At 38.4% G+C, this 144179-nt stretch overlaps 3 protein-coding genes across 6 annotated transcripts in view; 1 reads left to right on the forward strand and 2 right to left on the reverse strand.

Moving 5' to 3' along the window:
• The first annotated feature begins 2628 nt into the window (after positions 1-2628).
• Positions 2629-23287, forward strand: STK25 (serine/threonine kinase 25). 3 transcript variants are annotated; one of them, XM_070753221.1, is made up of 12 exons: positions 2629-2849; positions 4664-4771; positions 10091-10321; positions 11112-11168; positions 12734-12842; positions 13688-13845; positions 14894-15079; positions 15513-15658; positions 17238-17346; positions 17928-17999; positions 20417-20553; positions 21801-23287. In XM_070753221.1, the coding sequence occupies exons 2-12, from the start codon at positions 4742-4744 to the stop codon at positions 21838-21840; spliced, it is 1275 nt and encodes a 424-aa protein (XP_070609322.1). In that variant the 5' UTR covers positions 2629-2849; positions 4664-4741; the 3' UTR covers positions 21841-23287. The 3 variants fall into 3 exon arrangements, 2 of the variants coding, with proteins under 2 accessions (XP_070609322.1, XP_070609323.1); XR_011559216.1 differs by having other exon boundaries at positions 2715-2849; positions 20417-20740; positions 21813-23287; XM_070753222.1 differs by having other exon boundaries at positions 2760-2945.
• A 3127-nt stretch (positions 23288-26414) lies between these two features.
• FARP2 (FERM, ARH/RhoGEF and pleckstrin domain protein 2) lies at positions 26415-107579 on the reverse strand. Of its 2 annotated transcripts, none has more exons than XM_070753220.1 (27): positions 107436-107579; positions 99450-99683; positions 89232-89336; positions 88549-88591; positions 86951-87029; positions 85434-85531; positions 84918-85032; positions 81604-81751; positions 80829-80924; positions 78691-78854; positions 78463-78531; positions 77003-77060; positions 73064-73316; positions 58992-59146; positions 54688-54777; positions 53851-53984; positions 51438-51516; positions 49131-49368; positions 43513-43643; positions 42850-42918; positions 42658-42747; positions 40165-40247; positions 39024-39142; positions 37759-37922; positions 32367-32474; positions 29355-29506; positions 26415-27638 (listed from the first exon to the last, which is right to left on the reverse strand). In XM_070753220.1, the coding sequence occupies exons 2-27, from the start codon at positions 99651-99653 to the stop codon at positions 27548-27550; spliced, it is 3135 nt and encodes a 1044-aa protein (XP_070609321.1). In that variant the 5' UTR covers positions 99654-99683; positions 107436-107579; the 3' UTR covers positions 26415-27547. The 2 variants fall into 2 exon arrangements, with proteins under 2 accessions (XP_070609321.1, XP_070609320.1); XM_070753219.1 differs by having other exon boundaries at positions 72869-73316.
• Positions 107580-116670: 9091 nt separating this feature from the next.
• The window catches only part of SEPTIN2 (septin 2), a 33442-nt gene continuing 5933 nt past the window's right edge, over positions 116671-144179 (reverse strand). Inside the window, exons 2-13 of the mRNA XM_070753229.1 lie at positions 142656-142685; positions 140781-140904; positions 140300-140386; positions 139261-139384; positions 132901-133035; positions 130168-130285; positions 129717-129818; positions 128258-128403; positions 126858-126941; positions 124974-125031; positions 121991-122103; positions 116671-119460 (exon numbers count right to left, since the gene is read on the reverse strand). Of these exons, the coding sequence (XP_070609330.1) occupies positions 121999-122103; positions 124974-125031; positions 126858-126941; positions 128258-128403; positions 129717-129818; positions 130168-130285; positions 132901-133035; positions 139261-139384; positions 140300-140386; positions 140781-140904; positions 142656-142664 (1092 nt within the window). The 5' untranslated portion in view covers positions 142665-142685 and the 3' untranslated portion in view covers positions 116671-119460; positions 121991-121998. The remainder of the gene's footprint in view (positions 119461-121990; positions 122104-124973; positions 125032-126857; positions 126942-128257; positions 128404-129716; positions 129819-130167; positions 130286-132900; positions 133036-139260; positions 139385-140299; positions 140387-140780; positions 140905-142655; positions 142686-144179) is intronic.

Below are 144179 nucleotides of genomic sequence, written 5' to 3' on the forward strand. Positions count from 1 at the left end.
GTCTCTGTTTATTTTTGGGGTGCATCCCTCAACATGCCTTTGAAGTTTAACCTCAACATTAGTCCTTATTTCGGATGGGATGCTTACTAAGTGAAGTATTCTACGATTTGTAAATTCCAGTAATAAAGGTTAGGGGAAACAGTAAAAAAATGGGACTAAGAATAAATATAAATAAAAAAAATAATGACAACAGTGTCCAAGTTGCGTCCGAAAGCTACTGACTAGACATAGAGATACATGACTAAAAACTGAGGAACTGAAGCCTTTGGAGAATGAAGACAAATTTTTCAAACTACAGAATGCAAACTATTTCTGGGAATGGTCATCACCCATAGACAAAACATACTCTTTAGTCATTGAAAAATAGGAGCAAGTAGTACATGTTTATCTTAACAATGCTTAAATGAAAGCTGTAATATAAAAAATTGGCTGTTAAACACAATATAGAAAGGGCTATTCAGGTTACTGATCAATATTAGAGAATGCAATATTACATACATTAATGTAATATTACATACATAATAAAGCACTTTTTAAATAAGTGGAAAGAAAAATGATTGTGCCTTGAATGTAGCTCTTTTAAACCCATTTGGTAGGATGCTACACTGTCCTGGTCTAATAGTAGTATAAATTAACGTTTCTATCAATGATTGCAAGCAAATGTACTATTCTCTATAAAAGGGATGTCCACATTAGTTCTTTTTTGGCAGATCACTTTTTCCTCTAATTCACATCTCTATATGACCAATTTCATCTGGTAGAAACTCATCATATTGTACTTTTTATTTATTTATTTATTTCATTGATTCATTCATTTTGGCAAGTACATATTGGTAGTATACAAAGATACAACAATGTTTATATAGATGAAACTAGTAAAAGAGAAACATAAGGATAGGGGATGATAGGCACGCTTGTGCACTTATGCACTTACATAAGTGCACTTACATAACCTGGTGTAAACCTGGAGTGGATTGCTACAAGGAATGGGTGGTTAGAAATCCAATCATTATTTTCAGGAATAAATTCTATACTTAAGTACTTTGTCTATATCTAAGAAAATACTTACTTCAGAAATGTAATTTGTACGCCATACAGCTAATAGTTATGTTATGCTAAACATAACTTCAGATTCAAATGCAAAATTAAGGTAACTTCTAAAGCAGTGGCAGAAACTATGAATAGACAGGAAATAAGTGGGATATAGACTATCTTAAAATAAAATAGAATAATGTTTTTATCTAAATAGATTAACATAAATTTGAGTCGCTTGGAATATTTATTCGGTTATCACCTTTCACCTGAAAAATCTGACACCATCCCATTCTGCTGTGACTTGAGAACTAGTAAGACCAGCCAAAGCAGTTATACCTCCCATTAAAATTTATTTAACAGGAACAAAGTTTTATCTTTTGAGGCTAGACTTTAGCGTGTGTAATTAAATTGCTTACTAATACATTCTTAAATTGCTGGTTTGAGTTTGCTTCATTCAAATGCAGCATATCAAGTTCTAACTATTTACTTTGGAAATCTCTGCATCAATAACCAGCTATGTTTGGTGACAGACAGTTGACTTTTTCAAAGTACAACCTATAAATTTAATTAAAAATACAACTTCCAAGCAAATACAGTATGTTGGAATGTTATGTTTAAATGTGTTTGAATTGAACTGTTTGTTTTTCAAATATTTTCAGACTTCCAGAGAGCAAGCCTTTTAGATTACAACTGTTTAAAGTTCTTCTGTCAATGCTTTTATTTTGTAACCAATATTTGCATGTTGCATTGTATAAAATTGCTTTGGCAGCAATGAAAAAATGCTATCTTTCCAATGAATGGCTTAAAAGTGATTTTAGAATGCATAAACTAAGTCATCAGACTGCCTTGATATGAATAAATTATTAAATAATTATTAAATCATCTTCATTTATTACTGTGCAATTATATTGATATTGTTTCCTGATTGCTTATTTCTACCCTATGACAATCATTAAGTGTTGTACCTCATGATTCTTGACAAATGTATCTTTTCTTTTATGTACATTGAGAGCATATGCACTAATGATAATTTCCTTGTGTCCAAACACACGTCCAAGAAAGAATTCTATTCTATTCTATTCTATCCTATCCTATCCTGAACAGATATTTGGGGCAAAGTCCCACTCCAATGTTGTGTATTTTTTCTAACATCTTATTAATCATCTAATTTGTATAGTTCTAGAACTTGATTGAAATATGTCAATGAAATATAAAAAATGGATGAAAATAAAATAAAAATTTAAATGACCACACTGAAACGATTGCTTCTCCTTTCAAAGCGATCATCTGGGATTTTTACCTTGCAATAAAAATAAAGGTCATTTTATCTGCTTTGGGAACATTCCCCGTTCCTTCCTAAAAGTGATGCTAAACATCGGCTCAGCAGAGGAGCCGGTGTGCCATTTTGCCTTACGCAAAAAATTGTACCGCTCCATTCGACCACTAGAAGGAATCAAAGCTTCGCAAACGGAAGCTTTCTTCCCGAGATCCGAAAACAAGAAGCCTAATAAAAACTACCTTTCCCAGAAATCCGAGCTTCCCGAGCTTCCTGCCCCTCCCCTCCTGAAGTGTATCCTAGTCATTGCAGTCTCCGCTCCGACCTTTCTCTAGCAAGGCCCTCGGGCCAAAAACTATCCTTCCCAGTAGACTCCGCGGCGGGTTTCGGATTCCTGCGCATGTTTGTTTTTCATTTTCGCTCCCCCCCCCCCCCCCCCCATGCAGTTGTACTATCGCCGAGTTCGCTAGGCTGGATTGGCGCGCGCGCTCAACGCTACAATGGGGCAGCCGGGCTGGAGAGCCCCTCGGGGATGCAGGTGAGGCGAAGGGCTTCGGCCACGCCCGCCCGGCGACAGAGGCGGGACGAGTTGTTTGGGAAGAGGGCTGCCCGCTGCGGCCGTTGCCATGGCAAGGTGTCTCTGGAAGCTTTTCTCTCTCGGGGTGGGGTGGGGGGCAGCCGTAGGGCTGGGATGATTTTGGCCTTTTCCCCATAGTTTCGGGTTGGGCTGCACATCTGGAAATACCTGGTTGGGAATCATTTACCTGAATGAATCTCCGCACCGCTAGGCTTAAAAACAACAATGCGGGTGGTAGGCAAGACGTTTCTTTTTGGACGGTGGTTGGGTGTCTCGTTGCAGAGTCCACCCTACGGCTCCCCTTTTGTGCAGCCCCGTCGTGCTTAAATGGGGAATAAAGGGGGGCTCGTTTTGTCCCGCGCTGGAAAAGCGGACTGTGTATCTCTCTCGACGGCTTGGTTGGGTTTTCTGTACATGAACCATCCCCGGATCTGCTTTCTCCTATCTCCTGAGAGACTTAACCTTCCCATTATCCCGCATAAATTGGTATATAGCAATAGAGTAACTACCTGACTCTGTGGTTTCTACTCCTAACCCTCAAACCTTCAACTTTAAATTATCTACAATTGACCTCTTCCCCCTTTCTAAGTGGTCTGTAAGGGGTGTCCATAATACAAATTACCAACATATAATTGTTTGACTAAATACATACATACATACAGTACATACATATATACATACATACGTACAGTACGTACATACATATATACATCCATACATCCATAATACACTGCTCAAAAAAATAAAGGGAACACTCAAAGAACACATCCTAGATCTGAATGAATGAAATATTCTCATTGAATACTTTGTTCTGTACAAAGTTGAATGTGCACAACAGCAGGTGAAATTGATTGTCAATCAGTGTTGCTTCCTAAGTGGACAGTTTGATTTCACAGAAGTTTGATTTACTTGGAGTTATATTGTGTTGTTTAAGTGTTCCCTTTACAGTAATCCCTCGTTTTTCGCGGGGGATGCGTTCCAAGACCACCCGTGAAAAACAAATTTCCCTGAAGTAGAGGAAAGATATTTTTTATGTATTTAACGAGTATTTGGACTTTTAAAACCTACCCTTTGCATTAAACAGTCATTCTATAATGTTTCTCAGCTGAAACTACATGTGATACCCTACTAGTTTCTTTAATAGAGTACAGTAGTACTGTAGAAGAATTTTATGAATTTTTAATGGATTTAATGGATTTAAGCCCCCTTTGAAAACCCGTGAAGTAGCGAATCCGCAAAAAATGAACTGCGAAGTAGCAAGGGATTACTGTACTTTTTTGAGCAGTGTATGTACACACATACATACATACATCTCAACACCCATAAGAGCAGATGGAATCCGAAATAATTCATAACTGGGCACTATCGGATCACACTTCACACTGTGCTTTAAGATAAAAATACAGATGACAAAGTTGTCTAAGGTTTTTAAAGCCCCGTTGTTAAACCTGTGCTTGGTCATACTGTTATTGAGAAAGAGAGCTTCTTTCTTATTTATGAAACAAGCAGGTGTTCGCCCCCCATTTTTTCCCCAAAGATTTCTGAATAGTGTATCTGGGTAGAATTGAACTTTGGTGCACTTGTGAATCAATAGAGGAAGAGAGACTATCAGGCTCTGAGTTGCCTATTCTGAGATGATTCGGATATTAGAGGTAGAGTCCTTGTTGAGTCAATAACAATAAATTGTTATTGTTCCCAGAGTCTGTCAAAATGTGAACGCATCTGTGTCGATAGCACACATTAATTGGCTGCACTTTTTTTCTCTCTGTTTGTAGCTAGATGATCGATAGGAGGGAGCATATTTTTATTGCTGTGCAAGAATTGGTATATGGGTGTGGTGCCAATCTTCAGTCATGGCTCATCTGAGGGAATTTGCCAATCAGGTGAGTGAGAACTTGAGGCTATGTCTCAATCAGTTGAAATATCTAAACAAATTTCTGCACGTGGCCACTTTACATTACATTCTGACATTCATTCATTCATTGTTGCAAAAGGCCAAGGCGGCATCACTTTTCATGATCCAGTTTACCATGCTGTGTGAACCGAGCCAGTTTTTCTCAATACTTTATTCTCCCATTTTGCTAGATGGTATTATGCTGTGTATATGTTTATATGTTCCAGTTTTTCACAATTGATCCTACGTTTATGAGGGATTGGCTGTCTTTCTAGCTTGTTCTTTGCTCCCCTCCCCATACATTTTCCCTTTTTATATTTCTTTTCATATATTCTATTTATATTTCTAATATGTATTTGCTAATAACTGATAGTTGAATGCAGAAATTAAATATGAGGCTTGCTTTTTGAGAGTATGTATGGATTTTGCGTCATTGTATAAAAGTTGCTTGCATTCTGTCCCCTGTCAAAAAGTTGGAAAGCGTTTCTAGTCATGTTGTTCTGAGCTTCAATGCTTGCACACTTCCTATTATTTTGGTTAATTCTAGGAAAACATCTGTAGCTTTAGTTTAGAGGAGCTGACTGGTTTCTTCCTTGCATCTTAAATATACAAATTGCATGAAAGCAAAATATTAATTAATAATATGAATTTATGTATATTATTTATGTGTTAATTTTTAATACTGCCCATTTTGTTGATACAGTAAATTTGGGGGGCTTACAATGTGATTAAAAAAAAGTCCTATGAGTCGATTAAAATTAAAGGAATTAAATAGAAAAGCTGAAAACCAAGGTAATGGGCAGTCTGGGTCTTCTTTACCTCAATGTAGCTAGGCCCCTGTCAGACATCCAGGCCAAATGGCAGAACCAAGTTTTTAAACTCTTCTGGAAGACTAGGACCACAGGGGTGGATCTTCACTTCCAATGGAAGAATATTCCAGAGGTTGGAGATCACAACAGAAAAGCCTCTTCTGAATCCCATGAGCCTATTCTTTGGCAGACAGGATTTAAATTAGGCTATTTTCACTAAACAAGAGGGACAGGCTAATCTTCAGGGTGAAATGATTCCTCAGATATCCTGGCGCCATGTTATAAAGGGCTTTATAGGTAATAAGTAACATCTTGAATTGGACCCAGAAACTAACTGGCAACAAACAGGTACATCTTGTGTAACAGCTAGCTGTGAGGTCAAAGAATTTGAAAGAATACAATAAATTTTATAAATAAAAATGGTGGCAGTTCACAAAGATTACTAGGTGCAAATAGAAATACACATTATTTCCATAGGAAGGAAGATAAAGCAGGAATGTTAAATTGATTATTTTATTCAAAGAGGAAAATATGCTCTTATTTGGATATCACTTCTGGAATTTGTGCTCTTGAAGAAAAAATAAATAAAACGTTGACCTTGGTTTTGTTGATTAGAAAAATTTGATGTTATAGGAATGGCTGGTTATATATTAATGTGTAAAAGCAAAACGTTGAGGTGGTGTATTTATCTTGCACTGTGCTAAGAAGGGTTTGTAAGTCAATGCTACCTTTTCTTTCTTTTTCTCTTTCCACTTGTATCTCACACACCCTTTTCCCTGGTCCCTTCCTCTCCCTTAATTTTCTATTTTTTTCTTCTTCTTCTTTGTATTTTATATAATATAATAAAAATTATAAATGGGAAAGAAAGTAATAGCAGTGTCACATATGCCAGCTGAAGGCCCTCCAGAACTGTCAGTGCTACATCTATACCAGTTGTAATGTCTGGATACTCTTCAAGGATTGCTGCATATAGAGTGCATTGCAATAACCGAACCAGTAGAATACTAGGACACGAGTGACTGTGTGCAGGGCTTCATAATCCAGGAAAAGGCACAACTTGTACACAACCTGAAATTGTGCAAAGGCCCTTCTAGCCATTACTGTCACCTGCTCTTTGAGCAGGAATCAGAAGTTTAAGAGAACTCTCAGATTGTGCACCAAATCTGTCAGGGATAGTCAACTCCATTCAGAACTAAGGATGATAAACACCCTGAGATGTTTACATCTCCACAGCTGCACTCGGTCTTATCAAAGTTCAGCTGAAGCCATTTGTCCTCCATCCACACCCCCACAGCCTCTAGGCACTGTGAAAGGATAACTACAGCATCAATATATATGAAAGTTTGCTGGTTTAATCTTCAAACATGCATTAATACATAATAATTATGGATAGCTATGGATTATTATTACTATTTTAATAATGTAGTCTATTGACAGTTCTCAGGAAAATAATTTATACTTATCCATCCATCTTGCATATTATTGTGCTTTCTACTGCCAATGTGGAACAGCCATTTCTGGAGTGAACTCCTCTCAGAAAATAGACACATAATATACCTTTTCTTTTGATGCTGGTCAGCCTGGAAGAGATGTTTGTGGGCTGTTAAATATATTCCCATTTTTATGATGTTACTGTTACTGTTATATTTACAGGAACTGCAGAAGATCATATGAAAATATCTCTGGAAATCTTGTTAAAATGTGAAAGTGAAAAATGAATTCTGCAGCATTTAAAATTATTTTCACACACGTAATTCCATTAATTACTTCACTTCAATAAATATTTCAACTCATAAGAATGTTTTAAGCTGCGATCCTTTTATAGTAGATCTTGCACACTTTCTTTTGGGATAACAACTAAAATTGAACTCCTTTCAAAATTACTCAGAATAGAAAAGAACAGTGTCAAATTTTCTTCAGTACTGCAAGCCTTTATAATTAATTTTCAAGGTGGAAGAAACTTTGATGAAAGGTTATAGCTAATTTGATGATATATAAGAGCGATTTCTCTCCAGTTTAGAAGAGGCATTTATCCAAGACTGCATCACAAAAACCTGATGTACTGTATTAACAAATGCCACCTGGGTCTAGTGCTTAAGGAACCAGAATATAAACCAGGAAACTCAGATTTAATCCTGTTTTAGGCATGCAAAGTGGATAACTTTGGGCCAGTCACTCTCCCTCATCTTGACTTAATCTCACAGAATTGTGGTGGTGGGAAAATAGGAGGAGGAAGGAGCATTAGGTATATTTGCTGCCTTGAGTTGTTTATAAAAATAATAAAGGCAGAAGAGATATATCCTTTTATCTCTATTAATTTTAATATATATAATGATTATATAGTTTGCTGTTCACAATGGTGTTCTATGGATTTACAAAGTAAATCCTGAAAGGTTCTCTCAGTAGAGACTCTAGGATGTTAAATTAATATTATCTAAATAGTCCCAATATTAATAGAACCCTGAAATTCTAAGGATATGTTACAAGTAAAACGATATTCAGATATTTACAGCCAGATACTCTTCTTATATATGTCAGTGAAGATTCTCAGTCATCCAGGTAGAGTTGTGCTCAGACTGAAGAAACCTATTTGATAAACAGTGAAATGTTTCAAACCAAAAAGAAAAATAGTCCAGTTGCTATGAAACAATTTCCAGGCGGTCTTTTTACTTAGTATTATTTTTTCCCCTTTAGGTACATTATGTAGCAAAAAGGTAAATCCATGCTGAACAAGTTAACCTTAGAAAAATATACTGAGTTACTCCTGTTTTGAAAGATTTGTGTTACCACATTTATTTGCAAATCTAATATTGATTTACCAGTTGAGCTTCTAAATCCACGCTTAATCTTTTACCTAAAGCTTACATTTGGTTGGTCCGCTGACTACTGTCTTGCATTAAAAAGTCTTACCTGATTCATTGGCATTTTGCTAAGCCAGTCTTCTGAATTGATCACATTGCTGGTTCACATACCACACTAAGCAACTTGGCTTGTTTGGTTTGAACCAGTTCATTGCAATTCCAAATTCATGCTTTATTACTACGTATGAATTGACTCACTGGTACATTTTGGGGAAAAAAAAGTAAAGATTCTAAGTTGAACTGATGACTTCATAGTCCCATTATACTGTACTTGCCTTTCTTCAAGATAGTTTTCAACTTGCCAATCTAGTTTATACTTCAGAATTCCATGTATTTGGATTAGTTTGTAATCAGCCAAGAATATATGTGAAGATATATGAAAAAAATAATAACTACCCTGTGAAGATATATGAATACCCAAAACTATATTTTAACTTAACATTTATATTTTCTAGGGGCGGTCACAACAGTCAGTTTCACCAAAAATGGCAATTTGACTACCATCCCATTTAAAAAAAGAAATAAGTCAAACCAAGAAAGTTACACCATAATAAATTGAAAGATGGTAGCTCAGTGGCTAAGACACTGAGCTTGTCAATCGAAAGGCTGACAGTTCAACGGTTCGAATCCCTGGCGCAGTGTAACTGAATGAGCTCCCCTTTCTTGCCCCAGCTTCTGCCAACCTAGCAATTCAAAAGCACATAAAAATGCAAGTAAATAAGTAACACCTTTGGTGGGAAGGTAACAGAGTTTTGTGCGCTTCTGGTGTTTAGTCATGCTGGCCACATGACCACGGAGACAACTTTGGACAGCGCTTGCTCTTCGGCTTTGAAATGGAGATGAGCTATCCCCTAGAGCAGTGTTTCCCCACCTTGGCAACTTGAAGATATCTGGACTTCAACTCCCAGAATTCCCTAGCCAGCGAATGCTGGCTGGGGAATTCTGGGAGTTGAAGTCCAGATATCTTCAAGTTGCCAAGGTGGGGAAACACTGCCCTAGACCAGTGGTGGCGAACCTTTTTTTCCCTCTGGTGCTGAAAGAGTGTGTATTGTGTATTGTTGCGCATGCACAAGTGCCTACACTCATAACTCAATGCCCAGTGAGGGCGAAAACAGCTTCCCTCCGCCCCCTGGAGGCTGGAAACGGCTTGTTTCCCAACTTCTGGTGGGCCTAGTAGGCTCGTATTTCACCCTCCCCAGGCTCCAAAGGCTTCCCTGGAGAGTAAAAATGTCCTCCCCCATTCCCCTGGAGGCTCTCTGGAAGCCAAAAACACGAGACAAAAGCTAGCTGGCACACACATGCACGTTGGAGCTGAACTAAGACAACAGCTCGTGTGCCAGCAGATAGGGGTCCATGTGCCACCTGTGGCACCCGTGCCATAGGTTTGCCATCACTGCCCTAGGGTCATAAATGAAAGGCACATATGTGTGAGCGGAACCTTTACTTTTACCCTTTTATTGTCCCTGTACTCTAGTGAGCTCTCATATGGATGGTTTACTTAGAATTGTTATACTAGCTAATAATAACTACCCTTTGTATTTCTTTGCTTTAGAGTTCAGAATAGCTTGTTTTAATGTGTTGTCTTTCCCTCTCACCTCTTATCCTCTTCGTTTCCCCAATGTTTTTTATCCAACTTAGCACTCTCGGGTTGATCCAGAGGATCTGTTCACTAAGCTGGAGAGGATTGGTAAAGGATCATTTGGGGAAGTGTACAAAGGAATCGACAACCGTACCAAGGAGGTAGTAGCTATCAAAATAATTGATTTGGAAGAGGCAGAGGATGAAATTGAAGACATCCAGCAGGAGATAACGGTTCTTAGTCAGTGTGATAGCCCGTATATCACCCGATACTATGGCTCCTACTTGAAGGTAATTGAAGCTAGAAAAGTAATCTGAATTGCAATGCTTTTGTTGCAAGATGATAATTTTGCAATTATCTGTAAAACTGAAGGAAAAGCAAACAAAAACCAACTATTGCGCAAATCTTCTCCAAGCACAGTAAAATGGCTTCTTTTTTTAGACAAGCCCTCTGTTTTTTCCAAGAATTGTTTATATTTCAAATTACAGTATAAAATCTTGCGGTGAAGACACTGGTATGAGTGTATAAATATCAGTGAGCAGGGGAAGATTTTCCTTCAAAATCATTTTTCTGTTATTGCTGAAATAAAAATACTCACGATCAATATTTAATCTTCCAGAGAGCTAATAATTTGAATGAAATGCAGTAAGAAGTCAACAGAATGAAAGAGTAAGACATGCAGTGGTGCCTCCCTATATTTAATAATTTTACTGAATTTACTGAAAATGTTGTCATTTGTGCTTAATTATGGTGGATGCAACTTCGCTTCTGAAATGTTAATCTTTTGCCTGAAGGGCTTTTCAATTTTTGCGTGGCAAAGGTAAAGGTGCCCTTGTGTTTCCTTATGCTAACATTTTTGTTTGAAACTGGTTATCATGGTGCTGTTTATATAACTTTCTTAAACTATAAAAAAATAATATCGCCATGAATGTATTACAGAGGTCAGTGAGACAGCTAGATCTTATTCTGTATAAGAAACTATATAAGAGCTGTTTTGCTTGGTAGTATTTCTAATAAGTAGATGGATTTAACTAAACATTGTGATAATACTATTGTCACATCTGCTGGCTTAATTTATAGGGCACCAAACTGTGGATAATCATGGAGTATTTGGGAGGTGGTTCAGCTCTGGATCTAGTAAGTATCTGTGTTGTTTTGTTTATTACCTTACCAGAATTTACCAACTCAGGAACAGCGCAAAATTTCATGTAATCAGTTATGACCATCTAGCTAACCCAACTGGTGTTTGGCTCCTCCCAGTCAACAGATTTGATATTCTGGCCTTGGATGAAGTGGATTATGTGGATCCTTTTTGTTCTGTCTGGGTCACTCCGGAAGCTATGACCAACCCAAAAAGATAAGCCAGACACACCGGTAGAATTCAAATACAGTTTTATAATGTTAAAGAGAAACGAAGCTAACAGAAAATGTCCTTGCAAAGCAGGAAAACACTGGAACTCCAAATATATACATGAAGGCAATTGTCCATGCATCAATATAGGATTCTTGCTGCCAAGACGAGGCTGTAGATAACAGACATACACCTCCCACGGGTCTTCAAGACTGCTGGGCCACGAGCCAGGAACAGAAACGTCGAGAAACAATGCAGGTTACAGCAACTCCAAACTGATTACACTCCACGTGGCTTCAAGAGTTTGCCTGCCTTATAAACCCTTCCCTGCTAATGAGGACCACACCCAAGCCCTGGTGTTCCTTATTCAATGCTGATAATATTTCTTCAATTGATCCTTCCTTTGATCTAGACGTCTCTGTCGCATGTTAATGACAGCTTGTGCTTCGTCACCTAATGACTCCAAAGACTCCAAGCTACTGGCTGGGGAGAGCCCCTCCCCGGGGCTCCCATGCTGTTCTTCCTTGTCACATTCCTGACTGTACTCTTCCCCGTCCGACTGCCCAGACCCCTCCTCTTCGCTGTCATCCTCCTCCGGGCATGGAGCCAGCAGAGACGCAGCTGGTCTTTGATCTGCCTCGGTTGAACCACAACACTTTTCAGTCTAGGTTTAGGCCAAGATAGCATTGAGGTGGCATTGATCCCACTTTAAAGTGACTGCTGGGTGGTTTGGGATGGAGATGGTGTAACTGTCCTGCCCCTTCTGGATCACCTGGCAGTTTTCAGTATCAGCTATGGTATTCTTCTGGATTGGCTTCAAGGATTGGGAATTGGAGATACTGTTTTGTAGTGTCCTCTCCTCTTTCTCTCAGAGCCATTTCCAATTTTCTTTGGGGGAGAGGGGGTTGGGTTCCAACCTACATTCCTACAATATGTGATATTTCAGGTATCATGTACCCCCCCCTTTAATATCTACATTAAATTGCTGTGCAAGATCGTATAATCAGTATCCTGATAATACTTATACATCTCCAACCTAGCTGGTCACGTAATGCTGTTGAGATGCTGACCAGTGTATGGAAGTTCTAAAGGTCTGGATGCATAAGAACAAACTCCAACTCAATCTTGGCAATGTGTGGCTTTGGGTTTTTGGATACTTAGGATCTGGTGATATTCATCTTTGATACTTGATGGGGATACAATTCCCTTGAAAAAATTAGTGTGCAGTTTGGGGCTCCTCCTCCTGACCTGGTGGCTAGACGGGCATTGCACAGATTCATGTTTTGAAACATCTTCATAGCCAAAGCCATTTTATATATTTCATGGACGTATTTCTGCCCTTGACTTTCAGCTCAAGCCTGGTCCCTTGGAAGAGACCTACATTGCTACAATTCTGCGAGAGATTCTGAAAGGTCTGGACTACCTTCACTCTGAGAGGAAAATCCACAGAGACATCAAAGGTAAGGCCCACAGGCTACACATTGGGTTCTGCACAGGTGTCTTTACTGAGATCAATGAATCGATGTTTGTTGCTTGTTTGCACTAATATTCTAGGAAGAAAAAAGTCTGGGTGCACACATAAATCTATGCAACAGATTAATGAAGATTATTTCTTTTTTTTAAGAGGGAATTTTTTCATAATTTTGAAAATGAGAAGAGGGGATAAATGGTAAAAGGCGATTATGAAAAGGAAAGCATATTTGACTGTGCCAAACCACTATGCTTGTAAAGAATAGTAATAAATGGAAATAATTTGAAATCAGAATAAAAATTATTGCCATTTGAATCCATTTACTATAGTTAAGAAAACTATAGAAACAATTGACTTCCTTTCATAAAAGGATGGTTTTTGATGAAATTTATGTTGTGTGTATAAACTCTGTACTTACTTTCAAATTATGTTTAGTATAGTACTCAATAGTGATTTTTTAAAAACCAGAATATAGGGTACATTTAGGATAATTACAATGGCTTTTTGAATACAATATAGAAAGGAAAGATATAAAAACATGGAAAGAACAAAGAATGAAAAACAGATCTAAATATTTCAGATAGGTCAATTATAACATCCCATTGTCTGGCTTCAGAATATCTAAGGAAATAGACTTAAGGGCTGAACCAAATTTCTGGCTGTCTTCTGTTTTCTTGCCACAGGTCTTTAAATAACTATTTTAAATAACATCTTCTCTATCTTGAAAATTAACTGAAAACTGTATACCAAACCTTCAGAAGTTACTATCTTTCCACAAGAGAGATTACCCCCTCCCTTTTGACCAAGTTACTTGTATAACTTTTTGTATAACAGCTGCCAATGTGTTACTTTCGGAGCAAGGGGATGTGAAACTAGCTGACTTTGGTGTAGCTGGTCAACTGACAGACACTCAAATCAAGAGAAACACCTTTGTTGGGACTCCTTTTTGGATGGCACCCGAAGTCATCAAGCAGTCAGCCTATGACTTCAAGGTGAGCTGAGAGGAGCAACTAGAAGTAAAAAGACTGTCAATGTGTTATCTCATCAGGGAAATACCTTATGTAGAAAAAAATAAAAGGGTATATCCACAGTATGTTATAGCTACATCCTTTGCCCACAGTAATGTTTCAGTATTCTAACAGAGCTTTGCTCCTACCCACACTTACAAACACACACACACACACAGGATCATTCTGAAAAGTGAATACAGTGGTACCTCATGATACGAACCCCTCGTGATACGAACATCTCGAGATACGAACCCAGGATTCGTTCGGAATTTTTTTGCCTCTTCTTACAAACTTTTTCCGGCTTACAAACTTATTGCAGATCACAAAATGGCGCTCCGTTTGGTGCCGCCGCCCGGCTGTCACCTTTTAAAATAGCTGGGGGGATTCTCGGCGTTCTCCCAAACCCAAACCCGAACTTTTCGGGTTCGGGTTTGGGAGACCGCCGAGAAGCACCGCCATCCGGCTGTCACCTTCTGAAACAGCTGGGGGGCTTCTCGGCGTTCTCTCGAACACCGAACCCGGAAGTTCGGCAAAAGTTCGGGTTCCGGAGGCCACCTCCTTTCCAGCCTCCAGATCGGCCGAAAACGCCGCTGCTGATTGTAAAAACGGTGCTGCGCCGGCCGCCGCCACCCAACTGTAACCTTCTGAAACAGCCGGGTGCTTCTCGATGGCCTCCGGAACCCGAACCCGAACTTTTGCCGAACTTCCGGGTTCGGCAAAAGAAGCCCCCCGGCTGTTTCAGAAGGCGACAGCTGGGCGGCGGCGCCCAACGGAGAGCCATTTTGCGATTCCCCTCCCCCTTGCACGCATTAATCGCTTTTACATTGTTTCCTATGGGAAACATTGTTTCGTGTTACAAACTTTTCGCCTTATGAACCTCCTTCCGGAACGAATTAGGTTCATAAGACGAGGTATTACTGTATTGTATTTTGGAAATGGGAATCAAAGCCTATGACCTCATAATGTTGGCATCCAATAGGCAAATTCAGGTGGGCTATTCTGAGTTTCTATCCCTTTGTTTTTCTTCCAGGCAGATATTTGGTCCCTTGGCATTACTGCTATTGAACTGGCCAAAGGAGAGCCTCCAAATTCTGACCTGCATCCCATGAGGGTTCTCTTCTTGATTCCTAAGAACAACCCTCCAACATTAGAAGGGCACCACAGTAAGCCCTTCAAGGAATTTGTGGAAGCCTGCCTTAACAAGGACCCGAGATTTGTAAGTGGGAATATTTTTTTGGTTGGTTGGTTGTTTTTTTTGGTGCTTGTCTTCATAAGCAAAGCCTGCAGAGTACTACATGAGAATATCAGGCAAAAGCTATTAAAAGAATGTGATACTTTTACCTTTGGAGCTAAAGAACCAAAGGAGACTTAAGTTCTGGTTTATCCTCCACAGAAGATTGTGCTAACTTTGGGCCAGCCATGCTATCGGCTTTTCAGCCCTATGTACTTTACAACATTGTTGATTGGAAATGTTATGTATTCTGACCTTCTGGAGAAAGTGTAGATTTAAGATTAATTAAAAGTAAGTCTGCCAGAATCATTTTCTAAACCAAAATGTTCTTCATAAAGCCAAAAGTGATGCCCACCTTCTTATTTGGGCTTCTGCTAGCTGAAACTCCTTGTTTTGTTTCTCCTTTTTTTTGGCACAGAGGCCCACTGCAAAGGAATTGCTAAAGCACAAATTTATCACACGTTACACAAAGAAAACATCATTTCTCATGGAACTCATTGACCGGTACAAACGTTGGAAATCAGAGGGGCATGGTGAGGACTCCAGCTCAGATGACTCTGACATGTATGTATATTCTCTGTTTCCTGCTGAATTCCCAGAGAAGAATAACTCACAGTCAGATGTTACCAAGAGAAATCTGAACAGTATAAATTTTGCTGCATGGAAAATAATCTTTTGTACACCTTAACATGGATATACAGTGGTACCTCGGTTCTCGACCACAATCCGTTCCAGAAGTGTGGTCGAGAACCGATTTCGTTGAGAACCGAATTAATTCATCCCATAGGAAATAATGGAAATGGATTTTATTGGTTCCCAGCCCATTGACTTTCTGGGAACCAATTAAATCTACAGTATTTCCTCTATTTCCTATGGGATAAAGATCTGAGGGGACGGGGTGAGAGAGAATGGGAGTCGGAATCCTGACACGTCCCTCCTGGCCGCCCTCTTAACAGCCTCCCAGTCTCTCCCTTGTAACTGCTCCAAGCTGCAGGAAAGGTAGGGCTGGCTGCAATACCGGCAGCTTCGGGGGGCTCCTTTCCACAGCGGTTCAGTTCGTTACCTCCAGGCAGCTGCACCAACTTTTTCTTTCCCAGCTCCGGCGGCTTCCCTTCGAGGAGCAGCAGCAGCGTCAGGAACGTCACGTGATGAAGGGAAGCCACCGGAGCCGCCGGAGCCGGGAAAGAAAAAGTTGGTGCAGCTGCCTGGCGGTAACGAACTGAACCGCTGTGGAAAGGAGCCCCCCCGAAGCTGCCGGTATTGCAGCCAGCCCTACCCTTCCTGCAGCTTGGAGCAGTTACAAGGGAGAGACTGGGAGGCTGTTAAGAGGGCGGCCAGGAGGGGCGTGTTGGGATTCCGACTCCCATTCTCTCTCACCCCGTCCCCTCCGATCTTACATTTTGGATAGTAAACAAAATTTTCTGTTCAGTATCCGAATTTTTGTTCGGATACCGAAGCAAATTTTTGCAGGAAATTTTATTCAGTATCCGAAATGTATGAAAACTAAAGCGTTCGAGAACCGAGGTACCACTATAATTGATGTAGCTTTTTGGGTGTGGGTGAGTAAGGAACAACATAAGTTATTTTAAATGTTAGATCAGTGGTTCTCAACCTTTCTAATGTTGTGACCCCTTAGTACAGTTCCTCATGTTGTGATCTTCCCAACCATAAATCTAGCGCCAATTTTCCCAACAGAGCTTTAAACTGATTGGCAGGAAGGTCAGAGGGGCACCCCCACTGTAAACGCCAGATTGGTCGGATTGTAAAAATACGTTCCAAGGCACCAGAATAGAAGCTTTAGAAATTTGTCTTTTCCCATGGTCTTAGGCAACGCTTGTGAAACAGTCGTTCGACCCCCAAAGGGGTCCCAACCACCAGGTTGAGAACCACTGTGGTAGATGCTTCCATTTAAAAAAATTAAGACAAATGGAATACATGATTATCCAACTTTTGTTCCATACTGGGAACCTACCATAAAGATTAGTGCATGTGGCATCACATCAAATATTAGCCCCCTGATACACCACATCAATTGTGAGGGCCTAGGAGCAGTTGGGGAAACTCTTATAATTTTTGATGTGTAATGTAATTTTTCCAGTTCGACATGTTTTTGGAATAGAAATGATTTTATTTTGTTTCCTAGTGACGGAGATGCAGATGAAAGGGATCAAGGGCCCATCTGGACTTTTCCTCCAACTATTCGGCCCAGTTCCCTGAACAAATTGCATAAAGGGATACCTGGGTCTCAGAAGGTCAGTTTGGTATTTATTGCAGCTGAGAAAAGAACCAAACCTTGATAGTAGATCTGGGAGACCTGTAATGTTTCTCTATACTGAGACAAGAGTATTAGAACATTTGTTTTGGCTGCTTTTTTTTATTTTTAGCATTAGTACCAGATACAAATGGCAGATAGGATGTCATTCCAGCCTTAGGCTCTTTCTGGAATCAGTCTGCAGGGAAAAATAGAAAGCAGTTAATGATATTTGTGTATTTTTTTTCTTTCAAAACAATATAAGTTCGTGATGCTTGGCAATACACTGCATTTTTGTGGACAGAGCAAATATAGTGGTAGGCAACCCAATGCACTCCAGATTTCAACCCCCATCAGTCCAAATGGCCAGAAATTATGGAACATTTAATCCAAAAATATTCAGACTAAGTTTGTACATTACATTAGCCAGAAAGATGTTGATTTTGATGTAGCATTATGTAGGCACACCAATTAAAACAAAACTTGGCTTAGCATAATGTATGAACCATTTCTTGAATATTCTTGTTCTGATATCTGGAGGTCTCACTTAGGAAAACACTAGCTTGGTTTTTCTCTTTCCAGGCTTGTGAACCCATCAAGAGGCAACCCCGGTCCCAGTGTCTCTCTACCCTCGTCCGTCCTGTCTTTAGAGAGGTGAGTCTCTGGCACAGTGATGGCGAACCTATGGCACGGGTGCCACAGGTGGCACGCAGAGCCGTATCTGCTGGCACGTGAGCCGTTGCCCCAGCTCAGCTCCAACGTGCATGTGTGTGCCGGCCAGCTGATTTCTGGCTCACACATAGGCTCTGGGAGGGTGTTTTTGGCTTCCAGAGCCTCTGGGGGTATGGGGGAGGGTGTTTTTACCCTCCCCCATATCTAGGGAAGCCTTTGGAGCCTTGGGAGGGCAAAACACATGCCTCCTGGGCACACCAGAAGTTGGGAAACAGGCTGTTTCCGGCCATCAGAGAGCCTCCGTGGAGTGGGGAAAGCTGTTTTCGCCCTCCCCAGGCATTGAATTATGGGTGTGGGCACTCACAATAGTGCACACGCACAAGCAATTTCTGTAAACTTCTTTGTAACATGTAAAGGGCTTGGATAACTAGGTGAGGATCTCTGAAATTAATAGAAATCTGAAAAGCAAGTACATAGTGAGCAGTGACTTTTGAAAGGAAAAATGACGTATAGGTTCTACACAGGTGTCTAAATCCAATATTCACAAAGGGTTCTAAGTAATTTTTACCTGTATTATTGGGTCATGCATAGGGTTGGAGTTTTTTTGGAGAGGTCATTTTTATATTTAAATAGCCAGTATTTACGGCGATTCACAATGCCAAAAAAGTTAACAGATGTCAGGTATGGCATGCAGGTGAACTGTAGGGTACTTCTGGTTATGCTGTACTCAATTCAGTACAGAATTTTCTTGCAAGCCCAAAATACTCAAAACCAAAATAAGCAAGCAATGCACCAGCCTCACAGTATCTGTTTGAAATCAGTTCACTGCTTGGTGCCAACCTGGCGTCTTTTCAGTGTGTTTCTAGCAAGACATTTTCTTCCACCAGAGGGAGTAATAATACACACTGCTGTTCTTCTCCCACAATCAGTGCTCAGCTTTGCCTTGTTTTGCATCCTGATTACGTGGGAGGCACAAAGCAAAGGGTAACTGGCTTAAGTCAGGGTATCTTCAGGACAAAGTACGGGTACATAAGCCATACTGATAATCGAAGAGGAAAGAGTTTTCAGGCAAACAAGCTTTTGCTTATAGGCCAATATTATTTTTTGCTTCATAGTTAGCTATTCAATTTCTTACGGAGAAATTTTTCTAAAGAAAAATTCTCCTGCTGCCGTCTCTCCATTTCTCTTTAATGTAAATGTCAAGTGTGCTGAAGCCTAAATAGAAGATTTCAGAAATAGTGCTATTTGAAGAAATGAAAAGCCACACTAAAAACTTTTTTATTGGGTGGTGGATATGCAGGCTATTTTTAATGAAAGAAGAATATTCCATATTATATTGCCCAACATGTAGGGCAGTGATGGTGAACCTATGGCACGGGTGCCACAGGTGGCACGCGGAGCCATATCTGTTGGCGCATGAATCGAGCTCTGCTCCAACGTGCATGTGTGTGCCAGCCAGCTGATTTTTGCCTCACACAGAGGCTCTGTGATGGCATTTTTGGCTTCCAGAGAGACTCCGGAGGGATGGGGGAGGGTGTTTTTATCCTCCACAGCTCCAGGGAAGCCTTTGGAGCCTGGGGAGGGTGAAACACGAGCCTACTGGGCCCACCTGAAGTTGGGAAACAGGCTGTTTCCCGCCTCCAGAGGCCTCTTGGGGGTGGGGGAAGCTGTTTTTCCCTCTCCAGGCATTGAATTATGGATGTGGGCACTCACGCATGCATAATAGCACGCACACATGCTCTTTCAGCACCGGAAGAAAAAAAGGTTCACCATCACTGGTATAGGATGTTTACAGTTTCATATATGAACTGGTCTCAAGCCCTCATCTATGATTATTTCATGCGGGAATCTAACATTTGTCTAACATTTTGATTTGGATAAAACATACCTGAGAAAAATTTGTAAAGAAATATAGTCCTTAACTTACGACCGCAATTGAGCCCAAAATGTATGTTGCCAAGTTTTACAACTTTTCTTAAATTAGCAACAGAGTTGTTAAAGTGAACCTGGCTTCCCCATTGAATTTGCTTGCCAGGCCTCAAAGATTATCATATGACCCTGGGACACTGCAGTCGTCATAAATAAATGCCGGTTGCCAAAAACCTGAATTTGGATCATGTGACCTTAGGGATGCTACCGTGGTCCTAAATATGAAAAACAATTTTTAAGTTACTTTTCAGTGCCTGTCACTGTCACTAAACAAATGGTTGTAAGTTGAGGATTATATATGCCATCCTTTTACATATGGGTGGAGATCATGGGCGGAGAGTAATAAGCTTACCTATGAAAATTGTAACTTTTATTATGGAGTATATAGGATCATCTCTGACATAAAATGAAAATTTAAAACAAGAATTGTGACTGTTGCAAACAAAGTGTTAATTTTATTATATTGGCAGCTCAAAGACAAGCACAAACAGACTGGAGGGAATGTAGGCGCCATGGAAGAACTTGAAAATGCTTTTAGCTTAGCTGAAGAGTCTTGCCCTGGAATCTCAGATAAACTAATTGCATATATGGTGGAACGAGTGCAAAGGTAAAATCAGCAAGAGCTGTTAGATTGATCAAACTTAATAGTGTCAGAAGAGCAACAACTGCCTATTCCTAATTGATGCTGCCTTTTGCTTGTGCCCGCAATATTTAGGTAAGTGCTCTAGATTGTAGATTCCTTCCTGTATAAGTCAGCTTCTGCAACTTAATCTTTTGAACAGTCTCTGCACAGGGTACTGAAAATCCATTCTGGTATTAATCCACACCAATTTTGGCTGAGCATGATTTTGAATATTTAGCCCAAAGCAACGTTTTACCACTTTGTTGCTGAATTTGAAGAAAGGTTATGGTATACAACAGGGATCCCCAACCCTTGGCCTGCAACTTGTTGGAAATTGAGCTGCGCAAGCAGCAGGCAAGTTCATGAAGCTTCATTTGTGCATGTATGGTATTAGGTTGCACATGTAAAACCAACCCTTTCACCCCACCCTCACCACTGGTCCATGTAGCCAGAAGGGTTGGGGACTGCTGATATATCTATTTATTTATTCAATTTTTATGCCGCCCTTCTACTTAGACTCAGGGCGGCTTACAACATGTTAGCAATAGCACTTTTTAACAGAGCCAGCATATTGCCCCCACAATCTGGGTCCTCATTTTACCCACCTCGGAAGGATGGAAGGCTGAGTCAACCTTGAGCCGGTGATGAGATTTGAACCGCTGACCTTCAGATCTACAGTCAGCTTCAGTGGCCTGCAGTACAGCACTCTATCTGCTGCGCCACCCCGGCTCTTTTTATATATATAATACACTAGTTGTGTAACATATTTTTGCTGATAATGAAAAGGAAGGGAGACTACTATAGATCTATTTCGGGCTTATTTGCCTTCATCAGGTATCTACACCCTTACTGGGATTTGAACCTCAGTCTCTGCCTTGTAATACACTAGTTTTGTATATAATTAGAATTTATTATTATTATTTATTAGATTTGTATGCCGCCCCTCTCCGAAGACTCGGAGTGGCTCACAACAACTATCTGTAAAGTGAAAGTGAGCCACTTGGGACTTCGGGGCCACAGGTGACATGCAAAGCTCTCCCATTGTCGCTGTTGAATTTAAACTTTCCACTATTTTGAGTCACAGAACATATGAAAAAGTACAGCATACAATGTCTAACTCACCTGTATAATGGAATCTCCATTGTGCAACTTACATGCCTGTGATATTACCCACTTTTGGCTTAATAACGCACAGTGGAGACGCCTCACAGATTTCTCTTGTTCCTCCCCAGGTTCTCACACAGTAGGAACCATCTGTCTTCAGCACGCTGACGAGTTGCTCCTTATCGCTCATGAAAAGAGTGACTCCCTCCACCCCACCCCACCAGCTCCACAAGAACTGCATCTTGAATTATTACCTGCTATTGGATGTTAACATTGTGCTATGAATTCCCAGTCATTTCAGAGCCTTTGTGTGTGTGTGTGTGTCATGCGCCCATGATGGGATTTGTAAAGCAAATGGATCATGGACTACTTTGCAGCACTGGGAGGGTAATTTCTATAATGCATTTCATGGAGGTTTTTAAACAATAACCAATTTTGCTCAGGTCAGACCTTGTTTCAAAGCAAAATCCTGACTGCTGGAAAACTGAAACTCTTAGACAAACACATTCCAAGACGGAAGGAGATGCTGGTGGGTTTCTCCTCTGGCCAGAGGCAAAGTTTACTTAAGCACATAGATGATCTCTTGCCAGTCAGCTAGATAGCAATAGACGGCTGTTACTCAAGGGAATCTTCTTTAGACTCTCGGTTTAATTATACAGGTGATATTTTCCTCCTCAGTCTGCTTGCCCCTTTGGTCAGGCAGGCTTGTCCGCTGCTGTAATCTGCCCCTGGCCACGTTTCAGTGACAATAGCTCAAAGCAGAAATGCTTGTAGCGTGGCAAGGCCTTTTGCTGCTATACAGTATTCATTACTGTCAGTTCATATCTGATTCAGTCATTTTGGCAAGCAAAGTATTACAGACTTATTAAAGAGGAGAGACATTAACTGCTCCTACAAGTTATAGAGAAACAACAGAGTCCTTTCAAAGTTTCTACACGTTTAGAGCTTTGTTTGTGAAATGTGGTTAAAGTTTTCTGTTAAATTGAAATGAAGTGTGGTGCCAACCAGTGAAGAATATTCTAAGTGGCGTTCCTTGTTCTGTCTCTTTAACTGTTTACTCTGTGTTGGACCTGAATAGTTTTAGGAGGTATCCTATCATTTCCTAAGCAATCTGAAACTCTTAAGTAGGAAGTTAGCAGATCTATAGCAGTATTGAAAACAGAAGTGGGAGGTCTTCAAGAATCATTTTCTAATTCTGTAACAGTGCCATGGATGACTTGAGAAAGACTTTACTGCCTAATAATTACATTTGTGGGTGGAACTGGATCTTCCAGTTCTGTTTATCCTCCTTGAAAAATGCCCTGTTGATAATATTCAGATATTATGCTCTTGAGAAATATCTGGGACAGTTATATTTCAGCCACACTCATAAATTTGAATCAAATTTCTTTACCATTATTTCTCCCAATTATTTACACAAAATATAAAAAATATATCAATGGAGAACAGGAAGCTGATACTTTGTACTGTTCATAAAAGGTACTTTATGCTAGCCCACACGGTATTGCCAGAATGCTCCCAAAAGTGATCCCAATACTCAAAATAACAATTATTGCTATTCAAATAAGCAGCAAGAGGGATCCACTACTTCCAATAAAATTAACTCGTAAAATAATGTGACTTTGCTTCTTTATTTGTTCATGTTTTGCTTTTTTCTTAGGAACTCAAGATAAGTACCTGCTCTTCTAATTTTTCTACAAAAAAACCCCAATATGGTAGTTTGGGCTCAATATTAGTGATCAATCGCCAGGTCTTCCATGCCAGAGGGTAGAGTTGAACCTAGGTCTCCCCAGTCAAAAATAACTGGTATTGTTTGATAAAATGAATGGAAAGTTTCAAGTTGATGCTAATTAAGGGCCAGGGTTTACACGTACATTTTCCTTAAGTTATTTTTTTAAAACTGAGGATAAAGCTTGGTCTTAGGTAAGCTATGGGAATTAGTCAACTGATTTTATAGGCAACTACTGTATACGTCGTAACTAGGGGTAGGGTCTAACTTACCTTGTTTCTGGTTCGCTTCCTCTCACTCCATGTGGGCATGCTTCGTGGGTGCACACATGCGCATTGACAAAAAAAAAATCAAAAATCTTTTTTAAAAAAGCCAATGGTGACTGCATACACAGTGCCAGAAACGCTGCTTCTGCGCATGCTCAGAAGATTTTTTTTTTAAAAGGATGGCAGTGCTGATCGGCAGAAAATGGGGATTTTGCAGTAATCTTCCCCTAGAGTGGGGAGGGAATAGAGATTTTGCAGTATCCTTCCCCTGCCAAGCCACGTCCATAGAAGAGGTGGTAAAAAAATTTTTTAACCCCACCGTTGGTTCGGAGATTAAAATGAAGCGAGATAATCTTAATTGTGCCAAAGATTTGTTAATGATTATAATAAAGAGCAGTGGTGATTGGCAAAAACGATTGGATATTATTACATGGCTGAAGGTCGTCCCCATTCCCCCCCCCCCCGTCCCCCGATGGCAAGACAGGATGCATCTGATATGGAGGATCCCACTTGCAAAACTACCAAAGTCAAGAAGAGGATCTGCCATAGGAGTTTTTCTACTCATTGCCGATATGCCCCAGGTGTCAAAGGACAATATATTTTTAGCCTATTTTAAATAGCTATAGCACTTAAATTCCGCTTCACAGCCCTCTCTAAGCAGTTTAAAGAGTCAGCATATTGCCCCCAACAATCTGGGTCCTCATTTTACCAACCTTGGAAGGATGGAAGGCTGAGTCAACCCTGAGCCAGTGAGATTTGAATGGCCAAATTGCAGGCAGCCAGCAGAAGTAACTTGCAGTACTCCATTCTAACCACTGCGCCACCTCGGAATATAGAGTGTAGCATAATTTTAAACACCAATGTGAATGTGCATGTTAGAGCATTTTTATAACTTGCAAGCATATATGCATAGTTAGAAAAACATTAGGATCAGATATTCCCCAAAACGGGAAAAAGTTACAATGTTTTTTTAATTTGAAATTATTGACTGATTAGGAGAAAGTGCAGGGAGAGAGTGATTAAATCCTTGCTAACGTTTATTAGGGAATATGGTGAATTTGAAAGTAGTTTATATATTTCAATGAGTTTCCCTAATAAATAAATAAAAATCCAATAACCCCTGCCCCCATAGGGGTTGCTGTTGCCATGTGTTATTAACTATTAGAAAGCCCAGATCATGCATGATTGATTACAAGTGAATCATATTTAAGAGATCTATAATAGTTTATTTCCAAAAACAGACTAATAAATAAAGACAAAAGAGAAACGAATGGAAATTATGTTAAATAAATCTTTAGGAATTTACTCCCCATCAAGAAAAATGTCAGAATTTTTCCTTTTCCCTCTGTGGGAAAGAAACCCTAATTTTATATAGTTTTTGAATCAATTCCATGAGTAATGAACTGAATCAAAAACTGTAAAGTCCTATTTTCAACCTCTCACATTTCAAAATACAAAGTTTAACATAACATTTCACCCTGCACTGTTTCTCCTACATCACCCATCACCACATTGTTGCTCAATCTAACAGAAGTAGAGCTGTATTAACACCAGCCCACTGTAGCTACTTTACACTGCTACCTAAAGACAATACTGTATGTGGCTCTGCCATGTAAGAAACATGGAGCCTTCTTACTAAGGTAGGCTATTTCATCTTCACTGAAACATACCATATAAACCACGACTGTCAAACTCCTAGCCACGGGCCGAATGTGTCATGTGCTGGCCATGCCCATGCCCAGTTTAGTAAAGGGGGGGAAACGTCCCGATATATCACATGATGCTACCATGACAACCTGAGTTTGACATCCCTGATATAGACACATCAACTTTCGATTTCATGGCATAGGACAGTGATGGCGAACCTTTTTTTCCTTGGGTGCCAAAAGAGTGTGGGTGTGCACTATCCTGCATGTGTGAATGCCCACACCCATAATTCAATGCCTGGGGAGGGCAAAAACAGCTTCCCCTGCCTCCCGGAAGCCCTCTGGAGGCAGGAAACAGCCTCTTTCCTAACTTCTGGTGGGCCCAGTAGGCTTGTGTTTTGCCCTCCCCAGGCTCCAAAGGCTTCCCTGGTGCCGGGGGAGGGTAAAAACACCCTCCCCCACCCCCCTGGAGGCTCTCTGGAAGCCAAAAACACCCTCCCGGAGCCTGTGTGTGAGCCGAAAATCAGCTGGCCAGCACACATATGCACATTGGCACTGATCTAGGGCAACAGCTTGCATGGCAACAGATATGGCTCCGTGTGGCACCCGTGCCATAGGTTTGCCATCACTGGCATGGGACAACGGCACTAAGGAGACAACTGTGAATGGGATATTTGTTATTTCTGATTTGTAGTTGTGTGGTATCTAAATGAACCATCGTAATAGCAAAATGTTGCATACATTTAAAGTTATACCTGTTCCAGTTTTACATTGTAAATCATTGGCATTTATTTATTCCTTTGAATAAAAATTCATTAGTACCTCATTATTTATCTATAATTAGTGGTCATAAATATACAGCCTTCTACTGCTGCTTCAGGTTTTTTAAAAAAACAACATATATATTTATTTTACTCAGACATGCAGTGGCAGGCATTTATTTCTGCTGCAAAGGCAGTAGACTATTTTTTTAAACTGACTTTCCTATTCCATCAGGTTGGATCCATTATTATAATTCTAAAAGAGAAATAAAACATAAGACCATTATTCAAAAGCCATGAGAAGCATATACGAGGGTCGCCCAGAAAGTAATGCACCACATTTTTTTCTTCAACAATTATTTATTGAACACAATGAAACTTACACACAAGAAAGAATGGTGTTTCTTCTACACTCCCTATTTTTCCACATAATCTCCATCACGTTCTATGGCCTTCCTCCAGCGAGACACAATGCCCTGTCGGTACCACTCGTTGCTCTGGTCACGAAGCCATTTCTCCACTGTGCAAAATCACCTAACAGCCTCTGAGCCCAGCAACTAACCGTACTTCTGTTGACTGCATATTTTCCATAAACTACATAAACTTTTGTGAATGTTCCCAACAGTTTCTTTCTTTGCAGTCAGAAATTCAACAACATGCTGCTTGTAACCGTATATCACTTACAGACGCCATTATGAAATACTGCTGCAGCTATGCTATCTGTCTGAAGAAACGCAAAGTTTACACGCACACTCCTGACAATTCAAATAATGTATATCTAAAGTTTCACATTCGTACCAGTACTGTAGGCTGAGAAAAAAATGTGATGCATTACTTTCTGGGCGACCCTTGTAGATATAGGAAACCAGTGAGAACAATATCGGGACATAGGGAACTCAAACCATTAACTGTGATACAGACGTGATTTTCTTTGTATCAGAATTAACTGCGTGCTCTAGCAAATTTCCAATCAATTTGTTTGCTTCCTCTACCAAAAAGCATCATATCAATTTTGGAAAATTAAAATGTACGTTGCTGGCAATTGTTAGAACTCTCCATTTTACTCCAAGTTGAAATACCATACAATGTAAAGCTAGCTTGAAAAATATTGGGTGGTTGTTTTTTTGGCCTATCTGGTGTGCAAATTGCACAAAGATTGTTACCAAATACAAACTAAACATTCAAGGGTTCTAAGAAATCAATTCAAAACCACAAGATTTCAGACCAGCCAAACACTTCCAATTATTCTATTCATATAAATAGAAACAACATCGAGCCATATATAAATGCAGCACCCATATTTTCTCTTTGGATTTGAGTTCAGTGGGAGTTTAGTCCGTGTTTCATACTACAGTAAAACTGACCATCTACAGCGAGTAATAGAGGTCTCCTTTGATTGTTGACGAAGTCGGACTCCTGTCTTCCACCAGATTGCTGAATATAATTTGCAACAGAGAGCCAGCTCTATCTTTTTCAGTTTATGTTACTTTCTTTTTCATCCTTTGTGGTCAGAAGATTGGATCTTCCAGGAGAACTTGTGGCTCTCCTTATTACTTCCACCCACCTGATGAGAAAAGCAACATTCAAAGCTTTAATTAGCATTTGAAGGCCATGGGGTTTTGACTCTTATACAATGTAGTTTTTCATAGAGCTATTATTGTGCTAGATTCCCATTTTACTGCCTTATTTAAAAGAACAGCTATAGTAGTGTTTTAGCTGCTCACTAGTAGGGACAGAGCATAATATATAGAATACAAGAATGAATATTAATGGCGATATTTCTAAAAGTACCCAGGCAGTACCCTCTATTATTAATGGCAGTACTCTCTAAAACAGGGTTGTCAAATATGTGGCCCATGGGCCAGATCTGGCGCCATGCGCTGGCTACGCCCACACCCGATTTAGCAAAAGGGGAAAAGTCACGATGCATCATGTGACATGAGTTTGACACACCTGCTCTAAAAGGATACAAATTACCAGCTGTCTGCAAGGAATATTCTGTTAGAACTGAAGAAGCTTCTTGGATAAGAAGCAAAATGTCTTCAAAAGAAAAAATAAAGTTCAGTTGCCTCCTGAAAAAATGCTTTTGGGACAGCCATAACTTGGATGACAGAATCTCTACAGACAATCAATGGCAAAATTATTTATGAACAAGAGATTAATAATACTGTAGCTACTCTCCCCATTCTAAAGGGCATTTTAAGTCATATTAGAAAAAAGGATCCTACTATGTTGGAGAATATTTGGAGAATACAATACCACATAGAGAATATTTTTAAAGTTAATTTTTATACTGGCCCTCGATGCTTTTATTACTTCATAATACCCAGCACATATTGTCCAAGAAAATGTTATTTATTTAATACTTTCAATATTTTATCCTTTCCCTCACCTTTTTGAAAAAATTCTTTTAACTGTTATCAATAATGCAGAATTTTATGTACATATACAATACATAAATTCATATGGATATATGTATGTACAGTATGTTGGTCATAGAATGTAATAAAGTTTACTATTATTACGTATTAAACTGCTCCTACGTGCTTTGACAATGTGCATTTGTTCTACATTGGTACATCTATTGGATTCAGACCAAATTTGCACCAGCGGAATCTTGCATCTTTTATATATATATATATTTTTATTTTTTTATTTAGTCCAATACACAATGAGGATTTTAGTGGGTATATATCTATATACACATAGTAAAATACATGATGAACGTTATAGAGGAGATACTCATAGTAAAATATATTTAAGAGATAATAGAAAAGAAGTTATAGTAATAGAACATATCAATGAAAGAGTAGAAGAAGAGATATAGGAATAGAAGAAAGGAATAGGAGATATAGGAGAGCAATAGGACAGGGGACGGAAGGCACTCTAGTGCACTTGTACTCGCCCCTTACAGACCTCTTAGGAATCTGGATAGGTCAACCATAGATAATCTAAGGGTAAAGTGTTGGGGGTTTGGGGATGACACTATGGAGTCCGGTAATGAGTTCCACGCTTCGACAACTCGGTTACTGAAGTCATATTTTTTACAGTCAAGTTTGGAGCGGTTAATATTAAATTTAAATCTGTTATGTGCTCTTATGTTGTTGTGGTTGAAGCAGAAGTAATCTTCAGTGATTATCAAAATGGCTCCGTTTCTTAAAGACAAGTGGATTTCTTATTGGGTTATTAGGCTGATATACAGGTACTGTACTACTAAAATGACAACTTGCAGTAATCAGTTTCTTGAATAGGTTTTGATTAACGTACATACGGTACTTACCTTTCAAAAGTATACTTGCTCTCAGCCCTGAAGAAGTAGACGTGAGACTTAAACTGCAGCTTGAATACATAATCTTTCTGAATGCCATCTGCCTCCGTGGGCATGTTGATTGTGTAACCAATAAGTGGTAAACTCGCCAGTGGATAATCATCCTGCAAATTATTTATTTATTTGTTTGTTTATTTATTTTGGGGATTCTTTAACGAACACAGAATAATTTATAAAAGTTATACATAAAATAATGCCACATCATTTAAAGAATGCATATGAAAAATATATCTCAATCACTTAACTACAGATACAGATAATCAAATTAGTCCGGGGGTGGGGGGGTGGGATCCAGAGAATATAAAATTATCCAACAGATAGCCATCATTCTAAATCATGAGATAATGTATGATTCCACAATGGCAACTGCCATCATTACCGCACCATTAGCTAAGCTGCTGAAAGCTGATTGTAATAATACCTGAGGGATATTTGGAAGGCCACAGGACTTATCTCGGCTATATTACTGGAAAGACAGGTGGGAGAAAAACGGAGCAAGCTATTTTGGTCTTGAGATATGAGTTTTGTACCATATCTGGAAAGACCAGTCTAATTAAGTTGAAAACTCCAGTTCTTTGAATATGCCTTACATATATATTATAAACTTTGAGGAAATAAAATTAACATTCACCAGTTACATATCCACATATAAGAATACCTCATTATTATTATAATAATACCTCCGGAACCGCCTTCTACCGCACGAATCCCAGGGGCCAATAAGGTCCCACAGAGTTGGCCTTCTCCGGGTCCCGTTGACCAAACAATGTCGTTTGGCAGGCCCCAGGGGAAGAGCCTTTTCTGTGGCGGCCCCGGCCCTCTGGAATCAACTCCCCCCGGAGATTAGAACGGCCCCCACCCTCCTTGTCTTTCGCAAGTTACTCAAGACCCACCTATATCACAAGGCATGGGGGAACTAAGACATCTCCCCCAGGCTTTTTATATTTCATGTTTGGTGTGTATGTGCTGTATGGTTTTTAATTATTGCGGTTTTTATATGTTTTTATTATAAGATTTGTCCCATTGTTATACTGTTTTATTACTGTTGTGATCCGCCCTGAGTCTTCGGAGAGGGGCGGCATACAAATCTAATAAATAATAATAATAATAATAATGTTATAGTCGAACATAGCCACAGAGACTGAAACCACTGGATGTTGCTCGATGTTTCACATGATAAAACTACAGAACTTTCACAAATTCAAAAAAAAGGACAAAAACTACAAGAGCAAAACTTGGTGCAAATATATGCCATTCCCTGAAGAATCGTTATGGGCAGCATAGAAATTGAACTGAATGGAATAAAATCAATTGCTCTGCTGTGCTCTTGGTTTATATGGATTAAATTTGGAATCTTTTTAGGTATTTAACTATTATGGTTTGTCGAATAGTCCTCCAGATGCTTAGTCAGGATTTCTTATTTTTATCCCCCTATCAAGTCCCCCCTGAGGATCCAGGATAAGCACATTGTTTGATATTATTAATTCTCTGTTCATAACAACATGAAGTCACACTTCCAGTTTTTTAGCTATTATTGGCCTTTAGGTACATCATGTTCTTTCCAAGAACCTAGGATATTATAACAGATAGCCATAATATATGCGCAGAACCAAACAGTGGATAGACAGATGGAAATTCTGTCAATGTTTAAAAAAATTTGGTATGGTATCAGTGTTTCTCTTGTATTCAGCTATTTCCAGGTACTAAGGTATCCAGCATTCAGACTTTTTCATCTTTCTTACCAACAATTGTTAAGTCTAGGGAGTTACTCTAGTGTTGTGGTTAGCTCTGGCCCAGCTCCTGCCCCAAGGAATGTGCAGGTGGATGTGGGGGAAACATCCACATGCCACAGGCCTGTTTTGCTCCTGATGGAATCTGCCGACGAAGTCTCCTCTGACCAAGGAAGTGTGAGTGACAGGGAAGAGGGGAGTTTGGCAGACAGCCCAGCAGGAGATCAATCATCTGTATCATCCTTGGATTCTGAACAAGAATTAATGACACATCCACGCATGCGTAGAGTGATGCATAGGAGACAACAACTGAAGGATTATTACAAGAGAAAATGAGGCCACCTGTGGTTGGGTGGGGCTGCTGTAATTAGTGCTACAGATAAAAGTGCAGCCTGGTGTTTTAGCCTCATGGCAGTTTATCTGATTCATTGTTTTGTCAAGATCGTGGTTTTTGTGCTGTTCAAGATTGTGTGTGGACTCTCTGAACTTTAGAATTGGACTCAATTTCCCAGTCATTGGGTGAGCAATTGGATTGCATTTAACCTGGGCCTTGTGTGTACCAGAAAATCCCTTTGACATTTAAAAAGGGAGCTGTTCCCGTTTTTCTGTTTATAAAAACTTTTGGGTTTTCCTTTTATTGTGTGGCGTGTGCCTTCCTGGACTAATTACCCTGTAATTGCGGGCGGTTGAAACACACCGGCAGAACACTCTAGACTTAGTGGCAGTGCTTACTATTATTATTATTATTATTCTAAACATAAATATGTTAAATCGCAGCTGCCAGTTCTTTAGTTGGTGTTGGCCTTCATACACATGAAGATCCTCTATCCAAGAATCTAATTTATGCAATAATGCAATGCAGCATAATATTAGTATTTTCCATTTGATATATTATGTTTGGGTGCTGATTTTTGTTCTTTGTGCACTGCCCAGAGTCACAGCTAAATAAATACTCAGGAGGAAGTAATGTGCAGAAAATGGTTAGCCATAACAACACTTCAGATAGCTAGGAAATTGAGTTATTGGCTGAATGAGTACTCTTAAATGGCATATGGTTTGGAATTGTTTGTTAAAAACTGCAAAATTGTTTACAGATCTATAATGATCACCCATGAAGATACAGATCTATTTGCATTCGTGGATGGTCACTATGTTATGTATATGGGTCACATAAAATCCTCCCTCTAGCATTCCAGTATATTTTCATCTTGAAAATGTGCAACTTTTACCTTACCTGGTGTGTTTTGTAAAAGAACAGACAGAAATTTGTAAAAACAACCCACAGCTTCTGCCAACCATTACTATTTTTGAACTTTCTCAGGAGATACCCTGATAGCTGGTTCTATAAAGGAGAAGGAGAAATAATATTGTGAGATACCACAGTAAAAGTCTATTGATGTTGCTTGTAGTAGTTTAAAAACAAATTGATATTCTTGAGGCCTGATTCTCCTAGGCCAGGGGTAGGCAAAGTTGGCACTTCTATGACATGTGGACTTCAATTCCCAGAATTCCTGAGCTAGCATGATTGGCTCAGGAATTCTAGGAGTTGAAGTCCACAAGTCATAGAAGAGCCAAGTTTGCCTATCCCTGTCCTAGGCCAAGAAATGTTACATAACATCCACTGTGAACAATTGATTTCTGTATCACCAATTTCTTTGTTCACAACGCTGCTTCTTTCCTGCTTACAACTATTAGCTTCTAATGTTGAGAATGAGATATTTGAAGAAAAAATGAATGAAATATAAGTTGTGGGTTGATTCTAAGTTTTTCATCTTTTTACAATCCTGTAATCCCTTAAAATCAGTGGTGGGCTCCAGCCTAAACGGTGGGGAACACGGTTCTGGTGGCGGCCATGTAGTGCGTAGCCTAGCTTCGGCGGCGATGCTGGGTGTGCACGTGCCACCGGCGCTTCCCCAGACATATGCCTGCCCTGCTCTGCCATGAGCGCTGCCTTCCCCCACCGTTTGCCCCTCGCTCACCTCTTGCACCGGCTCCCGCCATCGCCCATGCGGAAATGGGCAAACAAGTAAGTGCCCGCTCGCTGCTGCCTGCCACTGTTTGCCCCCCCCCCACCGCCTGCTTGCTGCCATTCGTCTCGCTCGCCTCTCGCTCTTGGGGTGAAGGGCGGCAGCCTGGGCGGTGAGGGGAGCCAGCTGAGAGGCGAGCGAGGGGGTGAACGGCGGGGGGAAGGCAGCGCGAGAGGCAGGGCAGGCATAGGTCTGGGGAAGCGCCGGTGGCGCGACGTGTGCATACCCAGCATCACCACCAGCGATATGTGCTGCCCCGCTGTGAGCGCTGCCTTCCCCCGCCGTTTGCCCCTCGCTCATCTCTCACGCTGCTCCCCCCTCTGCCCGTGCTGCCGCCGTTTGCCCCAAGAGCTAGAGGAGAGCGAGGCAAATGGCGGCAAGTGGGTGATGGTGGGGCAAACAGCAGTGGCGAGTGGGCACTTACTTGTTTGCCCATTTCCAGTTTTTTTCGCTTCTCCACATGCACAAAAATGAAAAAAACCAGAAATCGCGTGCGAGAGAGGGGGAGAAGCCCACTCCTGGGTAAAATACAGGAAATAGTATAAGGGCAGACTAGATGGACCAGGAGGTCTTTTTCTGCCGCCAGTCGTTTCTATGTGATTGGGTTGAATGGGGCTGAGCATTTACTGGCCAGATGCCCTTCCTGCCTATGTGGAGTTTTTAGCAGATACTTTTTCTTAGCACCCTCAAGAGAGAAACATCTCCCACTACCTAGGATTCAACTCTCAATCTTCTGAGTGGTAGGAGAGAGTCTTCACCACAATGCCACCACACTGCTCAGGACTGAGTCTAACTTTGAAGAATGACAAAACAGACTAAGTCTGCCTTTCCCAACTTCATTCCTATAGATGTACTGAACTAGAAATCTCCAAATTCTCAGCCATCTCATTGTAGTTCAATATCTCAAGTGTAACTGGGGGGTGTCATGTTGGGAAAGATCCCTTTAAGATCCATTACTATTAATATGTTTTAATATTCATATCAAAAAGTGTATATCTGAATACCTTCCCAATAGCTAGATGGATTATGAATTCCCTTCTTAGCCAGAAAAGAATAACAACCAATGACAATGTGACAAAGTAATCACTGCTGAAGTTATTCAAACTCTCTAACCCTAGTTTCTCCCATTAAATCTTTGCCCCTGGTCTCTTAGTTCTCACATCATGCAAAAAACTAAACAGAATTTGAGTAAGGAGACAATATGGTAAATAGACTCAGAAAAAACACAGAGTAAAAGAAGTAGAAGGCAAAGCTATGCAGAGCAATTTACCACTCTCCCCCAAAGCACCATTGGAAAGAAGTCTAGTTTGTTAGAAACAAAATTACAGTATAAATTAAATATATCTAAAGCAAGTTTTCTGGAATCTGGCATTGCTGAATTGCAATTGCCAGTACCCAATGTACTACACTGGTGGCAGATGTAATTTAACATGCAGAGAAAGAATTAAAAAAAGGGCAAGGTGTGTGAGCAACTGTGTAAATGTGCATATATGATCAACAAAACAGATTAATTGCTCTGGTTTTGGCAAAACAAATCATTTCATACCATTGGCTCAATGTGCTAGATCTTTTGTTGCTTCATACTAATAGTGTTTCAGAGAGAGAGAGAGAGAGAAAGGAAGAGGGAGAGATAGAAAGAGAGTGAGTGAGAGAGAAAGAATAGTGGTGGTGTAAAAATATATCTGCCTGTTAAGATTGAAAGAAGCAGTTTACCTGAATCATGCATAGATAATCAGACAGGGATAGGCTCTGGTTCCGATACCAGCAAACATGGGTGATTGTGTTAGGCCGATGGGCCTGGCCCAGTAAATAGCGAGGAGGAAGCTCTGGAGAAACAGCAAGAGAGCAGCAAACTGAGCAGAGGAAGGAGGTGCAAGGCAGAAAAGGGAAGGGAAAAAAATAGAATAAATAAGGGTGGTATCTGAAAAGATCATTAAAATAGCACGAAAGGTAAAAAGTAAAAAATAAATGATTTGAAGATGTGTGAGGCTCATGGATGATGAGTCTTAAGATCAGCAGTGCAAAGAGATCATAAGGCTTTAATGAGAAAAGAGGATTAATACGTTTACCAAAGGAAAATGTTAGTTAGAATTAGTGACAGTAGAATTAGAACATGATCATACATTATAGTTCCACAGTCAGAAAGCTGGTTTCCTTCACAGTGGGTAGTTAAGGCTAAATGACTACTTATTCATGCTGGCTGGGGAATTCTGGGAGTTGAAGTCCACACATCTTAAAGTTTCCATGGTTGAAAACACTGATCTACATTGCTATTTAAATTCCTATCCTTCTTGAGTGAATGCTGTCAGTCAATTATCAAATCCACTGTACCTGTTCTATTAAAATTACAAAGCCAACACAAAATGGGCTGATAGTCGGATACTGAAAATGTCGGATAATCCAGACTCTACTGTATGTGGCTCGCTCGCTTCCCTCCTCAGCTCTCTCTCTCGCTTCTCTCCTCAGCTCTCTCTCTCTCGCTTCCCTCCTCAGCTCTCTCGTTCGCTTTCCTCCTCAGCTCTCTCGCTCGCTTCCCTCCTCAGCTCTCTCGCTCGCTTCCCTGCTCAGCTCTCTCGCTCATTTCCCTCCTCAGCTCTCTCACTCGCTTCCCTCCTCAGCTCTCTCGTTTGCTTCCCTCCTCAGCTCTCTCGCTCGCTTCCCTCCTCAGCTCTCTCGCTCGCTTCCCTCCTCAGCTCTTTCGCTTGCTTGCCTGCTTCCCTTCTCCGCTCTCTCACTCTCTCGCTTCCCTCCTCAGCTCTCTCACTCGCTTGCCCATTTCCCTCCTCGGCTTTCTTGCTCGCCTGCTTCCTCCTAGCTTGCTTTCCCATCGCGGTTTGGGAGCGTGTCTGGGAGGCGCGGAAATGCCTACAGCCATGCCCCCAAGCAGCTGCAGCGTCAGATAATCCAGAATGTCGGATTATCGAAGGACGGATAACCGAGACTCTACTATATACAGAGACAGATTCCTTTCTCCATCATTAATATCTGAGAGGAAAAGCTGTAGAAAATTGTTCTGTTTCCCATTCTGAATTTGTTCCATGAAAGAGCTTCCTTTTTCTAGCAGGAACCTCCGCCAGGCTGGTTGTACTATTTCTTTTAGACCATAAGTCTTCAAACTTGGCGACTTTAAGACTTGTGGACTTCAACTCCCAGAATTATGGGAGCTGAAGTCCACAAGTCTTAAAGTTGCCATGTTTGGAGACCCTTGCCTTAGACATTCTATGAAAATGAGCCACAGTGGTGCAGTGGTTAGAATGCTGTACTGCAAAGTACTTCTGCTGATCACCATCTGTCAGCAGTTTGGCAGATTGAATCTTGCCAAGCTCAAGGTTGACTCAGCTTTCCATCCTTCCGAGGTTGGTAAAAAGAGGACCCAGATTGTTGGGGGCAATATGCTGACTCTGTAAACTGCTTAGAGAGAGCAGTATATAAGTCTAAGTGCTACCATATAGAGAGAGCAGGGACTCTGTTAGAAGAGTTGAATATGTTTGCTATGTTTTTAAAAGAAGTAGTGATAGATCCTAGTTTTATAACTCTTAAAATGCTGTGCACATATGTTATCTTGAAGCACAAATCACTCCTTCCAAATAACACTTGCCGGGGGACATTTTATGAGAATAGAACATCTTGCAAATCGATGTTTGTCCACAGTCCAAGCACAAGCAAATGCACAGAAGAGATACTTCTGGGACTATAAATAATGGAAATTCTTTTTTTATACTTTTCAATTCAATGGAATGGTAGGGGGATAATTTATATGAAAGAGCTACAGAGTATTTATGTCTGCAAGTGCCTTAACTCTCCAGAAGCTCAACACAAACAATGGGAAACAATTTAATCTGGGGGGAGAAATCACTCTAAAAAAGGACATAATTAAAAATGGGAAAGAGGATACAAAGAAAAAAAATTATCCCCAAAGGTGAGACAGGAGAGCAGCAACCTCAATGTTATTGACTGTATAAGGTCCCTTCCCCATATATAAGTGCACTGATGTGCCTATCGTCCCCTGTCCAATTGTCTTCCCTTATCTTAAATATCATACATATTCTCTCCTTATCTATCTATCTATCTATCTATCTATCTATCTATCTATCTATCTATCTATCTATCTATCTATCTATCTATATCATATATATTCTCTCCTTATCTCTTATATCATATATATCCTCTCCCTCCCATCCACTTCTCTTCTTTTTTACTTTCTATCTTCATATATATTACTTAATGTCTATTCTCTTCCATATGTATTGTATATTGGACAAAGAATAAATAAAAAAAATAAAAAAAAATAAATGACTTGGAATACAGGCACTATTAAAGAACTGGAAATAATTCTAGAGGCCGGACAGCTTTCCTTAATTGTTTTCATTTTAAAATCTTTCCTCAAAGCACTACTTGGTAATGGAACATGCAGAGGTACACACACCACGAAAACCATATTGCAATCATTATTTTTTCTTTTCATATGGCCATTGAAATTACTGAAGGCAATGAAGAAGAGGATGAAGGTTAGAAGCAAATGCATGTACAGAGTTAGAGAAATCAGCAACCAAGACAGAGTGGTTAGTGAAAGTGATGAGTGAACTGGCTGCTGGGTACCTCGACGGCCACACTGTGATCAGTCATGGAGACACTGGTATTGCGGTACCAACAGACATGTATGGTAGTGTTGGCCCGGTGGTGGCTCTGCCTGTCCAGGGAGCTACGAGAAGAATGAATGTCCTCTTCGGACTCCTGCTCTAGAGAAACCTCATCTGAGGATCCTGAAGGAGGAGAAGGGAGCAAACATTTAAGAGACTGTGGTACATGGATCATGATAGTGACAAGAATCTCTTAAGTAGGTCTCTCTCAAAGCTGTTATTCATCACTTAACTCCGTTTCTAGCATCCACGATCTTTACAGTCCAGAACATTTTGGAACTGATGATACTTTACTGTTATTACAGATGAAGTTACAACTTTGTAACCAACTTGGCTGGATCAGATTTTCAGTGAGAAAAGTATACATAGAAATTATACAACAATGCTATAGTTCTTGAGATATCATATGGGATCTCATACCTATAAAATAAGTCAGTCAGGAGTACACAAGTCTTAAAAATCCATTTTGTGGCTATCCTATTCAAAGGATAGCTACTTTTAATACATATAATGGAGGAAAAAAGATCACATACCACAAATTCATTACCAATATTTAAGAGAGGGAAATACAGTGATACCTCATCTTACAAACGCCTCATCATACAAACTTTTCGAGATACAAACCCGGGGTTTAAGATTTTTTTGCCTCTTCTTATAAACTATTTTCACCTTACAAACCCACCGCTGCCGCTGGAATGCCCCGCCTCCGGACTTCCATTGCCAGCAAAGCACTCGTTTTTGCGCTGCTGGGATTCCCCTGATGCTCCCTTTGCTGGGAAACCCCACCTCTGGACTTCCATTGCCAGCGAAGCGCTCGTTTTTGCGATGCTGGGATTCCCCTGCTGGGATTTCCCTGCAGCATCGCAAAAACACAGAAGTCTGGAGGTGAGGTTTCCTATGGAGGGGATCCTCAGCACGAAAACGGCTGGCAAAAGGGGTGAATTTTGGGCTTGCACGCATTAATCGCTTTTCCATTGATTCCTATGGGAAACATTGTTTCGTCTTACAAATTTTTCACCTTAAGAACCTCGTCCCGGAACCAATTAAGTTTGTAAGACAAGGTATCACTGTACTTAATTTGCCAAGACTGACGTTAGCAGGAGCTTTTGAGTGGGTATAGTTTACTTAGCCAAAATGTTTTTAGTTGTTATTATCGTAGTCATATTATGCTGTCCTAAGAAAGCAGGCACAGTGTAATACCGTAAATAAAAACATGGTACTTACTGTTAGAACGGTTGGATAGAGAATTTTCAAGGAACATGCCCGATTTCTCAACAGTTTTCTTGGCCATTTCAATTGCCATATTCAAGTCCTCCAACCATTTTCCCATTTCCAAACGAGTGCTGAGAAGCACAGATAAAACATTAAGAATCATGTGTTCATAGATAAATTGTAATGTAGTTTATATTTAAAAGAAACACTTTTTATTATCCAATATATAGAATACTTTCTTCTCTTTTCATAGAAAATAAAGAATACTGGAATACTGCTAACATCCTGACCACTCCAAAATCTTGCCATAATCATTTTATATTAAAATACAACTACTACAAATCCTATTTTGAAATACTACCACACATTTCAATATGTTTTCCAATTCTTCTGAAATCTAAGGTAACAAAAGGAAGAGGGGGAACAACAATCGTATTAGCAAATCTCCGGGACCGCCTTCTGCCGCATGAATCTCAGCGACCGATTAGATCCCACAGAGTTGGTCTTCTCCGGGTCCCGTTGACTAAACAATGTCGTTTGGTGGGGCCCAGGGGAAGAGCCTTCTCTGTGGCGGCCCCGACTCTCTGGAACTAGCTCCCCCCGGAGATTAGATCTGCCTCCACCCTCCCTGCCTTTCGTAAACTCCTTAAAACTCACCTTTGCCGTCAGGCATGGGGGAATTGAATCATCTCCCCCGGGCCTATACAATTTAAGTATGGTATGTCTGTGTGTATGTATGTTTTAATAATGGGGATTTTAATTTTTTCTTTTTTAATCGTTAAAATTATTAGATTTGTTGTGAACTGTTTTCTATTGTTGTTGTGAGCCGCCCCGAGTCTACGGAGAGGGGCGGCATACAAATCTAATAAATAAATAAATAAATAAATGAATGAATGAATGAATAAATCTCAAAATTTAAGGTATAGGATGCAATTTATTTCCCAGGATGTTCCTCTAGATAGAAACTTTATCTCAATGTATCCACCGCCATTATTTTGGATAAGCATGAAATCTGAATCTTCTTTGCATAATCTGGTACAGGGTTGCGATGGTATGCCTGTATTCTCTGTGCAGGCATAACATATTCATTTGGAACTATCAATATATATATATCCCTTCCTTGACACCAACAATCTACCGAGCAACTTCTTACCTTGCTGCCACTACTACGGTTTTTTGAGCTGAATAGATTGTGAAGCAATGCGGGACAGACCATTCATTTTCACTCTCTTCCACCTGTAACAACAGAAACATGCCTGGTCACTCAATGAATAATGGCATGTGTTCTGAATTGAAATGGCATGAAAATTGTGACAATCTACCTATCAGCTATTTTTTAAAAGCAGTGTTAATTTCATGGCCATTTACCTTCTAATAGAGGGTCTCAAACTGTAACATTAGGAGGGAATGACCTTGGGAGACAGGGTAACAAGATACAGACAAAGGGCTGGTCAGATAAAGGAAAGCTTAGCTCACAAGGAAGGGAATGGGGGAGAGAAGTATTTCCGTTAATGTCACTTTATAATAAAGTAGAATGCGCTCACCTTGTTTTGTCTCTGGTCTATCTAGTAAAGCTCACACAAGCTCTTATCTTCATTGGAGCTTCATAAGGACTATTGTACAGAGGCCTGCCACTGTACTTCAGTAGCCTGACATCCACAATAAGGAAACATTTTCCCACATTGATACAGAAGCCTCTAAGCAGCATCAAAAAGACTGTTGCAGAGAATCACAAAACTACGCATTCCTATATCTGTTGCTTTTCAGTGTAATTGCTACTGCTGACTAGTGATGGGCGAACCGAACCCACACAATTTGGGCCCGTACCGAATTTTGCAGTGTTCGGTATGCCGAACATGAACCTGAAATTTTTTCAAACTTCGGGCAAAGTTCAGGGTCGTGTTCGGCGTTCGGAGCTTTAACGTCACCGGCAGGTTGCTAAGGACGCCAAGGTGATCACTTCCGGGATTCCATGGAATCCAGGAAGTGATCACCTTGGCGTCCTTAGCAACCTGCCGGTGACATCAAAGCTCTGCCCCCGGAATCTCTTCGTGGGAGGGATTCCCCGTTCAGGTTCGAGTTTGGTTCGGGTTCGGCCGAATTTTGTGAAAAGTTTGTCCGAACTTGCTGAACCCGAACACCGTTGGGTTCGCCCATCACTACTGCTGACTGATTAGTAATAAACCAGCCAACAACGTGGTCTCATTCCTTTCTGAGTAGTGGTGCCGACCTTAGCTAATGACAAAAGGATCTAATCATTTTCCTGGTTACAAACAAGATGTGAAAACTGTGGTGTGATAGAACAACTGCATGTGCATTGCAAGGAACGTAAGCAACCAAGGTTAGGGTTACACAGGAACAGTAGGAGGTGGACACAAGCAACACAAGAACAATCATTACAGGAGGTTGACATGTTTTCTGGATAAGAGACATCTGGCTTTTGCATGGAGGAGCAGCAAAAGTGATTCCCCTCTTGTTCCAACTACAGCCAGCCCCAGGCTGTCAGTCCTTTGCCTGGCTTCCCTAGAGCTGTGAATATGAGTCCCGTGGATAATACGCTCCTTCGTTAACCTAAGGGAGGATTCATAAGCGGTTGCCTACTTTTGGCTCTCTTGCTGTATGGGTTCATGAATGACTGAACTGAATGACATACTTGGCCTATTGCCCAAAGTTTGAGACCTTTGTTCTAGAGGGTAAAACTAGTAGCTACAAGTACATTGCCACTTCAACAGGTCTAAACATAGCAGTCCTATTTGTCTTGCTTACTACTTACCGGAGGATCCAGGACTATTAGCTGAAAATCAAACATAAACATAGAAAAAAGTTCATTGGAAAGTAAAAGAGCATGCAATGTCCAGGTGTGGGAGTAACAGAAACTGCAGCATCCACATAGGTGTAGAAAGAACAGCATCATGGTAAGATCATCCATAGTTGCTTAATTGTTCTGACACCAGAAAATTGACAAAGTTTGCTCTTCTATTTCATACAAAAATTAGAAGAACATATTTTTTTTTAAAAAATTCAGAGCCACCAGGAATATCCAATTGAAAAGAGTTATTGATTTATTTATCTCACTTGTTTATATCCTACCTTTGTTATTTATACAAATAGTTGGCCTTCTCTGGGTCCCGTCGACTAAACAATGTCGTTTTGCAGGCCCCGGGGAAAGAGCCTTCTCTGTGGCGGCCCCAGCCCTCTGGAATCAACTACCTCCAGAGATTAGAACTGCCCCCACCTTCCCTGTCTTTCATAAACTACTCAAGACTCACTTATACCGCCAGGTATGGGGGAGTTGAGACACCTTTCCCCCAGGCTCTTTTATATTTTGTTTTATGTTTGGTATGAATGTGTTGTTTGGTTTTTTAAATAATGATAGGGTTTTATATGTTTTTTAATATTAGATTTGTTCTACTATAATATTGTTTTTATTATTGTTGTGAGCCACCCCGAGTCTTCGGAGAGGGGCGGCATACAAATCTAATAAATAATAATAATAATAATAATAATAATAATAATAATAATAATAATAAATAACTGAATAGTTAAACATAATAGTTTAATAGTTAATTATAAAGAAAATGTGTAAATTAAGAGGAGAAAGATCATACTATCTTAATGTTTGGCAGCTGTATGAAGAGCTACTTACCAGCATCCCATGCAGAGGGAGGTGTCCTCGTATTTTGAACTGATTGGTCCCTGTTACACCTTTACTTGTATACAGCAATGTATCTGAAAACTGAGACAAGCATTTTGTTTGTCAACCTTTTTGTCTTAAAAAAACCCAACCTCTGATTACCGTTGTGTTTTGCGACAGCCTTGAGCAAAGATATCAACTCACCAGAAAGAACATCCTTTGCTGTAAACCCTTTTTGGTCAGTTTGTACAAACAACCCTCTCGAATAAATTCCTGTGGAACAATTGAACAAGAAAAATTGACTCCGATGGTCCTCAAATAACAATGATTCAATAGCAGTTCAGAGTTACAACAGTGCTGAATTAGTGATGGTTACAACTGATCCTTGAAATTCCAGCCATGTCAATACTCCCAATCATACGGCCACTATCTGGATACTTGACAGCTGTAGGGTCCCATGGTCATGTGACTGCAAATTCCAACCTGCCCTGCTGTGCTTGCATTATGGTTGTTGGCCACCAGCATGCCCATGTGGAAGGTAAGAATGACAGAAGGAGGAGATACTATCTAGGGAATGATAGCACTTTATCAATTTACATTCATATCTCAATAATATATTAATGCTACCTTATAATATAATTGCCCATTTCTCAGAATAAGCTTAAAATGTGCTAGGAACGTATTTTAGAAGGTACATGTAAGGATAATTTCAAAATTTCTACTTAAAGCAGCAACACTTTAGCCTAAGTTAACTATAAAATAATACAACAAATGCCTAAAGCAAGAATATCGGATATAAGTAAGCAACAAACCAATTCAACACCAATTCAAACCAAGAAGACTTTAACATAGAAGAGAACTAATTACCCTTCCAGGTGCTATGAGATTATCAGTGCCAAGAAGATCATGCTGTAGCTCTATTAGCTTTTGGAAATTCTCCAACCGGATCAAACTGTTTTGAAGTTGCGATGTCATTTCTGTGATTTCCTTCAGCGCATCTACAGAATTACCCCAAAAAATGCCCCACCCAAGGGCAAACAATCAAAACCAAGGATTTTGTTAGTAGATATATTGTTCATTAGTAGATATATTTTTAAAAATTCATTTTTTTCTGAATTTTATAGGTTTGTATTTATTTATTTAATTTATTTATTTAATTGGATTTGTATCCCGCCCCTCTCCGAGGACTCGGGGCGGCTCACAGCATGTACAAAAACAGAACAATAATATGAATCCAATTAATAATACGTTAAAACAACCATTAAATTAAATGAAAAGAAAATCTATCCAACCAATCATTCAAAAGGCGAGGAGGGTGGGGGCAATGCAAATCTCCGGGGGGAGCTGATTCCAGAGGGCCGGGGCCCCCACAGAGAAGGCTCTTCCCTAGGCCCCGCCGACATTGTTTGGTCGACGGGACCCTAAGGAGACCAACTCTGTGGGACCTCACCGGTTGCTGGGATTCGTGCGGCAGAAGGCGGTCTCGGAGATAGTCTGGTCTGGTATGAACACACATATAATTTAACTATTTAATTATTTTTACCTGCATATTCAAAATAAGTTTGTTTACAATTTTTACATGGCTTTCTATCTTATATAATAACTCCCGGTGGCTCACAACAATCCATAAATCATAATTCAAAACAATCATCTTCAGATGCCAGACCAAATATCATAGAAACATAGAAACATAGAAGTCTGACGGCAGAAAAAGACCTCATGGTCCATCTAGTCTGCCCTTATACTATTTTCTGTATTTTATCTTAGGATGGATATATGTTTATCCCAGGCATGTTTAAATTCAGTTACTGTGGATTTATCTACCACGTCTGCTGGAAGTTTGTTCCAAGGATCTACTACTCTTTCAGTAAAATAATATTTTCTCATGTTGCTTTTGATCTTTCCCCCAACTAACTTCAGATTGTGTCCCCTTGTTCTTGTGTTCACTTTCCTATTAAAAACACTTCCCTCCTGGACCTTATTTAACCCTTTAATATATTTAAATGTTTCGATCATGTCCCCCCTTTTCCTTCTGTCCTCCAGGCTATACAGATTGAGTTCATGAAGTCTTTCCTGATACGTTTTATGCTTAAGACCTTCCACCATTCTTGTAGCCCGTCTTTAGACCCGTTCAATTTTGTCAATATCTTTTTGTAGGTGAGGTCTCCAGAACTGAACACAGTATTCCAAATGTGGTCTCACCAGCATTCTATATAGTGGGATCATAATCTCCCTCTTCCTGCTTGTTATACCTCTAGCTATGCAGCCAAGCATCCTACTTGCTTTCCCTACCGCCTGACTGCACTGTTCACCCATTTTGAGACTGTCAGAAATCACTACCCCTAAATCCTTTTCTTTTGAAGTATTTGCCAACACTGAACTGCCAATACAATACTCAGATTGAGGATTCCTTTTCCCCAAGTGCATTATTTTACATTTGGAAACATTAAACTGCAGTTTCCATTGCTTAGACCATTTATCTAGTAAAGCTAAATCATTTACCATATTACAGACGCCTCCAGGAATATCAACCCTATTGCACACTTTAGAGTCATCGGCAAATAGGCAAACCTTCCCTACCAAACCTTCCCCTATGTCACTCACAAATATATTAAAAAGAATAGGACCCAGAACAGACCCTTGTGGCACACCACTTGTAACCTGACTCTGCTCAGAATACTCGCCATTAACAATAACTCTCTGATGTCTACGCTTCAGCCAGCTGCAAATCCATTGAACTATCCAGGGATTAAGTCCAATCTTCACTAATTTATCTATCAGCTCTTTATGTGGAACCGTATCAAAGGCTTTGCTGAAGTCCAGGTAGGCAATATCCACGGCACCACCTTCATCCAACACCTTTGTGACATAGTCAAAGAAATCAATGAGATTAGTCTGACATGATTTGCCTTCAGTAAAGCCATGCTGATTTGGGTCCGATAAGTTATTGTTTTTTAGGTGCTGATTTATCCTCTTTTTGAGTAGAGTCTCCATCATTTTAACTACAACTGATGTCAAGCTAACTGGCCTGTAGTTACCAGCTTCTTCTCTACTGCCCTTCTTGTGAATAGGCACAACACTGGCCATTCTCCAATCCTCAGGAACTTCTCCTGTTAACAAGGATTGGTTAAACAAATCAGTCAGGGGGGTAGTAATGACAGATCTGAGTTCTTTAAGAACTCTGGGGTGGATGCCATCTGGACCCATTGCCTTATTTATCTTTAATCGTTCAAGTTCTTCTAAGACATCGGCTTCTAAGATCACTGGAGCTGAATCCGTACAGCTGGAAGCAATGCTATATCCCTCTATAGTATTATTTTGTAAGGTGTCTTTTGAGAAAACTGAACAGAAGTAGCTATTGAAATGGTCAGCGATCTCCTTATTCCCATTAATGCATGTATTATTCCCGGTACTAAGCTTCGTGATGCCGCAGTTTTTCTTCTTCTTATCATTAATATATCTGAAGAAGGTTTTATCCCCCTTCTTTACAGATTTGGCAATTTCTTCCTCTTTTGAGGCTTTAGCAGCATATATTATCTGTTTCGCCTCCTTCTGTCTCATTTTATATACCTCCCTATCAGCTATACTTCCAGACTCTTTATACCTCCTATAGGCAGCCTTTTTTTCATTGACTATAGCCCTTACATCATTGCTAAACCATAGCGGTTTCTTCTTCCTTTTACCTTTAGTTATTTGTCTTACATACAGTCCAGTGGCTTTTAAGATGGCCTTTTTTAATACAGTCCACTGGATGCTCGCTCCTGCCATTTTATCCCTCCCCTTTAATTCATTATCTAAATATTCTCCCATTGCATTAAAATTTGTTTTTCTGAAATCCAATACTTTGGTTGCATTATAGGATTGCTCACAATGAGTTTTTACATCAAACCACAAACATAGATGGTCACTACAACCTAAATTTTCTCCCACCTTGACATCTGAAACCCAATTCCCATTCGTAAAAACTAAATCTAGAATATTCTCCCCTCTAGTTGGTGTCTTAACCAGCTGTGCCAGAGCTGCTCCTGTAAAGGCCTCTACTATATTCTTACTTTTGCATGTAAGGGCACTGGGTATATTCCAGTCAACATCAGGCATGTTGAAATCACCCATAACCACAATATCTCCCTTTACTGCCATTTGGGTAATTTCATCCACCATCTTGTTGTCATATTCCTCGGATTGCCCTGGAGGCCTATAGATCACCCCAATTCTAATGACAGAACCTTCTTTATTTTGCATGCAAATCCAGAGAGTCTCTAGATCTTGACACGTATTTTGAATTAGTGTTGTTTTTAGACTTTCTTTAATATAAATGGCTACTCCACCTCCCCTTCTCTCTATTCTATCCTTCCTATACAGTGTATATCCTGGTATGGATATTTCCCATTCATTAGAATCCTTAAACCATGTCTCAGTTATCCTTACAGCTCAACCCTCATCTTAGTAGTTCAATGCTACAGGGTCAAGCAGGGAGACAGATCTTCACAGGAAGATTTAAAGGTTTATGAATCAGGATTCCCCTGATCTAGGAAGGTAGGCTGTTGCAAAAGGCCGGATCAGCTACTGAGAAGGCAATCTTCCAAGGTCCCATCAAAATGCAAAATTCAAGGGAGAGAACCTGGAGCACACATACCCCCATAGAGAAGCAATTCCAGAAGTAAGCTGGCTCTGTGTCATGTAGGACTTTAATGGTGATAGTCAGTACCTTGAATTGTAACCCAAAAGCAACTGAAAGTCAATGCTGTTCACACAGCAGTGATATTACCATGCTCTCTACATGGGGCTACCTTTGAAAAGTTTTCAGAAACTTCAGATCATGCAGAATGCGGCCACGAGAGCAATTGTGGGGCTTCCTCGATTCGCTCATGTTACTTCAACACTCCACAGCCTGTACTGGCTGCCGATCAGTTTCCGGTCACAATTCAAAGTGTTGGTTATGACCTATAAAGCTCTACATGGCATCGGACCAGAATACCTCTGGGACCGTCTTCTGCACGAATCCCAGCGGCCGATTAGGTCCCAAAGAGGTGGCCTTCTCCGGGTCCCGTCGACTAAGCAGTGTCGTCTGGTGGTGCCCAGGAGAAGAGCCTTCTCTGTGGCGGCCCAGCCCTCTGGAACCAACTCCCCCCGGAGATCAGAACTGTCCCCACCCTCACTGCCTTTCGTAAGTTGTTGAAAACTCACTTGTGCCGCCAGGCATGGGGAAATTGACACCTCCCCTAACTACTTGGTTTATGTATGGTTTGATTGGGTTGTGTGATTATTTTAAATTGTGTTTTAAACATTGGATTTGTACATTGTTTATGATTGTTGGGAGCCATCCTGAGTTGTCAGAGAGAGGCGGCATACAAATATAATTAATAATAATTAATAATAATTAATAATAATTAATAATTAATAATTAATAATAATAATTAATAATTAATAATAATTAATAATAATAATAACAACAACAATAATCCGGGACCGTCTTCTGCACGAATCCCAGCGGCCGATTAGGTCCCACAGAGGATGATCCACTGGAACTTGTGCCGGAACTACCATTTACCAGTGGCAAAGAACTGGTGGGACCATAAGCCCGAAAAAGTGGTTGAAAATGAGCAAGCAAAACTACTGTGGGACTTCCGACTTCAGACTGACTGAATTCTGAAGCATAACACACCAGACATTGTGATCGTGGAGAAAAAGAAAGTATGGATCATCTACATCGCAATCCCAGGAGACAGCAGAATTGAGGAGAAGCAGCTAGAGAAATTAGTGAAATATGAAGACCTAAAAATCGAGCTGCAACGACTCTGGCATAAGCCCATGAAAGTGGTCCCAGTGGTGCTTGGCATGCTGGGCGCAGTGCCAAAGGATCTCAACGGACATTTGAAAACCATTGGAATTGACAAAATCTCCATCTGTCAATTGCAAAAGGCCGCTTTACTGGGATCGGCAAACATAATTCGCCGCTACATCACGCAGTCCTAGGTGCTTCGGAAGCGCCCGACTGGTGATGAAATACGAAATCCAGCATAGTGATCTCGTTTGCTGTGTTGTACTGAAATAATAATAATAATAATAATAATAATAATAATAATAATAATAATAATAATAGTTGTTATTGTTGTTGTTGTTGTTGTTGTTGTTGTTATTATTATTATTATTATTATTATTATTATTATTATTATTCCTACTGGGTGATCCGTTGGGCACCAAATTGTGTGAGCTGCTGCATTCTGTATCAATTGCGGCTTCTCCATGCAGAGCACATTGCAATGATTCAAACAGGTATCTAAAAATGGGTGACTGTGAGGAAGGTGTTAAAATGTATTTTGTTATTTTTTACTCAAGAGATTCAGGTGACAAAATTGAATGAACCAATTGTGTAGCCATATAATTTCACCAACTCAATATCAGTTAACAATACTAAACTAAAAAAACAAAAACAAAAATGTCAGCTACATGCTTTGTAACTATTTGCTTAATCTATTACTCACTCCTGCAATCGGTGTAGTCTCGATGATCGGCTGGATAGTGTTTACAAAGTCTTCCCAGGATCAGCTTGTAGTACATTATCCGGTGGATAGGCTTGAGCAGGAAAGTGTTAAGGGGCAAATAGCAAACTCTTTGGAGTTCAAATTCCTTATAAACTATTTCCAGTTTCTTAATACGCTTAGTTGCTCTCTCAAGCTCCATCAAGACTTCATCGTGTTTTTGAAGATAGTTAGTAAATTCCTATGGGATCATAGAAGACACAGCTATAAAGTTTTATAAAACTCATTTGATTTCTTTACCTGAAATATTTAATTACTGAAGGGGAAAAAAAAGAATACTTCTCTAAAACATTGTCTGCAACAATTGTCCATTTATAATAATTTTTTAGAAATCTGAATTCTATCTTTATACAAGCCAAAATATTAGATAAATTTTGTAAAGGGTTCGGAATCTCAATAAATATATGAATGAATGATGGAGATTTTGCAGTATAAAATTCATTAGAGAATACAGAATTTGCTGTGTCTTAGAATCACTATAGCATAAATATATTTAATTTTCAAAGTAGTAATATATCATTTTATATAAGCATATAATTTTTATATATGCGGTAACATACAGATGAATACATGTTCTGGACAATGTTGCAGGATCCAATGTGGGTCGGTCACATTGGATCCTGCAACATTGTCCAGAACATGTATTAATTTGTATGTTACCACATATATAAAAATTATATGCTTATATAAAATGATATATTACTACTTTGAAAATTAAATATATTTATGCTATAGTGATTCTAAGACACAGCAAATTCTGTATCTTTGGGGAACTTCTCTCGCACAAAATGTGTGCTTTAGGCTATACTATGCATAATATTTATGTGATGCCTAGTTATGGGTAGCTTTTTAATTGTTGATTGGGATGTTGATGGCTGGCTAATTAAGTTATTGGCTGTTTTTTGTGCTGTCAAGTCCTCACCTCATAAGTATTTGATAAGTCGGTGGTAAATCAGCACTCCTGTTGAGTGATGAGGAGCTTGCTTCTCAGGCTTCAATCCCCTGGCTATTTTTGTACCTGCTCTGCCAACAATCTTAGTACCTCAAAACTGAATGTATGTCTTTGTTCATTGCAATATGAAGCGACCAAGCAGTATGGATCTCCTTGGTTGATTGTTCATGTTCTTGCAACCTGTTGATCAGCTGCTTCCCCATCTGTCCTACATAATCACAGGGGCAATCAGTGCAGGGGATCTGGTAGATTTCATCAGAAGTATCTCCAACCTCCAAGAGATCTTTACAATGCCATGCACAACCAGGCACTACATAAATATTATACAGTGGTACCTCACCTACAAATGCCTCTACTTACAAACTTTTCTAGATAAGAACCAGATTTTTTTGCCTCTTCTCAAGAACCATTTTCCACTTACAAACCTGAGCCTCCGAAACTGTAACCGGAAAAGGCAGGGAGAAGCTTCTGTGGGGACTCTCTAGGAATCTCCTGGGAGGAAACATGGCTGGAAAATGTGGGGAGAAGCCTCTGTGGGACCTCTCTAGGAATCTCCTGGGAGGAAACAGGGCCGGAAAAGGCAGGGAGAAGCCTCTGGGGACCTCTCTCGGAATCTCCTGGGAGGAAACGGGGCCTCTACCCTCCCTGTGGTTTCCCCAACCGCACGCATTATTTACTTTTACATTGATTCCTAAGGGAAAAATTGCTTCTTCTTACAAACTTTTCTACTTAAGAACCTGGTCACGGAACGAATTAAGTTTGTAAGTAGAGGTACCATTGTATATAGTATAACCAAAGGACACATTCTGGTGAGAGAGAAGTTTATTTATTTATTTGATTTTTATGCCGCCCTTCTCCTTAGACTCAGGGCGGCTTACAACATGTTAGCAATAGCACTTTTTAACAGAGCCAGCATATTGCCCCCACAATCCGGGTTCTCATTTTACTTACCTCGGAAGGATGGAAGGCTGAGTCAACCTTGAGCCAGTGATGAGATTTGAACCCCTGACCTACAGATCTACAGTCAGCTTCAGTGGCCTGCAGTACAGCACTCTACCTGCTGCGCCACCCCAGCTCTTATTCCCCGAGATAGATTCCAGCAAGTATCCAAAAGCTTAGAGGACTAAACCTGTAGTCCCAGTGACTGGCCCAGGTTAAGATACTACAGCATCTAAATTTATTTTATAGAATTTGCCATTTTTATTATTAAGACACATATTAAGCACCATATTAATGAGAATGATTGGAGGGAGAGGGAGAGAACACAAAGTCCCTCTGAGTTATAAAAACTTCCATACCTTCAATATTTGTACATTTCTCAGCATGACATCCCCAATCCGCTGATAATCTCCTTTATTAGAACTTGATCGGCCTTCCCTTCAATTGAGAGAGTGAAAAAGTGAGCTCTAGGGAAAACTGAATCTAAAATTATTTTTCAGAGCCAACCAATAAATAAAACAGCTTTTCCTTCGAAACTAATAAGATACCCACAGTAACTTTGAAAGAAATACTGTCACTTGTTTGCAGTGATTTCTTATCAGGTTAATCATTCTTCTAATCTGTAATTCAATCTGAATATATGAGCAAGAAAGAGAAATCTCCCAGGAAGGCAAAAGAACTAGATACTATTTTGAAGGACAGTTCCTTTTTCAGTAATACATTCATTTGGACACTTCTGGAAAGAAGGAATAATCTAGTTTTCTGTTCAGAATTTGAAATTGTCTCTGAGCTCACCAAAAATTATCCCTGAGCAAATATATTAGACATCTTGAATTATCAAAGCTCAAAAAGAATTTTTTCTAAGTTTTTATGAGTCTCTCTTCATATTTAATGCGTTGTCATTTATTTTATACCTCATAATGGAATGTTAAGGTATAATAAGAATTTTAAAAAGGAAAATGGAAAAATTATTCACATGTTTATCAATCAACTAAATTCAGCATTTTTAATAAAATATATAAGGAAAAAAGAAAAAAACAAGAAAATGGACAAAAGAATAAAATACAAATGGATATATGGATAAAGTATAATATTTGAGGTGAATCTGACAATGTTCTTTCAGCAAAATTCTCATTATTGTGTATTTACATTACATACAAATGCTGCATCTATATCAGCATATAATCTTTGACTTGTTCAGTTTCTAGACTTTTCTAGATAAGAAACAGGTGTTCAAGATTTTTTTGCCTCTTCTTAAGAACCATTTTCTACTTAAGAAACCGAGCCCAGAAAAATTTCCCAGGAAATTTGACAGCAGCACAAAGGCCCGGCCAGTTTCCTGCCATTCCCCCTTTAATCACGGACATCTTTCGCTTTTCTGGGCTGCCAGAGGAGTCTTTCGGTGGTGCTTAAGGAGGCTTTGGCAGTCCAGAATGAACAAAGCATTTTTCTCTCTCTAGGCACTTAGAGAGGAAATAAACCTCTGCCAGCACTCAGAGAAAAGAAACGCTCTGGGCAGTGACTGTCCTTCTCCTCTTCTTCCTCCTCCTCCTCCCCAACTTCCAAGCTTTTATTTCTTTCCTAATGAGTTTGTATGCATTATTTGCTTTTACATTTATTCCTATGGGAAAAATTGCTTCTACTTACAAACTTTTCTACTTAAAAACCTGGTCACGGAACGAATTAAGTTCTTAAGTAGAGGTACCACTGTATTTGCCCTTCTTTCTGCAATTATTTCAATGCTATGTTATTCATTTAAAGATATTAAAACTAGTTATGCACCACATCCCTTCTGATTTCTGAAACACCTCTGGTGAACTAATCTATTATGAATTAAGAGGCTCAAAGGATTTTATCCTCAACCTATTAACTTGTCATCTAAGCCAATCAACTTCCACTGAACAAATTAATTTTTCTCCTCCTCTTCATAAAAATAAACATTTAATTTGAAGCAAAAGGAGGAATCTTTGAGTTTATTGTATTCTTCCTTCAGCAATATGTTTTATACTGTATCAAAAATATTGGACTTTCTTGGAGACCATTTTTGACCAATTAAAATGTAATGACGAAAATATATGTAGTGATTTTTTTTAAAAGCATCCAAATAAATGTTGATCTCACAAATACAACAATGAATTGGTCACTGGAATGACTGCAGTCACCAAACATTTAGAGACTTTATATTTATTTATTTATGTAATTGGATTTGTATGCCGCCCCTATCCGAGGACTCGGGGTGGCTCACAGCATATACTAAGACACAATAGTTAATCCAATTAATATACATAAAAATAATCTTTAAAAATTCTAACTTTAAAACTTTCATCAACATTCATTCAATAAATCATACTAAAAGCATTTGTTGGTCACGGGAAAGATCTAATAACCCCAGGCCTGGCAATAAAGTTGAGTTTTTAAACTCTTTCGGAAGGCAAGGAGGGTGGGGGCATTGCAAATCTCCAAGGGGAACTGATTCCAGAGGGCCAGGGCCCCTATAGAGAAGGCTCTTCCCCTAGGTCCCGCCAGCCGACATTGTTTGGTTGACGGGATCCTAAGGAGACCAACTCTGTGGTACCTCACCGGTCGCTGGGATTATATCATACAATTGGTATACAAATCAGTGCCATTCAGAAAACTGATTTCATGAAAAAATATCATTAACCAACATTATTCAAGTGTGTATTCATGCAGCTTCACTAGAAAAGTATTTTGTCAAGTATCACATAATTCTAGAAAGCCAATTTTCATAGTCATATGACCAATATTGCTTACCAAAACGCTAGTCTCTCCTCAAGCTCTTTCAAAAAGCCTCTGTGAAACTCGTAGATAGGATCTATATTGGAGAAGAATAAGGTCATGAGACCTTCAGGCATTGCATTCTCCTTCACAACTGCACTGCGGAACCACTGAAAAAAGGAAGAAAAAAACCAATACAAAACTGTAGGGGTTTGTATTTTTAGCTATTTATTCATTTATTTTATTTCTATACCAAAACCACTCCCACTGAAAGCATGATCAAATGTTTCTTTTATAGGTAACTGTGTGATCAATTAATATGAAAGAATCTAAAAAAACTTGTATTAACATTTATAAAATAACTTAAAAATGAAACTCTAAAAATCTATTTCCTATTGTGAAGAAAAATGGTAGACTAGTGTTGGATAAATGTCCATTCACTTGGAAACATCTTTTGCTTTCAAATCTGACCTGCTGTACAATCCTACAATTCCTAAAATGCAATGCATTTTTTTAAAGATAATGGGTTTTTAGTCATAGTTTTAATTATTAGATTTGTACCTATATTGTTTTGTATTGTATATTTTGAGCCGCCCCGGGTCTCCGGAGAGGAGCAGCATACAAGTCTAATTAATAATAATAATAATAATAATAATAATAATAATAATAATAATAATGCAACAAAAATATATCAGAACATTGGGAAGAAGGACAGGCACAACATTAACAATGGAATTTTGAGCACTTCCTTTGTATGAGCAACAGAGGCAGATTAAAAATAACAGAACTGATATTCTTCAAAATAGTATAATTGTTTGAATAATTCTTCAGGAGAGAGGAAATAGTTAATAAATGTAGGTTTAAATGAATTACTAGAGTTAGAACTTCCAGATCTTTTAGGTATGTTCGTTCAGTAGCAAGGATTTCCTTTGCAATGAAATATGCTTTGTCTGTTGGACATTTCTGAAAGAAAGAAACAAATTCCCAGTAAATAAAAAAGAAATGCTATATGAAATATGTAATATTACTGTATTTACATTGTTAAAGGTGATGAAAATGGGCATTCTAGTGCAAACTGAATGTCCAAGGGAATTACCGTATTTTTCGCTCCATAAGACGCAGTTTTTTTCCTCCCAAAGTAGGATGAAAAATCAGCCCCGTCTTATGGAGCAAAGATGCAGGCAGGGAGGGGGGGAGGGGAGGCGCTGGAGCAGGGGCGGCGGTGAGGAGGGCTGAAAGGAAAGATGGAGGGGAAAGACTAGGAGGGGAGACCCTCCCAATCCCCCCTTACGACCTTAGCTCTTAGACTTCGGGGACGTCTCCCTTCTCCTCACGCACATACCCAGCTCCCCCCCCCCGTTTTTTTGTTGCTTTCTTTTCTTGAAATGGCACCTCGGCGTCGCGTCCACCTCCGCCTGCGTCGCGGCGCAAAACCCGTGAAGTTGAGAAGACTAGCGGTGCTTTTTTTTTTTTTTGGAGCGGAGTTGCACACAAGGATCTGGGGGGGGGAGGAGGAGGAGGAGGGGACAGCGGCCGTTTTGGCTGGGCTGCTATTTGCAAATAGCGGCAGCCGTCAGAGGGAAATGAAGGGCGGCCTCGGTTGGCGGAAGGAAGGGTCCCCCGGCGCCTGCCAGCTCTCCCAGGGGCACGTCAGGGAGCTTGGCTGCCTCCGCTTCTGCTACCTTCCTCCCCAACTGAGGAAGCGGCGGGGGCTGTTGTCTCTTGAAGTGGACGCCGGCTCAGGCCGAGCGGCGCGGCGCTCTCTACTGCCGGCTGCTGGGCCTTTGCTGCAGAGGCAAGCTCAGGTAAAGGAAAGCAGGCAGGCGGTGCCCGTCACCGAAGCAAGCCCCTTTCTTGATTAGCGGCCACCTCGGCCCCGTGAAAGAGAGAAGAGGTTGCTAAGTGTGGTTGAGTGCTCTCTGAATTGTACTTCTCATCCACCCCGCTGGATTTCTTTATCTATTCCTAACCACTGCAAATCTCTCTCTCTCTCTGTCTCTCTGTGTATGTGTTTAACCCACTTTTTGGCTCAAAATATTTTTTTTCTATTTTCCTCCTCTAAAATCTAGGTGCGTCTTATCAGCAGGTGCGTCTTATAGAGCGAAAAATACGGTATACTGTGCATCCAAACTTCATCAATTTGATACTTACATATAAGAATCTTTATCCGGTTAGGCAAACTAGTAAAAACAATTTATCCTAGTCCTGGTGTTTTCTGAACCAAAATGTATGGGATAACATGCCAAAAATGCCATGCCAAAATATTATTTCCTTTTAGGCTCAGGCAGCAGTGGAGGCAATGCTAGTCACTGGGCTTCTCCCCAAACCTCATAATGTGCCTTCCTCCTGACCTCAAGACAGGAATAAATTATACCAGTTTAAAAAACCATTGCTCATAATGTCTTCTTGCTTCATTTCCAAAATAAGGGAAAGAAGCAGGGAGGCTGAATGATCAATCTTCCTTAGATGTTCTTCTAGAAAGTGCTGAGCCTTACATGGAAAAAACCAACCACTAGAAAAATAGGTTTTCAATATAAATAGTAATCTTTGTAAAAGTCACTATTTCTATCTGGGCCTTAAAAAATGAATCAGAAAAAACAAAATTTGATTGTCTGGCAATTTCTGTTTACCTTGGCAGTTCGGTACTAGATTCCGATTCCCAAGCTTATTCATCTTACTATATGATTTTGAGCAAAAGACTTTTACATAAGGCAAAAATATAGACCCAAATCAGTGATGGCAAACCTTTTTTTCCTTGGGTGCCAAATCAGCGTGTGTGCATGCTGTCGTGCATGCACAAGTGTCCACACCCATAATTCAATGCCTGGGGAGGGAAGAAACAGCTCCCCCCCCGGAGGCCCTCTGGAGGCTGGAAACGGCCTGTTTTCCAACTTCTGGTGGGCCCAATAGGCTCGTGTTTCATACTTCCCTGGCTCCAGGGGAGAGTAAAAACTCCCTTCCCATCCCACCCAGAGGCTCTCTGGAAGCTACAAATGCCCTCCTAGAGCTTCTGGGCAAGCCAAAAATCAGCTGGTTGGCGCACACATGCTTGTTGGAGCTGAGCTAGAGCAACGTCTCGTGTGCCAATAGATATGGCTCCACGTGCTACCTGTGGCACCCGTGCCATAGGTTCGCCATTCACTGGCCTAAATTGACCATAGTCTTTCAACTCAAGATATGAAGTTTTCTATTTGTGTCTTAGGACTTTGTTTTTTTGTTCTTGAGAAGTTCACATTTACATGATGGTTGTGTAATCAGCAACGTTAACAAAGGCAAATCATCTAAGAAATTTGTTGAATTTGCAAAATGAGCATTAAAATCGTTACTTTGCCCATAACTTTGAGACTTACTCTAATAGAGTCTGGTTTTGAAAAGGAATAACTGCTGAATGCATTTGCATTTTAAACTGCATTTTATTTGTACATTATTATCTTCAATGCAAAAATATGAGCTCATAAGAACAGGCTTTTATTGAAAAGCTATGAAAAGATAATACAGCGTTTGTTATTTTTGGGGGGTAACTGTAGTATACCTATTTGTCCTTAACTCTTTTGGATGGAATTAAGATACTTTTTGCAAAGTGGCCCCAATATACTGTATCCTTTATCCCCAAACGTCACTACAGAGCACTGCACACCGAGACAACTAGATAAAAGAACAGTTTTTTCCCAAACGCCATCACGCTACTAAACAAATAATTCCCTCAACATTGTCAACTTTTTACTAAGGCTGAACTTCTATTTCTACTAGTTTTTTCTCATCATTCCTATTATCCTATTCCTCCCACTTAGGACTGTATGACTGTAACTTGTTACTTATATCCTAAGATTTTTATTAATATTGATTGTTTCTTCATTGCTTATTTGACCCCTATGACAATCATTAAGTGTTATACCACACGATTCTTGACAAATGTATCTTTTTCTTTATGTACACTAGAAGCATATGCACAAAGACAAATTCCTTGTGTGTCCAATCACACTTGGCCAATAAAGAATTCTATTCTATTCTATCTATTCTTTGCAGTAAGACTACCGCTAGACAAACATAGTCAAACTTGCAAAAATAATATTAACATGTAACAAAGAAAATAACAAGCTAGAAATAATGCAATAAGTAGGAATGGAAACTGCACTACAGTGATCCCCCGGTTATTGCGTCCCCGACCATTGTGAACAGGGTAATTTGCGATTTTTGAACCCGGAAGTCAAAACACCATCTGCGCATGCGTGCCCTTTTTTCTATGGGCACGCATGCGTAGATGGCACCCGGCAGATCAGCTGCTGGGCGGCTTCCCTGGGTCGTCCCCCTCTTGCTGGCGGGAGGGCGAAGCCCCCCCCAGCACCCGCTCGCCCGCCCTTCGCCCGGGAAGTTCGCCAGGAGTCAGCGGAGAACGGCGCAACTGTTTTAAAACGATCGGAGCTTTCCAATGAGTCCCGAAGACAAACGTCAAACTTCCGCGTTTGTCTTCGGGACTCATTGGAAAGCCGCGCGGGTGTTTTAAAACATCCCCGCCGACATGGGGGGCTCGCTAGCACCCCCCCAAGCCCCAACCCGGGTTTGGGGGGGTGCTAGCAAGCCCCCCATGTCGGCGGGGACGTTTTAAAACACCCGCGCGGCTTTCCAATGAGTCCCGAAGACAAACACGGAAGTTTGACGTTTGTCTTCGGGACTCATTGGAAAGCTCCGATCGTTTTAAAACAGTTGCGCCGTTCTCCGCTGACTCCTGGCGAACTTCCCCGCTTTAGGAGTCAGCGGAGAACGGCGCGCCTGCTTTAAAACGATCGGAGCTTTCCAATGAGTCCCGAAGACAAACGTCAAACTTCCGCGTTTGTCTTCGGGACTCATTGGAAAGCCGCGCGGGTGTTTTAAAACGTCCCCGCCGACATGGGGGGCTTGCTAGCACCCCCCCAAACCCGGGTTGGGGGTTCGGAGGGGTGCTAGCGAGCCCCCCATGTCGGTGGCGACGTTTTAAAACAGCCGCGCCGCCCCCAATCTTCGGCTCCTCGCTAGCGCTGCGGAAGTTAAAAACACCATCTGCACATGCGCAGATGGTGTTTTTACTTCCGCAGCGCTACTTCGCGAAAACCCGCTCGTTGCGGGGGGTCCTGGAACGGAACCCTCGCAACGAGTGGGGGATCACTGTACTTGTTGTCAACTGCTCTTCCGCCACTTACTTTATGTTTCGTTTCATCCTCTTCTTCAAACCTGGCTCCAGTAACATCACTCAGGACAGGACTCAGTAGAGGAGATGACCTCTGGCTCAGAGTTTCCTGTAATGGGGGACTCAAGGACGTTGGACTCTTTACTTTAAAAGAAGATAGTTGAGGACCTAAGCATCGCATAAGAAAGGAAGGGGAAAGAAAATAGTTGAACAACATCTCCTTTCATAAAATACCAAAGTAGGTGTAAATCTACAGTATGTAAAAGCAATTCTTGTCTCATATATTTTAAATAGTTCATGAATATTTTATGATTTGCTCAAGTTCAAACCTGTATTTGCTAAAGATTTGAATTTTGGACAAAAAATAAATAAATTCCCATCACCACCTGCAATTCATCTGTCCAAATAATCAAAGTTACACAGCACTGAATCAACAGGCTCCTTTGGATAAATCAGTACTATAACATGCAAATCATAATGCCTTAGTAAAAGTGGAAATGAGAACATAAATGGATGCACATTTCATCATTTCAGAATGTAGTACTAATCTGAGAAACTTTTTGCAGAGACTGAAAAAGGGGCTTTAGGAAAAAGAAACCAAGGGCTGAAATTCCTTCAAACTGTCTGGAGGAAGCTTAAGCTAATCAGTGATTGACACAACCGTAAAATTCAGTGCATTGTTAACTGTATAGAGACAATTTTCAGTTATCAATCAGCATTTGAAGAATCATCATTCACAAGAAGATAATTGCCAAGGAAAGAGACCAAAAAATAGAGAGGGGCAACTGGAAATGCAACAAAATAGTGTTTACATAATTACGGATTCCAAGCTAAAATATCTAGTCCAATTTTTCCAGCTCTCCTCTAAAACTTAGCACAACGTATCAAATGGTATGTACAGAAAGTCAGTAGCTGATTCCCATAATTTTACTTTTTCAAGCAATTATAATAGTGTTTCAAGCTTCTAAAATAAATTTTGTGCCATAACATTGCTCTTCATTATTCAGAGAACAAATTCCTATCATTATTTAAACCTTCAGTTTGGCTGACATTTTTGGTGTTGTAACTAAGACCTATATCTTGCTTGGTTTCCCAAGGCAGAACTGTTTTGCAGAGGGCCGTACCGAGGAAGTCTCCTACGCTGATGCTGATATGAAAAGAATGCTTTCAAACAGTTTGCCACTCCCACTCCAGATTCCATCCTGTGTATTCTTAGAAAAACAACATGCGTCTTTGTGCTCTGGGGGACATTTATTCTTTATTGTATGATTTTTTAAAGTTATGTCAAACTGTCCAAAAAATGTCACTGTAGAGTGAGGATACAAATAAGCAGACGTGCAGTTTTTCCAAGATTTATTTGAAAAGTAGATTACAAAGTTGGGAAAGAGCCAGCTGCAAGTTTTTTTTCCTGCTACAATACTGGCTGCTGGTCTTTTGACTCAGGAAGTAAAGCTGTTTAAAAAGTCATGAATGAATAAGGGGGAGGAGGTAGCATGAGAAGGAAAGGACGTTTTAGTGCAAGTATTTGCACAGTCTGAGGAAGCTAAATAATGTTACACTTAGTCACCTGGAAGAGATTCAGGGAAGAAGTTAACTATTAACATTCTTTGCCAAACCACTGCATATCTTGCACAATACGTTAGCTTATTTAATATTTTCCACTGCCTTGTTAGCGTCTGTAAGATCCGCAAGAATGAAAATTACTGTCATTTGTTATTTGCAGGGAAAACCAGTTACTGGAAAACTGTTTTAATCCAAGGAATTAAATGTGAAGGAGGAAATGAATTAATAGATGCTTGCAGTTTGCAACCAATCCTGTCAATTGTTCCTTTTCAGGAGAAAATGTATTTTTCTTTGCAATTGTAAGTTATTGCAAAGAGCACTAAATACTATGAATGTTTATGTGAGTTAAACTATATAGTCTCAGAATTTGTCCCTCTGCAAAATGTTTTTATTGCCGGTATTAAAAAAAGTCAATTGATAGAAGTGTTTTTGGTGCTGGTCTAAAACAGCCTGGTGACCTTGGGACAATCACTCTCTCAATCCAACTCATTTCACATCATTGTTGTTGTGGCCAAAATAGGAGGATGAAGGGGTATTATATATTTTTGCCACCTTTAGTCATTTATAAAAGTTGGTTTTTCAAAATTCCAATAAAATAAATGTATCAAGGTTCCTTTGCAGAAAGACCCAAAACCAGAGCAAAACCACTAGTTTAATGTAGGCCTAGGAGCAGTGTTCCCTCTAATTTTTTTTTGGGGGGGGGGCGGAAAAGTATAGTATCTGAGCGGCAGTCCCTTTGGGACTGGACGGCACAGAAATAATAAACAAACAAACAAACAAATAAAAAACCCACCTTGTTTTGCCTCAGAGAATTTCAAAATAAAATAGTGTACTGTGTATCTATAACAGTGAGCTCATAATAGGGCAACTCTATCAATATCAAAATGCCACTTAAATAGTTGAGCTAGTTTCAAACTAGATTTTGATTTTCTTTCTCGCTTCCTTACTCCCATTCTTTTTCTTTCTCTTTTCCTTCCTCTCTTTTTTCTATCTGTTTCTCTCTCTTCTTCTCTTCCTCTCTCTCTCCTTCCCTCTCACTCTTTCCCTCTCGGCTTCTGGGCAGGTTTGGAAAACTCTGAGTTGATGATGATTTTTAAGTGAGCGATTGCTCACTGCTCAGCTTAGAGGGAACTATGCCTAGGAGTAGTATTACAATCTAGCATCTTGTCCTGAAGTTTCAGTACTCTGCCTTCAAATTACATAAGGCCTTGTATCTGGGAATAAAATATTCTGAGCATGTAATAAATCTGTCTTCCATTGTGACTGCATCCTGTGGTTCTGCCTGCATCATGATAGTAAAGTTATATGAAGGTTTTTAGCAGCAGTAGATGGTTTAAAATACAAATGGAAATTATTTGTCAAAGAAGTGGGAACAGAAATACCAAAATGATGCAGGATTATATCTTCAATTTCACACACATATGTTTGCATATAAAAGAAAAGATCCAATAATTTTAACTGTCCTTTAATTATTTATATCTCAATTAGCATTTTGCCAATACTTGGAAAAGGCAAACTAATGCCAAAGTATAGTACAACACATAGCAAGGTCTAGTTTGAACTATTCTTTAAGTCTATTCAAAAATTTAGGATGAATATAGAATATCTGTCGGTCTGCTAGATGTACTACAACACACCCTTTTTGTTAAATGATGAATAGGTTAGTATTCTAGAAACTTAGCATGTGTATTATAGCTACGTCAGAAGTTCCAAAAATGGCTTTTTTTCTTAGATTGAAGACCGTCTTTCGTCTTCTACTCCAAAATTGCTTTGTTTGTTTTTTACACTTGTTCAATGTTTGCCCACTTGGAAACATTCAGAAGACAGAAGGAATCTATTCCAACATTAATGTCCAATCAGGTTTTTCCAATAGTCTCTGTTCCCCTCTACCTCCTTAATCTACTTAGAAGTGAGCAAAACAGTACATTTATGTAAATACTGCCCCATCTTATGAGAATATAAAAACCAAGGTCTCTATTTTTTTTTAAAAAATGATCACTTTGTGATACTGAATTAATCCCCTAATGTTTCTCTACTACTTAACAAATTATATATCACAATCACTGTTTGTTCCCGCAAAACAGAGGACTTGTCAACTCTTTAATATAGATTTCATCTTTCCGAGAAACAAGACATACCACACACACAGAGAGAGACACACACAGAGAGAGAGCACATTCCAGGCCCACATGGCTCAATACCAGAAAATAAGAATTATAAAAATGAATTTTCTCTAAAAAAGCTGAATTATCCTGTGTGTAAGATCTTTTCTCTATATACTTTGAACAGAAATACATTTTCTAAATCTACAGTATTCATCTTTTCTACTTCCCATATTTTGATATGAATTCCTGAAAACTGTTTTTATTCTTTAGCAAGAGTATTAAGTTTTTAATTTTGGCATTCTTAGTATGGGAATAATAATTAATCACTCTGCCTAAAATATCCACAACAAAGTTTATTACACAAAGGAGTTCTAAGGAAGTTAATGTGAATATCAGCCTTGTGGGTCTTTCCCCCCCCCGGCATACAGTGGAACCTTGGCTAGCGAACGCCTTCGATAGCGAACATTTTGGATAACAACCAAAAATTTTGTTAAAAATTTGCACCAGATACTGAATAAAATTCAGATACCGAACAGCCAAGTCACCCACACATGACCGACCAGAAAGCGACAAAAAAAAGAAGTCACCCCCAATTTTACAATGCCACATGTTCTCATGCGGTGCATTGCAGGTTTTTTTCTCCCCCCCCCAACACATTGTACCTCACTTCCACTCTCTCTCTTTACCTCTTGTATCTCTGCCTTTGTCTTTCACTCTTGGGGAATCCTTACCAGGGGCTCCCAGAAGCTCCGCTTTGCACCCAGGAGCAAAGTGTCCCTTTGGCAGGTGCACCGCTGAGTTAGCCGGTCCTGGCAGCAGTGGCGGCAACTGTTGAGGTGGCTCCGGGGCCTGGATGTGACATTCTTAGTGTTGCTGCTCCTCGAAGGGAAGCCGCCAGAGCCATCTCAGCACTTGCTGCCACCAGGACTGGCTAAATTAGCAGCACACCTACCTCATCCCTGCCAAAGTGACGCTTTGCTGCTGGGTGCGGAGCGGAGTCTCCGGGAGCCCCTGGCGAGGATTCCCCAAGAGAGAGAGACGAAGGCAGAGAGACGAAAGGTAAAGAGAGGGGCGGGAGGTGAGGGACAATGTGTGTGTGGGTGAGAGAGAAAAAAATCCCATTTTGCGGATTTCCTTTTATCGCAGGTGGTCCTGGAACGGAATACCCGCGATAAATGAGGGATCACTGTATTAGCGAGTCAACAGGGGCTAGGAACCAATTAAATCTATTTCCTTTATTTCTTATGGGGAAAATTGTTTCAGATACTAAACGTTTCGATACCGACCAACTTTCCAAAACGGATTGTGGTTGTTAGCTGAGGTTCCTCTATACTTTAATGAGTTGCAATGTTTTCTCCAAAGTTTAAATGCAGAACCAAATAAAATTCTCGTGCAGTAACATTGGTTAATAACATGTCCTAGAAGTTTCAGTTTAAAAGTTTAACTCAGGTATGAGTTTTATTGAATCATACTTTATATCAGTGTCAGCCCCATTTATCAAATAGGCATTCACAACATATAGGATCTATTAGAAAATATCAAAGGGTTATAGAAAATGCTCTGAGATCAGGGTGTTGTATAAATAGTTAGCAATAACAAAGCTACTATACTGCATCTGACTAAGAAAGGAATGTAAATGATTTCTCAATGCAAACTACACATTCTGAAATGCATCTTTACTTCTCATAAAAGCATCAAAAGCAGATTGAAGCATATATCTTATGCATGTGCTTTATTGTCTAGTGAAATCTTTTCACCACAACTCTTATGTAACATTACATTTGCAAAGTTGCTTAAAAACCAGTCAGTTCAGTTATTAAATTGCACTGATGGCTGGAAAACTGTAATTACCATTTATCTTTTTCCCTTCTACAAATCTATTGTAAAAAGCATAAATTATAATCATAAGAGTATGATACCGATTATCAGAATAAAATGGAGTGCAATTCAAGGGAAGTAGGGAATCTGCATCTTGCTCACTATAAAAAAGCCAAAAATTTTCTTCCCAGGATATGGTATATATTCCTACAGTAGTACATGGAGATTAAAAGGGATAGATAAATATCCCAAGGAAAATATTTTACTTACTTGAAATAGCAATTCCTCAAGATCTGTTTCTGTAAATTCATATTCACAAAGTATAGCTCTCTAATATTGTTCAACAATGCCCGCACGGGATAACAATTCAACAATGAGTCCCATGGGATTGGACGGCATAGAAGCCAAATAAATTAAATTAAATACCAATATTATTAAAAATATGTCCTGTCCTGCCCAAATTAACATCTTTAAGAGGAATTTAATATTTTAAGTAATACTAGAATGAGTAATTTCCTAATCAATGACAAATATTCAGTTATTTGGGAAAGTTCCCAAATAAAATAAAGTGACTGTACTACTGTAGTATTGATGTTATTCTAAAAATAACTTGTTAACAGCATTGTTCCTGGAATAACAGAAGCACTACCACATTTTAACATTAAGTTTAAATCATTACATGATTACATTCTTAAGCTAGAAAAAAACACCAGTATCTATCTTTAAATTTGTCATGGCATTATTAAAAGAAACAGAGCTAATTTAGATTGAAGATTCGGGTTTCTCATTAACTTTTGTATTTTTGTGATCATATGGCTGAATTCTGAATGGCTAAGAAAAACTAAGAATATTGGAAAGAAGTCTGATTGAATTACTGGAACATGCTACGTAAAAGTAATCAATAAAGCTATGTAGAGGCTTATAGTAGAATCTTCTGCTTGGATGGAAAATGTGGATACAGGATACTTAAAGAATTTGAACATGTATTATAAGTACCTCCCTGCCGCATCTTTTCCTACATTTGTAATCTGAATTGTGGCATAACATATGATGACAATCAATAAAAATGTTCAGTGTCCTTGACGTTTTAAAACTCTACATGTTTATCCTGGGAAAATTTAAGGACCTTCGAGTCCAGAGACTTATTGATAAGGAAAGCTATCTAAACATTAACTGAGGACCATGTAAATCAAATGAATAAAAATATAAATGATCAAAATATCTTTTAATTCATGCAACCTGAAAATATGGATATGTAGATTATTTTACTGGTATAGTAACTGGCACCACTTGTTTAAGCCTGTTTTCTTTTTTGTAACTAACTAATAATCATCTAATTGCATGAATAAAGTAAATTTTAATTTTTACTGAAAGAGTAGTAGATGCTAGGAACAAATTTCCAGCAGACGTGGTTGGTAAATCAACAGTAACTGAATTTAAACATGTCTGGGATAAACATATATCCATCCTAAGATAAAATACAGGAAATAGGGCAGACTAGATGGACCATGAGATCTTTTTCTGCCGTCAATCTTGTATGTTTCTATGTTTAACTGTGAGCAAGAATATGTCACCCCAAAATAGTAACTTGTACTAAATATCACAAAAGAACAAAATGCTTTAGGAAAAAATATTTGTTGTATTTCATATTTGCGTAAAATTTTATTCCTACTGTAAACATCAGACAGCAAATCAGGAAAGCCTGAGAAAATCAACAATGATTCTCTTTTGAGAAAGAACAAGGGGAAAAAAGTTAAAAATGTGTTCTTATTTATATTGAATATCTTCTAATTTTATTGGATATGTAATTTCAAAATTATCAATACAAATCTGTAAATATATAATCAAATTTCAACAGAAACAAAGATGTATAAAGCATTCATATAATGTAGATCATCATGATAAATAAATCTAAGAATTTCCAGTCTAAAATATTTTTCCCAATAAGTAAACACCAATAACATGAAATTGCTTATACCAAGGCACAAATAATTTGCATTATAAAATATTTCATAAAGGTAATTACAGTACATTGTGAAGGCAACCTGTTATGCTTTGCCACTAATTTAATTATAATGTATTTTTAATATACTCCTATTGAAGGAATACCCTCATTCTTTTAATGGCAGCTTCTCAAAGAACTGTACCTAAGGAATGTTTTTTTCATTATTTAGTGGTTGAATCTCCTAATATGCTACAAGTATGCCACATTATTTATTTAGTCATCTTGTGCTCCCTAATATGCAACATTTATTGGGAGGAAGTTTAATATAAAAGAGTAAGTAGCCAACAGTCAATATTAAAAATTTCGTTATAAAAGTCTAATTATGCCATGTAATACTTAAAAATTCACATAATGGAAATGTGAGAATGAATATGACCAGACTTTTAAGTAATGCCCTAAAGGAACATTTTTAAAATATGTATGATACTTTATAGTAATATCTGATTATGATTAGTATAAGTGAAATCTCAAGTGAACAAGATCGTTAAGTAAGCATAATTCTAACTAATTAAGAGATAACAATAATAATTAAAAATGAAATTAGAGGTGAAGTATTTGATTCTATAAAACAATAGTAAAATACATTTCAGGTTAAACGTGACTCCTGGTGAATAGAGATATGTCCATTTGGGTTTTTGTAAAGTGGTTGCCATTGACATTCAGAGTTTTAAAAACCTTCTTAGTCTATATCTGTAATCTCCTGTTCAATTAGTATCCAGCTCTGATCCTATTTAACTTACGCAAAATCAGCCAATCCATCAGCTACGCCGCTTGCTATGACATCCACATAGTAACATAAAGTGTTCCTCCAAAGTTCAACTGTGTTTGTGTGAGACCCTTCAGCTACAAAACACCACCTATCTTTTTACAATTTTTAAATTTACCAAAACAATTACTTTAATATAGAATGAATAGGTCTATAATAATACTGTATACTATACAAAATGAATGTATCTGATATATATACCTAATCATATTACATTTCATTTATTGCAATCAAATGCCTTACCAGTGTGTAACAGAATTATATGGATTTACGGTATATGGTTGCTGCAACTATCTGAAAACATAAATTTGTTTCACCAAAATTTCCTCTTTAATATATGCCACAACCCCTCCTTTTTTCTATTGTGATAGTGATGAAAACATCACCCCCAATTTGGGGCTGATGTTGTTTTTTAATATTGACTTCATGTAAAATTATTATATCCAAATTCATCTTGCTAAGTTTATTTAATTTGTTTTCTATTTAATGGGGAGTTAAGGCCGTTAGTTAATGTTCAAGGATAGTATCTCTGCCTCCTCTTTTGTCTATCTATATTTGGATCTTCTTGTTTTGGTCAGTCTAGCCTCTTTAACTTTCTTGAGTCTATCCTTATCATGTTTTCCATTATCTCTATTCTCTCCTTTCTCAGCTCCCTTGTCTTTAATTTGCAGTTCCTTTCTTCTATGGCCTATGCTATTGTCTCACCTTCTTCTGTTTTCTCTTTCCACTAACTCTTCCTCACTGCCAAAGTTTTGTCTATAAAATCCTTCTGCTTTTATCTATTGTGTCTAGTCTAAGCCACCATAATCCCTTCTAGTGTCAACCATCTAAAATTATTTTTTCTTTTCAATTTGGAAGTTATTTGTTAATAAGGTCTGCTCAGGTCCCTCACTCTTCTAGGTACTTGCTTAAGTACAATTAGTTGCCTGCCTCAATATTCCAACGGATCATCCCTAGTCCTTAATAATATCTCATCTCTAATAGATTTCTTGACAAATCTAATGTGAACTTCTTTAGGGCGATTGTTATAAAGATGAAGATGGCAGAATTTTAATAATAGAAGTAATATTGAATAAGATAAAAATAGCCCTTGTGTGAATTTATGCCTCAAATGAGGAGCAGAAATAATTTTATTAAAAAACTACATGGTATTATTGGCAAGTTCGAATATGACAATATCTGTATAATGGAAGATTTTAATGCAATTGTAGATAGACATTTAGATTATAGAAGTGACCTAGTACCTAATACCTTCCTTAAAATGGTGGAGAAGTTGAATATTCAAGATAGCTGGGGGGAGAGAAATATAGGAAAAAAAGTAATATATTTATTATTCAGGTCGACATTTATCATGGTCCAGAATTGACATGGCGTGGCTGTCGGTAGATTTAAATTCGGAAGTGGAAGACATTACAATTGACACAAACTCTTGGACAGACCATAATCCAATCAGAATTAGATGGAGAGGACAAAAGAAAATAAGGAGGTGTATTCCGAAAAGAGCAATTTTAAAACATAAAGAATTCAAATTGAAAATAGAATATCAAATCAGTCTGTTTTTTCAAATGAACAAAAAGAAAGATTCCAATTACTAAAATTTATGGGACACAGCTAAAGCTTACATGAGAGGGAAAATAAAATCAAACTTCAGCGGCAGAGAAATTTAAAAGAAGAACTCAGTAGAGATGAGATAAAATTACAAAAATGAGCCGGAAGACATGACTTGAAGCAGCAAATAGAACCAATTAAACATAAGATGAATACCATTGAAAAGGAAGAACTGGCACAGCAAATAAAATGCACTAAGCAAAATTTCTTTGAAAATACAAATAAACCAGGAAGATGGTTGGTTTACAGACTAAAGAAACATAAGGACAAAAGAAGTATTAGTAAACTATATAATGAAGAGGGAGAGACTATAAATAAGAATGAGGGGAAGAAAAATGTGGCTTATGAATTCTATAAGAAATTATATGAAGATGAAGAACACAAAAATAAAAAGACTATACTAAAATATTTGCAAACAGCCGAATTACCCAAAGTTCTAGAAAAAATAAAAAACATGTTGAATAAAGAGATAACACTTTTAGAATTATCAGATACAATTAAGAAACAAACAAACAAACAAACAAAAACACAAAGCCCCAAGTCCTAATGATTTACCAGCAGAATTATATAAAATTCTACAAGAATCTTTAGGTTCAATATTAATATAATTATTTAATAAAGTTTTTAAAAATGTAAAAATACTGGCCTCGTGGGAAGAAGCAATCATTACATTTGTTTCCAAGGAAAATTCAGATTCAACATGCATTAAAAATTATGGGCCCATTTCATTGTTAAATTCTGATTATAAAAGTTTGATGGCTGTAATGGCTGAAAGATTTTTGGTGGAAGTTATACATACAGACCAAAATGGCTTCTTGCCAAAAAGATATAGAGTGATACCTTGTCTTACAAACTTAATTGGTTCCAGGAAGAGGTTCGTAAGGTGAAAAGTTTGTAAGACGAAACAATGTTTCCCATAGGAATCAATGGAAAAGCGATTAACACGTGCAAGCCAAAATTCACCTTTTGCCAGCTGAAGCGCCCATTTTTGCGCTGGTGGGATTTCCCCGAGGTTCCCCTCCATGAGAAACCCCACCTCCGGACTTCCGCGTTTTTGCGATGCTGCAGGGGAATCCCAGCATCGCAAAAACGGGCGGTTCACTGGCAACAGAAGTCCGGAGGTGGGGTTTCCCAGCGAGGGAAACCCCACCTCCTCACTGGGAAACCCCACCTCCGGACTTGCATTGCCAGCTGAAGCGCCCGTTTTCGAGCTGGTGGGATTCCCCTGCTGGGATTCTCCTGCAGCATCGCAAAATCCGGAGGTGGGGTTTCCCATGGAGGGGCGCCTCAGGGGAATCCCACCAGCACGAAAACGGGCGCTTCGGCTGGCAACTCCAATATTAATATTGGAGATAGAGTTAAAAACTGAACTTTACTTATTGGGCATAACCATAGATAAATATGACAAGGGAATAGTTTATTTAATGTTGCATATTTTGCCTGCTGCTAGAGTGGCTTTTACCAAAATCAAAGAACAAAGAAAATCCCACAGAGGAAGAGACATTACATAAAATACTGTCTTGTGCTGAAGTGGACAGGCTTACAATGAAATTAAAAGATAAGAATGAATCAGAATATTTTTAAATCTGGGATTAATTGTATCATTGGTGGGAAGCGAAAAGGACTATTGGGATTATGAATCAGTGACAAATTGTAAATATATATATATATATTCTTATGTTAGCAAATAGGAAAGGTAGATTTAATATTGTATATAATGTTTGTATATATATTTATAGTATATATTTATATAAAGAAGTGTATTCAGGAAGAGAAATAACGATGGAAATGTTCAAACTGAATTGTTACATCATGTCCAATGTTTTTTCTTTCTTTTTTATTGTATTCTAAATAAAAAACTTTTTAAAAACTATCTGAAAACGTTAATTATTTTGCATAGGAACTTTAATATTCCTATCTGAGTAAAAAGTACCACTATTTTTTCCTGCCTGATTGTTGGCCCTTAGAGGATCAGCCTCTATTTATTAAGTCGAGATTTTTTCTGTAAAATATCTTGCCAAGGAAAACCAATTTTAAAACTTAAGAGCTTTGAGGAATTCAGACTATTGCAAGATGAATCAAATGATCTCTACAGTATATATTGTTTAAGAATGAACAAACAGCTCTTGAACTACAACTCTGTTAAAAGAAACATTATAAGGAAGGACAAGGGAAACCTCCCTTTTTAAACAACAGAATGAACTGGACATTTATTTGTACACATTCATGCTTTTCCATGCAAAGTTCTATTGAATACTATGGTATGACTCTCTAGTTTCAATACCCAAATCTGCATTTCAGTACATAGTATGCTGCCTACATTCTGATTTTTTTAACAGCTAGTGAAGAAATTTATTTGTCCAGCATGTTCATCTTGCTTTATTCAAGAATGCTGTTTTATATTATACTATATTTTATCCATCCATCCATCCATCCATCCATCCATCCATCCATCCATCCATCCATCCATCCATTGATAGCCTGGAGATCTAATAAAATGGATAAAATGTTGAGAAAAAGTACTTTTAGCTGTTACTCTAAAACGTACCAATACATTCTTATATTCCTAATACCTAAGAATATAAGAATTAGTTTCTATTTCATACTGAAACTGCAGGCAATGTGGTATATTAATAATTGCACTTATTTTTTAAAAAAAATTAATTCGTAAATTCTAGAAATAGCAAAGGCAAGAATGATAAGTATTATACAACCTTATGGATAGCTTAATTTCAAAACTATAGATGGGCCTTAGTTTTCATTCCAGTTTCTGAAAATCATGCTTCTTTTTGTAAGATAATAGAGTTAACCTCAGTAACAAGTAGAAGAGTTACTGAAAAAATGGGCAAAGTATATACTTTAAGGGCTTCTGGAAATTGTAACTTAGGACTTCTGTCTTCCTCTCACTTTTATCTCTCTCACACATATACCATACAATATTAATTTTATAGCAATTTTTTTAAAAAAAATTAAATAAATGAATATATATATATATATATATTACAGTGCCTTGTATTTACTATTGATGCCTTCACTGCAATATATGGTAACTTGTTCTTGATGCCTTAAAAAATTAGAATGAGAATCAACAATAATGATCTACTCTACAAATTTATATTCCAATGAATGAATCATTGGACATAATCAGGAAAAAATGATGCCCAGGATCTTTTTAAAAATCTGATTCTAATCAGCATAAATTAATGTGACATATCATCCCAAATATTAATGGTTTGTGCATGGGTTTTCTGACTTATCTTCTTTAGTGAGATTTTTGAGATTATTCTGAAAATCAAGAGAGAAATTCTCTACTGAAGCCTGAGCGAAAGGATTGCTAAAAAAGAGGTTTATATCTAATGGGGGTGCAGATTCTGAATCCCATGAATCATCAGAACTACTGGAGTCTTCTGTAGTGGTAGGTGGGTAGCTCAGCTGTTCTAACTGGTCAATAATGTCAGTGAACTGAAGAGCAGAGCTTGATTCAGAACGAACTGAATAGGCTGGAAAATTCACCATAGAACTAGCTTCAGACTGATTAGCAGAGCTGTAAGTATGCATAAACGGTGCGCCATTTAATGTTAAATTGTTGAGAGAGCTGCTTTCAGACTGGTTATTAATCAGTGAACTAGTTTCAGAAGGACTCAGGAGACTTTGCATTCTGCTTGCCTGCGCTTTAACTTCAAATAATTCCGAGGTATCTGATGGCTGCTGATTTCCATTGAAATCACTATCTCCTTCAAATTCAAATTCATCATCCACATTCATATCTACTGCTTCAATTGAATATCTATCAGGACTTGAGTGAGAGGATAGCATATTCTGTTGCAAAATTTCTTTAGTTAAAGTAGGTGAATTTGAGAGACACTTGGAAAGACTCGAGTCCTTTAAATCTAGGCCATCATATAAGTAAGAGAAAGCTTCAGAGCCTCCAGCAAAAAATGAAATTTCAGCTGGATCATCATCAATGAACTCCTCTGAAACATGAAGCTGAGAACTAACCAGCTTTACAAGAGGGGCATCCCTACCTTGAAGTTGACGCTGTTTACCAGCAATGACCATGCTTGTGGTAAAATCATCATCATCATCATCATCATTGTCATTGTTGTAAGTTATCCTGCCTTCTTTGCTATATTTGTCTACTGCTATTTCTAAAGCACAATGATTCTCAACATCAGAACAAATGGGGCTGTAGTTTTCTTCAACATTACAAATCCCAACACCTTGGAATGACTGGAGGTTTGGTGATGCAGGCTGTTGTACCACTTTCTTCCCAGTTTCTTCTGATATTATACTATTTCCTTCTGCTGACAAGCTCCCTCCATGCGACATTCTGGGTTCCAAAAAGAAAGAATTGCTTTCTGTCAAAGAGGACAAGCTGGCAATGTTTGAAGGTAATAAATTATCCATTTGGAAGGAGGCATATGTGCATGCATTAGATGCTGGGATTCTTAACCCCTCTGTAAAGGAGATACTCTGGAGAGAAAAGAAAATTTATTATTAGATTAATTATTCCACCATGAATCTAAGAAGATCAAACACAAAATATATAAATTAGATTAGGAACTTATTTTCTAAGATCATGAATCACGAACCCCAGTGACCGGTTAGGTCCCACAGAGTTGGCCTTCTCCGGGTCCTGTCGACTAAACGACGTCATTTGGCGGGACCCAGGAGAAGAGCCTTTTCTGTGGCGGCCCCGACCCTCTGGAACCAGCTCCTCCCAGATATCAGAGTTGCCCCCACCCTCCTTGCCTTTTGCAAGCTCCTTAAAACCCACCTCTGTCATCAGGCATTGGGGAACTGACATTTTTTTCCCTTCCCCCTAGGCTTATAGAATTTATACATGGTATGCTTGTTTGTATGATTGGTCTCTTAAATTGGGGTTTTTAGATTATTTTTTAATATTAGATTTGTTACATTGTCTTTTTTATTGTTGTTAGCTGCCCCGAGTCTTCGGAGAGGGGCGGCATACAAATCAATCAATCAATCAATCAATCAATCAATCAAATAAATAAATAAATATGTAAACCTCAAAAGCAAAAAAAATTTTTTTTTATATTTGCTCTATTTCCAGGTTTTAGCAGCCCATTCTATTTTTGTTATAATGCATAGAAATATAAAAGCTGAATGTCTTCTTTAATTAGGAAAGATATGTGACTTTTACATTACTATCCAAATGGTAATGCGATCAAATATTTGGGTTCTTAGTGTTCTTTGAGCCTGGTTGCTTTTCTGCAAACTTAGCACGTAACATTATCAATGCACAGTAAAGTGATATTTGTTGGTTGTTTATATGGCAGCTCACCCTTCCAAATTTCTTGATGTAATTATAAAACCAACCACACATAAAGAGATGCTATTTTATTTCTGAATGTCTTGAAAGACTTGCCTATTTTCATGGGAATGGGAGTTAAAAGAGTGAGTCCATACTACCGGTATAGTGTGATAGCCCCTTCATATTTTAATTCATTGTGAAACATATTTTATGCAGTATTTATATTTTAAATTTTTTTGTCACCCAGAATTACATTAATAAGAAAGAAAAATATACATGGTAAAAATGGCATGAATTGATCCGTAATAAAAACCAAATATAACAGTGTATATACAGTGGGGGGAAAAGTATTTAGTTAGACACCAATTGTGCAAGTTCTCCCACTTAAAAAGATGAGAGAGGCCTGTAATTGACATCATAGGTAGACTTCAACCATGAGAGACAACATGAGAAAACACATCCAGAAAATCACATTGTCTGATTTTTAACGAATTTATTTCCAAATTATGGTGGAAATAGCCTGTTTCCCAACTTCTGGTGGGCCCAGTAGGCTTGTGTTTTGCCCTCTCCAGGCTCCAAAAGCTTCCCTGGAGCTGGGGGAGGGCAAAAACACTCTCCCACATCCTCCTGGAGGCTCTCTGGAAGCCAAAAACACCCTCCCAGAGCCTCTGTGCGAGCCAAAAATCAGCTGGGCAGCACATACATATACGTTGGAGCTGAGGTAGGGCAACGGCTCAAGTGCCAGCAGATATGGCTCCATGTGCCACCTGTGGCCCCCGTGCCATAGGTTCACCATCATTGCTCTATGACATACAGGTAGTCCTCGCCTTATGACCCAAACTGAGCCCCAAATTTCTCTTGCTAAGCAAGACATTTGTTGTCATTTTTTGACTTTTCTTGCCATAATTGTTAAGTGAATCATTACAGTTCTTAAGTTAGTAACATTGGTTGTTAAGTGATTCTGGCTTCCCTATTGACTTTGCTTGTCAGGTGGTTGCAAAAGGTGATCACATGATCCAGGGAGCCTGCAATCATCATAAATATGAGACAGTTGCTAAGCATCTGAATTTTGATCACATTACCATGGAGATACTGCAATGGACAATCACTACATGATTGTTCAAAGTTACAACATGAGCTGTTGTAAGTCAAGGTCTATTTATACAATATTGTTTTTGTAACTTTAGTAAATGACTGTTCTACTGGCTTTTCATACTATATATAACTACAGCTAACTTCTGTACTTTTATTGTAAGGTTATACTGGTGGAAATACTCATGTATTGACTTGGTGAAGACAAAGAGGTTGGTGAAGTCAAAGGACTCTACAGGCAGAAAAAAATTATAGGTGTAAAACTGAGGGTTGTTTAGGAAATCTGGTCTACAGAACAATGTAGAAAACAAGTTTCTTTCAACCCACATCTATCAATTTTCTGATAAATGCCTACATGTTGGCAAATATAGTAGGAGAGGTTACAGTTTGCAAATCAAGTAATAGTAGATTATTATAAGAACAGTAATAGCTGGCTTGCAAATACTTTTCATAAATGATCTGCATCTCTGAAGTTGTGTATGTGCAATGTAAATACACATGTGTATGTGTTTATGCATGTGCACAAATCATACCATTTTCACACCAACCAGGGATAGTGATTTCATTGAGAAATAGCCAGAAATTCTTACTTAAAGCATGCAAAGTTATGAGTCGGAGACAAATCAGAATGGATTACTCAGTGCTTTTGGTATTCCAAGCCAGGGCACTTATGTGTGTCACCACTGAGAGTGATATATTTTCAGAACTGGATAGAGCTGCTATTTCCTTTTTCTGTCACAACTGTACTTTAACATGTTATCTATAGATCTAAATTGACTTTCTTTTTCAATACTACTTAATTTGTTGAAATTAGGATCTTGCATACAATCTTTTATTAATTTGATAAATCTATGTCCCAGCTATTTTAAATGGATTTTAGGTATTTTAAGTGTCTGGTACGTGTTCATTAAATGTTTCCTTTGTATAGATGTCACCTTATTTGGACCCTTTTAAGGAGCAAAACACAGATTATTACGTTGATTTTATGACTGGGAAGTGAAAGATAATCTCAAATGATTAAATGAATTCATCCAGTGTTAATGATGCAGCTTTAAAGGAATATTTGATGGTGGTCAGAGTAGTCTTTAACTAAGAGAGGTTCTCTGTTGAAAATCAGCAGCTCTTCCAATTTAACAAATACACTTCCATTCAAGGCCTAACTGGAAATCTATGCTAGCTCTGAATTCTGAACCTGAGAGATAAAATCAGTAATTATATGACTATGCTAACTATATTCCAGCAATCACACACATCTACATTCCTATCAGAAATTACACTTATTGAAAAGTTTAATTATGCAAGATCTTTAAAAAAATTATACTGGTAATACCTGTCCCTCATTAATTAAATTCCTTATCGAAGAGAGATAATATCCAATATTTAGTATAACAACTTGAACAAATCCCACAGTTCCATCCATTTATATTTTGCTGATAGGTTTAAACAGTACATCCTTTTTGCAACCTCCATAGCAAAGATGAAACTAAGACCTGGTTGTGGCAGGGACATATTTAGCATGGGGGAAATTGACAGAAAAAACTTGAATCTTCTTGCTGTCCAGACAATCCTATTTTGTAGTTTTTTAACCAACTACATTTTGGTTAATATAATACAGAGAGATATAAAGTACATTAATAAAATTATATAAGATACATAATGCAAAATTACCTAATACTATTTGCAGAAGTTAAAAAAAAGACAATGCATATTTTAAATTTAAGAAGCATCAAGTGATTTTCATAATCTTTTAAATCATGAAACTCTACTTAAACAGGTTAATTTCAAGACTAACCTGTTTGGGTGCATCAGGACTCAAGGTGTGAGCAGACATTCTAGTTTTGCTATGCCTCCTGTAAGCAAAGAAGTTGATACATGCAAGTGAGAAATAATTCAAGCTCTCATTCCGCTGTATACAAGCTTAAAAAGTAATTATTTTACAAGAGATTATCGCTCATGATGATTTACTGTGTAAAAATATGAAGCTCAGAACTTTCTCTTTCTACATTCATAATTTAACTTCCTTAAAAAAGTTGTTTACAAATTAGAATTGCAATATTCAAAATATGAAATATACAATGAATATAAAAGTTATTACTTTTTATATAAAGTAAATGCAATTTAAAAATATCTAAAATAACATTGCTTAAGAAAAAACATTAAAGCCATCTAAAGCCTACATATAATTAAGCAAAAATGGGGACAATCTGACTTGCTTAGAGAATTCTTTAGATCTAATTTTATCTCCTTTTCCCATCATGCTAACTCTGTTGGTGGTTCAACACACAACCACCACCTCTGAAGTTTAGACCACCAAATATCAATATGGAGGAAAACAATGACACTGACAAAGCAGACCTCCAACCTACCTGTCCAGCAATTAAAATCATTCCTTCCAGTTCCACATTCTGAAAAGATTCAGTCAAATCATATAGAATGTAGATTCCTAAACAGCCCATATTCTAATTATATTTCAGGGAACTGTAGATTATGAAGTTTCTTTCTTGATTTTAGATACACCAATCATAATATTCATACAACTTCAAAGATGATAGACATTTTAAAATTGTCTAACTTAATATTTTAGCATTAAAATATATATTAATCATGTAGCAGACCTGGAATTAAATTTTCCAGGTAAACATCGCAAAGTACAAAATGGGAAATCTGGAATCATTTTTATTAGTCAAAGTAGCAATGAGCTTGAAGGACTAATAGTCTGCCTTTGCATATTACAATTTCATATGTTTACTGATACCCAATACAACTCTTTTTTCTATTGGAGATGAGATAGGGCCCAAATTTACTTCTACACCAACAAGGGATTAAGAGATTAGGACATGCGATTCTAAGCATCACAAATACTACTCTACAAAAGAGATGACCATTTGCTGTGATTATTGCAATAATGAACAAATATATTATGAAGAATAACTGTAAGATATTCCTTCAACTGACATCTACAGTGAAAGTGTTTAAATCAATCAATTAAAATTTAGCAACTAATTATAATTCTATCCTTCCTAAATCCAATTATCCAAATAATTTCACTAAATTTAGTGAATCTTGAATTTAAAAAGATCAAGTTGTTGCTAAAATATGAAAACTACAACTTAAAGATATTGGGGGAGGAAATCAAATTAATTGTGCAGTAATAAACCAATTCTAAATATAAATAGTAGAATGCTATGGACACATAAGACATATTCCAAACTAGTAACAGTTTGCTGATTTACAGTATAAATAGCTTATTACCTTTCATAAGGAATTTTCTTCAACCCACTGTCTCTAACATAATCCACCAATTGTTTTTGTGTTCGTCCACTGTAAAGCAATATTTTAAAAATCTCATGAGAACCATATTTAAACCCGTGCTTTTAATTTCTGTAGTAATCAGATTCTAAATTTTTAGAATAAAAAAGAGGGGGGGGGAGCTTTCTTGAATGCCTTTTTTGGAACAAAAGAAAATGAGTTATATCATACCTGTATCTGAAAGATGATCCTCGGCTGAAGAAGACTGGTTTTGGTTTTGGTTTGGGTTGATCAGATAACCTAAAGAATGTGTGATACTCAACACATATCTTCCAGAGGTTCTTGCACTCATCTCTACCTCCCAAAAGAAATTCCAGAGTATCCTGATATGGACCCTAGAATTATAAAATAAACAAGGCTCAAGCAGTCAAGACAGATTTAATGGTACTCTATGTGGCTTAATGCAGATTTAAACTACACATGGGTAGCCATTAATTTATCATCATGAAAGGTAAGAGAGAGAATAATTTAAACCAGTGTTTCCCAACCTTGGCAACTTGAAGATATCTGGACTTCAACTCCCAGAATTCCCCAGCCAGCATTTGCTGGCTGGGGAATTCTGGGAGTTGAAGTCCAAATATCTTCAAGTTGCCAAGGTTGGGAAACACTGGTTTAAACAGTTCTTGCTAGAAATAAGTTAGTGCACAGCTCTTTCTCTAAAATACTATGGTGATTTGGATGGAAAATAGAAACTGCACCAAGTGTTTAAACAAAATTCATCTGGAGACAATCATTCATCAAATAAATGAATACCAACAGGAGTAAAATAAAAGTCATTACTAGATTTAAAGAAGTTACTAGTCACAGCATTTTTAGGATACTACTACTACTTGCTAATACATGCAACACTATAAAAGGGTTAAACATAGGACTTTAGTTTGGAAGATCCCTAAGCCTGAAAAGTTCCAATAAGGATTAAACCAGTGTCTCCTATTGCTAATACAGTATAATATGGACAGCTATTTCCATTTGCTCCAAAACCTCCATACACACGTGTCAGTGGCAAAAATTTGTAGTGTTTCAGGTAATAAGGCTAATAGCTATTCAGCATCAATTGAAAGGACAATCTTTGAAATACTATAATGTTTTTCCAAGTATCAATAATATAATTACAGATCAAATGTTCACTACTTCAATCTCACTGCTCGACCAGTGAGCAACGTTTTTTTCCATTTACATGAAAAATTGCTACATGAAACATGCTACTTTAAAATATCATTTGAAGAAAACTACAAGAAATTCTGGTGTTTATAGATAGATAATATCCTTGCACAAGACGTAAATGTTGAGAACAGATATAAAATTCCTCCATTATTTTTTTCTAAGATAGAATAATTTCAAAAAGAATTATTTCCATTAGATAGATCTGATTCTGTATTTGTTATGTTAGCATTCAGGAGGAAATGGACCTAAAGTATGATGAAATAGGAAAGTTTTAATAATTTTTTTCAGAATACTGTATTAGAAGGGGAAAGAGTTTCTTGAGCTTTCAGAAGCAAGAATGTTTTATATTAGGGAGACAATTACAGAACTAATTATTGGCTCTTGTATTTTATTTTTATTTATTTATTTGTTTGTTTTTGTCAAGTACATATTGGTATTATACAAAGATATAACAATGTTTATACAGTGTTCCCTCAATTTTCGCAGGGGATGCGTTCCGAGACCGCCCGCAAAAGTCAAATTTCCGCGAAGTAGAGATGCAGAAGTAAATACATTATTTTTGGCTATGAACAGTGTCACAAGCCTTCCCTTAACACTTTAAACCCCTAAAGTGCAATTTCCCATTCCCTTAGCAACCATTTAGATCATTACTCACCATGTTTATTTATTAAACTTTATTAAAAAAAAATATTTATTAAAGGCAGATGAAAGTTTGGTGATGACATATGACGTCATCGGGCAGGAAAAAACGTGGTATGGGGGAAAACCCGCAAAGTATTTTTTAATTAATATTTTTGAAAAACCATGGTATAGACTTTTCGCGAAGTTCGAACACGCGAAAATCGAGGGAACACTGTATACATAATACTAGTAAGAGAGAAACATTAGGACAGGGGCAGAAGGCATGCTGGTGTACTTATGTATGCCCCTTACTAACCTCTTAGGAATCGGGAGAGGAATGCATTGTTATGTGTATATACCAGACATGACTGGTTTTAGAATATCAGCATTTACAAAAGAAATGTTGTGTCCTCAAATTATAAGTGGAACCCATCTTTGTATCCCTAAATATAATGTCACAGAAATAACAGCTCGTACTTAAACTCAACATAAAATCATAGAAAAGATATAATGATAGTACTTACATGAACTTCTGGATGAAGCTTGATAAGAAATCGTTTTCTCTTGAAGCTTATTTTTCGGATTTTGGACCAGTTGAAAGTATTGATTTTTATATTGCCCTATGTTAAATGCAATATGTAACAAGTGAAGAAATATACATAGTACAGGATTTAAATACATTTCTCAGACTCCCTCTTTGAGGGAGACGGGTGGTTCAGAAATGCAAAAAGTAAATAAAATATATAAATAAAATACACATAGAACAGGATTTAAACATATATTATCAGAGATTATTATTTTTAGCAGAACTGTTAAAAGAAATATTTATTATTTTCTCCTCAATTGTAAGAACAAGATTCTACAGGACTTTAATAATAAAAAAAGACTTTAGACAGAAATAAGGTTCAGATACTACGGTTATTGTGAACTCTCTTGAATCAGATCATTTTAATTATACTAGTCAGCATGTCATAATCAATTTTTTAAAAAAATCTTTAAAAAGATTCCTTTTTTAAACATATCATAATTACTAGCACAGCACAAAGTGCTACTTCAGCTTGAAACCATCAGCATTGGCAAACTGAAGGGAAATGAACTGTATGGACCCCAAATGAAGAGTTCTTTGATTAATCGTTTGTATTTATTTAGCAAAAATAAGTTTAATCTGCCTCAGGATGTTAGAAAGAATTGTAAAAGTAAATTCTAATTTCTTACTCAGAAAAGGTGACAAGCTCTTGACCCTTAAGATTAAACTTAGAAAAATATTTTAAAAATATATGCTTAAAATTACTTTCTTACCTGGAAAACCAATACACCCATGTTTGAAACAGCCAGATTAATTTTTGTCCCTTCGCGATCACATGCCAAGTGATATCTCATGCCATACATCTCTAATTTCCGACCTATTTCAAGCACCTGGAAGTCTGATTCAGCAGGAGTTTCTCCCCTTTAGTAATACAAATAAAATGAAAATACAGAAGTTATTGATGAGTTTATCGCACTCTGAATATTTGTGAAAATGGGGCGGTTTAAGGCAACCAAATGGAAATACTCCTTCCTTACAAGCAGCCACGTGGACTTTACCAAGTCAAAGGGGGAACTAACCTAATAACAGCATATAAAAATAACTTGAAAATGATGTCCTTTATTAACTAATTTTATTTAGTATCTGGAGTTCAATTTACAATCAGTTGGGGAAAAATTGACTAAGGCTAATAAATACTCGCACAATAATAATTCATACTATTCATGGATGGAAGAATTTTTTTGTTTTTCAGTACCATGATCAATGGTATTACAATCTGCTGAAAGATCAAGCAATGAAGTTCTCTATATTTTCTTATAAAATTTTATTCATTTATTTATTTATTGGATTTGTATGCCGCCCCTCTCCGTAGATTCGGGGCGGCTAACAACAGTAATAAAATAGCATATAACAATCCAATACTAAAACAACTAAAAAACCCTTATTGTAAAACCAAACATACATACAAACATACCATGCATAAATTGTAAAGGCCTAGGGGGAAAGAATACAGTGATCCCCCGGTTATTGCGTCCCCGACCATTGCGAACAGGGTAATTCGCAATTTTTCAACCCGGAAGTCAAAACACCATCTACGCATGCGTGCCCTTTTTTTCTATGGGCACGCATGCGTAGATGGCGCCCGGCAGATCAGCTGCTGGGCGGCTTCCCTGGGTCTTCCCCCTCTTGCTGGCATCAGCGAGGAGTTTCCCCACCGCCCACGCAAACTCCTCGCTGCCGCTCGCCCGCCCTTCGCCTGCCCACGCCGTTCGCTCCCCCTCTTGGTGGCGGGAGGGCGAGAAGCCCTCCCCAGCACCCGCTCGCCCGCCCTTCGCCGCTCGCCCGCCCTTCGCCCTGGCCACTTCTTCCCAGCGGAGAAATTCCAGCCCCCACCTGGTCCCGCCCGATCCTCCTCCCTGAGGCAGCTCGCCCTCCCATGGCCGCTTCCTCCACCCTCCATCGCAAGCCCTCGCCACCGCAGCCAAAGCGCGCTGCGATCTTCAAGCCCGGCTCCTTTCGGCCCAGCATCCCGGGCCAAGCAGCTGCCTTCCGTGACTGAGCCTGGCTCGCCCGGAAGATCGTAGCGCGTGTTGGCTGCAGCGGCAGCGACATTGCTGCCGGCTTGGCTTCGCTCGCCGCTGCAGCCAACGCGCGCTACGATCTTCCGGGCCAGCCAGGCTCAGCGGATCAAGCCCGGCTCCTCTCGGCCCAGCATCCCGGGCCAAGCGGCTGCCTTCCGTCACTGAGCCTGGCTGGCCCGGAAGATCGTAGCGCAGCGGCGAGCGAAGCCAAGCAGGCGCGCCGTTCTCCGCTGACTCCTAAAGTGGGGAAGTTCGCCAGGAGTCAGCGGAGAACGGCGCAACTGTTTTAAAATGATCGGAGCTTTCCAATGAGTCCCGAAGACAAACGGCAAACTTCCGCGTTTGTCTTCGGGACTCATTGGAAAGCCGCGCGGGTGTTTTAAAACATCCCCGCCGACATGGGGGGCTCGCTAGCACCCCCCCGAACCCCCAACCCAGGTTAGGGGGGTGCTAGCGAGCCCACCATGTCGGTGGCGACGTTTTAAAACACCCGCGCCGCCCCCAATCTTCGGCTCCTCGCTAGCGCTGCGGAAGTAAAAACACCATCTGCACATGCGCAGATGGTGTTTTTACTTCCGCAGCGCTACTTCGCGAAAACCCGCTCGTTGCGGGGGGTCCTGGAACGGAACCCTCGCAACGAGCTGGGGATCACTGTATCTCAGTTCCCCCATGCCTGATGGCAGAGGTGGGTTTTAAGGAACGTATGAAAGGCGAGGAGGGTGGGGGCAATTCTAATCTCTGCGGAGGGGGGGTTGGTTCCAGAGGGCCGGAGCCGCCACAGAGAAGGCTCTTCCCCTGGGCCCCGCCAAACGACATTGTTTAGTTGATGGGACCCGGAGAAGGCCCACTCTGTGGGACCTAACTGGTCGCTGGGATTCGTGCAACAGAAGGTGGTCCCTGAGATAATCTGGTCCGGTGCCATGAAGGGCTTTATAAGTCATAACCAACCCTTTGAATTGTGACCGGAAAATGATCGGCAACCAATGCAGACTGCGGAGTGTTGGTGTTACATGGGCATATTTGGGAAAGCCCATGATTGCTTTTGCAGCTGCATTCTGCACGATCTGAAATTTCCGAACACTTTTCAAAGATAGCCTCATAGAGCATTACAGTAGTCGAGCCTCGAGGTGATGAGGGCATGACTGACTGTGAACAGTGACTCCCGATCCAGATAGGGCCGCAACTGGTGCACCAGGCGAACCTGGGCAAACGCCCCTCTCGCCACAGCCAAAAGATGTTTCTCTAATGTGAGCTGTGGATCGAGGAGGACGCCTAAGTTGCGGACCCTCTCCCCAGGGTGATGGACAGACAGATGGAATTGTCCTTGGGAGGCAAAACCCACAGCCACAGCGTCTTATCAGGGTTGAGTTTGAGTCAACTATTAAGGCAATCAAAATGGATTTTTCCTCAGCATTAGGCCTGAACGTTGACTGAAAACAATCAAGGTAATTAGAATCCTCCCAGAACAATTTAACTCTGCCTCTTAAAAAGATGTTAAGTGGCTGGCCCAGGTCTATTCATGATAAAAACTTTGCAGAAAGTCAAATTCAAACTGTACTCAGTGAAAAAGAAAAAGGTACCATAAATAGAAAGCATGTAAATATTACTCAATCATAGGATTCCAGTCTGCACGAGCACAAGGAATTTTCACTTTTTTTTTGTTTTCAATATGGGATGTTTGGTGCTCTTGGAGCTTGCAGACATTTTATTACCCAGCTACATAACATCATCAATGTCAGAAGGATGGGGGTGACCTCTCTCTTATATATAAAGTTGCTTACCATGTGAGTGTTGATGAAAGTGTTCTTATTAATTCTTTGATTAGGCTGTTGTTTACTGTTCTATTGTCTATCTGAGTTGATACTTCTGACTGGGGTATTACTTACCGCTTGACTGTTGGTTTCCCATTAATTTTGCTTTCTTGGGTGTTGATTGCTGGCAAGGAGGGTTTTTTGGTCTTTAAAAAATGTTTTTTTAAACAAAAATCAGACAATAATTTTACTTACACATGCTTTCTGTGAAATGCAAGTATTTTTTCATACAGTCTTTCCTGGTTTGGAAAGTATTGGTTGTTTTTAAGATGTTCATGATCTCCTGATTCATCAAAATCTCCAATTTCCGCTGTGATATAACAGAAAATATATTCAAAACAAAATATTTCGCTATTTCAGATTATAAGTCTTTCAAACTCTTAGCAAATTATTCTTTTATGATATTTTACAAAAACTAATAATTTATTACAATTATCTTTATGTGCTGGCTTTTCTGAAAAAAAAAATAAAACTGTCAATTTTACAAATTTCATCCTAAAAATTGATTATTTGCTTTATGGTGTTTTTTTTTTTAGTTTGTTAAGTTTTAACCTCAGTTAACTGTTTGATTTCTTTTACTGTTTTGTATTTATTCTTATTGTATTTATACCGCTGTTGTAAGCCGCCCTGAGTCCTTCAGGATTGGGTGGCATAGAAATCGAATAAATAAATAAAATAAACAAATCCTATAAAAGAACATTTCATACTAACATTGTAGAAGATGAGATATGAGGAGTGCTGCTGTATTGTCATTACAGGTGAGGCCTTCCTCTGCCAGATCTCTCTTCATTTGCAGTGCAAAGAGATATCTAAAAAGAAAGTAACATGTCTGGTCATTTGAACTGCAGAACATAACATATTCTGGAAAGAAGGACACAATCTTATTTATTTATTTATTACTTAGATTTGTATGCCGCCCCTCTCCGAAGAATCTAGTAATAATCATAGCACACGCAGAAGACAATTAAGAGTGTGAGGATTGCAACAGGCCCGTTAGCAGCTGCTTACTCTTACTCTATGTCTCTGACATATAAGAATTACAGAGTTCCACATCATTTTAGCGACTATTACTTAACATTCTATTAGGCAATTTGGAAAATTTTAACATCAATTATAACAAGAGTGCAAAATTTGGCATGGATATATTTTAAGATAAGCAACATATTCAAGTGATGATTATTTGATTATATGCATCAAGGATATAATGACTTGGGTAACAAGAATGCTGATCAAATTTGTGGAAAACATAAAACTGAAAATTACAGAAGATTAGACTACATGATTCCTATGGTCACTTCCAATTCCACAATTCTAAGGTTTGCCTACAGGAACCGTTAAATAAATAAATAAATAAATAAATAAATAAATAAATAAATAAATAAATAAATAAATAAATAAATAAATAAATAAATAAATAAATAAATAAATAAATAAATAAATAAATTTATTTATTTATATTTATATTTATTTATTTATATTTATTTATTTATTAGATTTGTATGCAGCCCCTCTCCGTAGACTCTGTAGACGTGTAATTCCAATTTTCATTGATCAAGGGTGTGAAACTGATTTTGAATTATACACCAACAATTAAGACGCACCTTTTTACCTCAAAAAAATGCTTTAAAAATTGGGTGCATCTTATATATTGAATGCTGCCAAGGCTGCCCAACAGTCCTTGGCGGGAGGCCAGCAGCTCACCTCCAGGGATGAGCGGGGTGCCGGTCATAGCACCAGCAGCAAAGCATCACTTTGCAGGCGGCTACCCAGGGCCTCTGGCTGGCAGGGACAAGGCAGGGGCGCCACCTGAGTTAGCCAGTCCTGGCGGAGGTAGCTGTGGCGGCAACTGCTGAGGCGGCTCCGGCGACTTCCCTTTGAGAAGTACAGCGCCAGGAATGTCACATCCACAGCCCAGGCCCCCGCCACCGAATCGCAAGGCTGAGGAGGTCGGCAAACTGGCCCTGAAGGGGCAGAGCCGTTGTCCACACCTGCGCCTTGTTGTTGGGTGGCAGCTCGACTCCAGTGAACGGCAGGGGGAAGGGCTTCGAAGCTGCCTCATCCTGGGAGAGCTAGCCCCCGGATAGTGAAATGGGTGATATATCTAAATTTGATAGCTAAAAAAATAAAGTTATGTTGCATGTATACGAGTATTTATTAATTTTATATACTAAAACAACTAATAAAAGCTAAAGTTTCTCTCCTTTTTATGAAATATAGAAATTATTTACCTGGTGTACTCCTCTTGCAATTGGCCAGGATCTGGAGGAAAGAACTTTACAGCTAGACGAAGCACTGTGTTCTTTGGTCCTACATAAAGCCAATTGATCATTAAAACATTACAGTCAACTCACAAATCTTTTTTTTAAATTGTAATTGCATGTTTGATGTCCTTAATTGTTATAAATTTTAAAACTAATTGTGGGATTATGGTTTTAACAATGGATTGCCATTGACCTACAGACTACTGTCCTTATGCTATTTCTCAAAGTTTGGGAGAGTTTTCAGTGAATAATGGTACATTCAGTAGTATGTTACACCTCACAAAAATACATGAAGTATTATGCACAAAATATCAAATTAAATTGATTGGGGGAAGAAGACAGGATCAAATAGTTTATTTTAATTTAATATTTAATAAATTTCTTAGTCACTTTTAACACAGAGAGAGAGAGAGCCCGGGTGGCGCAGCAGGTAGAGTGCTGTACTGCAGGCCACTGAAGCTGACTGTAGATCTGTAGGTCAGCAGTTCAAATCTCATCACCGGCTCAAGGTTGACTCAGCCTTCCATCCTTACGAGGTGGGTAAAATGAGGACCCGGATTGTGGGGGCAATATGCTGGCTTTGTTAAAAAGTGCTATTGCTAACATGTTGTAAGCCGCCCTGAGTCTAAGCAGAACGGCGACATAAATATCAAATCAAATCAAATCAAATCAAATCAACAAACACTACAATCTTCCTAAATTACCTTTAAAAATTAAAACAATTTCATGATAAAGCCAGAATTTTGAACACAAGAACAAATAATGAAACCTATCAACTGAAAGACAATCATAACCCAGTGCTTTGCTTAAAATCTACTTGAAATAGTCTTTAAATCAACAGATGGAAGTACTGTATCTATACATCCCTCTGGAAAAAAGTTCCACAGAGCAAAGATTATACTCTTAAAAAGAAAAATATTTTCTAGAAACCATACACAATTCAATGACAGAGAGCCATCAGTCTAATGATCTAATTTATTAACAGGAAGATTGTCCACTGAACTCTGGACTCTGAAATAAGAAGTGAATATCTAACCTATAGTGATAACAACAATCTGAGATTATATGGGAAGCTAACAGGATTTATGAACCAAAAGATGTACAAAGTGCAGATTCCTTTACTTATTGATGTTCCCTTCTTAAGTCAAGTTTTCTTGGACTGTGCAACTGATATGCAAGCCCACCTTAAGGCATGGCTTAAAAAAAATATTCCAGAAGTCACCCTTCAACTCTTTTGAACCTTTCTTACTTCAGAGGTAATTAGCTATATGTTTGTTTGTTTGTTTATTTGTGTGTGTGTGTTTGTGTGTATTTGTAAGCCATCCTTCTCCAGTGGTATCAGGGTGGTGTACAAGGTAAAACAGACACAAAATACAAAATCTTAAAACCCCAGGTATTAAAAACCATTCATCCAGATTCATCCAATATCACAGACATATTATCAGCCAGAGCAAGTATCATCGCTCAATATACATTCCAGAATCTGAGCATCATCATTTTTAAAAAAATTATTTCTTCAGCTAAATTCTGGAAAGAAACATTGATTGATAAATATAGACACTTACTTCTTATTTGTTTTACAATAGGTTTCATTGGCTCCAACCAAATCTGAATAAATAAATAAATGAGCAAACATTATCATACAACTAAATTAATTCTAACAATTTTAAAATTTATCTACTTGCATTGTTCACTTAAAAACTAATTTAGCTAAACTAAATCTGGTAAATAAAAACATTTGTTAACATAACTTTCAAAAATATACTGAAAAAGATGGGCTAAAGAATTGCAATATATTCTAATTAAAGGGGTCAGGAAAAAATTGTCTATATGAATCCTTAAGAGTTTGATCCAATTAGCAACAGCATACTGAATGTAATATTATTTACAGGTAGTTGCAAAACTGAATATTAATTCATTCCAAGAAGCAAAACTTCAAGTTGTTTTACATGTTTGCTTATCGTATTATGTGAACCAAGGACTTGATTCTCTCAAAGCAAGTTGAAGAAATAAATGAAATGCATAACAACGTAATGGCTATATTTTTGATAAATATGTACTCATGGACTTCTTAGTGAGTTTTATGCCTGTTGGGGATTTGTGGAATTTATGTTTCTTTATGTAGACTTTTGGACATTGTATAACATTTTTTATTTGTAATCACATTAAACATTTACTCACATTTTCACTGCAGACTTTTTCAAACAAAATAAGTAAAAAAATGAAAATATAAAAATATGCTACATACCCAATATGATTTCATGTTTTGGAATTCAATTCCAAAATAGTCAGATTCAATCAAATTCAGACGATTAAATATCTCTGTCAGTAGTTTCTGACCACAACATTTTGACTGGAAAAATAAAAAAATAAAAATTAACTTTTATAATAATTAAGGTGTATTACATGTTGAAAAGTGCTAATGTTAATTTCAAAGGTTGGTATTAAAAATCAGTTTTAAACTGTTCAAATAAAGAAAAATATTGCTATATATGTGTATATAGCAATACAATGTGTAAGTTTTTTTAAATACTATTATCATTTTCATGTGGCAAAAATTCCAACAAAATTCTAAAGCACTTTATTTTCTTTCCATTTCATAATATATCTTAATGTATATCAGTATATTCCAACATCATTTGGTTTTAAGAATCATCTAATATAATCAAAGCTACTTTAACTTCAAGTTCTAAGTTAGACTGGAAAGAAATTAAAATTATATAACAATGATACATAGAAACATGATTATTCTTATAATCTAACAGTAGCTAGATGATACTGAGCTATTAGCATCCTTTATTCGCCATTGTTCATAAAGGTGGAAGGACTTGTCTGATGTTGAACTGAAAATGACAGTCTCTGAGCAGTTAATAAACTTATAAACATAAAACAAAATTTATCAACACCGTTATGATTAGCAAAAAATGCCCCAATGGGAAGTTACTCTCCCGAGATTGTCACATTTGTATGGTAGTCTTCACAACTGCATTTGGCCCAGTTTCCAAAAATATCACAATGCTGCTTGACTTACAACAGTTTGTTTTAGTGACTGTTCGAATTTATGGCACTGAAAAAAGTGACTTATGACATTTTTCACATGACCTTTCCACGATCCTATGGTCATGTGATCAAAATTCAGATGCTTAGCAACTGACTCATACTTATAATGGTTAGAGTGTCCTGAGTTCATGTGATCACAAATAGAATAGAATAGAAATAGAAATAGAATAACAGAATTGGAAGGGACCTTGGAGGTCTTCTAGTCCAACCCCCTGCTTAGGCAAGAAACCCTACACCACTTTAAACAAATGGTTATCCAACATCGCCTTAAAAACCTCAAGTGTTGGAACATTCACAGTTCCTGGAAAGAGGAAAAGTCTTACTACCATATGTTGTTATCAGCTAAAGCTTCTGAACTAAAGAGCTTTACCAAAGAAAATCTCTGATCATTAATCACTTTGCTCAAGGTACCCCTATCTAACTAAATTATAGTTCTACAGGCAGTCCTCAACTTACAATCACAATTGAGCCCAAAACTGCTTAGTAAGCATGCAGTTAAGTGAATTTTGCCCAATTTTATGAACTTTCATGCCAAAGTTGTTAAGTTAATCACTATATTAAATTAGTAATAGGGTTGTTAAGGGATAATTGACCTCTCCAGATTCCTAAAAGGTCAGTAAGGGGCGTGCTCTCCTATATCTCCTATACCTTTCTTCTATTCCTATGTCTCTTCTTCTATTCGTTCACTGATATATTTTATTCCTATATCTTCTATTATTTCTTAGATATATTTTACTATGAGTATATCCTCTATAACCTCCATTATGTATTTTGCTATCTGTATACCCACCAAAACCCTCATTGTGTAATGGACAAAACAAACAAACAAACAATGTTGTTTGCTAGAAGGTCACAAGAGGATCACATGACCCTGGGACAGTGCAGCCATCATAAATACATGTCCAGTCTCCAAGCATCCAAATTTTGATCACATGACTGGCATGATATTACAGAGGTCATAAAAGTGAAAGACAGTCATAAGTCACTTTTTTCAGTGTTGTTGTAGCTTCAAACGGTCAATAAATGAATAGTCATAAACTGAAGACTACCTGTAAATTATGTGTTACTAATAAACATCCCTAGACTAGAGTAGGATATTTATAATATTTATATATTATTCATTTGCAAACATCCTGCAGTAACTTGGCCTGCCGTGTCAGATAATGTCTCTCCAGCAACAGACAGTTCACTTGCATTCCACAGCCTCCTTCCACCCTTAGGAATTCACCACCCTCCTCCATCACTGTGAGAAAAAGTAGGTACAGGTAATTACTGGTATGGGGTTGAGTCAGGTTTGACACTATTACCATAACATTCAAGATTTAGACAGGGAACTAACATTTTAAAGAGCTTCCTACAACATTTATTTGTGCAATTTAAAAGCACAATCAACTTTGGGTAGTGTAGAACAGTGTTTCCCAACCTTGGCAACTTGAACATATCTGGACTTCAACTCCCAGAATTCCCCAGCCAGCATTTACTGGCTGGGGAATTCTGGGAGTTGAAGTCCAAATATCTTCAAGTTGCCAAGGTTGGGAAACACTGGTGCAGAACATTAAAAGTAGGAGAAAGAAAGCCAAAAAAAAAGCAAGCAAACAAGAAGCCATCACGTTTAAATGCACGCACAGACACAGACAGAGGTATGTTGTGTATTGTGCTTTTGAGTCTGTATTGATTCCTGAGAATGACATGGACATGTCCATACAGTTTTCTTGGCAACATTTTCAGAAATAACTTGTCAGGGCTTCTTCCCAGGGCTGAGAAATATGACTGGCCCACCTAACTGACTTCATGCCCAAAGCAGGATTAATATTTAAAGTCTCTCCATTTTTAGCCTAGTGTCTTTAACCACTACACCTAATTGGCTTTCTATAATGTTTTAACATTCTTCAAAAAATGATAATATTTTCTTCTAGCAATCTCAACTAGTCCCTCAAGCTATTTACTATATTTTTCATTATTGTTCATTTTATCTGTCAAGACACAATTAATTCATACAATGGATTTTTTACTGTTTAGAAAACCAGAAAATATTTTATACTCTCAGCTTAAAATTGTATGCATTTTCAAGATGCATATCATAAACTGAGTTTCATGCATAAATCTCATAGTTGCAATCTCGATGACAACATGAGAGTCCATAAGTGTCATTAAAGTTTATAAAATTGCAATAGAACTTTTCCATTTGAAAAGAAGATTTGTAGCTCAGAACTTGATGCTCTCTGAACTTGGTCACTTTCTTGCAGAGGTTTCATTACTAAGTTAGGTAACATAATCAATGCTAGTCTTAGTCAAATCAATGATGTTACCTAGTCTATTATTGAAATGTCTGCAAGAAAACAACTGAAGTTGGACTACACCAAAGACCCCAAAATTACTTATTGTGAATTATTTTTCAATCTTTTATTGCTGAGTACAACTTATTTATTACAACCTTGTGACAGTGCTGTATATAATACTCCTGCAACCTTAATTTTAGCAAAGAAAATAATAACTAGAAGAACTAGATCTGTTTTGAACTTCATGTTTCCCCAAAAAACTGGAAATGCTAGTTTTCTAGGGTAGATCATATTTCACTTCCTTACTTTGTTTTCTTCATTAGAAACAACATTAGGGCTCTGTAAACCCTCAAATCTGATCATTTACATACACGTAAATGTAAGTAACATGTAAGCACCATGCCCATTTAAAAGTCTGATACAACCTCTTTAAGAGTTTGTCTAAACCAGGGGTCCCCAAACTTTTTACACAGGGGGCCAGTTTACTGTCCCTCAGACTGTTGGAGGGCCGGACTATAAAAAAAACCTATGAACAAATCCCTATGCACACTGCACAAATCTTATTTAAAGTAAAAAACAAAATGGGAACAAATACAATATTTAAAATAAAGAAGCAATTAAATAATGAAGTAATAAAGTAATTTATACTTCTTTATTAACAAGTAAATTTAAACTTAAATCAACAAACTCCCTCCATTTCTCCTTCCTTCCTTCCTTCCTTCCTTCCTTCCCTCCCTCCCTCCTTCCTCTCCATTTCTCTCTTCCCTCTCTTTTCTTCCTTCTCTCTCATTTGTTTCATTTTCCTCTCCCTCGTTTTCTCTCCATCATTTTCTCATTTTTCTCTTTTCTCTCTCTTTCCATCTATCCCCCTTTCTCCCTTCCTCTCTATCTCTCCCTCTTTCTCTCTCTCTTTCTCTGTCCCTCTCTCTCTTTCTCTCTCTTTCTTTCTCTGACTCATTCTCTTTCTCTCTCCCTCTTTGTATCTCTCACTCTTTCTCTCTCTCCCTCTCTCTCTCCCTCTTATCCTCCCCGCCCCTTGCCTCTGTACCGCCTCCTTGCTCAGCAGCAGACCGTGGTGAGTTGACAGGAGATTCGGGAGCTTATTATATCTATTGATAAAATCTTGTGGGCTACCACGGGCCAGATAAATTGCCTCAGCGGGCCGCATCCGGCCCTCGGGCCGTAGTTTGGGGACCGCTGGTCTAAACCCACATGTTCATACAAAAAATATTTTTTACCAGGATGCTATTGCTATCCTCTTAAAATCATCATTTGTACATTTATACTCAGAAGATGTGGAAAGGCCCTCAAAGTGGCCATGTGGGCCTTTGAAAGGATGTGGTGCTTTGACATTTCAAACAGTGATTCAAAGGGATGCCATCAATTAGTCTAGCATCACCTTAGGTGTGAAATGCTTTTACATAGCTTTAGTATTTACCATTAATTAATACTAAGGATTAAAGATTACAAAACAGATTATTATCATTGGCTAACAAAATATTTTAGATTCGGCCAATTGTATAAATTAGCTAAATTAAAACTTGACTTAAGCCACTGCCTAGTTGGCTGTGTAATATTGCTCCGATTCATCAAACTAAAGTTGTCTATGGCTCAATTTCTTTGTGTCAACTATAAACAGTTGTTCCTATTAAAATCTATCAAACTTCTCCCAACAGCTTATGTTTACTTTATCTCTCCTATATAATTTGTTTTAGTATACTTTTATTTCAACTGGTATAATTCTCAAGTAACATTCTTCTCTTATTTTGAGAGCTCTTCTAAAATAGGCAAATGGCAATCTCTTCTATACCACAAATCCATCTTTAAAGAGAAGACTTTGAAAGAAATACTTCCATGAATTAATAGAAAAAACATTTGAAGAAATAACATGATGATTAACAGTAATCATCATTTAACTTAATATTTCTCTTTTTAACATGTAAATCTTCATGTATTCCAAGCAAATTTTGTGTTCTCGGAGTCTTCGAAGAGGGGTGCCATATAAATCAAATTCATAAAATAATAAATAAATAAATAAATAATCCAAATACCACTATGGTTGCTAATTCTTACTTCTTTAATAGAAGTTATATATTCTAATGTTCATAAATAAGAAATCCATCTGACTGTGTTGCATTATGTAATTAAATTCTGAAGTTATGGGGATTAACATTTGTCCTTTTAGTTATGGGATATTATACAGTTTAATCAAATTGCACAAACATTTGGCCGGGGTCAAAAATAAGTTTATTTATTACAAGCAACATTTCATTAAACAAGCAAAAACACAAGGAGAAACTTTGTCTTGAACACCTTTCCTTGTTACTGCATGAACCCCTGTATCTGAATTAAGTACAGTACTATATTGGTAGTCCTTGATTTACAATATCAATTATGGTGACAGATCAAAGACTACCAGTATATAGGAACTTAAAAATCCACTATTACGTGGAATAATGATATATTCTGGTGTTCAGCTATGTAACCCAAAAATAAACAGAAATCTAAAAAAATAAGTGCAGATTCTTGAGTGAATATGGTACTATTTTAGATCCCAGCCCAATATACAGCATATACTCAGAGAAGTCAAGATAGGCTGCAGATAAATTCTAGATGGCTTCATTGGAAGAATAATACTATAGGACAGCAGTGGGCTATGAGCCAGAACGCTAAATTGCGCTTGCCGCAGGAGTGCTTGCGGGGCCAGCACAATTTTGCTTCTGCACCTGTGGATAGCAAAATCGCGCATGGAGGCGCAGATGCGCCCGTGTTTCAGCATGCACGGAAGCAAAACCTCATCAAAACACGGGTGCACCTGCGGCTCCATGCACAATTTTGCTATCTTCATAGGTGCAGAAGCAAAATGGCACTGGCCCCACAAGTACTCTCGAGCCGCCACAGCGAGCGCAATTTAGCGTTCCTGCTCGTAGCCCACTGCTGCTATAGGAGATCTAATGTATACATGGTACAGGACTACAGGTAGTATTTGGCTTATAACCATTTGTTTATTGACCATCTGAAATTATAATCACATTGAAAAAAGTGACATCACAATTTTTCATATTTACGACCATTGCAACATCCCCATGGTCACACAATCAAATTTGAATGCTTGGCAACTGGCATGTATTTATGACTGTTGAAGTGTCTTGGAGTCATGTGAGCAGATTTTACAACTTTCTAACAAGCAAAGTAAATGTGGAATCTAGATTCATTTAACAAACCTGTTACTAACTTAATAATTTCCAGTATTCACTTAATGACTATGGTAATAAAAATGGGCAAACTCATCTAACAATTGTCTTGCTCAGCAACAGCAATTTTGGACTCAATTGTGGTTGTAAGTGGAGGACTACCTGTAATGTTATGTACTCTATCATCTACATACAAATCCAACAAATAAATAAATAATAATAAATTTCTGTATTTTTCCATTAAGAGCTATTTAAAGATTGCAGTAATCACAAATCTATTTGCTTAGCATACTTATGATTATTTCCCTTCTTATTCACAAAAATTACAGTAAAACATCTATGCAGTTTAATACTGTCCACAAATGCTTTAGAACCCACTTCTCCCTAATAATTTCCCCACAATTATTATGATGTTCTTTTTTTTAAAGAGGATTTTCCTTGAAAGAATAAAATATTTTAACTGCTCACCACAGTATATTAACACACAGATATAAGGACAAAAATGGGCAAGCTGGGAAATAAATAATCCAGAATTGTGTTTTGTAAACACGAACTGTAAGTCATCCATTACAAAATGGTTAAGAAAGAAAAGTTCAAGATTTAAACCTCTGGTCATAAATATATGTAACATCACATTTTAAAGCTGTTCTTTATCTTACTAAATATTATTTCACTAAGGTTTTTCATACAGGTAATCCTCATTTAGCAACTGCCTTAGAGAAACACCATAAACTTTTAAAATACAGTAGTGAATTTTTTGGTGTGTGAACAATATCCATATTTACAACCTTCACAGCATCTGTGACATGTTTACCATTATTGTCATTTGGCGGGGCCAGGGGAAAAGCCTTCTCTGTGGTGGCCCCGGCCCTCTAGAACCAACTCCCCCCGGAAATTAGAATTGCCCCCACCCTCCTTGCCTTTCGTAAGCTCCTTAAAACCCACCTCTGCCGTCAGGCATGGGGGAACTGAGATATTCTTTCCCTCTAGGCCTTTACAATTTATGCATGTTATGTTTGTTTGTAGGGATGTTTGGTTTTACAATAAGGGTTTTTTAGTTGTTTTCGTATTGGATTTATATGATGTTTTTTATTACTGTTGTTAGCCGCTCTGAGTCTACGGAGAGGGGCGGCATACAAATCCAATAAATAAAATAAATAAATAAAATAAATTGCCAATATCAGTTTGCAGCTTTCTGATTGTTGTTGGTGGTTTTTTTGCCTGATACACTTCCTTTTATAGGTGTGCAGACATTATCTAAACAAGCTACTCTTCCTGAGCTGCTTTTCTCTGCAGCACAAGGCATCCATGAAAAGTGCTAACTGGGAATTAACAAGCTCAGTTCTGCTGTGACCTTAATTAGTTAATTAAAACCCTCCAGCCTGCCTGATACTGACAAAATCATGCTAGGCAAACAGCAAGAGCTAGCACATTTCTATCTCTATTCCTTGTTCTGTGCCTGCTTATTCTCTTGTAATCCCTTCCTCTCCAATGAATGTAAATGCAAACATTAATTCTCTTCTTGCTAATTATTCAGCAATGGAGTGAACATTCCACAGGATGGGGGAATGGATGAAAAGGGCTACGAATTTTTTAACCAGTTTCCTTATGAGTCATGTTTCCCTGCCATTTCAGTTCACCTGGCTGTCTGGAGTTGAATTCTTTCTAAAGCAAAGGAAAGTTGAATTAAAATAATAAGCACAGTCGTGGCTGTCTGATTTTCACTAGCAACCATTTTTAAAGGACCTATTTGCTGTCCCAATTACAATTGCTGAATGAGGATCACCTGTATGGTATGTCTAACAGTGTCTATTTAAGTTGAATCCTTGAATTCCCATGAGAGGAAGGGTTATGGCAAGAACCTTCATGACAAAAAGCAAATTTATTTTTATAGGCCATTGAAAAAAGGCCAGGTCATGATGAAGGGCTACCTGCAGGTGAATGAAAATTGTATTCATGGTGTTTGGATAAACTGCAGGGGCTTGTCCATATATTACTGGGAGTCAAGATTCATTTGAAGGCAAAAAAACCCATTCCGTTTCTTACTACAATATGGAGATTTAATTCAATTTACTACTTTAGAAAGGTATTTAGTACTTAAGAAAGGTGTTCAATTTAGTACTGTAGAAAGATAAATAAAATAAGTAACTTTATGCAGTTTAAAAAGTTCTTCAAGTTTTTCAATGTTGTAAAGATCTATTTCCAGAGAATCGAGACTGACCTGAATAAATTAGGACAACTATAAGAGATACTTACAGGCAAATGCCACCATTTAATCCAAAAATAATTATATTGTCACTCTCCCCAAACTTTACAGCAAAAATGGCCAATATGTGACCTTCAAATCTGGACATTTCAATTCTCAATAAACTAGAAAAACAGTATCACTAAAATTAGTGTGTCACTTTATCAAGAACAAGCATTCTACCTCTTGAATGATGCATTCTTTGAACCCCAATTTCTGTTTGATTTCACTAGTACTGAATGAGATGTAAAACTGTTGTTCTTAAAAACTTCTTCAAAGGAAAGTCAGGCCATTAACAAGATAACAGGTTTTACCGTATTTCAGACCAAATAACAGGGACAGCACAAAACCTAAATTGCTTTTTCAGAAACAGCCTGTAATATCCTTGGCCATGAATTACTAACTCTCTTTGAGGACAGATAAAAATAAGCTCCAGGCAGTTTATTTGCCAAATTTAGAATATTCAGAGTTATGACAAACATCTGGCAATAATTCTTTCTGGAATTTAGTCTTTTTTCTGACTGGCAACAAGATGCAAACTATGCTAAACAGTATTCAATCTATTGAAGAACAATTGTCTAATAGGATTTAAAAGCATTAATGCTGCCACACCCCACATTTCTAAAGCTGATCACACTTTCCCATTGTATAGAAGTTTCAAGAAATAAATTGTGTTTTATGAAGAATCGAAAAAAGAATCAAAATCTAAATATGTCCATTGCTGTTATAAAAAAGAAAAACATAAGAATTGATGCATAATGTTGATGCATAAATCATCATTATCCAAAGACTGTTGGCTCTAGGACTGCGATTTGTTTTATGATAATCAAAGAAAAAAATGGTGAGACATATCTTACTGAGTTGGGAAGAATAGTATACTGTATTTCATACAAATTATATGGAGTTGGGCTAGATGATCTTCAAGGTCTTCCAACCGTACGATTCTATGAATTTGACACTGGAGACAAGTGAGCAATGCTTTCTATTATATTGCTAAAAATGTAGTAAACTGATTTACTACTTGCAATGTTCTTTAGCATTTACAACAGCCTAAACAAAATGACACATTTTACAATGATTGAAATACATTTGGGAAGTTTCTAGTAAGTCATTCACTAAAGATGAAACCAGTGCTTCTACAGTTGCAAACCAAATAGAAACCTTCATTAGATTTTGTTATATTTTTAAGAACTTAATATTAATAGTATACTACTTTCTATGATAAAGGAAGTAACTCAGGAATGGTCTTCTCTTACCTTCCCTTCCGGTTCAGAAGTGCTTGCTACGCTCGCAGGCATTACATCCTGGTACTGACCCTCTGCGCATGGTAGAAGCCTTTGCACATGCACCAAGGGTTTGTTGCCAGCCGCTTTCAAGCAGTAGCAACTGGCAAACTGGTTTGGGAGTGTGGCAACTGGCCATCACTATTGGTTCGGCAAACTGGGCCAAATTTCCACCACTGGCTCACCCGAACCAGTCTGAACTGGTAGCAATCCACCATTGAACTAACTATATCCCCAAGACACGTATAAACACATATACACCTTTCCATTTAACTCCAGTGTTAAAGGGCTTTTAAATATGTAAGCCATGAGTCTAGATTCAAACAACACATTCTCATTCAAGTGAATCCATTTTCCAAAGAGCAAGTTTAAACATTTGGACATAACACCTTGCTGAAATCTTACCTCAATATCAATTACTTCCTGAGTATTATCCAAAAGCTTTACTTTGATTTGTATAGATCTTTCGTAAGTTCTAGGAGATGTTGAGACCATGGCAGAAGAAATATTCTGTCCTGGTTCCAGAGTACTCACTCCAGAATTTTTCTGAACTCCCAAACGAGATGCTGGAGTTTGCAGTACTCTGTAAGTTCCTTCTATTTCTCCCATTTTTTTACATCAGGCAATAATCCAAATAATCTAAAATGAAACACAAGGATTACATTTTAATATGAATATTCAGCAATGAATGAATCAAAGTACTGTTTTTTACAGTCTTGGAAAAGTTTGTAAAATAATGAAATAATTAAGTGATCCTATGGTAAGAATAACCAATCTTTAACTGTCACATTGAGGAGATGATGAAAAATTGGAAGTGCAGGAAAAAAAATGAAAAATGATGGGCAGGGCTATGTTATACACATGAGCTTCACAAGGATTTTCTGGTTTTTCTTCTAAACTTTTAAGGTGTGGATTTTTTTCTGAGCTTTTAAAACTACTGTACTTTTGTAATGCTTTAACGTCTTTAAAACTAATTTTAAGGCTATTTGTAAGGTCTTTAAGGCTACTTTCAAGCTTCTCAGGCTACTTTTGTACTATTTTAAGGCTTTAAAAGCAACTTTTGCTTTGTAATACAGTTGTGTGTATTACTATTTCAAAATGATAGGAAGCTAAATTTTAGCTTTGCAGTAAGAAGGACAGCTTTCTGGAAGAAATAAACAAGGTTAAAAATGAGATTCACAAACTACCAGTTCTGTAATTTATCTTGTACATTCAGTAGACAAACCAATGAATATACTTTAATCACAACTGTGCCTCATTCATCTAGCTGAAAGTTTGTAACAATGTACTGCAACTCCAGTTGAGATATTAAAATGAAATGCCATTCACATTCAGGATACAGTGTGCTTATTTCAAGTATCAACATCAGCTCAATCTCGTAGTACAAAAATTTTGGAAAGATGCAAGATGAGATTAATAGGATGCTGAATATAAAATGGGTGATTACAAAGGAGATAGCAGTTCTAATAACGAGGAGGGATAAGGGTGACTTCAGAGAAATTAAAGAATCAGCTATAGAAAGTGCCCAAGCGGTAATAGTTTTAGGTTGGAAGGATGCAACAAAATGGACAATACAAAACTGGTATCGGTACATAGTGGAACACATTCAATTTGAAATTATGGAAATTAAAACGAATACGATCGATGAAAATAAAGTGGAAAAACTGATAGGAAGATGGGACAGGGTCAGAGGTTTTATGGCTAGTAGAATACGAGACAGAGCCATAAAGAACAAATTGGAATCACTCTACACTTTGTAAATAGTTTGATGTTCCTGGTTTTAAAATATTATAAATTAGTACACCCTCACTGGCGGAGGGACCAAATGATTGTTGTTGTTGGGTGGCGGAAGCACATATCACTGTGCAGTTTTGTGTTGTGGGTATTCATTTATATTATAAAAATCAATCAAATTTATTTTTAAAAACCCATCAGTTCAATCTCCGGGCATTTTCATAAGAAACCAGAGAGCAAATATAATGTCTTGACTTCGTAATACAGAATCAAAGATTGGAGCTTTAATTTGATTTCCAAATGTAGATGGAGCATATTTTCAAACATGGATTGGAAGGCCAATAAATATTGTTAAATATAAATAAATGTACAACATTGTTGCAAGAAGATGTATTCGGAGCAAAATATGACGACTAACCAAAAAGCACTATTTCAATTTCAAGAAAGGTAAATTGAGGTATATTTTAGTTTAGAGGATATGTAGTAAATACCAATAAAGTTTTACTCTCACACACATGCATACACACACAGTTTCCATCTTTATGTGCTTATTAATATTGCAATTAGACGCATATCTACATGGTTTACAAATAACGCCTCAATATCCAACTACATAAAACTTTGGTATTACTGCAAAATAACTCTTCTTTAAACGTGTTTTACAATTCTTAAAATAAAAACTAATGTAACATGTAAATTTATATTCCTTTCTTTAGTAATAAAAAATCAAAATCATCACTAATATTTTAGTTCAATTAAATAATTCAGCTCAATCAAAATAGTACAAGCATAGACAATAATCTCATAATCTTTCCATTTATAGCCCACTGAATGTCTGAACCTTTGCCCATAGTTGTCTGTGGCATTAAAAAAGGGAAAGGAATCTTGGCAGCCTCACTGGATAAAATAAGTCATTGGGAAGCTTTCCCCAGTCTCGGCAATACATCCTTCAGATGTATTGGCAATTCTCATAATCCCTAGACAAGCTCATAATCCTTGGCTCCATATGAGTTTGCAGAGCCCACTCTGTCCACAGAACGTACAATGAATGTCAATTATTAATTTAAAATCTCTTTAGGGTTTTGTTGTAAAGCACTTTCCAGTTGCCTAAAATCATTCGTTATTGTTATATTCCCTTTTCTCTTCTTTATACTTCTTTGCCGTAAAGGATATTGTTACTCCTCTTACATAGGCCTTAAGTGTATCCCACAGATTTTGTACAGTTGTTGGCTGTGATTTTAATTACTAATGTCTTGATTTTTATGTTAGTGCCATGATGTCTAAAATTATTTTTAAAAAACAATCAATTTGGAAAATAAAAAAGGAACTTGGATCTTCATTCAATCTATCTGTGCTATTATAGACCTATAACCCTACTAATGGGGCAATGCCCACAAGATTATTTACCAGCTAAGGGGTCAATCAAGATCAAGAAATAGTGAATGATAACATGCACTCCCTCCATTCCATTGGATAAAAGCTAAAACTAGCAGGATCTAGCAATGGCCAAGCTAGACAGAATCATTATATAAACACTCAGCAAATGTTTCTGACTCTCAACTTGAGGAAAAACAGGGCAAAGTCCATTGATTTACAAAGGCAGGAGGAAAAGTCTAAGTTTTAAAACCCCAGAGCAAACATACAGGGCTGATTTTCTATTTTCTGCAAAATTTTCGGCCATGTTGAGATTTTGAAAATTCTACCACAAACAACTTTCTTAAGACATGATTTAGTGTTTGAAGAGTTAGGATTTATTACTCGGCTTGTGAAGTCTGACCCACAATAGCATCATCCTTCCACTATGCCATTTTGTTTCAATACTTTAACACCAATCAAGACATGCTTTTAATAATAACAATAATTTATAATAATTTATTAGATTTGTATGCCGTCCCTCTCCGAGGACTTGGGGCGGCTCACAACAACTCGGGGCGGCTCCGTTTCTTCTGCCTAATAATTTAACAATTGTCTTACAACCCCACCAATTTGATATTTACCCAAGTATTCTGCTTGAACAATACCATCTATAGAGATAACCAAACAGAACTGACTCAAATGTGCTTTTTCAAAAGACAACTTGACTTCTTCTTTTTTTTCTTTTTTTTTAATTATTGAATATATACATTAAAAACAGGGTACAGAAAGGCAAAGGGAATATACGTAATGTACATTCTAGCAATTATGATTTACTTATACAGTATAGTACACGTAAGTGGGGAGGGAGAAAAGAAGAAGGGGAGGGAGTTGGGGAAGAGGGGAAAAGAGATATGAGGGACAAATGGGACAAATGGTACCATTGGTTAAAAAAAAGAAATTACTTAAAAATTATTCATCAAGAAAAATATCCAACAAAAACAACTTGTAAAACCAGCAATCTACGTTACAAATCATAATATCAAAATGAAACGACAAACTGTAAACATAGATTGACACAAATTTTGAATAACAAAGAAACTGAATGAACAAACCCTTAAACCACTGATACGTATTGGCACTAGCAGTTACGTCAAAAACATATGGATAAAACCTTAGGGAAATCTACACCACCTATGTGTTTAAACCACAGGCCACAAAGCATGGAAGCCCTAGCTCTAACGCTGGCCCTTTACACTCTTTCTACTATTCGACTTCTTCTTCTTTTTAAAACCATTTGAGACAACTATAACCAAGTGTCAAATTTGCAGCCCGTGGACCAGATGCAACATCCACACCCGATTTAGCGAAGGGGAAAAAAGTTGCAATACGTCATAAGATGCTGCCGTGATGATACAAGTTTGATACCTCTGACCTCGATGATGGAGAATCTCTTCAAACAAATAGAAACGAGAAACTCAAATCTCTGTCTACCTCTTGCCCAACTTTTAACTTTAGTTAACTATAACAGAATGCCACCTAATCAGTGGAAATCTCCTAAAGGTAAGAGATATATTTCTGGTTTTCCTAGATAAAGTTACAGGTCTAGCCTACTTCAAAAGGCCAAGCCTTTGTGCCTCTTCTCTGGAGGACTAAGAAACACTTCTAGGATACAGTTAAAAGTTTTTTAAGGACTACAATGGAAAGGTATGTCACAGCAGCAAGATTCCTCTCAAACAAGGACAGGGAAGAAAATCTGCAATGAAGAAGTCATTCTATTTTGAGGACTTTATTATTTTGTGGCCTGAAACCAGGCTCCTTCTGCTGCTCAGCTATTTTTTTAGGTAAGTCCAATGAGACTCTTGGGAAAGATAATCTTCCATTTGAATCTTCCCTTGTTTCTCCAAGGAAGATTTCTGTCTCCAAAATGGAGCCTTTCCCCTCTCTCAACTAAAGGAACATAAATCTTGCCTTTTCCTGCAAACCCCCCCCCCCCCCCAGTTAATAGCAGAGAAAAACTTTTAATGAGTATACATCTTTTCAACTTCTATGCCCTAATTTTGTTTTGTTCCTCTTCCAAGTCTGCCCTGAGCCAATATTCTCAAGCATACCCTGCTCTTTTTGATGGTTTTATGCAGATTAAAAATGGAAATACCAATCATCTCAGCTAAGAGTTATTTGGAGGCTTTATTTAGAATTTATTTTATTTTTGTTATTATTGTAATATTTAATTTTTTACTGTCAACAAATACTCTTACAGTAGGAAGAGATTATTATGTATGTGTTATCTAGGGTCAATTCATCAAAATTGTTTTTGACAATTGTTTAAAAATCTTATCCATAATATTTATATGGAGATAGATACATAACTAAATCTACTAACCAATATTGAGTTTTATTTTAAGTGGTAGTTTGAGTGTTTTAATTTAAATGGTAGTTTAGGACACTTTTATTGGCCACTAGTCCTATAAAACATTCTGCGTGCAATAGTTTAAAAGATGAACTCATACCAATTATATTCAACTTCTAGTACACTGCTAGCCCTGCAAGAAAAATATTATTAAAGATACCAGGGCAATAAAATGCATTTATGTAAGAAATGAAGGGGGTCTAGTTGAATTGTATTTATGTTTATTAGATATAGGTTTCACTTAGTAAGGTTCTGAGCAGTATGCAATTAAAATGCTAAATATAATACACAACAGTAATGAATAAAAGATGAAAGGCTGTAGCTAGCCAAACTTAAAAGTACTTTCAGGTGAAAGTGTTTTCATTTAACTCGTAGAGTTAATTCTTATCCAGACTTTCACAGCTATGCACCACTATTAAAACATCACTGTATCCTGCAAGCAATATGAAAGTAGGCATTTATTCCATTTAGTCAGAATGAAACTAGTCTATGATGAATTAAACAGGTCAAGGTGGGTACTTTGACTGGATCCCAAAATAAAGAATTGCAAACAATATTTTTTTTGGACAAATAATATAAGGCTCATCAAGGACCTGATACAATATGTTCATTCAGGGGAAATGAAGGTAACATTCTAGGAGTGGCACCCTTATTTGATCAAAGGTGAATACTGTACACTAGTAGAGTATCCATAATCTGTAAATCTGCTTCAGGAGAAAAACGGCAGCACTCAATTATTTCTTAGTATGTAATATTGTAACAATCTTTGTGTCTCATCTGAATGACCAGTCAAGCTTGGTCATGTGGCATACATTAACCAGAATTGGAAACAAAACTATCCTTCAAATAGGTTTTAGGGTTGTTCCAGATTGAATTATAAAAAGTTGGCTTCAGAGTGCCAATGTAATGCCCATCTTCAACTTGTTCTAATAACTACAATTTTCTCCAGAATCTCACAATAGTTACAGAGGGCAGTCCTACATCTGCAGGAAAAGATGCAGTAGCTTGAAAGAGCTGCAGGCAGATGCTATGTTTGTGCTCCTATGCTCCCCAAAGGATCTTTTCTGAATTACTTCAAAGGCAGCGCACAGTCCTAATAAGGTTTTTAACATTTCACTGTATTATGCTTTTAAACAACGCTTTTAAAACACCGAGAAATTAAAGGATAAAACAGATTATAATTTAATACTAATATGTATGAAAAAAACCTTGTAAATTTAGTAAAAATTATTATTGCAAGTAAGAGGCAATATTTTATGCAAATTTACAATTACTAGAGTAATTATAAAAATCCAACTTTTGAAATAAAAAATAATTATTATTGTTTTTATTCCCACTATTCTAAAACAGAATTGTAATACACAAACATACATATAGACAGTATACCAAAGATCAGACCCCATGGGCCATTCTTAATATCTTTTACTACTTTTTTTTCCCAGGGGAAATTGTTATTGTACTAAAAATGTACAAAGCTCATGTATCAAAATAGTAAAAAAAATTATTTAGAAGAAAATGACAACCACTTCATACATTTAATTTAAACTGTTTAAAGAGGTCTAAGTTTTGGTATATACAGTAAATCATACTTTAGAAGCCAGATAGAAGCCAGTTATTCCTGCACAAATTGATCATAAGCTCCTACTGTCATTTATTTAGGTACCATTTATAGGTGGCACCTGTTTCTAAAATATTCTCTTTGCAGCAAAATTGTAAATCATTAGTATATAAAAAAACACATATGCAAACTTTATGAGAACACAATAGAATATAATCAAATTTATTGCTAAAGCAAATTAGAAAAGATAGTGAGATGCAGAAATGTTCTGGAACAATGCTTTATACTTATAATCACGTTTAAACATTCAGGAAGGAGTTCCACAAGCTTTTTAGAAGAAAAACAAAATAAAGTTGGCTGTCTAACATCTTGAAAAAACTGACTTGCATTAAATCTACACAAAACGATAATGGCATGAGTCAGTTTTTAAAACCCAGTTTGGGAAGAGCAATTGTTGTGTTATTACAAAGTTATTGAAATATACTGCTGATTTTTTTTCCCAACAGTTAAGCCTGGAAATCAGGATAAAAATAACCTAGCTCTGTAAGGAAAACCGGTTTTCACGAGGGAAGTGTTTTTAATAGAAAAGTGAACACAAGAACAAGGGGGCAGAATCTGAAGTTAGTTGGGGGAAAGATCAGAAGCAACGTGAGAAAGTATTATTTTACTAGATGCTTGGAACAAACTCCCAGCAGACGTGGTTGGTAAATCCACAGTAACTGAATTTAAACATGCCTGGGATAAACACATATCCATCCTAAGATAAAATACAGAAAGTAGTATAAGGGCAGACTAGATGGACCATGAGGTCTTTTTCTGCCGTCAATCTTCTATGTTTCTATATATGACAAACCTCCCTACAAAGTTAAAAGTTGTGCGGCATACTTGGAAACCATCACCAAGATTTAACACAGCTATCAAATCTTGGCTGCAAAAAAAATTAATAGGTGCAGAGATTGGGGCAACCACTGGTTCCAGCTCCAGGCCAGAAAGTCACAGGAATCCCATATGATTGATACCCATCTGGTATGGGTATCTCTGCTGTTTGCCCCGCCCTGTCAAAGGGAGTGGCAGGGGCCAAAGAAACGACCGTAGTTTTGTATTTTCCAGGAAAAGATTGCTAATTCACCCCAGGTTCGATCTCATGGCCTCACCTCGTCGTATAACCACGGATCCGGCTCGGTTGACAACAGCGAAAAGCGAAGGGGCTTCGTGTAAGAAGGCCCCCTTTCAACACGGCTCTGAAAGAGCGACCTCCCCCCTCAGCACAGATCTCAATTGCGCCCCCCCCCTCACCGCTGTGCTCGCTTCGCCCTTTCCTCGAGCGAGTCCTCACCTTAAACCATCGCCGGGAAGGACGCGGACGGACGCCACCGCTGCCACTCGGTCCAACTCCGTCGCCCTGCTCCCGCCTTCCCCGCTTCGCCCCCTTTCCCAGCTTCAGAAGGCCAGCGCCATCATTGCCTCCCCCTTTTGGCCCGATACCTGTTGCTATTGGCTGCCGCAGACTTCCCCGGGGCGGGGCTTCGATTCTCCCGGTTCCAAAGGAGCCCAGTCAGCAACCTCGGAGGAGGGCGGAGGGCGCCTGGACTAGCACGCGGGGGTGTGCGCTCCCGATTTATGGGAGCAGCTCGGAAAATGCGTGGCGACACGAAACTGAAGGCGTTATTATAGCCCTAGTGGCATTTGGGACCTCGCAGGGTTGGGCGCGGCGGCAGGGATCGCTATTCACGAAGAATGTGTGAGCAGAAGGCAGCTTTCCTCAGATTAATGCGTACGGGCACCCTGCGAAGTGTGATACAGTATTTTCAACTGCTTTTATTACACTAAAATAGAATAAGGCACTTATAAAAGTGTCCCGCTGGGTTCCTCTTTTTCAAAACCCCTCACTCGTTCCAACTAACGCAATGGGAAAATAGTTAGCATGCCGGTATTGACTTTCCTCAGAGATGGGCTTAACGTGGGCCAGTAAAACAAATGATGAGAAATTCTGTTGTATGACTGTAACTTGTTGCTTGTATCCTAAGATTTTTATTAATATTGATCCTTCATTGCTTATTCGACCCCTATGACAATCATTAAGTGTTGTACCTCATGATTCTTGACAAATCTATACATTTTCTTTTATGTACACTGAGCATGTAAACCAAAGACAAATTCCTTGTGTGTCCAATCACACGTGGACAATAAAGAATTCTATTCTATTCAAAGTGTCGTCTTGTAACATCTGCAGCTAAGTGACCAAATGTGATGAAAAATGAAAAATATAAGTCAGCTGTATTTAATATACAGTACAGTATTGCAAATTCCTCTTTAAGCAATAGAGACAAATATAATATGACTGCAAGTGTTAAGCTGCTTCTGCCTTGTGCTTTCATTTTTCTGGCTCCTTTGCTTTCCTAGTGAACAAAAGCAACATTTAAATATATTAAAGGGTTAAATAAGGTCCAGGAGGGAAGTGTTTTTAATAGGAAAGTGAACACAAGAACAAGGGGACACAATCTGAAGTTAGTTGGGGGAAAGATCAAAAGCAACCCGAGGAAATATTATTTCACTGAAAGAGTAGTAGATCCTTGGAACAAACTTCCAGCAGACGTGGTAGATAAATCCACAGTAACTGAATTTAAACATGCCTGGGATAAACATATATCCATGCTAAGATAAAATACAGAAAATAGTATAAGGGCAGACTAGATGGACCATGAGGTCTTTTTCTGCCATCAGACTTCTATGTTTCTATGTTTCTATGTTTATTTATTTCACTTCTATTCAACTTCTATGACGCCCAATCCTTTGGGACTCTCATGGAACTGATGCCAAGTTTGTGCCCTAAACAGGGGAAATAAAGGAGGAAGGAGCCAATATATAGCTGACATGTTTCCAACCAATCTAAGAAAAAAATTGAATTATCTTGTTTAAAAAATTAGGTGGAATTTTAGAAAAAAGCTTTTATTCCAGAAAATAAAGTGTTGAAGAGACATTTCCTAGAATAGGACTTACACAGCCTCATCCTGCGGTTTTCTGTACCATAAAATGCCACCCAGCAAGAAAACACAGAAAATATCAAGGGAAGTCACGACAATGCACTTTACCCTGGCAGCTTTCTTATTACAGCAAAGATTATATTCATGAGAAACAAAACAGTTGAAATAGACTTTGGAAATCAAATCATCTAACACAATCCAACTCCGTGATCACTCAATGCAAGATCTACAATGTTGGATGCTATTATATATCCCTGGTAGATAGCCATGGAGTCTTTGCTTAAATACTTGTATTCAAGAGGATACAACAATCTTTTTGAACAATACCCTACATTATTGAATATGTCTTTCAAGCATTAGTATTTTTCCCACTAAAGTTTCTCAAAATTTGCTTCTCTGCAATTTCTACCCAGTGATGCTGATGTTGCTACATGAAGCAACACAAGAAAAACCTGCTCAATCTTTTGCATATTATCCTTTCAGGTGTTTGCTGAAGATTGCTATTATTTATTTCCTTCACCTTTTCTTCCTTGGGCAAATATATTCAGCTGTTTCAACTTTTTTTTTATTAGGCTTAATTCCCAGCCTCCCTATATTCTAAATACAATATAATAGAAACCAGAATAGGATGGTTATGACACAATGCTTTACTTCTGTTTATGCTTTTCTAGCAGTGCTTTTCTCACTTTAATGTCTTATAACATCTAGCTACTCTTAGATCTTTCTCATCACGGACTTGTGTTATGTTTTCTTTCTACCTAAGTGTAAGATAGTTCATTTACAATACAAATACAATCTAATAATAAGAGCTTAATTAATTAATGTTTAAATAGTATAAAATATTAAAATACAAATTAAGAAAGTATTACAATTATCTAATGATTAAAAGGAGGTGCCCTCACAGATTTCTAATACTGAAGACTGCAATTCTTAAAAAAGTTTAAACGCTCACAACGACTTAACTCAAATAGACTTCACTGAAGACTGTGTTGAAAAAGCATTACGTGACCTCAAACCTTCTCTACCAGTTGGACCGGAAAAAGCTTTCCACAGCCATAGCTGAACCACTAAGCATAATCTTTGAAATCTTTGAAAAATCATTAAGGACCAGCTCACTTCCAAAGCTATGGTCGAAAGCAATGGTCATCCCCATCTTCAAAAAAGGAGATCCCAGTGTAGTTGAAAACTACAGACCAATCTCACTATGCTGTGTCACATGCAAAGTCATGAAATCAATCATAAACCAATCAATTGCTCTCCATCTGGAAACTAACAACCTACTCTAACAAACAATTTGGTTTCAGAAAAAAATTACCCTGCAACCTGCAACTCCTTCACTGCAAAAATATATGGACTACACATCTCGATCAGGGAAAATCTATAGATGCAATTTATATTGATTTCTGCAAAGCCTTCGACTCAGTGGTTCATGACAAACTACTTCTAAAATTCAAGTCCTATGGCATCTCAGGATCCCTCCATAGTTGGATAACTGTGTTCCTATCAAACAGACAACAAGTTGTCAAAATAGGGAGCGCAATATCTAACCATGTTCCGGTTAAGAGCAGTGTTCCCCAAGGCAGCGTACTTGGACCAACACTCTTCATACTCTACATAAATTACCTTTGTGGTCACATTACAAGCAATTGTGTTCTCTTCGCCGATGATGTAAAACTTTTCAACACCACCGATACCACAGCTACTCTCCAGAAACACCTTGACTTTGTGTCTGAATGGTCAAACATCTGGCAACTCCAAATCTCAACCAACAAATGCTGTCCTACACATTGGCAAAAAGAATCTGAACACCAAATACAAGTTGAATAAACAGGACCTTACAGACAACCCTCACTCTGTAAAAGACCTTGGAATACTCATATCAAATGACCTAACTGCCAAAGCCATTGCAACATCGCCAAAAAGGCTTCAAGAGTTGTTAACTAGGCCGTTACAACTGTATACATGGTATGTTTGTATGTATGTTTGGTTTTTATATATTAAGGGGTTTTAATTTGCTTTTAGTATTGGATTTTATTGTATATTGTTCATGATTGTTGTTAGCCGCCCCAAGTTTTCGGAGAGGGGCGGCATATAAATCCAATAAAACTTGAAACTTGAAACTTAATCCTACGTAGCTTCTGCTCTGCCAATCTCACACTACTATTCAGAACATACAAAACATTTGCCAGACCAATCCTTGAATACAGCTCATCAGTCTGGATCCCACACCACATTTTGGACATAAATATTCTAGAAAATGTCCAGAGATACTTTACCAGAAGAGCCCTTCATTCTTCCACTTGCAACTGAATACCCTATGAAACGAGACTTACAATCCTAGGTTTAGAATGCTTAGAACTACGTCGCCTTAAACACAATTTAACATAGCCCATAAAATCATATGCTATAACATCCTTCCTGTCAATGACTACTTTAGCTTCAACCACAACAAAACACGAGCATACAATAGATACAAACTTAATGTAAACTGCTCCAAACTCGACTGCAGGAAATATGACTAGTAACTGAGTAGTTGATGCATGGAACTCATTACCAGACTCTAGTATCATCTCCTAACCCCCCAAAACTTTACCCTTAGACTATCCACTGTTGACCTCTCCTGATTCCTAAGAGGTCAGTAATGGGTGTGCATAAGTGCACCAGTGTGCCTTCCGTCCTCTGTCCTAATGTTTCTTTATTTTTTACTAGTCTCATGTATATAAATATTATTATATCTAATGTTTTTTCTTATTTTTCTTTTTACTACTATCATGTATATAAATACTATTATACCTTTACATACCTCCAATATGTACTTGACAAAACAAATAAATAAAAATAAATAAATAATAAGTGCATGATATAACGGGAGAAATGCAGATGATCTTCTACATGCTAGAAAGATAATATCTGCATAGCTGTTTGTTCAAAAAGACATTTTCCAGTACCTCAATAACTAGATACATTTATAATGGGTGAGGTGGCTTCCTAGGCATTCAGGAAAAATAATTTTTTTTTTGTCTTCCCTGGCCCCTCAAAACACTCTGCAAGCCTCCCAAACCCTGTGTGTGCCTCATTGTTTTGTAAAAATTGACCCATTTTTTCACTTGTTTTTGCAGGAATCGGGGTGCACGCAGGGTTTGGGAGAACCTCAGTGTTTCTGGGGGCTGGGTGAAGGCAAAAACACTCCCGTTTTAGTTGTGAAAAATTATTATTATTATTATTATTATTATCATCATTATTTATTAGATTTGTATGCCACCCCTCTCCAAAGACTTTGGGCGGCTCACAACAATGATAAAAACAATGTTATAGTGGCACAAATCTAATATTAAAAGAAATAAGTAAAACCCTATCATATTAAAACCAGACAACACATACATACCAAATATAAATTATAAGGAGCCTGGGGGAAAGATGTCTCAAATCCCCCATGCCTGGCGGTATAGGTGGGTCTTGAGTAGTTTACGAAAGACAAGGAGGTTGGGAGAAGTTCTAATCTCCGGGGGAGTTGATTCCAGAGGGCCAGGGCTGCCACAGAGAAGGCTCTTCCCCTGGGGCCTGCCAGATGACATTGTTTAGTCGACGGGACCTGGAGAAGGCCAACTCTGTGGGACCTTATGGGTCGCTGGGATTCGTGCGGTAGCAAGCAGTTCCGAAAAATTGCCCACTTTATGCAAAAACAGGGACATTTGTGCCTTCCCCCAGCCTCCAGAAGCACTCTGCAGGCCTCCCAAATCCTCTATGCACCTCAATTTTGCGAAAAACAGACCATTTTCACAAAAATGGGATGTGGGGGTGGGACTTCATCAAGCCAAAAATGGTTGTATTCTGTGTATAACATGCACCAACATTTCCACCCTCTTTTAAGGGAGCGAAAGGTGCATCTTATACAGTAATACCTCGTCTTACGAACCTAATTGGTTCCCGGGGAAGGTTCGTAAGACGAAAAGTTCGTAAGACGAAACATTGTTTCCCACAGGAAACAATGTAAAGTCAATTAATCCATGCAACAACCCCCCCCCCCCGCAAAAAACGCCGCCGCCCGGCTGTCACCTTTTGAAACAGCCGGGGGGCTTCCCAGCAGCCTCCCAAATGCCGAACGCCAAACCCGAACTTCCGGGTTTGGCATTCGGGAGGCCGCCGAGAAGCCCCACGGCTGTTTTAGAAGATGACAGCCGGGCTGCGGGGCTTCTCAGCGGCCTCCCGAACCCGAACATTTGCCGAACTTCCAGGTTCAGGGTTCAGAAGGCCACCGAGAAGCCCCGCCGCCCGGCTGTCATCTTTTAAAACAGCCGGGGAGCTTCTCGGAGGCCTCCTGAATGCTGAACCCGGAAGTTCGGGTTTGGCGTTCGGGTTCAGGAGGCTGCTGGGAAGCCCCCAGGCTGTTTTAGAAGACGACAGCCGGGCTGCGGGGCTTCTCACCAGCCTCCCGAACCCGAACCTTTGCCGAACTTCCGGGTTCGGGGTTCGGAAGGCCGCCGAGAAGCCCCGCCGCCCGGCTGTCGTCTTTTAAAACAGCCGGGGAGCTTCTCAGAGGCCTTCTGAATGCCGAACCCGGAAGTTCGGATTTGGCGTTCGGGTTCAGGAGGCTGCTGGGAAGCCCCCAGGCTGTTTTAGAAGGTGACAGCCGGGCTGCGGGGCTTCCCAGTGGCCTCCCGAACCCGAACTTTTGCCGAACCTCCGGGTTTGGCGTTTGGGAGGCCTCTGGGAAGCCGCGCCGCCCGGCTGTCACTTTTTAAAACAGCCGGGGGGCTTCTCGGCGGCCTTCTGAATGCCAAACCCAGAAGTTCGGGTTTGGCGTTCGGGTTCAGGAGGACGCTGGGAAGCCCCCCAGCTGTTTCAAAAAGCGACAGCCGGGCGGCGGGGCTTCGCGGCGGCGGGTTCGTAAGAAGGAAAAAGTTCGTAAGAAGAGGCAAAAAATTTCTGAACCCCGGGTTCGTATCTCGGGTTGTTCGTAAGACGAGGGGTTCATATCATGAGGTACCACTGTATTCTGAAAAATATGGTACTTTGGCCACCTAATGAGAAGGAAGGACTCACTGGAGAAGAGCCTGATGCTGGAAAACAATGAGGGCAAATGAAGAAGTGGACAACAGAATGAGGTGGCTGGATGGAGTCACTGAAGCAGTAGGTATGAGCTTAAATGGACTCCAGAGGATGTTAGAGAATAGGAAGGCCTGGAGGAATGTTGTCCATGGGGTCACAATGGGTAGGGCATGACTTTGCAACTAATAACAACAATAGCAAATAAAATGTGTGTTAGGATTACTGGAATTAACTATGTAGGAAGATGGTAAATTCCTTTTTAATAGATGTATTCAAACAGAGACTAAGACTAAGACTTAGTTTAATTTCTGTACAGGGAATTGAACTCTATGTCCTAGGATTTCTTCCAAAATTCTAATCAAGTAGCATAGGACAAGCAGTTGATGGAAGAAGCAGAAACTATACCCATATAAAATCATACATCATGAAAAAGTCATTTTTTATTTCTTGTATTTGTTGTATAACACACACATTTGAAGCCTATACTGGCCCCATTGTAGGGCAAAAAAAATGTTATTCAGAGTTGAGACTGTTATCATGTCTGAAAATAAAATGGCTTTTTGGTTGCCAAAAATGAAGTCTTTTTTTGGCTCTCTTATTCCACCACAGTATTAAAACCCCTAATTTGCACTGCTTGCAAACTGCCCTTGGGCTCCTGTCCACATGAGCCAATATAACTTTGTAAACCTTTACAGAGTATAGTAATCTTTTTAAATACTAAAGTTAACATTATGCAGTAAGCTTTAATGATTATTTTTGAATCTCTCCCACATACTGTACTTGCATAGAGTAGATGCAAATTATTTATTTTATTTATTAGATTTGTATGCCGCCCCCTCTCCGTAGAAATTAGAGCTGCAAATGCTGTGACGTACTCACTGACCTACTCTGACTCTGTTTCATTTAACTGGCAATTAATGAATGTAGAAACGGATGTTCTTGAAAGCATGTGGTAATAATATAGCATTTCCCTCTGCCTCAATTTCATTCAACCTCAAAAACGTGAGGCATCTAAAGAGACATGATGAAAACCAAGATATTAAAGCATCTGACAAAAGCTTGGCTAGACTGTCACACACTCCAACACCAAAATAAAATAAAGCCAAATCAAATGAGAATGCTGGGATTAAGTTTGAACTTTATTTATTTTCCTTTTCTTCAGTTTTGTACTTATTGTGGAATATTTTAAAAATGGCTAAAGTTTATAGTTGGATGCATGAATTCAGACAGGGTAAATGTTCTGGTAACCTTTCTTTCACTAAACTTGGAATAAAACAGAATTCCTTATCTATTCATTGATTTGTTTTTAAATACAGTTCAATCATGTTTGGTGCTATTATTTCAGGAAACATCCTATAATTACAAAAATGAAATAAAAGTAAACAGACTCAGACACTTGTAAAATAGTAATTTAGGTAATAAATACACCACCAAATGAATAATTATTTACCAGGTTAAATTAAAACTAATACACAGAGTTCTTGCTTAGCCCTGAAGAAGTTACTACCCTGCCCAAGCTTACAACCGTTGCAGTGCCTCTGAAATCATGTAAATAGCTAACGGGACACCTAAAATGTGTAAAGTTTGACATATGTACCATAAATACACCATTGTTGGTCTTTATTTTTTCTTTTTAGCAAGCAAGAACTTTTTATCATTTTAGTACAAGAACTCACCTTTGTTATTCATATCAAGTAAGAAAAGTATTTCAATTAATTGACTTATCTATTACATTTTATCTGGCCTTGGAAGTTGGTTAACATGGTTGGTCCAAAATCAGAGCTAGCTTTCAGGACCAAGAGAGAGGTACAACTTAGTCTTCCCAATTTCTATTTGACATTAAGACAATTGGTACTTTTGTTAACAAATATAGAGCTATCTATACTTAGGATGTGTATTCGGTGGCTAATAGTGAAAGATATTGAGCTTGTTAGCTGGAAATGCTATGCCATGGGATGAGCTTCTGTTCTTTGCTCCAGCTCCTGCCCACCTAGCATTTTTAAAAGCATACAAATGCAAATAGATAAATAGGTACCATTTTGGTGGGAAGATCAGTGTTCCGTGCTGACCATGGAAATATCTTTGGATAAGGCTGGTTCCCTTGGCTAAGAAACGAAGATGAGCACTGCCCTCTAGAGTCCAAAATGACTGAGCAGGGGGAACTTTTATTTTATCTATATTTGGGAAACTGTTCTTTTTATGCACATATCCAAGTATTGTTGAACTAAGTATTAGCCCTTAATATCAATAACACTACTGGAACTTCATGTCAATGTTATGATACCATTGCAAAGAAAGATGGGATAATAAGTATTGTGAAACAGCGAGGTTCATGTGGAACTGAATGTTCTGTGTATCTTGCTCAACTTCTAAGAGTATCAACATTTTGGTAACACATGTCCTTAGCAAAGTAACTGGTTGATGTAAATGTTTTTGTGTAATGGAATATTATTTTAAACTCTGTAATCAAGAGTTTTTGCAAGAAACTATTTTTAAACAGCCATCAAGTCACTTAATATAACCACACACTTCAGCAGATTTGTAGATACAGTAACAGTTTATTGGGTTTATTAATAATTTGTGCTAAAATTAAGGTACAGAAAATCAATTATAGATTAATACTGTCTTATACAAAAAGTATCCTTTTGAGTACCCCAGTTATAAAAATCCAGTAAAGTGTTAAAGAATATAACAGTATACTTCTAAAATTGTAATTACCGTATATTAGTTTGAAAAACAAAGAGAAAGACCATTTGTGATGCTAACTATTTTTCAGGTTCCCAAAACCTTGAGAAATTCATTTTTAAATTCTAGTTTGAATATTCAAATGTACCATAGTTCATGAAAATAGGTACAGATACTTCGTTATTCCTATATCAGGCAGAGAGACTGCAAAATATCATTCAACCTCATGGAAATACAGTTAGAAAAAATGTAACCTTACTTAAAAAGGTACAATTCAAATTAGTAAATTGCAGCTGTCCAGGAATGAAGTTTTAGCTGTATGGATTTTATATGTGATCATAAAAGCCAAAATTCTTAAAATGTAGCACCACACGTAAAGACTGTTACAGTATATAATGAAGGTCTAATTACAGCAAACAATACATGTAGATGAATAGAATGTGTTTAAAAATATTGAACAATTCTTTAAAGTCAGTTAATGATTTTAGTAGTACAGTAGGATAGGGTTTATACTAATTATTTGGCACACGCATTCACATTTTCACAGGTTTTTAAAATACTAGGAATTTTTTTCCTGGCTATTTAATTACAGCTTCATACAAATAATACCGAAATCAGTCCAGATCTAAAACATTCTAAGTAAGCAAGTGTGTTCAAATCAAGTAGCATATTTTAACCCAGTAATATAACCTATGTAGGACACAAAAAGACTAGGTGTTATTTCTGAACAGAAGGGTTGTTGAACAATTGTCGTCTTACTAAGTGGGGAAAAAGTATTATTAGTATTATATTTTCCAAATAAATTACAAGATCAAAGCGAAATCTTTCTCTGATCCTCTTTTAAAAAATGAAACTACTGGATTAATAAATGAAAGAACCTTTTTACTATGGTTGTATATCATTCATTGCAACCTTAAAAGAAATGTAATTTTGATTTTATTTTTGACCATAGTAAATACAGACTAAAATATGGACATCAGGTTTTTCATAATCTGTGTGTAACAACTATCATGTTGAAAATGCCATAATGACTTTTTTTAATTAGAAGCCTGACGGACATTAGATTAAGTCACTCTCTTTCCAAGATTTCCAAGTACAGTATTTATGTCTGTCAGTATGTATGTACATCATGGGTATATTGGGGTCACCAGGGAGTAGCTTAGTTTCTTCCATGATGGATATTTATGATTTTCCTTTGTAGAAACACACGCCTCAGGTACAATTTGACCTTGCTTTCTTCAAAAAATAAATGAAAATTTGAAAATCTGAAAGACTACACCTAAAAAATAACTTGATTTCCCCCCCTAAATTATACTACTTCTTTTAAACATACTTCACAAAATGCTACACACATGGAAATTACTTGAAAATATTTACTGGTAAAATACAGCAGTCCACAAATAGTCAAGGCATAAAGACTAATACATTACTTCATACAGGTAGTTCTTGACTTACAACTGGCCATTTCCCAATTGACCACTTATAATGGCATCAGATACGGTGCTTTTCTAGGCCTGTAAAGCACTTCCAAACATTGTAAATTGTAGCACTGTCCCCCTATCATATGACCACATTTCAGACTCTTGGTAGCCTTTCATAGTTACAACCAGTTTTCAAGCACCCTACGATCATGGGAATGCTATCTGCTATCTTTTCTGCTGGGAAACTGGCAGGGAAGTTGCAAGTGGAGGGGACAGAGCAATTTGGCCATCCTCCTGCAGCAGCTTTGTGTAGCTTCCATAGTCAGACTGATACTTCCTGGGTGGCTGAGTGGCTGCATTGGGAACAAGCTGAAACCTCTCAGATATCAGCAGGTTTGTGGATCTCTGTGGATCCCAGCCTCCCCTACCTGGTGCAGCATCCCCTCACTCTGCTAAATGATCCACATGATCATTTAAAAACTGTAAACGAATGAGCCAGGATAGTAATCATTGAGGGAAGCAGTGATATGATGTGCCATTTAACAACTGATTCACTCAACAAGAATCCAGGCTCATTTGTGATTGTAGGTCAAGGACTACCTGTATATAAAAAAGTAACATTGAAAAAAATTGCAAATATTTTCACTTATTTTCTTGTCAGTCTGTCACTCAGTCTGCACACAAAGGTCTATATTCCAAAAAAAATTAACATTCCTTTAAGACTTTCCTTAGTCTTTCCTATGAAAAACTTTACAATGATATTTCCAAATACATGATATTTATGGGGTATGTAACTTAAAGTGACTTTCAAATAATCATGTCAGCTGTAATAAAAGAAATCATAAAAAATAGGAATAATAATTTAAATATAATGTTATAATCAATTTATATATTGAGTAGAAAGGAAAAAAAAAAACTCAATGGCATTAGTCCATAGCATTAGATGAACAACATGCTAGGGAAATTCTAAACATGTGTGTAGTCTGCATATTAAAATCAGCTCAATAAAATATTAGTAAATCTTAACAAACTCGTATTGCATTTAACATTTTAAAAAGATTACAGAAATCTTATTTGTTTAAAAATAGAGATTACAATAACTATATATTTGTTTGCTGAATGTTAACAGACCTTCCAAGTCACAGCAGGATAAGTAGTAACTCTCCCCACAAAATAAGCACTGTGTCTTAAATCTTAAATGATCCCAATTAATGAAAGTTATCTGCAATGATGAAAAAAGAATATTGACAGTTACATGGTCATGCATACTTTTAAAAAAGAATAATTAATAGTATATTTAAATAATTAAAAGTATTATTATATATCTAATTATATAATATAAAATATAATTAAATGCAACAATAACTAAACTTTTCAATTAAAATCTGGGAAGGAGCAATGTCTCTAAATTCCTTCTACAAATGTTACTAATAAAACAATAATGGCATTATCTTATAGACATATACTATTATGAAATATTACAGCATAAAGATCACAGGGAACCACAAGACTGGTTTTTCTTCTCTTTATTTGTTAGCCTCCCTCTTGTTCTTTGCAATGTATTGCTAAAAAAAAGCAAATACACTGGTACCTCTACTTAATTCGTTCCGTGACTTAAGTAGAAACCTGCTTAAGTAGAAGCAATTTTTCCCATAGGAATCAATGTAAAAGCAAATAATGCATGCAAACCCATTAGGAAAGAAATAAAAGCTCGGAATTTGGGTGGGAGGAAGAGGAGGAGTCGTTGCTGAAGGAAGAAGGTGAGGTGAGGGGAATAAAAAAAATCCAAAACTTTAAGGCTTTAAAAAAAAAAGAGGGCTCTGAGGCAGCGAGGAGGAGCATGCGCCTCCAATACACCTGGCGTGATGCTGCCTCCCATGCACTGCCTCCCATACACTGGCTGCTGCTGCTGCTACCTGCTGCCTCTTCCTTCCCATGCTGAAGGGCTCCCCTCTCCTCTCGCTCGCTCACTTTGTAGCTGGCACCTTTCCTTTGCTGTGGTGACTCCTCGGCTGCCCAGAGCGAAGGGAGCGTTTTCTTTTCTCTGGGCGCTGGCTGAGGTTTATTCCCTGTCCAATCGCCCAAAGAAAGGAAAATGCTTTGTTCGCTCTGGACTGCCAAAGCCTCCTTAAGCGCCACCAAAAGGCTCCTCTGGCAGCCCAGATGGCTGAGATTAAAGGGGGAATAGCAGGAAAATGGCCGGGCCTTTCTGCCACTCTCAAATATCCTGGGAAATTTTTCCGGGCTTGGGTTCTTAAGTATAAAATAGTTCTTAAGTAGAGGCATTCTTAAGTAGAGGTACCACTGTATCTCCAACCATCTATGCATACATTGAGTCAATTTCCTTTGGCTGCCATAGTAGCAATACTCCATTGTTACAGAATGTTACCGCATTATGACCTATTTTGTAGTTGTCATTAACCTTACACTGTAATTATTAAACATATATTGTAGTCATTGAGCAAATGTGGCAGCTGTTAAATGAATCCATTTCTTCAATGGTTTTGGGTGGGGTTTTTTGCTGGAAAATGGGAAGCGAATGTTGAAAACCAACAAAAACATAGAAAATCATACGACTGCAGGACACTGCAAATGGCTATAAATGCAAGTCGGTTATCAAGTGCCCAAAATATGATCACAGGACCGTGGGGGAATAAGTTGAGGGTGGTATGGCTCCCAGAAATGTGGAACTGGAACACAAATAGCTTTCTAATTTTGATGGTCATTAAGTGATTGGTCACTAAGTGAGGACTACCTGTATGCTGTGTTGAATATTGTAGTTCAATATTTGATCATTTAGGGGGAAAAAGAAGCCAGATCTGATGTCTTCTCTGTATGTTTTGTTTTGTTCTTTAGAAGTAAGGAAGGGAAGTTAAACTGTATTACATACTGGCATGGCAGCTGATGAAATACAGAAAATGGACAAAGCACTATTTCATTTTTTATTTTATTTTAAAAGCTACTCCTCTCCTGAACTGGATAGCCGTGAAGGCGAACCTATGGCACACATGCCACAGATGGCACACAGAGACATATCAGAGGGCACATGAGGGCACATATGCCTAAAATAAACAGATTCTGGTTTGCCCATTGTGCTGTTTTTTGCACTCCAGAGCCTTAAGGGAAGCTTCCTGAAGCCCCGAAGTGTGAAAACAGCCCAATGGACAAACTGGAAGTTTGGAAAACAAACTTCTGGTTTGCCTGCTGTACTGTTTTTGCACTCTAGGACTTTAGGAAGTATCCATAAAGGCTCCGGAGTGTGAAAAACAACAGAATGGGCAAACTGGAAGTCCACTTTCCAAACTCCTGGTTTGCCTGTTTTTTCACTGTCTCAGGCTTCAGTGATGCCTGTGTAGGGATAGGGGATTGATAGCACACCCACACACATCCCTTTGGTACATGAACCAAAAAAGGTTCACAATCACTGGGATATAGTATATAGTGAGCATTACTAAATGTATGCTGTCCAAACATTTGCAAAGTTGATTGAGAATTGGTCCTTTAGTCTGTTAATAAATGCATTTTTATTTTTTAAAATCTAAGCCTTATGGCAAGTAGACAATTTTAGTACTTCAATGAATGAGCAAATTAAATAAATGGATTCTTTTTTGTTTCAGAATGAAGTATTTATGTCATTCTTCATGTTATTTATCTAAAAGTCGAAATCATGATCAAAAGATAAAATCTGTAATACTATAATTTTCAAAGCCATTATTTTATATATACTAGTTTTAGTATAAAAGTGTTCTTACCAAATAATTCAAACTTTGTACCCATGAGTTGCACTGCTATCTCCTTCCCCTCCTTGCCTTTGCATCTGCATCTGTGCCTGCATCCTTGCAATCATTTCTTGCATGCGGCGAAGCTAAAACAAAAGAATATTATTTTGACATTGGCTAGCCATTCCTCCAATTAACTGAGTGCTTTGGCAGCTTACAACAAAAACATTAAACCTGAATATCACCAATGAAAAAATAAATATTTTGTATCTTTCATTTAGAACTACAGTGGTATCTCTACTTACAAAGGCCACTACTTACGAACTTTTCTAGATAAGAACCGGGTGTTCAAGATTTGTTTGCCTCTTCTCAAGAACTATTTTCCACTTACAAACCCAAGCCTCCGAAACTGTAACCAGAAAAGGCAGGGAGAAGCCTCTATGGGGCCTATCTAGGAATCTCCTGGGAGGAAACAGGGCCGGAAAAGGTGGGGAGAAGCTCTCTAGGAATCTCCTGGGAGGAAACAAGGCCAGAAAAGGCAGAGAGAAGCCTCTGTGGGGCCTCTCTAGGAATCTCCTGGGAGGAAACAGGGCCTCCAGCCTCCCTGTGGTTTCCCCAATCGCACACATTATTTGTTTTTACATTGATTCCTATGGGAAATATTGCTTCTTCTTACAAACTTTTCTACTTAAGAACCTGGTCACGGAACGAAGTAAGTTCGTAAGTAGAGGTACCACTGTATAGTTATTTTGCAGTGTGTGATAATGGTATCATATGGCCAAATTCCTTTCCCATTTTTATCTCCTACTCCTCCCCTACTGCTGTGCTTACCTAGAGGTTTCTATAGGTAAGAAACCTATAGTCTCCAGATATTTTTGAATTATAGATATCATATCCCACAGTGAAGATATTGGCTATAGATGCTGAGAACTAGAATTCTGCAATTAGGGGTGCAAATCTTCTAGTTTCTGGTTCAGTTTTTATATTTTTAGTATGATGTTTAAGCAAATTCTATAGAGATCAATGGATTCAATTTTCATGAATTAACATCAAGGCCATAATGAAAGAGCTTTATTTCATTATACAAATCTAAGAGATTTAAACCAGATCAATTATGCTGACAGGCAACAATAAAACATAGCTTGAATGACAAAATTCAGTATTAAAGCAGCTATTAAAGCAGGATACCATGACATCTAAATCCAAATAAAGAGTTACCAGTCCATATTTGGTTATTAAAAATTGAGAATGAAATCTCTTTTGAACTAAAAGGCTGCAATAAACTGATTTTAAGTTACCAGTATCAATTAAAAATTCCATATTTATTACACCTGGAGAATTACCCAATGATGATCAAGTTTCTTTAAAGTACAGTGATCCCTCGAGTTTCGCGATCTCGTGCTTCGCGAAACGCTATATCGCGATTTTTCCACCCGATGACGTCATACGTCATCACCAAGAGTCACTTCTCTGTCTCTTTCTCTTTCTTTCCTGTCATTCTCTGCTTCAATCATTTTCTCATTTCTCTTCCTTCCTTTCTCATCTTTCTTTCTCTCTCTCTTTCTCTATCTTGCTTCTTCCTCTCTCACACTCTCTTCCTCCCTCTCTCATCTCTTTCTTTCCTTCTCTCTCTTTCTCTATCTCTCCCCCTCTTGCTCTCGAGCGGCCGCCTAGCAGCTGATCTGCTCGGCAGCGCAGCACCAGCGAGGAGCCGAAGATCCGGGTTTCCCCACCCGGATCTTCGGCTCCTCGCTGGTCCCCAATTCCGCCAACATCAGGCTCTCCACACGCCCTTTCGCCGTAACACGAGAGCCTTCCAAAAACTCTTTCCGAGCGCCTCAGAGCAGCACCCCCACCCCTCTTTGATTCCCTCAACCCGCCCGGCCCCTCGCTCCCCTTTTCCACACTCCAACCGAGAGAGGAGTCCGCGCTGCTCCGGCTGCCGTGTCTCCTTCTCCCTCCTCCTCCTCTTCTTCCCCGCTCTTCCATCCTCCGCCGCCGAGGTCGCCAGGAAGGGAGAAGAGTCAATGAACGGCGCCAGCCGCCGCCTCGCCCAACGCAAAGCGCGAGAGCCCAGACCCGGAGGCAACCCGCTCGCTGTCCGCGGTGCTTCGAGTTTCTCTTCCCGGAGGCGCGCTCGGCGCTCGCTGCAGCCGAAGATCCGGGTTTCCCCTTTCCGTGGGCAGCGGACGAAGGAACCTTCCCTGGGTCTTCCCCCGCTGCAGCGAGCGCCGAGCGCGCCTCCGGGAGGAGAAACTCGAAGCGCCGCGGACATCGAGCGGGTTGCCTCCGGGTCTGGGCTCTCGCGCTTTGCGTTGGGCGAGGCGGCGGCTGGCGCCGTTCATTGACTCTTCTTCTCCCTTCCTGGCGACCTCGGCGGCAGAGGATGGAAGAGCGGGGAAGAAGAGGAGGAGGGAGAAGGAGACACGGCAGCCGGAGCAGCGCGGACTCCTCTCTCGGTTGGAGTGTGGAAAAGGGGAGCGAGGGGCCGGGCGGGTTGGGGGAATCAAAGAGGGGTGGGGGTGCTGCTCTGAGGCGCTCGGAAATAGTTTTCGGAAGGCTCTCGTGTTACGGCGAAAGGGCGTGTGGAGAGCCTGATGTTGCCGGAATTGGGGACCAGCGAGGAGCCGAAGATCCGGGTTTCCCCTTTCCGTGGGCAGCGGGGAAACCCGGATCTTCGGCTCCTCGCTGGTGCTACGCTGCCGAGCAGATCAGCTGCTAGGCGGACGAAGGAACCTTCCCTGGGTCTTCCCCCGCCGCCCACACAAACTCCACCATCTGCGCATGCACGGCCATGGAAAAAGGGCGCGCATGCGCAGATGGTGTTTTTACTTCTGGAACCCTACATTGCGAAAAATCGATTATCGCGAGGGGTCTGGGAACGGAACCATCGCGATAATAGAGGGATCACTGTATATATAAATATATTAAAATGTCCTTACAAAAATATATATATATATATATATATTTGTAAACTAATAAAAATTATTTTTTTTTAAAAAAAAAATGTCCTTACTTCTGCTTCCTTTTCAAGCAAGATTTGATCTTTATTAACTTCTTCATCTTCAACGTTTCTACAATTAGGAGGGAAAAAAGAAGGCTTAGAGATATATAGTAATATCTTCTTAAAAGCGGCATCTTCTTACAAAGGAATTTAATGCAAACATGTAGTTCTAGCTAAATACTGTTTTGCATAGTATTTAATAACTACTTACCAGTATTTTTAAAATGCAGATACAATGATAGTAAAAGAAGAAGAAAAAAAGATGATTACTTGAGTAGCTATTACTATACTGTATTTCCTAAGTGATGGGATTTTATTTTCTTTATTAAATTTATATGTTTTCCATTTCATTCTACAAAGAAACCTGCCAAGGGAATTTTGGTTTTCAATGAAATCTCTAGTTTAGAGATACTAGCTACACAGAATACCATGGGAATGCTTATACTAGAGTAACATCAGTGTATCACTGTATCAAAACTGATTGGAATTGTATGGAGAGGGACGGCATACAAATCTAATACATTATTATTATTATTATTATTATTATTATTATCTGTACTGAGAGCAGAAAATTGGGTATGAAGGCTAGTAACTTTTAAGAATTATCTCTGATGCACATTGGAAGAGCACAACTTGGAAAGAAAGAGCATGTATTCATCAATGAAACATTACAAAGCCAAGTATTTCTAATACTAAGGAAAGAGTAAGAATGTTGTAGATGTAAATGAAGGTGGATCAATTTTGGGAAATAGAATTGAGGAATACTTGCATAAATTATGGAAGTAATATAGGTTCAATAATTAATGAAAGGATTATTACACTGTAAGTCAGAATATGAAATAATATTATTTAAATTATGAAAACAGAAATTAATATATTAATGAAGCTAAGCTTTACTTTCTACATATACTTCAAGTGCAAGTATATATGAACCTCGCTTGAGTAGTGATAATGAAAGAATCAGAGATGTGATTTGTATATAAATGTCATCCTGAGGAACAAACCTATTCTATTAGGTGACACAAATAGATGGGAGTGAGGTAGGGAAATACATTAAAAATTATTGCAGCATTCAGATACTTTAAAATGAAAAAAATATAGGTATTGTTTGAGAGTAAGTAATTCAAATGTAAGTAGAATGATTGTAGGAAGCAAAAGTTCAAACCTATATGAAAAAATATTAGGAGATAGCAGCTGCATGAAATAGAATGAAAACTCATGCAAAATGCCACAAAATGAAAATAAAAGAGGATAATTGGTAGAACAACAAAGTGAAAGAAGCATATAAAAAATACATGAAATTAATTAAAGATGAAAAATTCTGTATAACGTATACACAGAGGAAAAGAGTTGCAAAAAACATAATAAATGAGAACAAGGAACAGTTAAAAGTGGAATAGAAAACGCAGTGATTTTGGGGGGAAAGGATAACAAACAATCTCCAACAAAATGAATCCAATAAAATAACTGAATACTGGAAGAACATTTTAGAATGGTTCAGAAAAAAGTGAGATGTTAAAATGGAATTTAAAAAATACTTTGAATCTTAGAATGTTAAGAAAATTGATGAAAAGGAAAGTAATTAATACAATGAGAACATTAAAAAAATACCATGGCTGCAGGTTTAAATGGCTTAACTGGAGAAACATTAAAATACAGATGAAGTTTGCTTACATGTTTAACACATGTGAAGTGTTAATAACTAATAATCCTAATAACTAAAAGAATGCTGTTAGTGATCCTTTACAGAAAAATAATAGTACTACATCCAAATACATGAATTGTTAGGTGTGCTTCAAGAGTATCTGACATATATTCAAAATGTTAGCAATCAAAACATGACAAGAAAACCTGAAATATAATGGAACCATATACCATTTAGTAAGAGATACTTACCTGCCACCCTTTTTAAGTCTTTCAGAACGGAAATTCTCATAGTGAAGATCTTGAGTCACTTCTTGAAGATCCTGCATATGAGTACTGGAATGACAAAAAATTATGGTATAATTATTTAATACAGCTCAACTAATTTTATTTCAATCCCCAAATAAAAAGATATGCATTAAAACCAGTGAAATGGAGAACAGGATAAAAAATTTGACTAACCCAACGCATTAAACATGCTCTGAAATGCACACAGTCTACATTGTTATAGTGTTTGCTACCTAAGTCCTTTAATAGTTATACTGTATAACATAACTTCATACATAACACAAATAATCAAATTTTTAAAGAATGTTATTTCTCCACAAATAGATGTAGGTTGGAAATATGAACACCATGAAGGGACATTTTATCATGAGTGATGGACTGGACATGGAAAAAAAATGGATCCAAATACATACTTTGATACAGGTAATTTAAAAGATTAATAGCCAACTTAATCCACAACGTTTCATTTCAGGATTAACAGGCAAATAGAAAACTGTCATGGAAGATTATTTCAATATATAATCACAGCAGCCAGATTATACTTTATGCTGGAAAGATTCGACATTATGGAAGAATGATAGATAAACTGAACAGATTTTGCTGAAATGGAGAAATTAATTTCATTAGAGAAAAGACATTATCTACATTTATTGCTTGTTACAAGCCTTTTATAGACTTTTATGTAAAAGTCAAAAGAATGAAATTGTGACTTATGGTTTTGATATTTAGACAGAATGGATGATAAAAAGAATACAATGATGTCACTTTAGAGATCAAAATATATTTGTCGTTATAACTGCTGTGAAGAATAACAAGCCATTGTTTTGCCTTTTTCCATTTTTAACTTTCCCCTTTTTTCTTTTATTTATTGCTTTGTTTTCCTTGTTTACTTCTATGAATCTGTGTTATCTTTTATTTTCTTCTTTAAAAGTCTTAATAAAAATTATACTCATGAAGATGATATTTGGGGATTAGGGGAAGAGATGCTTTTAAAGAAACATTTAGACAAGAAAGGGTGAAGTCCCCTGTGACTTAAGAGAGGAAGAAATTTGGGAAAGATTTGTCTTATTGATTGGGCAGTTAAGTGATGGTGGGAGATTTGTACCTTCAGTCTTGCAGCCTTACAATAAAATGGAATTATTTGCCTCTAATTTTATTTCTGGTCTGGTTTACCTGGAAAGGTTGATACATGATATCTCACAAGAGACTATAGGAGATTTTCCAGTGCCTATTTTGGTGGTAAGTTAAGAATTATCTGTATCTTAACAGTTCAAGAAACAATAATGATTTCGCTTCGTATTGTTTGAGAGATAAAAATAAGGTGAACATTGACCAAAGTACAGAGCTAAATGCACTTTACTTACATCAGCATGGTTCTTAGTTTTAAGAAGTCATTATGTTCTGGATTTTCCACTTCAACAACACCCCAGGGATAAAGACGACCTCTAACTTTTTTACCCTTAGCTTCAATTAATTGATTGGATCCCACAACACAAAATGGAATGCTGGTCTGGAATCAAAGAGAAAAATAATCTTACAATCTCACTGTGCTTTACAATTAGAAGTTTGATAACAATCAACACTAATTTAAATTTCTGAAAAGAAAGTCAACTATTTATTAAAAACACATGCCATTGACTAGAAACTCTTTATGGACTTTTTGCATAAAATCTTACTGCTTTCATCTTCACAATGATTTCTGATAAAAATTCTGCTGGTTACATTAATTATCTTGTTACCATCATCTACTGTATTTTTCAGAGTATAAGATGCACCCTTTTCCTCCCCAAAAGTGGCTGAAAATTCAGGTATGTTTTATACTCCGAGTGTAGCTTTTTTCGAAGCTTTTTCCCCCAGCCCTAACTGGGTGCTACCGATCTTCCCAGCTCTTACCTTGCAGTTTCTTTCATTGTTAAGAATGTTTTTCAAGCCCTAAGTCTTTGCAGGAGTTTTTTCATTGCTTTATCTTGCTCCAAATGTTTCTTTCCAGCCCGAACCAGGTGCTAATGATATTCCCAATTCTTACCTGCTTGCAAACTCTTCCATTGTTACTCTTTGCTAAGAATGTTTTTCAAGCCTTAAGTCTTTGTAGTTTTTCTTTCATTGCTCTACTTGCTCTAAATGTTTCTTTCCAGCCCTAACCAGGTGCTGATGATTTTCCCAGCTTTTACTGGATTGTAAACTCTTTCATTGTTACTCTGTCTGAATAAGGGTTTTTTAAAAGCCCTAACCAGGGGATAAAATAATGTGCTGGAGCTGCCAGACTAAGGATGTTAGCCAGATGAATATCTGGTAAGCAGATTCTTTTCCCTATTTTCCTCCCCAAAAACTAAGAGGTGTCTTATACTCTGGTGTATCTTACACTCCGAAAAATACAGTAACTCTAATGATTTTGTTAAGTTTCTGTTATTGCATCCTTCTATTCCTTTACTATACTTTTAATTGCTAAAATTTACACTGCCAAAAATGAAACTCTTTTGTTTTTACCTAAACCTTGGCCTAATATCTCTCCATCTGTGGCCTGCAGTGATAAGTGAAAGTAAGGTGCAAAGAAAGTAAAATAAAAAAAGAAACTCTTGCTACAAATTCCTGCTCCATACTCTCATTCTGAACGCCTAATATATTAAAAAAATGCAATCAAATTTGGATGACAAAACATTTTCCAATCCAGAGATCAAAATTCCTTTTGGTGTGAAAAATTCTCTTCCTTCTAAGATTAGAAGCAGATTAAAGACACTAGCTTTGATAAGCAAAAATAATATATTCTGTAAATTAAATAAGATGACAGGATAAACTATCTCTGACTTAACAAATTGTTCTTACTTTCAAAAGTCTGGTCTGTTCTTTAAAATCTTCATCTTCGTCTGATTCTGCATCGGGCAAGTGATAAATCTTGATGCTATGTTCTTCAATTTCATCTAAAATCTGACCCCAAAGGACAGTAAGACATAATTAAACATGGGCTGAGATTCAACAACTGCAAAATTAACAGGGATTTTTTGCTTGCTTTTTATATATGGTTTCCCCCTTCCCCCACTTACACCCAAACAGCTTCTGAAGGCCAGGAAAGTTATACCCCTAGAATTACACATTGTACAAAGTGCTGCAGTTGGAGAAGCCAGCAATTATTCCCATTCACTTCAAAAAGTTAAACATATACACACTACTTAAATGTTCACAGTGTTCATTAGATTCTGACCAAAGGCCGATTATGCACAATATATAAGAATGTTTTTCTTTATGCTATGCTTAAATTAAAAGAAAAAAACCTCACCCTTTTCTTCAGTCTTTCCCGCTCTTTCAGCGTAAGGGTATCAGCTTTTGCAATCACAGGCACAATATTCACTTTGTTGTGTATTGCTTTCATGAACTCAACATCCAAAGGCTTGAGACTAAAAATACAAATTATGACTTCTTAACATTTAGACTATTTCTTTCATAAACTAAAAATCAACAGAAGCAGTTAACATAGAAACTTAAGCATTTTTAAAAAAATTCAGGTTCTCAGATCAAATTACTTTTTTGTTTACATCGAAGAATATGCATTATTATTGTAAAACATATTTCATTTTTTAAAATGTAACTATAAAATAGAAAAGTTGTAATTCCGCCTACTATCTTAAGCATATCACGTCACATGGGCATTCCCTACAAAACTATAGGTGGCAACAAATAGTTTTAACATATTCTGTCCAATATACTGTATTTTTCAGAATATAAGACGCCTCCCCCCCAAAAGAGGGTGAAAATTTGGGTGCGTTTTTTACACTGAACGTAGCTAAGAACATGAGGAACGGAGGTGGCGATAGTCTGTGGAATTCCTGTAGCCTGGAACATCTGATTGGGAGTATTCCAGAAGCCGATCCACCCACCAATTAGCTGTTCATGCTGAATCAGGCTGCAATAATGTGCTGAAGCTGACCTGGCTGTTTGCTATTTGCTGCAAGGACTCCAAGTTTGCAGCAGCAATCACATCCAGAAAGCAAACACAAGTAACTGATTCGACAGCATTCATTATTTTCTCTTTATATATAACACATGAAGTAAATATATAATATCAAAAGCAGGTTTTCCAATGTCCAAAACACAAGCAGAGGAGAGGAGTTTCAGTTTTAGTTTTGAGCAGCAAACTAGTTTAGAGCACAGACTCAGAGCTGCAGAGCTAATCCACGCCCAGGTTCCTTGCTTTCTCCTTCCTTGTTGCTCCCACAGCAAACACTGTTTCAGTTTCCAAACAGTTCTCAACTCTCACACACACTGATGCTAGCCAGATGAATACAATGGATGCTGGTAGGCAGAGGCAGATTTTTTTCTTATTTTCTTCTCCAAAAACTAAGGTGCATCTTATATTCCAGACCATTTTATACTCCGAAAAATACAGTACCACAAATACAACTAAAGCCCAATTTTATAGAAACATAGAAACATAGAAGTCTGACGGCAGAAAAAGACCCCATGGTCCATCTAGTCTGCCCTTATACTATTTTCTGTATTTTATCTTAGGATGGATATATGTTTATCCCAGGCATGTTTAAAATCAGTTACTGTGGATTTATCTACCACGTCTGCTGGAAGTTTGTTCCAAGGATCTACTACTCTTTCAGTAAAATAATATTTTCTCATGTTGCTTTTGATCTTTCCCCCAACTAACCTCAGATTGTGTCCCCTTGTTCTTGTGTTCACTTTCCTATTAAAAACACTTCCCTCCTGGACCTTATTTAATCCTTTAATATATTTAAATGTTTCGATCATGTCCCCCCTTTTCCTTCTGTCCTCCAGACTATACAGATTGAGTTCATTAAGTCTTTCCTGATACGTTTTATACTTAAGACCTTCCACCATTCTTGTAGCCCGTCTTTGGACCCGTTCAATTTTGTCAATATCTTTTTGTAGGTGAGGTCTCCAGAACTGAACACAGTATTCCAAATGTGGTCTCACCAGCATTCTATATAGCGGGATCATAATCTCCCTCTTCCTGCTTGTTATACCTCTAGCTATGCAGCCAAGCATCCTACTTGCTTTCCCTACTGCCTGACTGCACTGTTCACCCATTTTGAGACTGTCAGAAATCACTACGCCTAAATCCTTTTCTTTTGAAGTATTTGCTAACACAGAACTGCCAATACAATAGTCAGATTGAGGATTCCTTTTCCCCAAGTGCATTATTTTACATTTGGAAACATTAAACTGCAGTTTCCATTGCTTTGACCATTTATCTAGTAAAGCTAAATCATTTACCATATTGCCGACGCCTCCAGGAATATCAACCCTATTGCACACTTTAGAGTCATCGGCAAATAGGCAAACCTTCCCTACCAGACCTTCCCCTATGTCACTCACAAACATATTAAAAAGAATAGGACCCAGAACAGACCCTTGTGGCACACCGCTTGTAACCGGACTCTGCTCAGAATACTCGCCATTCACAACAACCCTCTGGTGTCTATGCTTCAGCCAGCTGCAAATCCATTGAACTATCCAGGGATTAAGTCCAATCTTCACTAATTTATCTATCAGCTCTTTATTTTATACTAAACTAACTCAAAATAATTGATCAAAATTTTAGGTTTTTAAGTTTAAGACAACTTGCAAGTAGATACATTATTACCTATAAACCTTCCTCCCAGCTAGGAGATATATATTGTGTATTCACACGTACACATGCAAAATGTATAAAGTTATGTATGAGCATTGAAGAAGGATGTTTTTTAAAGATGGAAAGAGAGAAAGTATAGTAAAGGTTTTCATGTAAAGTATATTTCCTTTTAATTTCATGTTTTAATTTTCTTTGACTTCCATTTTTAATCCTTTCCTACACTAACATCACTTTTCCTGAAACAGAAGAGCATAATAGGTATGTTTGTATGTACTTTTTATCAACAAACAAGCCATTTTAGAATTGTAGAACTTCAATTGCTCATTTTTTTTTCTGGTATGAATGCATTAGTCCCTTATAAACTGCCTTTTTGGAATTGAATCGAAAGCACTGTTCAGTCTTGGTACTTACCCATGACCAAATGGTGAGATAAAATAGAAGCAGCAATGAACTCGGTTATCCACAATGTGACGTCTATTCAAGCCACTCTCATCATGAAGGTAACGTTCAAACTGCTCATCAATATAGGAAATAATGGTTCTGAAACTATTAAAACAGATATAAAATAGGCGTTGATTGCTTACCTGAACGCCTCTTCTCGTACGGTGAGTGGGTACAGCAGTCACGTGGGTTGCTCCTGTCCAATCCGTTGGAACTGAGCCTAGTATTAAAAAAGCCTGCTGGATCTGCCCCTTCCCCAGAATTCGCGAATCCGTAGACTAGGCTCAGATGTGAAGGCTCAATAATGTTCAACTCTCATGTGTTAGAAGAAAGGTAGGAATAGAAGACATAGAAGACCACATAAAAGGGAGGGAAGTGACTGCTGTACCCACTCACCGTACGAGAAGAGGCGTTCAGGTAAGCAATCAACGCCTATTCTCCGTACTGAAGGAGTGGGTCCAGCAGTCACGTGGGACATACCCAATAGATAGGTCCCTAGGGTGGGATTAGATTGCTATCGTGAGAGATAACGGATTGGAGTACCCTTCTGCCGAAGGCAGCGTCCGCTGAGGCGTAAGAATCGATTTTGTAGTGCCTTATGAAGGAATTTGGCGAGGCCCAAGTGGCTGCTTTGCAGACTTCTTCCAACGGGGCTTGAGTCGCCCAAGCGGCAGATGTGGCAGCACTTCTGGTGGAGTGCGCTGTAATATTCTTTGGAATGGAGAGGGAGGCTGTCTCATAGGCCTTAGAGATGGTCCCTCTGATCCAACGGCCTATTACTGATGAGGACACTTTGGATCCCATGGATCTGGGATGATAGGCCACGAAGAGTGCCTCAGACCTCCGATTGGGTCCTGTGCGTTGAATATACATTTTTAGCGCTCTAGTGAGATCCAGAGTGTGCCATCTAATTGCCAGGGGATGCTCCCGTTGGAGACAGAAAGAAGGTAAGACAATATCCTGGGATCTGTGGAACATGGAACTGACCTTGGGTAGAAAGGTGGGGTCCAGTCGCAGAACCACCTTGTTCTGACGGAACTGACAGAGGTCCTGTCTGATAGAGAGAGCTGCCAACTCAGATATGCGTCAGGCGGATGTAAACTGCCACCAGGAATGCTACCTTAAAGGATAAGTACCTGAGGGACGCAGATTTCAGGGGTTCATAGGGTGCCTGAGTAAGGGAATGGAGAACCCGTGGCAAGTCCCAGGAAGGATATCTGTGGACCTTAGAAGGCCTGAGGTTGGCCACTCCTCTGAGAAATTCTTGGATTTCCGGAAGGGAGCGGAGAGGCTGCCTGCGAGGCCCTGCCAAGACAGAAGAGAGCTGCCAGGTGGCGACGGATGGTGCTGGTAGAGAGGCCTTGGTGGAAACCTTTCATGAGGAAGGAGATTATCCTGTGAATGAGAAGACACAGGGGAGATAAGCCCTCCTGCGAGCACCACTGATGGAATTTGGACCAGGTATGGTCGTATATCCGGTTGGTAGACCCTCTTCTAGACTTCAGGATGATTTCCACTGTGTCCGGGTCGTACCCTCGCAGGTCTAGGTCTCTCCGGATAATAGCCAGGCGGTAAGGTGGAACCACTCCGGGTCTGGATGAAAGGAGGCCCCCTGCCGCAACATATCCTCCGAAACGGGGAGTCGCCAGGGGTCCTGGACGGACAGCTGTTGGAGGTTCGCGAACCAGGGCCGGCAAGGCCAGTGGGGGGCGATCAGGATTACTCGAGCCCTCTCTAGGATGATCTTGTGGACCACGTCTGGGAGAATTGGAATTGGAGGGAAGGCATACAGAAGACCTGGAGGCCAAGGGATCCAGAGAGCATTGATTGCCTCTGCTCCCGTGGATGGAAACCTGGAGATGAAGCGAGGGAGCTGGGCATTGGCTTCGGTCGCAAACAGATCCAGCACTGGATGGCCGAACCTGAGGCAGATTTGGTGGAACAGTGCCTGATGGAGATTCCACTCACCTGGATCTATGGTCGCTCGCGAGAGCCAGTCCGCTTGGACGTTGAGGCTCCCCGAGATGTGATCGGCTAGAAGCGACTGGAGATGTTTCTCCGCCCAAAGGCCTAACTTTAGGGCCTCCCTCATGAGGGCCTTGGATCTTGTGCCTCCCTGTCTGCAAATGTGGCTTTTTGTGGCTATGTTGTCGGTAAGAATCAGAACATGCTGGTTGGAGATGTGAGGTTTGAACTGTTTTAGAGCTAGGGACACAGCTCTTAATTCTAGCCAATTGATGGGCCTGGAGGCTTCCTCCGGTGACCACGTGCCCCGGGCTATTAGACCCTGGGCATGGGCTCCCCAGCCCGATAGGCTGGCATCTGTGGTGACAACAAACTGGTCTGGGCACCTGAAGGGAGATCCCTTGTCTAGGGCTGGAGAAGTCCACCACTTGAGGGATCTGCGAACTGCTGGTGGAATGGCGATGCGACGAGTCGAGTTGCTGTGCCCCGATCTCTGGAATGGTAACAGAAGCCACTGTAGTTCCCTGGTGTGAAGACGAGCCCAGGGGACAATGCCAATACACGACACCATCTTTCCCAGTACGGAAGATAGGGTGACAATGGAGGCAGATTGTTGGGATAGAATACGAGAAATAAGATCCAACATGCTGTGTTTTCTCTCAGAAGAGAGGAAAACCTGGGATATCTCAGAATTAATGATAGTTCCCAGATGTAGAATGGAAGTAGATGGCTTAAGGTGGCTCTTTTTGAAATTTATGGAGAAACCATGGTTCTGTAGGACCGACATGGTGGAAGAGAGATCTGCAGCCACTCCATTTTTAGAATTTCCATGAATTAAAATGTCATCTAAATAACATAAAATATGAATGGGCGTGGCCCGGATATGTGCCGCCAGGGATCCCAAGAGCTTGGTAAAGACTCTGGGAGCCGAGGAGAGCCCAAATGGCATAGCCCTATACTGAAAATGCCTGCCCTGGAAGGCAAAACGTAGAAATTTTCTATGGCCTTTGGCAATGGGGATATGGAGGTAAACTTCCGTAAGGTCCAGGGAGACCATAAAATCCCCAGGATGCAGGGCGGCTAAGATGGAAGATAAGGAATGCATTTTAAATTTCCTATATTTAATGAATTGGTTCAAATTCTTTAGGTCTAAGATGGCTCTCCAGCCTCCAGAGGTCTTAGGGACCATGAAGAGGATGGAGTAGAAGCCCAAGCCTCTCTGGAGAGAGGGGACCGGTTGGATAGCTTTAATAGCCAACAAGTGGGAAATAGCTTCCTCCATTCGGATACGAGATGGAGACGAGCTGGGAGAGGGACAAGAAATAAAACGCTTAGGGGGAGGAGAAATAAACTCTAAACGGAGACCCCTTTCCACAGTATCAATGACCCAGGGGTCCTTACAAGAACGGTGCCAGGAGGTGGAAAACCAGGCCAGGCAACCGCCTATGGGAAAAGAGGAAGACTCACCATCTGGGTTTTTTGGAAGCCCTGGTAGAGGAGGATCCTCTCTGGTAGCAGGAACCTCTGCCCCTGGTGTTTCTAGATTGGGATTGAAACCGAGGGGAATACTGACCTGGATTCCTTTGAAAGGCGAAACCGTGATCCTGTTGACGACCTGTGCGCCGAAAGGACTGCGGTTTAGGGGCCTTCTTGGTGGTAGGTCCTAAGACCTTTTTCTTGTCCGTGGTCTCTGTGAGGAGAGGGTCCAGAAGGTCTCCGAAGAGGAGATTGCGTTTCAGAGGACCCATGGCTAACTGCCACTTCTGCCTTACTCCCGCCTGCCAAGGGCGGAGCCATAGAAGTCTTCTGGCCGTTGTGGAGGCCGCTACTGACCTGGCTGCAAATCTGGAAGATTGGAGAGTAGCGTCCGCTACGTATTGGGCAGCTGCGAAGATTTTTTTGAAATCTTGTTGGCCTCGTAGATCATCTGGAGGTAGATGTTGTTGGAGCTGACGAAGCCACAAGAGCATAGCTCTGGAGAAGAAGGATGCTGCTGCAGCACTTTTAATGGCCCATGAATCTGCGAAGAAACCTCTCTTGAGCATTTGCTCAAGACGCTTGTCTTCTGGACGGAGGACCTCCTCTGCTTCGCCAGGCATGGCAGCAGCCGAGTGGAGAGTCTTCACCGGTTCATCTGGCCTGGGACAGGCTAGGAGCTCCTCATAAGAGGGAGAGAGCTTGTAGAGCTTCCTGTCCTTGGAAGTGGGAGTGAAGCCAGAGGTTGGATGGTCCCACTGTTTGAGCAAGGCGTCCTTAAACAATTTGGGCATAGGAATTACCTCATTGTCTTCCTGTTCTCCCATGAAATAAGGAAGATTTTCCTCTGGAGGATCTGTGGAAGGAGTAGCCTGCTTTTCTTGCCCAGCTAGCCCCGTGGATACTCTTGCTTTGAGAAGGAGAGATTTGAAGAGTTGAGATGGAAAGATGGCAGCTGGGGCTGGAATCTTAATTTGAGATTCCTCATCTTCCGACAGACGCTGAAAGGGGTCATCATCCTCTTCTGCTTCCACGTCCTCATTCTCTTCCTGAGAAGAATCTGAGTCCTCCATGACTGGGGCTCTGTAGGAAGGAGAAGAACGCACGGGACGGGAGGAGCGTGGAGGGGGATGAGACAGAGAAGGAACATTGATGGCCGAGAGTTTAGCATCAATGGTTTTAGTCAAAACAGACAAGATAGACTGAAACTCCGGAGGCAAGGAAGAAATATCAGCCGGAAAGTTAGAAGGATCCCTGAAGGCCTGAGAAGGTTCTGGCTGGGAGGAATCTTCAGTAATATCTGGCTCCTCTGGACCTAAGCCCCATAGATTAGGTTGGGGTGGATTTAGATTTGGCTCATCCAGGGATAGCACAGGAACCCCAGAGAGAGGCAGGTTAGAGGCCTCCGGGGGGGTTGGATTCATATGCACTTGGGCCTGCACCTTTAAACGTTTGGCTGATTTATCATGTATTTTTTTGCAGGGCTAGGTCCCTTCTCTTCTCAGCCCTGGTGGACTTGGCCAAGGAATGGGCTCCTGAAGAAGAGGAGAAAGAGGCCTGGGGGATATTAGTAGATTAATCACCAGTAGGCCTAACCTCTCTGGGACCTTTGGTAGTGCCTCTCTTGGGAAAAGAAGCCATAGTCTGAACAAATTACAGAAGACAAGGCTTGAGCCAAAGAAAATAGGGGGGAGAAGAATTTAATAGCTTTCCCAAGAGGAGAGGTGACCCTGCTCCTAGGCCCAGGAGTGGCTGCGACTTAGGGGCAATCCGGACGGAACCAAGAGTTCGTGTCCCTAAATGCAGCGTGGCAGGCCTCACTAAACTTAACTTAAACCAAGGCACACTGGTTGGAGGCCACTTCCGTGGAGAATGGACCTGAGGAAACTCACAGCTACTCCAGGGTCAAGCGGCGGACTGGAAGCACTGATGGATGACCAAGCAGGGCAAACCGAAAGTGCGAAGTTACTGGGCGCGAGGGCCTTCGCGCCAAAAAACCTGCTCCGTTTTTTTGCAATCGGAGGGAACTAAGTCCGGGAGACAAACGAGTCCCACACCGCAGGAGGTAAATAGCCCTTTAATCCTTATATAAACAATGGCTTGCCCGGCAGGACCTCCAGGCCGAGAGGAATAAGATAAAATTCCAGGCCGGCCGCAGCGACAGCACGGAGGGGAAAAAAGCCACGAATGGCTGCGCCGCCCACTTCTCCCCCAAACTCGAAGCCCGATACGGCTGAGTAAATTTCACTGCCAGCAAGCTTTAGTAATAAAATAATCTTACTGTTTTAGAGAGAAAGGATCGAAGGGAAGGTGTTTTGAGAGGAACGAGCGTTCACGCGACCCCCTGGATGCGGGGACTGAGCGAATTCTGGGGAAGGGGCGGATCCAGCAGGCTTTTTTAATACTAGGCTCAGTCCCATCGGATTGGACAGGAGCAACCCACGTGACTGCTGGACCCACTCCTTCAGTACGGAGAACATGATTGTTTAAATGTTCATTATTAGATAGTTTTATAATTGTTGTTTAAGCCTAAGGAAATAATGTTTAAAAGTAATAATTCTCTAAACTAACTGAATTGTTTCAAAATAATTGAATTGACAGGCATAAATTCCTTTCATGCTACATCATAATACAGAAAGCATTCAAATCCCACCCCTTACAAAACTTTCTGCTATTTTCTATAGTTTTGTTGTTGTTAACTATTCATCCATGAATGGTATTATTCTTATTCTGTATGTACTCCATTAATCTGAAGACTTTACATAAAAATATATGAAATATGTAATTAAATGTAGCAATTATTAACATTAAAGCTAAGAATTATAAACAATATAACTGTTTATATTATTATATTCTGTTTAACATTTAACATGTCCACTGAATACATACCAATCCCGACAATTAATAGCATCACCATATCCTGGTGTATCTACAACAGTGAGACGAAGCTTTACACCTCTTTCCTCAATTTCAACTGTTGAGGCCTCAATCTGTACAGTTCTTTCAATTTTTTCTAGGAAAGGAGCAAAACTGGATTTCAGAAAATTGCTGACATCAAGTCTTTATGGCAGGATCAAGAATTAACAATTATTCTCAGTAGATAGCTGATAAAGGTATACCTCACAGACAAATCAATTATGATGCTGCAATCCAATATATATTTTCAATTATAAATTATGCCATAGAATTATAAAGCTGAAATGTTCTATGGCAATCTACTTCAAATATATGGCGCAGCAAGTAGAGTGTGCAGCAGGTAGAGTGCTGTACTGCAGGCCACTGAAGCTGACTGTAGATCTGTATGTCAGAAGTTCAAATCTCATCACCGGCTCAAGGTTGACTCAACCTTCCATCCTTCCGAGATGGGTAAAATGAGGACCCAGATTGTGGGGGCAATATGCTGGCTATTAAAAAGTGCTATTGCTAACATGTTGTAAGCTGCCCTGAGTCTAAGAAGAGCGGCATAAAAATCTAATAAATAAATAAATAAATAAATAAATATGGATATTACTCCACATTTGACAAACTTATCTGATTTAGACAGTAGCACGGTTTGAGATGAATGATTTCCTAATAATCCAATACATGTAGCTGATAAAAATAAAAACATCCTACAACTGAAACATCAAAAAGATCAAGACTTGTGCTGCAAGAAAAATTAATTGTAAAATGTAGATCAGATGGCATTTTACCAAAATTATTGCAATATATTTTGATTTCTATACTTTTTTGGAGAAAGATGTTTTACAAAGTAATAAATCTGATTGTAGAGAAAATTATGTATATAATAAAAATAGACAATTTCTAAAACTACCCCCCCCCCCAAAAAAAAAACTTTCACATTTTAAAAAAATTAGAACCCATTTAATTTTTCTATTGCAATGTTAAGATCCAAAAGACTGTACTGAAAGGACAAAGTTAATCTTACCAGCTGCTCCTGGGATTATCCTTTCTGGGTAGAGATCTGTTAAGAACAAGCTGTTTATTAGCGTAGATTTTCCCAATCCAGATTCACCTATTAAACAATATAAAATACAATTAGAAACAATCTTAATCATAAATAATTACCGTAGCTATTTAAATGGACTACTATTATTCACTGAAATTCTGTATTGAAGCCTATATTTAGTGTTCAGATTTAGGAATTTTACAACTAAATACATTTTTTATTATGGATCTAAATTTCTGAATGATCAATTATAAACCATATGAAGAATTCTTTATATAATGGGTTCTATGATGCAGTTCTTTGAAAAATTTATCATTCTGAAATATTGATGAATCAATTAAACAGAATAATATATTGCAAGCAATTTTTACAAATTAAGAGTACAATTTATTAGAACAATTGAACTGGCATCTTGAAAGGTAATAGTGCACATGTCAATTAAAAATATGAATAATCTTACCAACTACCATAAGGGTAAATTCAAAGCCTTTTTTCACAGACTTCCGGTGAACCTGGTTTGGGAGATTTGCAAATCCAACATAACCAGGGGTTTCTGGATTTGTAAACTTTTCAGCTGGCTGTTGCTGAAAAGAAAAATAGAATACTAAAATTAAATAAAATTTTATAATTATTTTTGTAAAATTATTGAGGAAATGGTTAAAGTTACAGATTTACTAAATTTAGTCATTTGGTGTTATTTGAAAAGTATAGTTCAATAATTGGTTTAGAATTAGTAATTAATAACAATCTAGTAGAAGAAATGGTTAAAATGGACTAGAAGACCTCCAAGGGCCCTTCCAACTCTATTGTTCTATATACTCTATTGTTCTATATTCTATCTATTGACTTTACACAACCAATATTATTGATTCAAATCTCATGTTACATTTATTTCACATTGGTTTCAAAAATAGAACATATTGTGAATCATGTCGTAGGAAATATTTAAGTATAACAGAAACATGATTTTAGTTTTTGATTAACCTGATAAAAATAGATTAGTTTTGACATTTCTGAATGAGTCTATTTTTATTACACAATATAAACACTGTATCTTAAATTCAAGGATACACAAAGTACTGAATTTATTATCTTTAAGAAAAATGAGCTTTTTATAGGAGAAGAGCACTCAGAGCTAGAAGCTTCAGTTAAATGCATCATCAGTTTAGAGTCCTTGAGTTCCGCAAGAGATTCAAATCCAGCCTCCTTGAATTCTTTTGGCTCTTATTTACCACTAATTTCATGCTGGCCATTAATTGATCAGATTCTTTTATATAAGCATGAACAATTAATCTTTCTGAGCTACAGTTCAAGCAAGGGTCCTGATCCTTTTTCCTTAACCTTTTAAAATTAATAGTCTGGATGAACTGTTTGAATGCAGATTCAGTATAAAAAAGGATTTTAATTGGAACTGTATAAAAAATACTACATGCAAAAATGTGAGGATTTAAAAAGCATATATTTTCTGACTTTTGTTTCCTAACAATCAACGCCTTAAGAAATTCAACCATTATTAAATAATCTTCACTAGCATATTAATCACATTCTTTTAAAAATGTATAATCTATAAAGCTAATAAATTTTAAAAACATGTGTTTTTTAAACTAGAAGATTTTTGCTTACTACATTAGCAAATATATTTCTTTTATTGCCAGTGTAATATATGGAACTGTATAGAACAGCATGGGTGTGCGCTATCACACATGCGTGAGTGCCCACACCTATAATTCAATGCCAGGGGAGGGCGAAAACAGCTTTCCCGTCCGAAGCCCTCTGGAGGCCGGAAATGGCCTGTTTCCCAACTTCTGGTCAGCCCAGTAGACTCATGTTTCGCCCTCCTCAGGCACCAAAGGCTTTCCTGGAGGATAAAAATGCCCTTCCCCATCCCCCAGAGACGCTCTCTAGAAGCCAAAAATGCCCTCCCAGAGCCTCTGTGTGAGCCAAAAATCAGCTGGCCAGCACACACATAAATGTTGGAGCTGAGCTAGGGCAACTGCTTGCGTGCCAGCAGATATGGCTCCATGTGTCATTTTTCGCACTCATGCCATCACTAGTATAGACTGTAGCAATATTAAATAAAAGTATCCATAAATACATAAGTAGCCGCAAAAAGAGAAATTAGTTTTAAGTGTTTTCCTGCTTAAATATTAATTATAAACATATTTAATTAATTTAATCTAATTAATTATAAAAACTTACATCTCATATTAAGATAATTCACATGCTCTAAAATAATGAAATTATAGAATATAAACTATAAACTACAATATATGTACACAAATTGTCTATTATATATAGAAATCAACAAATACTCAGTAACAAAGGCATTCCTTACCTTAGACATTTTTCTGTAGATTTCCACCAACTAAAAAAGCCCAAAGCAATATATTGTTAGAAAATATTCTATTCTTTGTCTTATGATCAAGTTAGGATCCTACAGCAAAATTACATACATAGATGTACTTAAATGGAAATAAAGCTAGTGAATTTTTAAAAGTTCATTTCTTTGTAAACATGTAATATATAGAAATTAGATTATTCTAGTCCATCATTCTCTTGGATAACGGGGAAAAAACATGATTTTAAATCTACAACGAGAACAGCAGAAGCTGTGAACTGAGGCTGGGAAACTTCCCAGCAAACCTAAAATTAATTTACTTAAATCTGCCAGTAGTTCAGGAAAAATGAAGCAGAATAATATTTCAGGTATGAATCTCTCTTTGGTCAAGGAACAACGTATGGAAGTTGATGAAAGAGAGATTCAACCTGGAAAAAAGGAGGAACTTTCTGATGGTGAGAGCAGTCAACCAGGAGGTTGTGAGCGCTCCAACACTTGTGACTTTCAAGGGGAGATTGGATTGCCATTTATCCCAAATGATATAGGATTTAAGATCCCTTTCAACTCTAATAATAAATAAAAAACAAAGTGACATTATTTCTGAAAAATAATAAAGCATAGCAGAATTTGTCTTATTTTTTCTTTGGGTGGTATAAATTTAATTCTCTGTAAAAATTAAGATATTTTATTATATATTTATTTTAGACTTGAAGCATTTCTGCATGAGGATATTCTTTCCTTAAAATTCTATAATCTTTCTCTCTCTCCTTAGTAATAATTTGTAATACATCTGTGACATCTTGTGACCTGCTGGTAGCATTAATTTTCTTTTCTATATTTTTTAAAAAATTCAAGCTACAGATTCTTTTTTAAACTGCTCTGTATTTATAAATGAAGCAAATATAAATGCCCCGTGATAATGTTGCAGAATCCAATCTGGGTCTGTCTCATGGGCCAGAGGTCTTCTGAGCTTTTGGACCCATGCTGTAACCCAACTCCTCCCAATTATTTAAATAGATCTACTCCGAACATGACTAAGTCAGGATTTAACTCAGCTGCCTTATTTTAATACTCATACTTAATACTAATACTTAATCCTAAAACAGGACATTTCAGATTATACTTTTACAGATCTTCAATAATATAGCAGTCTTTAAAAAATAAGTCTAATAATCTGAACATTCTATAGGCATTTATAGTTATTGACTTACTTTCTTGCAGCAAAAAACAGTCAGTTTCAAACCAGTCTGATCTCTCCAGCAATTTGCCTCTGTGCCACAGTTGTGCTTAATCAGGCTCTGCTGCTGTTTGCTGCAAGGAGGTAAATCCCTGGCAGGCCAACGAGTGGGGGGTGACTGGGTGGGACTACATTCAGTGTATAAGACACACCCTCTTTTGGGAAGTAAAAAGGTATGTCTTATACTCTGAAAAATATGGTATGTGGAAAAAAGTGAAGAATAAAACAAACAAAAAATAGCAAAAGGCAGTATTAAGTAATCTACTAAAAACTAGAAGGCACAT

Source organism: Erythrolamprus reginae, chromosome 5 (assembly GCF_031021105.1).
Source record: "Erythrolamprus reginae isolate rEryReg1 chromosome 5, rEryReg1.hap1, whole genome shotgun sequence".
NCBI lineage: Eukaryota > Metazoa > Chordata > Lepidosauria > Squamata > Dipsadidae > Erythrolamprus > Erythrolamprus reginae.

What these genes read in the sequence shown, in the direction of transcription:
- FARP2 (XM_070753219.1), bottom strand. Translation starts at nt 99,653, where the DNA reads ATGGGAGAAATAGAAGGAACTTACAGAGTACTGCAAACTCCAGCATCT. An exon ending in GAGGAGAGACTAGCGTTTTG is followed by an intron (nt 51,517 to 53,850) that starts GTAAGCAATATT and finishes TCTCAATTGAAG; the next exon opens with GGAAGGCCGATCAAGTTCTA. An exon ending in ATCTCATAGCACCTGGAAGG is followed by an intron (nt 42,919 to 43,512) that starts GTAATTAGTTCT and finishes ATTGTTCCACAG; the next exon opens with GAATTTATTCGAGAGGGTTG.
- STK25 (XM_070753221.1), top strand. Translation starts at nt 4,742, where the DNA reads ATGGCTCATCTGAGGGAATTTGCCAATCAG. An exon ending in TTAACAAGGACCCGAGATTT is followed by an intron (nt 15,080 to 15,512) that starts GTAAGTGGGAAT and finishes TTTTTGGCACAG; the next exon opens with AGGCCCACTGCAAAGGAATT. An exon ending in TCCGTCCTGTCTTTAGAGAG is followed by an intron (nt 18,000 to 20,416) that starts GTGAGTCTCTGG and finishes TTATATTGGCAG; the next exon opens with CTCAAAGACAAGCACAAACA.